This window comes from Myodes glareolus, chromosome 5 (genome assembly GCF_982192425.1).
Source record: "Myodes glareolus chromosome 5, mMyoGla1.1, whole genome shotgun sequence".
NCBI lineage: Eukaryota > Metazoa > Chordata > Mammalia > Rodentia > Cricetidae > Myodes > Myodes glareolus.
Window position 1 is genome coordinate 60,021,771 of NC_142030.1, and position 144,179 is coordinate 60,165,949.

Genomic DNA, 144,179 nt, shown 5'->3' on the forward strand with positions numbered 1-144,179 from the left:
TCAGCCACAACTACCCTTCGTGGTATCTTTTCTTGATTTACAATAAACATTTCTTTAAGCAGGCTGAAAGACTCTATAACAGTATGTTACATTCATTTTCAGAAAAGCTGATTCTCAGAGATGGTTAGTCTATGTCCGATAGAGAAACATCAGAACGCATGCATACACATAATGCTTGAATATTAATGTCCCTACCACAGGTTGTGGATAGGATGAAAGGGGTTTGAGTGTGAAGGATTATTCCATTGACAAAATAAAATGACAATCTTTTATCAAGTAACAGGAAGTTAGATTAATGAAAACAATGTTATAAAATTACATATTTCCCGTTATTTTTTCCAAAGCATCTGACTTCCCTTGCCATTTGCTGATATCAGAATGAGATGAAAGAGCACACCTGTGGAATGTGGTTGTTGTGTCTGAATGCCGCTGAATGACCATCAAGTCCATGACTGGAGAAATATCTATGGTGGGAGTGTGCATATGAACATGAGCTCCCTTTAGAGATCCCACGCTCTGGCTCACGCACACAGAGCACATGACACTGACCTCTGAAGCCTTGCTTTCGCTGGACTGTGTCTCATCGAAAGGATCCAGGTTCTGAGGGATGCACGGGAAAGCAGCTAAACATCGTCCAGCTTCCTCGATGGCACTGTTCACATTGGATGGTGGCCTTGTTTTGTGAGTTTTGGGGAGAAAATTATGTTTAATTTCAATCTCCAGGAAGGCATGCTTCTTCTGAATAGTTTTTGGGAGCAGTGCATTCTATAACTGATGATAAGGCTTTAATTTTTGCTTTGACTATTAAAAAATTCTGTTATAAACCAGGCGGTGGTAGTGCATACCTCTAATCCCAGCACTCGGAAGGCAGAGGCAGGCGGATCTTGGTGAGTTTGAGGCCAGCTTGGTCTTCAAGAGCTAGTTCCAGGACAGGCTCTAAAACTACAGCGAAACCCTGTTTCGAAAAAAAAAAAAATTCTGTTATATCCCAAGCTCGTCTACATTAAGACTAAGAACATACAGATTACATTTTCTTTGTTGTTGGTTAAAACAATGCTATATTCTTTCACACATGAGGATACAGGGGTTTAGAGAGGCAGCGGTTAAGTAATTTGCCCAGGGCACTTGGCCACTGAATATCAAAAGCCTCATAACTCTTGAGAACAGGATTATATTTTCACAATAGCCTTTCTAAGTTTCTTTTTGTTCTGACTTGTAATCTAGCCTCCTCTCCTACTTTTAATGGATGGTGTCTATCAGTAGCTGATGTTTTCTTCCAATCAAGCTTAAATCTGTTGTGTATGGGTGTGTGTGTGCACATATACGGGGTTATTATACTCAGCTGTGTCTCTGTGCACATGTACGGGGGTACACTTACTTGTCTCTCTGTGTGTGTGTGTGTGTGTGTGTGTGTGTGTGTGCACAAGTACAGGGGTATACTCACCTGTATGTATGCACACATTGTATGGGGTACACTCACCTGTGTGTGTATACATGTATGGGGGTATACTTGTCTATGTGTGTGTGTGTACACACATATGGGGGTACACTCACCTGTGTGTGTACATGTATGGGGTTTACTTGTCTATGTGTGTATGCACTTGTATGGGGGTACACTCGCCTATGTGTGCATATGTATGGAGCACACACACTTGTGTGTATGTGTTCATGTACAGGGGTACACTCACCTCTGTGTCTGTGTGTGTGTGTCTGTGTGTGTGTGTCTGTGTGTGTGTGTCTGTGTGTGTGTTCCTCTATCATTCTCTGCCTTATTTTCAGAGACAGGGTCTCTCATTGGACCTGGAGTCACACTGTGACTAGACATCTCTCCCTACTCTCCCTACCCAGCACACGTTACCTGGCTTTTGCACAGATGCTAGGGGCCCAAACTCAGGTCATCACAATCTCATGGCTAGAAAATTTTACCCATTCAGCCTTCTTCTCAGTTCAATAAACTTAAATCTTCTGGGGACAAGATAAGAGACAAGCACAATCATCCATTCATTCATAAAATGTGTTGTTTTTAGGGATTATTGTCATCACCCTAATCACTGTTATTATCGTCCTGGGGACTGAGTCTAGGAACTCACATATACTGGCTAGGCGTGACTTCACTGAGTTATATCCCCAAACTATCCTGTGGAGTTTTGGCTTGAGAGTGTTGACTTCCCAGTTTTTTTCTAATGTGGCATGTTAGCAGCTGGAGGATAGGGAGCATTCTTTCTAATCTTAGAAATGTCAGACCATATTATCACCACCAATGGTGTAGAATGTTCTAGTCTATTCAGTGTATTGCAAAAAAAAAAAAAAAAAAGCATAACATAGTCTATTGTGCTGAATATTTTTTCTAGTTTATCTTTGGTTAAACTTCTCTCTCTCTCTCTGGTTTTTAAAGATGGGGTCATCTGTTGTAGCCCTGACTGTCCTGCAACTTCCTCTGTAGGCCAGACTGACCTCAAACTCTGATATCTTCCTGCCTCGACCTTCAAAGAGCTGGGATTAAGGGCATGAACCTCTACCACCTGGTTTATTTCCTCTCTTAACAATCAATTTTTCCTTCCCCCTCCCTCTCTCCTTTTCTTTTCTTTTTTCTGTTTTTGGAGACAGGGTTTCTCTGTGTAATGTTCCTGGCTAGAACTTGCTTTGTAGATCAGGCTGGCCTCAAACTCACAGAGATGCCAGCTGCCTCAGCCTCCTGAGTGCTGAGATTAAAGGCATATTTTTCCACTGCCCAGTTCTAATTTTTCTTGAAAGAAACTTTTTACTTAATTCCTGTGGTGGTTTGAATAGGAATGGTCCCCATAGGCTCATAGAATGGTTGGTCACCAGAGAGCAGTACTATTAGTGGGTGTGGCCTTACTAGAATAAGTGCATCATGTGGGTGGGCCCTAGGGTTTCAAATGCTCAAGTCAGGCTTAGTGTCTTTCTCTTCCTGTTGCTTACCTATCCAATGTGGAGCTCTCAGCTGCTTCTCCAGCACAATGCCAGCCTTCATGCTGCCATACTTCCCATATGGCAATAATGGACTAAACCCTGATGTCAGCAAGCCCCAAGTAAATACTTCTTTTTTTATAAGAGTTGCCTTGATCATGACATCACTTCACGGCAAAAGAGCACTAAGACAAGTACATTTAAAATTCCCAGTTTTCTATGTGAATGATTTTTTTCTGAATCTCATAAGAAAGCCTAAGCGTTCGGTATATAAACAAACATTAACTGCTTCTGTTCCGGAGAGAAACATAATCTGGTCAGTGAAATCTACCAAGGAAGTTCAGGCATGACATTCAGTCACTCACTCGTTTAGCCTCGGGAATTAAGGTTTAACCTCTGTGGAAATCCCGGAATTCTATTTGTACAGTTGAATGCCAACTGCTGAGGGAAGGAAGGCAGAAAACAGGGCAGCAGCTCAAAGCAATGAGCGCTCGAGGCAGGCGGGTTTGAGGCCAACTTGGTCTTCAAATAGAAAACTAGACAAGCCAAAGTGACATCCCAAGTCTCCGTTACAAGCAAGCACATGAATGAAGGCTGGGGAGCAGTGGTGATAGGCCCCCAACAATGGGAGAACAAATACTTAAGGCAAGGAGTTGAAAACAGGCACACCAGAGACTGTCACCAAATTCCATGCCAATAAAATAATGAACAAGAGTCTAAACTTGCTGTATACCATTCCTGAGACACAGAGAAACTTTCCTTTACTATAAAAATAGAAAAGTGCAGATAAATTTGAAGGCGCTTTGAACAGGGACGGGAGATCAAGCCTTTACATAAACACTTTAAAGTCTTGCGACCGTCCAGCCATACCCTGTGATTGTCCTATGTAGCAATCATTTTTTTTTTCACACAGGGCAAACATTTCCCCTTGAATTGTTCTACTGGTCCTCATCGCAAAAGATGATACTTGTTCAATTTTGCTATCAAAAGTAGCATGGTATTTTTTTGGTACTTGAAATCCCTCTGAAGAAGTGATCCTACGTTCACTGAGGACTTCTCATATTTGTGAGAAACTCAACCATCTTCTCCAACTTTCAATTGGAGTGACTAATAACACCTGGGATTTTAATTGTTGGTTTCTCTTTGCAAATTATGATTCCTCCGTGAGTCACTTCTTTCCATAGCAACCAGTTACAAGATAACAAACAGTGCTTGTATTGTGTCAGAGGAGTACAGACCAGGTACTGAGGCTGTAATTTCAGCTAAACCACTTCGAAGGGAGGGACAAAAAGTGGAACTGTATTTTACTTCAAAGTCACTTATAGCTCTAACATTTTATTGATACTGAAACATTTTTTTTCTGGATCAATTACATATCATTAATTAACACTCATATCTTCCTGTCTAAGGTGTGGTTTATACACATTATAACTTCCATTTTACGTTGTGATTGTCTGAGTTTAGCTCTAACACTAACAAGTAAGAGTTTTGAGCAATTACTTTTCCTTTGGGGTCTTATTTATCTCATCAAGATAACTAGGCTACCTGTTTCACTACATTGTCTTTTATTCCCCTACTTATGGTACTGCATAATATTTATTACCCCAATTACATTTCAGATCAAGAGAAATTCTAGCCTGGTGTGGGGGCACAAGCCTTTAACCCCAGCAGGTACAGGTGGATCTCTGTGAGTTCAAGGCCAGCCTGGTCAAGAGAGTTCCAAGCCAATCAGGACTATATTGTGAGACCCTGGAGAGAGAGAGAGAGAGAGAGAGAGAGAGAGAGAGAGAGAGAGAGAGCTGAGACCATCTAATTCTATAGTAGAGATACCTAGGATTAGCTTTATAATTTATGGGGCTTATTAAAAAAATAAAAATGTTAGATTTTTTTTATCTTAAAATTAAATGTGTCAAGAGGCTGACAGCTGGACAGTAACCTCAGTCCAGATCCCTGAACACAGGGCCTTTTGCTGATGGATCGATCAGTAGCGTATTCCCAAGGCCAGGCTTGGAAAAACAGATGTTTTTTTAAAACTTTAGATTCTCAGCTGTTGTTAACAAAAATGAAAATCTTGGAGAAATTTTGGTAGAATAGTAACAGAAATCAGGAATCACAAAAGGAAAATCACCACAGAAATATAAATACTTCTATGGACGTTGGAAGTTCTCACACAAATCTGTAAGGCTCGCCAGAAGAAGAAATAGGTAACTGGTGGTTTCTAAAGGAACCCTCCGTGAGCAGTGCCCTCTGGTACGCACACCCGGTAGAGCTCCTCCTACTCTGATACTGGGCTCACTTGCTTCATGGGATGGAATGCAGCATAAGTGAGCTAGGCCTCTGCTCTGGGCCTGGACTTTAAAAAACAATGAGGGTCTCTTCTTCCTAAGCAGTTCAGCATTTGCCAAGAGATGCCTGAACCATCACATAAAAAGATCAGCTGCTCACTGGGGACCCTGAGCGGAAGACCATACACAGAAGCCAAGTAGGGGGATTGGAACTGAGACACATCAAAAGAGAGAAAGGACACCCCCGCCCCCACTCCCATCCTGCTGTCTTAGATTCTGCACTTATGTAAATCCCCTTAGGAACCCAGTGGAGGCCGTGGTTTCACTTAACTACAGGAGGGACACCCACTGAAGGAAGCCAGCAACGAATCTGTTCAACTAAGCCCACAGCACCATGAAAGAGAATACATTTGGTGTTGTTTTTGCCATTCATTTTTTAATCTAGAAAAATTGTATTTGTGGTATATAATAATGTCTTGACTATATGTACACTCCATAAAATTAGCCATCTATCTCACCTATTACCACAAGTATATTTTGTGTAATTCTTGCTTAAGCTTTGGGATGGTTTATTTCACAAAACCAGAGCGTTTTGACTGTCTGTTTGAATGACTATCCTGACTGTATGGAATATCCATCCATGTGACTTTACAGACGTTGAGCGGCTCTACGGATGGGCCAGCAGAACAGCACCATCAGATTTCCCGTTTCAGAGAAAAGCATGCTAACAGAAGCTGCCGAGTGCAGGGAGGCGAGAAAGAAGGGCACAGACAGAACTCCAAACCCACTTGCCAGTTTGGCCTGGAGCAGCTCTAACAGGAACTGCTAAGCTTGTGCCAACTGTCCCTGTGTTCCTCTTTACAGGTAAGTGCTTTCCCTTAGGTGAACCCAAGTTTTGAAACAGTATGTTACACAGTGCCAGATTTTCGATCAAGCCAAGACATATGACCAGCTCTCCCAAGGTTATTTGAGTTGTGGTTAACGCCTGATGACTGGTACCCTTGGACATCAAGAGGTGCAGCCTCCCCCAGACAAGGCCAAGCGGATTTGCAAGTCCAACTGGAGTGTGAGAAACATGTTCAGTTGCTTCTTTGCTCATGAGGAATCAGAAAACTCACGGTGACATAGAGAGATGGACTTGTAAAATCTTTTATTTACTGTTAGAGTTTGAATGTGGGCGTGGGCACACACGTGTGCCGCAGCTGCATGGTGAAATCAAGGACAGCTTTTTCAGAATCAGTTGCTTCTTTCCCTGTGGATTTTTGGACTTGAACTCAGGTCATCAGGCTTCTGCGGCAAGCACCTCTGGTTGCCCACTAGGCCAGCCCAACGCAGGGCATTTTAAGTTCTCACTTCATTACCGCCAGATTTTTTTTCTCTATTATCAAAAAACTAAACTGTTTTAGTCTCTCTTCTTTACAAATTATAGCTTGTTTTTAAAGGGGAAATATAGGAATAAAAGGTTTCTAGGTCTACGAACAGTTTCTGAAAGTAATATGCTTTTTATTAATGTCTAGAGGATTTGAAAGAACTAGAGTGAACCCTATCATTTCATTATATAACATTATATAACATCTTTAATCAGAGTAAAAGGCAATCATTTTCTTGCTGAAACTTAACATTTTATCATCTATATTAAATTAGTGAAGAAAATAATAGCCACCACCTCACTTAATGGCAGCTATGAATTAACATTGTAAAAGCTTTTTATATAAACTTTATTATCTATTAGAAAAAATAGCAGAAAATCTGTTAACATTCAAAATAGTCATAATATATTGGCTATTTTATATTTGCTCTAAATGGTTTAGGCCTTAAGAAGTTCCTTCAGTTTTTATTCTTTCCTTTCCTTTCTTGGTCTTCAATTCTAGTAAATGTCACAGCCAAAGAGTTCCAGGCGAAGTGCAATACTTTGGTTCCAGGATTTAGGAATGATGCGGATAAATCTGGAAATGATGGGCGGGTTAAAAAAGTTCTTCGTTTGTCCTTTGGTATTACTATTTCCTTCAAAAATCTGAAAGGAAAACATGATAAAAATTGTCAACGTTTACATCATGGTCATTAATGCTTCATTCTCATTTTTTAAAATCCTTCTATACCAAAGTCAATTATCAATTTCTTTTTGCTATTATTAGTAAGTTACTAAATCAGAAGCCAAAGAGATGTCCCCTTAAAGATGTTCTTTGTTTGTTTGTTTGTTTATTTGTTTTTGTTTTTTCAAGACAGATTTCTCTGTGTAGTCCTGGCTGTCCTGGAACAAGCTCTATAGACCAGACTGGCCTTGAACTCACAGAGATTCGCCTGCCTCTGCCTCCCAAGTTCTGGGATCATTTCTTAATGATGTGTCAGACTAGGAAAATAAATAAGTAAACCTGACATGAGTGTTTGTAAACCTCTCCTTCAGCTCCTGTGTCGCCATGTGGGTTTGCAGAAGTCATTCCATTCCTTTGCACTCACTGTCCCATCAGCAGAGCGGGAACATCAAGCTTCGCATCACACCAGCGGCACACATTTGAAAATGTGTGAACACACGGCGAGTGCCTCGGCAGGGTCGTGTCGTGGATGCCAACAAATAACTTGCCGTCACTGACATTTAAAATAAATGTGACCCTGAGGCTTTTATTTTCATTTCACTTTTTGGTGTGTGTTCTTCCTCCTGCTCAAGTGTTCATGTTCGTTTCTGTTCTCCTCCCCCCACCAAAAAGAAAGTTCCCTGAGATACAGCAGCGAGAGGTCATCATTTCTTTAAGGTAGCCGGGTTTACCCTGATGTGAGGGCAGCCTGCTGTAACAAGGTAACAAGGTAAGGGGTCTAAAGCTGAGAAAGGGGCACCAATTTATTCAGTGCTAAGCACTTAATTAGAATTAAATTAAACCTCTCTGGGTTGCTTTTAGCCCAGTTCCCATTCCTGGATCACTAGGCAGATCTCCTTGGCTTTACTTTGGACAGCATCATTAAACCACCTGGTAGAAGGTAGAGGGACTTAGGAATGTAATAGAGCAGTTAGTTTCATCAGAAGAGTGGTTTCCCCAAATGTTTTCTGTTCAATAGCAATGTGACATACAGAGGCTTGTAGTCTTGGACATCTGATTCGCTATAAGCAGCAACTCTAACTGCAGCAACGGTATTATTATTATTATTATTATTATTATTATTATTATTATTATTACTATTATTATTATTGTTATTTTAGCAGAAGGTTTTCTGGATAGGTTCACCGTCTTTCTCAGTCAGAGAGAACAAAAGCCACACTGCACCCTCTGGCATTTTGTCCTCCCCATTTTATTTCACAGGTGTGAAAAGTGATGTAAATGGTCTCTCTGCTAAGACCAGCCACCTGTAGAACGGGGGTTGAGAAGACTGGGGAGCGTTATGTAATCAGCATTGTCAAAGGCAAGAAGCCATTGTTCCTCTCATCAGGAGGCAGTTCTCCAACAGCTTTTGCTTTGCCACTGTGGCATCCGTACCTTGTCCACCATGGAGGATTTCTGCCTGTAGGGCTTCCATTCCAGGCCCTGGTCACTGTACTGGATGCTGTAGCTCTTCACGTACATTTCAGAGGACAGAGACTTGCAGCCCTGCGTTACGATGGCCGTTATCTTCTTGATCTTGAGCAGATCGACCTGCAGCCACTGCTTGTTGTTATTTGCCTATGAAAATGATTTAAAGAAACAAAACAAAACAAAGCACTGGAATGAGAATGACGTTAAGCCTGTCTGCTTGTTACGATCAGGATGTTAGAGACACACAAGGCTTTTCCATCTGCTCTCTTAGGAGCCACTGTCTTTGAGAGAACTTCGCTGTGATTTCTTGTTTATTGTTATGGATCGTGATGGGGGATGGGGACTAAAGAGAGAGGAATAGACTAGGCATAAAGGGATGACAATAGTGAAGGGAAATGATTAAGAACAAAGTATAATGACACATATGGATGACATTGTCACAATAAAACCTATTACTTTGTACACCAATCTAAAAAATGTAATTTCTGCTGACGTATTGCATATCATCTACAAAAATCATTGCTTTTTTTTTTTTTTTTAATGTCCCTTGCTGTTCTAGTGTGGGAGCCCATTTAATCTTTTTCCCTCTGGTGTTTATAACAAGACAAGGTACACAGTGTGTGACAAGCAGCTGCTGGATAAATACATAGATAAATTTTACTTGAAATGAAAAGAGTAAATTCCCAAATTATCTGTGAACTTAAATTATTTACTATCTATCTCTTTGTTCCTTCCTGTTTTAAATCACAGCTAGGCCAAGAGCCACAGTGAAGGCGTGTGACTTTCCTCTGAGCCATGGTTAGAGCTGCAACTGTGGATTTTGCAAGTCATCCTAGCCTCTCAGATCTGGGACTTGAGAGACTAACACTCCTGGTCCCCAGTCACGCATTCCCCCCCACCCCCCAACTACATCCCCTGTGGTAGTGGCCATTGTTTGTTTCTGGCAGGCAAGAGAACACCATTTATATGGTTGCTGTCACCTTGGCTTGCCAGGCATTCACACGGCCCTGGGCATTCAGGCGGGCACGGGAGGGCTCCCAGTAGTCTCCCCACCAGGACTTTTTAAATGAAGATGCAGTGATTTGCTTGTTTTCTATCCTTCCATCTTCCAGGCCCAGTGGCATGGAACATCCTGCCAAGTGGAAAGTAATGTGATTAATTACACAGCACTAATAGTCCCTGCATTGCATTTGCAACAGAGGAGGCAAGAAACGCCACTCCCAGGGACACAGCAAAACAATGAAAACAAAGAACAATTGTTCAGTTCAAGTGCGAGTACCACTCTAGTGCAATACATATACTATTCAACGCTCATACTCACACCCATCTGACAGACGAGTATAGAGGACAGCAAGATACAGCAGCTTGCCCAACACAAGACAGTCAAAAGAACAGGAAACTGAATTTAATGCTAGCTGTTATCAAACACTGTATCCTAAGTATGGGTACTCCCTTCTTCAGACCGACATGGAATTGTCAGTCTTCGCTTTGAGGTAGATGGTAGTTCTGAAACATCTATGTGCCCCATAATAATGACGTTCCAGTTAATAGCAGACCACACAAATAATCGTGGGTCCCATTAGACTGTGAAGCTGATGCCTTGTGACATCCTGGCAGTCATAGCGATGTATAACCTCTGTGTTTGTGATGGTACCCATATAAATCTACCTAAGTAGGTTTATATGCAGTGCATAGAATTATGCAGAATTCATAATATCCCATAGTAAACTACAAATGTAACGGCCTTGTGTATTTACTTTACTTTCTAATCATTAGTTTTGAAGACGCTCCTTCTACGTAAGTAAAAGTAGCTTATTGTGAAACAGTGCCGTGCCATGCTCACTCACCGTGATTCCTGATTGTATCAAGAGACCACACTGAGTGACTGTACTGCGTGGTCTCGGTTTGTGTAAACACAATCTCTGGTGTTTGCATGGTAAGCAAAATAACCTGAAGATGCATTTCAAAGAACTGATTTCTAAAGTTGAGTGAGGCATAGCTGTACACACACACACACACAAAAGTTTCTTGTAACAGAAGCTGATGAGAAGATGCAGTGAAGCTTTGGGAGTCACCGTACGTACGTGCTTTTCTTTTCAAAATTTTGAACACATAGACTCTTTGGAATTTTGCCAAGGCATAATTTGAGCATTCTAGGCAGCAGAGCTGGACTATTGATTTAGGAAACCTAGCTAGTGAGTAAGGCTAGCTAACTATTTTCTTAGTGCTACTTTGTTTTTTATTTGAAAGACACAGACTTTTATTTTGAATCTACAGCTTGCTTTTTATATGTGAAAAAAAAAATCCTAAGAGGAACCTGTGTGCTGTGTGGTAATGTTCTTGTACATCGTAAAGATTTGTCATTCATATTGGTTTAATAAAACGCTGAATGGCCAGTAGCCAGGCAGGAAGTATAGATGGGGGCGACCAGATTAGGAGAATTCTGGGAAGAGGAAAGGCAGAGACACAGTCATAACCCAGATGCAGAGGAAGCAAGATGAGAATGCCTTACTGAGAAAAGGTACCAAACCATGTGGTTAAATATAGAAAAGAATTATGAGTTAATTTAAGTTGTAAGATCTAGTTAGTAATAAACCTGAGCAATAGGCCAAGCAGTTTACAATTAATATAAGCCTCTGTGTGTTTCTTTGGGACTAAACAGCTATGGGACCAGGTGGGACAGAAACTTTTATCTATATATGTAGAGCCCACTATGTAACTTCCAAAAAGTGGAGAAAAATTATGTAGAAAATGCTTATTATGTAGAAAATGATTTTTTTTAAGTTTTTCAAGACAGGGTTTCTCTGTAGCTTTGGAGCCTATCTTGGAACTAGCTTTTGTAGACCAGGCTGGCCTCGAACTCACAGAGACTCACCTGCCTCTGCCTTCTGAGTGTTGGGATTAAAGGTGTGAGCCACCACTGCCCAGTGAAAATGAATATAAATGAACAGAACTGAACTTCACATTTTAGGTTAGCGAGAGTACATGACTGAGCAAAGCTACCATTTACACTATAATTATGGAAACAAAACTCCCATGACTTGTAGAACTGTTTCATGGAGTAATTCTGCCTACACAAAATTCGCATTTTGTGTGGGCAGTTTTATACACTACTAGTAATTAGATACTGACAAATGTCCACATCCATATCTCTCACAAATGTCAAGGTCAGCATTATCTACTTTGGAAAGAAACTGGTTCCAAAATTCAGGTACTTTCTTAACACCGAGTCAGGGGAAGATCATGTAGTTAACAAGAGCATGACACTCAGTTTTTTAGCAGTCAGCTGAGGCCTGGGTCAGCCAAGCTTTGGGCCAATTTCTTTTACCAGAATGCCTGGACAATGATAGTATTTTGTGTATGTGCCTGAAAGTTAAAAATGCTGGAAGACCTTGCTTCAAAATCAGAAAACAGTCCGTAGACCTTTATTATGACTGTTTCTTATGACCCAGATTTTGTTAGATCCCAAGCCAAATTTCATTCCCCGAAGAAAACAGAAGCTTAAAAAGACTTGAGGACTTATCCCGGGTCCAAAGCAGAATACAGAGCACACTCGTGGTTTCAGAAATAGGAAACCAGGTTCAGAGTAAAGAACGCTCACTGAACCCTCAAAATATGCCAGTGACATGACTCCTAGAGTCAAGTAGCTCTGTCTGAAAATGGGATGATGGTGACAGTTCCAACCTAGACCATTGATGATGCCATGATGGTGCTCATATCATCTAGACATCATCTAGTGAGGTGCTGCTTACCTCCTGACTACCAGAACCAGGCTCAGTCTCTGTTTAGATTATACTGAGAATATCCCTATTTGGAGCTTGCGTTTTGCAATAATAATAATAATAATAATAATAATAATAATAATAATAATAATAATAAATAAAATAAAATAAAATAAAATTCTGGAGCTGAAGTGGTTGAAAGTATCTAAGAATTCTAGTCTCCCACACTGTTCAAATCTTGAGTCTTGGAGTGGCCATGAGGAGGTCATACTTCTTGTCCCTTACCATTCAGTTCACAGCCTTGTAGCTCTAACCGAAGGGCAGGTCTATTATAGGACTTTGTGGGATGTATCCTAATGTATCTAGCCACGATAGGTGGGTCAAACCGATTCTCTTTTATTGTAGAGGCATCTGAGTTGCCAGCAAAATCCTAGAGGAAAACAGAAAAGCATTAATAACAATTCCTATAGATATTGTGTTTTTAACAAATTCATCTAACAAGTTTTGTAAGGTTCTTTCAACAGAACTGAATCAATTCAATTTGGTTTGGAAAATTGATGGTGGATATTTCTACTTCGAGGAAGCTGGTGCCGATGCATTCTCCTATTCCCTCTGCTGTGTAGAGCCAGAAACCCTGGACTACACCTAAAAGAAGGCAAAGAAGATGAGAAGATGGTATGAAGAAGCAGGACAGACCAGCTAAGCCTCTCGGGGATGTAAAGAATAGCACGGTCCTGGGGCTCCAGGCTTTCTGTTTATGTCACATGTCCCGGGCTTAGAGATGAAGACAGCAACAGTCTCACTAGATAGCAGTTGAATACCAGCCAACTACTGCAGGAAAACAAACAAACCTAGACTTAACCCAAGCATAGGAGTAACAGCTGTAATGAAGGGTTAGACTTGTAGGTTTCCGGGACTGAAGAGGTACTAGAATCATCCTAGGGTATTAGAGAAGGGCAAAGTAGGAGCCTGGGATGCTGTCTCTGCAAATCCTCATAGGGAGCCCTCAGCAGCATCAAGAGAAGCCAGTGTAAAACTCTGCACCGACCTAGCAGTCAAGAGAAATAATTCCTCCTAAGGCACCCAGTGAGAACTTGGACTCTGACCCCTACCTGGCAGTCACCAGTCTGTGCCCCACCTCCCTGTCTCTGACAAAGAAGCACCAGAAAAAGCCCAGCTAAAACAAGCCAAGAGTATGCATCAGCAAGATTGAACTCAAACAATAGAAGGAAATTGATAAAGAAACTGGTGCTTGGAGAAGATTAAAAACAAATTGACAAAACCACAACAGGTCTGACCCCAAAGTAAAAGAAGAGAGAGACATTTTGATATCAGAGATGAAGTGGGCCATGTTGCTACAGTCCCTACAGATGTTGGGAGGACATCTGGGGACAACTGGTACTACAGATTCTACATATGTGACCCGCAACACAGAGAAGAGGGGCCAGCTCATGTTTCAAGAGCCTCAGAAAGAATCACAACTCACCCTATAAAACAAACAACTCAAATAGCCTTCAAATTACTAAAGAAAGAAATTGAATTTAAAAATTTTACATTTCCCACAGAGAGATTTCAGGTTCAGGTGGGTTTGTGGGTGATTTCTGCCAAATGAAGGAATTAGAAATGATTTTAGAAATCTCATCCCAAGCACTGAAGGGAATGCTCACAGTCTTCCACTGCTGTATTGAAGTTAGAAACAGCAGAAAACAATCAAACTGCACACCGAAGTATCTCATACATACAGGCGTGAATATCCTTAAGGTATGATGTCGACTGCTTCTCTCCCACTACTGATTTTTTTAAAATATTTATTTATTTACTTTGTATATAATATTCTGTCTGTGTGTATGCCTGCAGGCCAGAAGGGGGCACCAGACCCCATTACAGATGGTTGTGAGCCACCATGTGGTTGCTGGGAATTGAACTCAGGATCTTTAGAAGAGCAGGCAATGCTCTTAACCTCTGAGCCATCTCTCCAGCCCCCCACTACTGATTTTTTAACACTATTAATTTAAGATTTTTAGTGATCTAATCTAAACTACATTATAAATGTGCCCCTATTAGAAATAGCTGAGATAGCAAAGGAAAAGTAGCCTATGGTTAATGGTTTATATAAAATACCACCAGAAACAGATTAAAAGTGGTCTAATGATGGCCTACAGGGTCTCTACATTTGGATATTTTTATCTGGGAGGATACTGGGGACAAGGGGCTGATCTAGGAATCTTGGCTAGGAGGACATCGGTCCTCGGGCATGTCCCTGAATGCAGCCTGAGAATCACACTGCTTCAGAGCATCTCTGTGTAATCATGCTCACTGTAAATTAAGGCATGTTAGATAACGAACAAAGTAAAATATGACCGTGAAATCAGAACTCTTAGAGGGCAGTTTCTAGCTAGGCTCTGTGTTGCTCAATGGTTGGCACTGTTCATGCCACCTGATAATCTATTTTGTAGGATGTTTGCTTAAATGAGTTTTTCCTCTCAAGTTTTGTGGAGGTTTGAAGTTTTAGTAGCTCCATGTGCCCTTTTAATTGTAAATACAGACTTATATTGCCATTTTTTACTTCCCAGGACCCTTAGAAAACCATTCACATTTCAGTCGTCCCGATGTACCCGTAAAGGATACGGCTACGGAAGCCCCAGAGTGAGTCTTAAGATTTAGCCCGAAAACACGTGCACAAACCATGACGTTCTTTGTGCTGTTCCCCCTGAAGATCTGCCAGTTGGTTTGGTCGGAGCTGTACGCCACGTGGAATTCGGTGATATAGCAGGACTTTAGGTAGTGTTTCGCACCCTGGGTTTGTATCCCTGTGACTACAACTTCCTTCTGCATGTCCACCTGCAATACAGACCAGTCAGTAAACAGCAACATTCTCATTAGTGAGTCATAGCTTGCCACAGCTCACGCTGTAATTGTCTTTCTTTAGCACTGGACAATGCCCAAGGTCTTAGTGAGCTCAGTAAAACGGTGAGGCCAGGGTAGGGTCCATAAGTTGAGCAAAGCCCATCTGGACTTGAGTGTCAGCTGAGGCGCTGCCTAGAAGAGCTCTACTGTGGGAAAGTGGTTGTCACCTTTGTCTGAGTTTTTCTTTCTTAGGTTGAAAATCACTAGACACACCTCCCTGAGCTGACAGGAGGAAGCGAAGAGCTGAGAACGGTACCTGCCACCCCTTACTGCTTTTTCCTTTAACGCCACTGTAAGAACCTACTGACCCATCACCATTTTTGTCACAATAGCGGTCAATATCGTCAGGTTAGTAAGACATACCTGGAGCCAAGACTTAAAGGCAAAGTCTAAAGCAGATTTCTCTAAACTCCAAGCGTTATATGAGCCACCATTGTTCAATCGTGCTAGTTTGGGCTCCCAATAACCTAAATTCATAAACAGAAAAAAAAAGGTATTGTGAATTTATTTGTTTTTTGAGGGGAGGTCTTGTTATATAGCCTAGGCTAGACTCAAGCTCACCGTATTTCTGCCTCAGCCATGTACTACCATGTCTAGCTTGACGTGTTGTTTCTTTTTTTTTTTATTTTAATAGAAAATTACCAGTTTCTCAAGTAAGTTTGGCCCAGCAGAGAAGCAGATCCTCGGAGGATCTGTGCTGTAGCTAGGAGACAGGCTGGTGGCACCGGCACAGGCTGCCAAGCCAGTCCTGAGTGATGAACCCTTGGCTTTAGGCCATGTTTAGTCAGCTGTAAGCCGTCCTCCACCCTTCCTTGCGCATAGGTCGTGTTTGTGTTTTCTCAGCCATGTTGATATGACTACTGCTGAATGTATCTACTGAACAGGAAGACTCGGGAGGAATCCGTGGCATCTCATGATGTTCTTCATGGTGGCCTCTAGATCTCAGGAAGGGATTTGAGACAGAATGAATAAATCTAAGAGACGTTTTGTTCATGGCATTTCTTGACTGGATGAATGGCTAGCTTAAGTATCAGGACCGCCTTTCCTGATCAATAAAACACAGTGGATCTGGCTGGAGATTACGTGTGAGAGCTAGTCTAGGCAAGATAAATGGAGTTTGGGAAATGATCACAATGTCGTAAGACTAAGCTATTTACTTCCTGCCAAATCCCTGCAGAGCTGTGGGCTGCTGAGGTAGAGTTATCAGCAATGCTGGGTTCTTGGTGTTTCCTAGAGAAGGCCCTTTGGGGAATAGAAATGCTAAATGTATGAATCTGATTTTAGCTTCTGCTCTATTTCTTTCTCTAGCAGAGGAGAGCTACAGATGGAGGTGTTTCGTTGAAGCTGTGGCAGGCACAAGCCTAGAGAGAGGAGCTGACAATGGTCAGGTTGTCACGCCTGGCTCTATGAACTGGATTCTGCACAGTGTAGGCATCCCCAGCCACAGGTTATGGTGTTGCAACTTACTCAGATGTCCTGAGGCCTTGATCTGTGAATCAGATATGACACCCGTGCTCAGTCCCATTGGCATCTTACACTCTGTGAAAAACAAAGCACAAAAAAATCAATTTTTTTTAGAAAAAAATACATATAATAAGTAAAACCTCCATGGCTAGAGATTGTTTTCTCTTATCTTTCACGATAGTGACATTAATATGCCTGATTAGAAAGTGATAAGCACTCAGCAAGACTGTGGTGTTTATCAAAATTGTGAACGCCACATGAGAAAATACCTGGAGTCTGAAAAATATTTTTAAGCTGATTTCTGTCTGGTTCAATTTTTAAGGCAAAGTCTTGACATTAAGCACTATTATTCCTAAGTCTGCCCTGTGTTCTTGGCCTGGGGATTACAAGGGAGGAACTACCAGCTAGTGGGTACCTGGATAAGAGCACAGTGCTTGGTTGTCAGCAGGTGATTAACAAGACTTGATAGCGAATGGATGGATAATCTGCATCTTCCTGCAGAATCCTGGTTTCTCTTTTGGCTCTACTCTAGGAGCTTAAAGATTTTCTTACGTATATTTTCCCATTGGTCAAAATTTCTGCGGAAGTAAGCTTTCTATTGTTTTCCCCAGTCATGAAATACTTGACCTATTTGTTAGGGTTTTATAGATAAATTGTTATGTTCTTAATAGCCAGGGGAAAAAAACCAGCCCATTTCATCATTGTCACAACAGACTGATGAGAATCAGATATTTGCAAGAATCAGATAACTGGGAACTGGAAGCATTCTATTATTAGGCACCTCATCAGCAAATGTCCACACGGGCAATACCTTTGTCTATGATGAGAAAGGGTGTTTGCATGCCCGCTATCTGGTTTTCTCCAATCTCTGTGTCCAGCAACCACCAGCCAGGCTTTGAGGCCTTCATTTCAAGAGTTTTAAATGAACCTAAAATAGGGAGTGAAAGAGAAAATTTTAAGCTTAGTGATTATCAGATTAATGTTGTGGTGGAGCTCTCTAAGAATCTTAAAGTCACAAGAAGCTGCAGAGGAGAATTTAAAAGTGATTCTTCTCTCTTGAGACCAGATAAAAATTGATTTGGTGAAAGCTACGACACCAACATCCACAAATTACCAAAACTAAGGGTAGAGGAGCTACTCAGTCAGGAAAAAAGGCTCACCTAGAATTCTTAAAGCTCTGAACTTGACCAAGAACCCTGTACACTGGGCGTCCCAGTGCTTGCCTCTAACCATCGGGCTCAAAAAGAGAAGGCAGGGGGAGTAAGGAGTTCAAGGCCATCGGTCACTGCCTGGGACCATTTCACGAGACTATTTAAAGCAAACAAACCACCAAGCAGCTAAACAACAAAAGAGAAATTACCAAAAGTAAGTCACCCAGACATAAAAACCCTGCCAGCCCTCCTTAAAAAGTTTTCACCCATCTAAACTCACTGTTAGGAACTGACCCATATACAGTCTGAATACACAGTTTCAAGTTTCAAAATGAGCTTGAATGACTTATCACTCGGCATTATAGCTATAGATTGTGTTTTCCTTTTCAATATGTAAGGAATAAAAATATCCTGTCCTTACAGTCTTAAATTCTCTTGAAAGTATACATACATGAATAAAAAAATGTACAAAAATTGTTTCAGAAAATTGGAAAGAAAGCCTAAAACTTCTGTTTATTTGTGTTGACACATAATGTCCACTCTCTTCCACTTGATCCTATATTTGAATTTTATTTACTACAATTTATGACCATGTCCCAGATTGTAAGTAAAAATTAACAGTTGATGGCTATTTGTCTCTAACTCAGGGAATCAGATCTCTCATGTTCCTTCTGAAATCTGTTATTTTGGTTTGGAAATGTATGCGGGATGCTAAGCTTCACTTCTCAGGCCATACTGCATCTTATGCAATGAACCACTCGCTTGCTGACACTTGGTGAAAAAATGGGGTGAATTTGGCCTGGTCCATCTTGTCTCTAAAGTTAAACAAAAGAGTTGTTTTTTTTTTTTTTTTTAGAACTCTAAGGGAGTGGCATTCAGAACCAAACAAGAAGACATTTCTCCCTCTATTTAGTAAAATAGACCCGTCTGGACTTCCGTGTTCGTATATGAGACCAATTCACACAATGGCTTTCACACCTGACTCCTGTGAAGGGATTGCCTTTCATTAGTTCTTTAGACAGTATGTACGGGAGGGCAGCTGCCTAGAAGGGACCCAGAATCCTCGGTCTTCTCTTCCACGGTCTATACCTTTCCAAAGTCTCCGAGAGTGAAAATCTCAGTCGGTATTCATCTTAACCAGAGTCCTGGGTTCTTCAGTGGCATCTCGCCCTCATAACCCTGCCCACTAACAGATTTCTCTTCAAACAACTCAGAGACATGCCAAAAATTTTCCCTTATGGTTCCTGTTTGTTTAGATCTACGTTAATCATCGTGTTTTCACATGAACAACTCCAAATGCCTCTGTTAGCTTTTACAATCATGCAAAGGATCTTGCTCTCCAGAGTCACAAATTTGTTCAAGATTACGATTCCCAGAATCGCTTACTCAGGAAGGTTAGGCTGAAGGTTTCAGAAGTGGAGTTCAAGAACCCTGAAGAGCACAGTTTGAGTTACTAATCAACCTCCCAATAGCAATAGTTTCTTTTTTGTGCCTTGGTGGCTTATTTATAATGTACTGAGATCTGATTCTCATGACACACAGACGCCCAAGAGAAACTGCGTGAGACACAGAATCTGTGGAGATCCAAAGGTCACAAGTCTGTCTTATGTGGTGCCTACACACAGCTCAGGAGATCTGGATATCCACACCTGTCCTCTCCTGGTCTAACCTGCAGCTCCTGGCATCTGATGGTTCAGTCCTCTGGTATAGCCTGCTGCTTCCTGCTTCCGATAGCTCTGTCCTCTCCTCGTCTAACCTGCAGTGCCCTGCTTCTGATGGCTCTGCCCTCTCCTCGTCTAACAAGCTCTATTTGTGCTGGATGTATAGAGACAAAGCTTTGCCTTGGCACCTAGAGCAGACTCTTCCCTTAAACAGTAGATGTACAAGGAGACCAAGAGAGGAAGTTACAGGCGCCCTGTCCTGCTATTTCTCAGCAGGGACCTCTTCCATTGCCCAGATCTTTACCGGGTAGAAGGGGCCAGACCCCTAACTGGTGCTGTTTGGTGCTATTATCCAGCAGGATCTGGCCATGAAAGTGAACCACGTGAATGTCTTGGGAGTCGCCCATGTTCAGCAGGTGGAGCCTCACCCACTCTTGCTCGTACATTATCAGGCCAGGCAGATTGTAGATCATCCCATTAATGGCTGAAAGGAGAGAGAGCTGCAATCAATCAAAAACTTGTATGCACAAGGAGGAGTCGGGTAAGCCACCCACTCCCCACCCTTCTTCCTCATTACTGGGCATTCCTAGGCCTACCCAGGTTTAGAAAGAGCCCTTGGCAGTTTCATAGAACCAATGCGAGGCTGAATGAGGACTTCTGAATTTTTAGGCTACTCCACAACCATCTACAGAAGTGTGGGTTGGCTCCATTTTGGAACGGTTTTTCTCTTTCCCTCAGATTTTGTCCCTCTCCTGCTTAAGACTTTGCCCATTCGCCTTTCACATGGATCTTATAAATGCCCCCTTGATGCAGAAAGATGAAAGGAGCAGATAATGCTGGCCCCTAGGGTGAGAGTAAGTTAACAGGAGCAGTGTGTCATGTTTCCTTGGTGTGGCTCCTCAGCTCACCTTCAGGTGTGAGTCTAAGATCGCCACGCTGTATCTACCTTCCCTTTAGTGAAATCGGTGGATTTTTTGTTTTAGGTGAAGTCTTGTTATACACCCAAGGCCAGCCTGGAACTCTCTCTTTAACTCAAGGTGATCTTGAACTCAATCAAGGTCTTCTTGTCTTATCCTTGGGCACAATACCATACCACTGTGTGTGTGTGTCTGTATGTCTGTATGTGTCTGTGTGTTTAAAGCTCCTAATAACTTTAATCACCTAAAAACATAACACACATGTGCGCGTGTGCGCGTGTGCACAGACACACACACACACACACACACACACACATTAATTATAAAGCTTGGTGCTACCAAACACTTAACTGGAACAGAAGCAAGGGAAGAATTCTCTTCTCCTTCAAAGGATTGCTGTAGGATTTCAGAAACCAACCAAAGACACTTTTGGAGGGGGAGGGGTTGCAATTATTCTGGCACTTGTCGAATCATATTGAGTACAGGAATGCCTGCCTACATACTTGAGCACCAGCTCTCACCCCCGTGCTTCAGTTCCTGTTCAAGAATTCGATGTCGTAAGAGTGAAGGGCAGCGGGAGTGGTCACTACATCAGCATCGCTCAGTGGCTGCACCAGGATACGGGAGAGAGGACTTTCAACAGAGATGCTCCATGGACATTTGGTAGATGGAGATGGATAAGAGGACTTGTTCATTTGTTCACTCTCTCATTTGTATCCTGAGCATGTGCTACAAAAGCCAGGCACTGAGCTGGGGCCTGGGGGACTCCAGAGTTCTGCTGGTCACATACCCCGATAAATATTACATGTTGGAATCACTAACTGTCCAAGAATTAGGAATGTGTTTCAGACTGAAGCTAGAATAAACATTGCTGGCTTTTGGAGGAAACCAGACAGCATTTTCTGGATGATGCTCCTCAAGCAAAGGGCATAATCAAGAGACAGCACATCTTATTCTTCAGCCTGTGGGGTCTTACTAGGCTGAGGGGGCTCCTAAAGGGGATACTTATTGCTCATTCAAGCCAACTTCAGGACTGGAACACCTAGAGACGGAAGAGGGAATAGAAGGGCAGAGCAGGGAAGGGAAGGGCAAGGAAGGGAAAGACAGGGAAGGGGAGGGGAGAGGAGGAAAGAAAAGAAAAGGAAAGGGGAAGGGAGGAGAGAAAAGGGGAAGAGAGGGAAGGGAGGGGAAGGAGGCATTTCTATTTGCAATCTGTTTAGCAGCTGTCTGAATCAACTGTACTCTAACTGAAGTTTTTTATATTTGAATTTTTAAAAATCTTTAAAGGTTTTTATGAAAAGCAGATTCCACCACTAGTTGGTAAGATTCTAGAACAAAATGTAAATCATTGTTTGCCTACTTGTGCCTCAAAGTATTTACAGGTGACATCATTGAACATCTAGAAGTAAGGCCATGTCTATAAGAAGTGTGCCTTGTGCACACCAATGATAGAGGAAATATAAATCTACCTGACCTGGATGGCTGGCTAGAGGTGCCATCTAATAGCATGCTATAAAAATATTTTAAAGTATATTGTTCATTTATTTGTTATTTTTTCTTTCAGACAAGGTCTCAGTGTGTAATTCAGCCCTCCTACCTCAGCCTTCAGTGCTGTGATTTTAGGCCTGTGCACCTTTCTCCTCCCTTAGTATTCTGACAGACTCGTTTCCAAAAGCACAGGTTCTCACTAATCAGAAATTTCAGAACACTGGCCTTCATTTTCAAACTTCATTTCCAAAACAGGCCTGAGTTGTATCTCATTTATTTTTAAATTTATCTTCACCTTGTGTGTGCACATGTGTATGTGTGTGCACATGTGCTCGTGTGTGCACACGTACGCACATTCGCGCACGCACACACACACACACACACACACACACACACACCTATGATATTAATGTGGAAGTCAGAGGACACCTTGTGGGAATCTGTTTTTTCCTTACATCATGCAGGTTCGGGAGATGGTTCTTGGGTTTGGAAGCAATCCCTTTTACTTTCTGAACTATCTTACCACTTATGAGTCTTTATTTTCTTCTGATTTCTAACTGCTGTTGTTTTGGCGGGGCACTAAACTATTCATCCTGCCTTTTTCTAAGACTGGTTTTTAATTAATTTGCCATTTTACAGGCCACATTCCTCAAGGGACTTCTGAACAGAGACACTTTCCCCCGCATCATCTCCTAAGGGCAGGCTGTCTTGCCTGTATCCTGTTGCCTGGATGCTTAGCTTCCTAGTTCCTTAAATTCTCATGCCACCTGATATCGATGCTGCCTGCAGAGGCCAAGAGGTGGGGCTGTTATAGCCACTCAAATTTCGGAAGAGACACAGGGATGACCATTTCTTAGTGTAAATACTAATTGTTTTAGACTGCAAGAAACAGGATCATTAGTATCTTAAAGAGTAGAGTAATACCATGCCCACACCTATGTATGTCACCATCTGGAGGACAGTGCCCATTGTCTTGTTGGTTAGTTTTATGTTGTCTGGCAGCAGCCAGTGGGATGCTGTCCTGAAGTCTCTCTGTGTTCTTTAGCAGGGTTTCTTATGGGCCAGATCCTCTCTCTAGGGTGCTGAAGAGCCAGGCTTAATTGATGCTCCTGGCTCCTCAAGAACACCTAAGGTCTAATCTTGTGCAGACCTAAAGGCAGGAATCATTGTGACCTTGTGAGGTTTAATCAGAACAGATCAAAGTCAGAGGAAAAATACCGTAAAACTTGTGGGAATTTTTCACTTCTGGAGAATTGATTCTCCATGACCTTTTGGACTTTTCATAGTACCAACTCTTTTTTTCATCAAACGCCATGAAGAGCAAGAAAAATTCCCTCCTGTCCATAGGCAGATTGCTTTCCCCGTGAAGTGTTCCTTTCCGGCAGATCAGAAGGGGGCCAATCAAACCTGAGTGGATGTCTTTCTCCTGGAAGACAAGACAAGCAAAATGCAAACGCTTGCCATTCACTGGAATAGTCTTATTTTCTCTTCTGAACAATTACAGTTCTTACACAAAAAGAAATCTCGTCTAAGAGGCTCCAAACTTGAAGATCAGTAATGAAGAAGTCTGGGCTGTTATCCTTTATCTGAATAATAACATGAAAATCGACAACCAAACGGACACCATTTATTGAGTGTCCATGCTGTATTAAAGGCTTTGCCTGCAGTATCTTATTTAATCCTGACAAGAGTCCCAAATGGCAAGTGGAAGTACATTCATTGAACGCATGCCTACTAACCTCCCCACCCCCCCTTCCTTCTACCACTCTCTGTTTTGGTTTTGGGAACGGAATTGATTTCCATCTCCAGCCTCTTTCTGATCTTTTCAAAGACAAGTTCTCACTAAATTGTGCAGCCCATCCTTGAATACACTCCGAGACAATCCCCAGCTTCCCAAGTTGCTGGATTACGGAGCTTCACCACCACACACACTTCCTATCTTATTTCTTAATTTTAGAACCTGAGGTTAAAGAGGAGCAAATCGTTTTCCTAGTGCCCCTGTAGTGACAGATGGGCATTTACATCTAAGCCAAGAAGCGTCGTGTTCAGGGAGGGGTAGGTGTCAATGGTAGGTTATCTGCAAGCACATAGGACACCTTGGGTTTGATGCTGAATATTGAAAAAAAAAACACTGAACAACATCAACAAAGAAGTAAGAAACTACCTGAGAAATGGGTCTCTCTCTCTCTCTCTCTCTCTCTCTCTCTCTCTCTCTCTCTCTCTCTCTCTTTCTGTCTCCACTAAAAAACACATGTGTATTTACTACCTGAAGCCTACTGTTTTGAACAACGCATATATTGTGGAATGAAACATGAAGGGTCTTTGAATTTTCAGTAAACGGCATATAAAAGGTTCAAAAAGAATTTTGTGAGCCAAAGCCTTTTTCTGTACCCAGAGGGCCAGCTGGGTGGGTGTGGGGCACAGTAGGGAACTGCATCCTCCATGGTAGGGTGGCACAAGGGCTGGGTGACCAGGTCTTGTTCCCCTCACCCTTGCCCATGAGTCTAACTCAACCTGTTCTATGCTATTGCCTGGGTGTCTAGTCCCCAAGCGGTGCAGGTAAGCAAATACAAGGCACCCACATAGCAGCCCTGGATATTCCATATCCGGATGTCTTTTCCTGGGACCACTACCAGTGTTCAAGAGGTTCCAGATGGCCAGAGACAGCATGGAATGTTCTGTAGCACTGAGTTCAGGAGGTTCCCCAGGGACCCCTCTTCTCTTGTGATGGGATCTGTTAACCTCATTACTTGAGAGGCCTTTCACATGAACTAGGTCTGTGGTGGCCTCCACCCCCTACCTGCTTCCAAAATGTATAGGGAATCTCTGGCATCCCCGATTGTAGTAGAAATCAGCCTAAACCACTTGTTCAGGGACAAAGCACAACGCCAGGAAATTATCTAGAAACCTTGGTCTAGCAAAAACCTGTCTTTGAGGGCAATTCTGAAGCCAAGCTGCCCTTTGCCTGGTGGAGGGCTGGGAGAGGGCTTTGGGTTTTGCTGGCTGTGAACCTGGGCAGAGTCCCCAGCCACCTGTGTTTGGGAGTCTCACTGTGCAAAGGTCTCTCTCTCTCTAACGGTCAAGGGCAAAGAAGACAGTGAGTGTTCGGTGTGCCTGCATGGACGCTGGTTTCCTTCTGCCTTTCCTGGGCACCGAAGGCCAACCAAGAAGACAGGAGGTGGGCACAGCTTGTCCTGATCGACACAGTTGCTAGTTTGCCCAGAGAAACTAATTGTTTCTACCTTCCTGTAGGAGCTGGATGGGATGGAATGTGCCTGGATTATTCCTTCAGGAACACTGCAGCCTCCTCCCTGTGTCCTTGTTTAACTTAGAACAGAACTGACTTCTTATGGCATTGTTCTTTATTAGCAAAGGCAACGTATTAAGTAACAAACTGATTATCCTCTTGGCCTAAGTAGAGCAGGGAAAGCATTTCCTAAGTTGATGAGAATTACTGACCAGGTCTCTTCCTCATGAGGGCACCAGATCTCACCTCAGATGGCTGTGAGTCACCATGTGGTTGCTGGGAATTGAACTCAGACCTTTGGAAGAGCAGGCAGTGCTCTTAACTGCTGAGCCATCTCTCAGGCCCTGACTTAAGAATAAACTACTGTTAAATTGCAAACTATCATGGTTCTCTGGGAGCACGCTCAGACTTATGTAATTCCCAGGATGTCCATTGAATGAACACTTTCTCTGTGCTACATCTAATGAACTGTGTGGAGTATCTCTGGTTATGACAGCCACACCGTGAATGGCAGCTCTGTCATAAGTCCCATGAAAAGCATGGAAGCCTTTTTTTTTTTTTCAGACCAGGCTGGCCTCACAGAGATCTGCCTATCTCTCCCCCCACCGAGTGCCAGGAACAAAGGTGTGTACCACCACCGCCCAGTCTGTAGGAGGCGCTTAAAAAAAACAGAACTGTGGCTTTGGATGAGGGGAGAGATCAGAATTCGAAACCTACCACATTCACTGCAGAGTAGTAGGCCCAAGCCCGGCAGGCAGAGCCAGTGTTCTCTGGTCCGGAGCGTTCGATGGCATGCCACACATATGTATAACTGCTGTTGGGCTGGACAGCATTGTCTTCCTGAAACCATTCAGGAGAGTCATCTTCATAAGTCTTCCCCTCGGAGGACTTTTCATAGAAAAGTCCATGGGCATGAAGAGAGTATGGTCTGGATGCTAAATTTTTAAAGCGAACCTAGAAGAAAAAAAAAAGAAAGAGTGAGGCACAAATGTCTTAACATAGCAAACCAAAACTTGTCAGCACTAAAGGATGTGACTGGCAGTCACGATATCAGAACTAAGGTGTACTGGGAACTTATGACTGCAGATTAATTTTTGCATACTACTTGATTTAACGCAAGACCCAAAGCGAGGGAGTCAAGCAACCATTGGTGAAATCATGGGCTAAAAGAAGTGTTTCCTCCGTTGGGCTGTTATCAGAGCAACAGGAAGCTGACTAACCCAGACTTCATTGCCTTCCATTGACTGATTAATTGGTGTTGCTGTGTCGGAGTTCAAGGCCAGGACTTTGCAGATCACAGACTAAGTGGTTACCCTTTACCTACGGAGCCATCTCCTCACCCGCGTGTTTCTTTTGTAAAGGGACAAATGGTCATTGACAAATTGGCAGCTCCCCTCACAGGTCAAAGTTTATGTTTCTGGACATAGATGTGGGGCAGTTTTTCTTGTGTTTTGTCTGCTTATTGTTGTTGCTTTGTTTTTGTCTGATATATGAGAGTTTAGGAAAGATGGGGAGATGAACTCTGTTATAAAAGCAAGTTATTGTCTGGGGAGCGGATACAGGGTTTTAAAAGCAATCAATGACTAAGGCTGGTAAAATGCTTAAGAAACTGGCTCACTCTTCTAGGGCAGAGAGACATCTTCACTTTCCAGTTTCTTTTCATTTGGTTTCATATTGTCTTAGGAAAACGCTGGGATATATTTATAAATTACTGTGCTTGCTGTCACTGCTTCTGCCATGGAACACAGCTGAGTCACTTTTATGTTAGCTCAACACAGCCTGGCTTCAGCTAGAAACGCCAGTGCTGACTCTTCTAGATTAAACAATTTTCAAGGTTAAAACATCTAAGATCTTTTCTCATCTCAAAAATTGCCAAATAGCCAAGCAGTCTCTGGGGGCGGGAAGTGGCAGTTATTTGTCAGTTCCAAGAAACAAATCAGCTTTGGTGCTTGTGGCGAATCCCTGAAGAATCAGAGGGCTCGAGGATGGCTTACTTGGATCACGTCACCCACTTCAGCTCTGATAACAGGACCCAGAATCCCAAGATGCTCCTCATATTCCCCCCGAGGATCACGTCTGGTGAAAGTACTGTCCAGGTATTTTCTGAACACAACCTTCTTGTATGTGGTGTCCTTTGGAGCGGCATCGGAGTCGTCACTGTCCACTTCACTGAAACGACAGCAATAGCATTCATTAAAAAAAAGAAGAAGAAATTAAGGACTGTTGGGGAAATCTGGGACAGATGGCTCAGCAGTTAGGAGTGCTGGTTGCTCTTGCAGAGGACCTACGTTTGGTTCCCAGCACCCACTGTGGGCAGCTCATAACCACTAGTAACCCCAGCTCTAGGGGATACTCTGGCCTTTGAGGATGCCAGGCACACACACAGTTCACATACATTCAGGCACTCGGTACCTACACAGAAAATAAAAATAAAAAATTAAAAGGAATTAGGAAATAATCTGTTTGGTAACTAGCATAGAATATTTAAAAACCACTTCATGTATAAGTTAGTGAATATATATAGATGAAAGCACAGGCGACTGTGTATGTTTTAGTTTCCAGCTCAAATATAATTTCTTAGGTAAGACTTCCTAGGATCTCTTGGACTAGGTCAAGTATAATTTATATATATATATATATGTATTTATATATAAAATATATAAATATTGTTTGTTTATATAATTTATATATTTATGTTGTATATTAAATATATAAGTACAATAAATATATATGTATGACTTTATTATAGTCTACACAGTAGATTTCTATAGTAGTCCTAAAGTATTTCTACAGGATATATAACAAATTATGTGAGACCTGAGAGATCTATTAATATCTCAGTCTGCCACTAAGGAGTAAGTCTTATGAGGCCATGTATTCTGCTCAGCCAGCTCATGATGTGTTCTCCAATTCTCTTTTCTTTTCTTTTCTTTCTCTCTCTGTCCTTCCTTCCTTCCTTCCTTCCTTCCTTCCTTCCTTCCTTCCTTCCTTCCTTCCTTTTTGTTTGTTTTTCAAGGCAATGTTTCTCTGTAGCTTTAAACCTGACCTGGAACTAGCTCTTGTAGACCAGGCTGGCCTCAAACTCACAAAGATCCTCCTGCCTCTCCCTCCTGGGATTAAAGGTGTGTGCCACCACTGTCTAGTTGCATTCTCCAATTCTTAGCGTGTTATTTGGCATATAGTAGGCACTTAATATGCTTTTGTCAAGCACATAAATTAATAAACAAATATAACAATACAGTAACAGATATTTTAAGACCAAAGTCAGACAAGATCATTCAATGGGTAAGTACCAGAGCTGGAGCTGCCAGATGATGATCAGTTGAGTTAGAAGGTCACCCTCATGAAAGGGATCAGGTAGACACATTTCTTTTACCCTGAGTGGCTGTTCTTGGCTTTGATTTTGCTAAATCATATTACCCCTAAGCTTTTAGACACTGGTCTGAGCAAAGATTTTGATGATAGGACTCTCAAAATCAGGTAACAAATCACAAGTGGACAGACAGAATTCCATTCATGCAATATCAGACTGAAGTGACATGTGACAAAGAGAATTAAGAAACAACTTATGTGATGGGAGAACACATATTGCATCATATACATAAGCATGTATCTGATAAGGAATCAATATCTAAAATATATAAGGAACTTAATTACTAGCAAAATATTGATTAATAACAGGCAAAGAACACACATATACATTATTAGTAATAATTAGTAAACAAACAAAATAATATTGCAACATAAATTTTTATATATATATAATATCTAAATTCTTGATATATTATCAAAAGAAGACTTGGAAATTTCAAACAAGTACATAAAATGCTACTATTAATGATCAAAATGAAAATCCCAAGGATACCACTTTTGATCTGTCAAGATGATGATTATGGGAACAGGAGATAAGTGTTAAGCATATGGAGAAAAAGAAGCCTTTTAAAATTGAAAAAAATGTGAATCTAAATTATGACACACTATTAAAAACAGGACAGAGCTTGCTCAAAAAATCAACAATACAGTTACAACATAACTTGCAGTCTCATTTCTCTCTCTCTTTCCCTTTTTTTGAGATGAAGTCTCACTGTGTGGCACTAGCTAGCCTACAAGTTACTACATTATGTAAACCAGGCTGGTCTTGACCTCACAGAGATCTGCCCACTTCTGCTTCCCAAGTGCAGGGATTAAAATGTGTCACCATGCCTGCCTGGAAATCACATTTTTGGCCACAGAATTGAAGGTGAAATTTGTACATTAAAGAAACAGCTGATTTATAACAGTATTATTTATAACAGCCCAAAGTATAATCAACCTAAGAGTCTATTAAAGGATTAATGAATAAAGAAAATCACACACACACACACACACACACACACACACACACACACACACACACAGGAACACAATATAGCCTTTACAAGGAAGAAAAATTTGCCATGTTACTAAATGAAAAGAGCCAAGTACGGAAAGACAAAAACTCACAGGAGCAGAGTGGTTACCAAGGACTTTGAGGGAAGCCGACTGGGAAGGTGTTGGTCAAAAGGTAGAATATTTCATTTAGAGAACAAATGTAACTTCAGGAGACCTACTATAGAGCATGGCAACTATAATCAGTCATTGTGTAGTATAGCCTTGAAAATGGCGAAAGTAAGTGCTAAGATTTCTCTATGAGAAAATAAGTGTATGAGGCATGTATTCATTAGCTTGGGATACTTCCATGGGTACTGAAACCCCTCATATTTGGCAGCATCAATTTACACCAACAGCAAAAACAACAACAAAACTTGTGAATGTCATGTGAAATCCCACGGAGCAATAGAAGGAATGGTTAGATTGTGTAATAATGAGGAGGTATCTCTGGAGAATTCTGTTTAGTAGTTTAAAAAAAAAAGCCAATCCCCTAAGATCACTTGTTGCATGACACAGTGGTCATGAAATGACAAAATGGCAGATATAGAGATCTGCAAGGCTAAGGTGGAGTACGGTGGGAGGGAGGTAGATGGGTGGTATGAGGCATGAGTGTGTGTGTGTGTGTGTGTGTGTGTGTGTAGATGGCAATGTTCTCTCTCATGACAGCAGCAAGGTCTATATACTTTTTTTTTTGTAGTATAGTATACTTTTCTAAGAGACTACCACTGGGGTGACCCAGTAAAGCATATAAGGAATATTGTGTAATTTCTCACAAGAGAGTGTGACTCCACAATTATCCCAAAATAAAAAGCTTAATAAAAATATAAATCCAACACATTAGTTCCCACAGATCTTATCAACTAAGCAAGAGGCCAAAAGATATCAAATTATCTTACAGATTTAAATCTCTGAACTTGATGGAAATAAGCCATCCTTCAAACCCATAATAGCGATTGTATCTCCAAAGTCATCAACGGAGAAACTTATTCTGCCTTCCCTCCTGTCTTTCTTTCCTGCTGATCCCATCTACCCAAACGGCCTCCCGGAACACATGAGCAGGCAAAACAACTCTGCCAGCCGTAAGAGCCAGTTTCAGGCCTGAGAGGCAAGAGTTTGGCGGAACTGGCTCCCACTCTTTCTACTCTGTGTAAACACTGCAATCCTGTTTTTCCAAAGCTCATCTTAGAAATACTCAGATAACTAGTTTATTCCCATGCAGTGATGGGCACTGCATTTAAGTGAGAAACCACAGGGGACAGCATCTTAAAGAAGCATTCTAAAGAAAATGCTAGGCACTGGATGAACAGTCCGAGGTGGATCAGTCTCGATGCACATCGTGTTTGTGTACTATAATCATACTTTTATGATATGAGTGTGGCAGCCTTGATTAACCACTACAGGCTGTTTATTGCATACAGTCACCAGATCTATCCTGACCAATCTGTAGTTGAGTAATGATTCTTGCCCTGTTCTTCTGTTTTCATTCCAGAACAGTGTGGCTTTCCATCCCTTAGTGATACTGAATTGAAAAGGATATTAAAATTAAAAGAGTAAGTGGATCTCTCAGAAACTGTTGTTAACAAGTAGATGCAAATGGAGATTTCTACATTAAAATCTGGGTTGGAAGCCAACCTCACTTGAGCCGTTTCGGTCAGCAGATAGCTACGCATAGGTAAATGTGTGTATTGGGATAAGGAAAGGGGACAGGAGCATGTGTGGTAAGTGGATATGAGAAAGGAGGGGAGACTGATTTAACCACAACACACCATAGACTTCCTCAGTACTGGCTCTTATTTGCCTGAGTGTCATCTAAAGGGTAGAGGGTGCTAATATTGGAAATGACAAAGGAAATATCACAGGTCCAGTTGACATAGGAGACTTAGACAATAGAAAGCACAGTTTGTTCAAAATCACCTCCCAGGAACTGCTGTAGGTGATTTTCATGGCAGTGGTAGGAAAAATGCGAATATAAAGAGAGAAAACTAGCCAAACCTTTGAGAAAATTTTGAATAATCCCAGGATATTTCTTCAGCAGCAATAAAATAGTATTGCTTGTTTCCACGATGGCCACGGAGGTACCATGCTGCAATAGTATCTGGATTTCTGGAGGAGTTGGTATCTGTCCTGGTGTCTGTTTTGTAGGGATCATTATAGCTTACATAATAATCTTCAGTATAATCATCGTCAATGCTTTCTAGCTCCTCATTTGAAATGATTTCAACATCATCTCCATCAACTCTACTGAGACCTACTACAACAAGAGGATTCAGTTCCGTTGACTTGGAAGTGTTATTGAGTTGTGGCGATGTTGAAGGAGATGGTGTGTGAACGAGATCTGGATGGAGAAGCGTTTGGTTCAGTTCTGGAAGGGGTAAAGACTGACCAGAATCTGAAGGGTCGGATGCTCGACCAGGATCTGCAGAGGCTGTTTCGTGTCTGTGGTTAAGAGGGGGGCTTGTCTGGATAAGGTCTGGTGAGAGGGTCACCTGACTGAGGTCTGAGGATAGGATGATTTCGTCAAAATCTGGAGAGAGGGTCACCTGACTGAAGTCTGAAGACTGGGGCATCTGGTCCAAATCCTGGGAAAGGACTGGCTCATCAAATTCTGGAGGGAGAGGCAAGAGGCTAAGTTCGTGGGGGGAGGCTTTCTGGTTGTCATCTGGAGAAAAGGGTACCTGACCCGGATCTGGGAAGAAGGGCGTCTGGTAGTCATCAGGATAAAGGGGCACCTGACCCAGGTCTGGGGAGGAGGTCTTCTGTTTGTCATCTGGAGAAAGAGGCACCTGACTGAGGTCTCGGGAGGAGATCTTCTGGTTGTCATCTGGAGAAAGGGTCATCTGGCCCAGGTCTGGAGAAATAATTATCTGATCTAATTCTGGAGAGATGGTAAAGAGGCTTGGGTATGAGGAGGGACTTGTTTGGCCATCTTCTGAAGACAGAGACTTTTGACTTTGGTCTGGAAAGAAAGATGTTTGACCAATGTCTTCAGGGTAAGATTCATGGCTTAGGTCATAATCAAGTCCCTGGCTGGGCTCTGGAAGAGAGGATCTAGGACGTGGATCTGTGGTAGAGTATGTTTGATCAGGATCCTGGGTAGGAAATATTGGAGATTGTTCCTCTGGGGGCAATGACTGATACACATCTAAAGCAGAGCTCATCTGTCCCGTGCCATGTGGTGGGACCTGATTACGGTCAGGAAGTGACCTGTCAACACTCGTCGAAGGGGAGGTCTGATTCAGGTCTACGGGAAGAGCTGTTTCATTGGACTTGTGGGATAACAGTGATTGATTAAGTCTCTGGTCTAAAAATGTGGGCTGGGCATCTCCTCTTAGTGGGTGAAAGCCTCTTGGAGATAGAAGACTGTGGATTGCCCTCTTCTTATCCTTTCTCTTCTTTCGTGTCTTGATGAACTGCCCTTTATTAAAGTCTCTGTTCGCTTCCTCCTGTCTTACTTGTGGAGATTTACGTCTAATTCCAGAAAACATTGGGAGGTCACGTGACTTTCCTGTTGTTTTTATAGTGGAGGTGCTATTGTCCCAAGCCCCTAAGATGTTCTGATTCTGAGGGCCATTGGGCAGCTTATTAACTGCTGTGTCTTCACCATTTGCTGGTATTATTTCATAACTACTTTTTTCAGAAGCCAAATACCATTCCCTATCCAAAAATTTGGATGTGTTCATTTGTTTTAAGAGGAACAAATCAGTAGGAATTTCCTCGCTGGACCTCACTCTGGCGTTAGTATTCTTTGGGTTTGAATGCCTCCTAGTTTTTTGGGTTGGTACTTTCATCTGGGGGAGCCTATATTTCATCAGGTGGGCTCTTTCTAACTTGGCTTTTTTATGCTTAGCATGTCCTTGGTTCCTTGATCCTTTTGCACCAAGGGGAAGTAGGTGAACCACTGTGATGTCTGACTGTGAATCTTCCACATCATGTTCATAATATGAGCTGGAATGGTGTTCTGTGGGAGAGTTGAGAACTGAGTTCTCACCCAAGCTAGTGAGGTCCTCCGGGACAGTACCAGTCATGGTGTCTCCTGAGCCAGGAAGGGTTTCTTGAGATTCTTTGAGGTTGTGACTGGTGCTCCCACTAAGGTTTCCTGGAGAAGATTTTGAGTCATTTACTTTGTCTGTGCTTGGGAATATGAACTCCGAGCTGGTCTCTAGAGCGAGAGCAGTAAGATTGAGTTCATCTTCCTCCTGATTCCATGATGCATTTCTGAATGATCTAATTCCTAGTGATGAAGCCAGTGTATACTGGTAATAATCATCTTCACTCTCGGGGTCAAACTCGTCTTCTGAAGAGTCATGAATTTTCCGAGTTGACATGGTTGTAGGTGCAAAAGGTTCATAAATCTCATACGAGTCTTCATCATCATCATTCCGGATACATTTAACATCCCTGAATCTCAGTCTTAGATTTTTGTGTCTTGGATTGGAATTCATGGTAGTTAACATCCACGTTCCTTCATAGGAGAGACAGAGAAGGAAAGGTTGAAAGCTCAGGAAAAGTTACAAAAACACCAGAATCTGCTGGGAAAACAATTTCTAGTGAATTTTAACCAGAGGGACCATGTGTGAGCTATGGACCATGCTAGACTATGAATTGTGAGTTACTGAGCCACAGTGACATAGAGAGGAAAACCAAGAATAGGATGCTTAGGAATTTTTTAAAATGTAGCTTGACATTGCTTTGGTATCGATCCACAGGGTCACTGTGCTTATATATTTAACAGAAATTAGCTTTAAACTATTGATCTATGGAGATTAAGAAGAAAAAGAGACTTTCAGTTTGGATTGTTCAAGAATTGTTGCTTTAGAATACACCAAGACAAGGGGAAACCAGTGGCAAAACAGACCTCGAAAGTCATTACCATCTGCTTAATTGTGCATTTTGTCTGAGGCTTGGAATTTGAGAGATGATGGTGAGGTTGTTTTCCCACAAAGAAAGGGGGTTTAGGTATTTCTAGGAAATAACGTATGTGTCATTTTGAAAGTGAATTACTGAGACACTAAGGATGACCTGGGACAGCACCAACACGACCACTTGTTGAGCGCTGGGCACTTGGAGGAGCTTTCAACTAGGAGCTGAAACAACTCTGGACAGTGCTCTCAAGCTTTTCAGAGGGAGACTTAAGGCTTAGTGAGGGCAAGTAACCATCTAAAGCTGCAAAACATTGAGCGGCAGAGCAGGATTTGAACTTGGGTCTTACACAACAATGTTGTCCCTGAGGCAGCCTCCAGGGTTCAACTAATGGTTGCTCACCTGAGGGTGGGGTAAATGGAGCTGGGTAGACAGTTCAGCTAGCACAAGGACCTGAGTTTGATTCCCAGCATCCATGTTAAAAAAAAAAAAAGTCAGGGCTAGTAGCCCAAGTTTGTAATTCCATCTCTGGGGAAGTGGATATAGGTGGGTCCTTGGGGTCCACTGGACAGCTACGATGGCCTATTTGGCAAATTCCATGCCACTGTTTCATAAAAAGGTCGACGACACTCGAGGACTGACACCAAAGGATGCTTTCGTGGCTAATCCCTTTCTTCTGCTTCTTCACGGGTACATCTGTCTTTCTGCCATCATGTATCTTTGCTGCCTGGGTGTTTCAGAGATGTGCAAATGGAATTGGCATGAAACATTTCCTAACTATAAACCATGAGAAGCAGGGTGAGGCAAGCCCGCAAGGGTCCTGGAGACACACCAGGACTTGTGGTCATTTGGATAGCTCAGTAGACCTTTCTCCACCTGAGAGCCGATCAGTTTTCCCTCCAAATACCTAGACTCTTACTCACCAACATTATCCATTGTGACGGTCACGGATTCACCGCTCATGGGGAACAGGGTCAGTGTGTCCTCGTGTTTCTTCCCGTAGACGAATGAGTGTCCGGTGAAGTGGACGGTCAAAATGTTATCATCAATTCCCACACTGCAGAAGTGCCACCGGACAGTGTCATCAAAGCAGAATCCTAGAGTGGATATGCTCTCAGGCACGTAGCCGTTGAGAGCTGAAAGAGTAAAATCTGTCAAATGCCAGGCCTGTACAACACAAGGACCCATAATCACAGCCCAGACAAATGCCCCTATACTCATTTGGCTGCATTCAGGCAGTGGTTATTGAAAGGGAGCTTTGAGGGCTAATGTGTGAGCAGGTCACAGTCAGCTTCCCAAGACATGGCCGATGCTCCTGACTTAGTTGAGGCTGAAAAATCAGATAAAGCCTCTCACTCACATTGGTTTAGTATGCATCCATCAAGCGAATATAAAACGTTACTTTATGCTCTACTGTACATATATTCTTGTACTTGATTTAGATTGTCCAAGATGAGCCTACTGGGAAGACAAGTCTATATAGAAGAACTTTATCTTCTTGGGCATCATAGTTGTGAGTAAGAATGAATGTCACAAAACAAGGAGCTTACGGAACACATTTGTTGTTGAGAACTGTTACCTGTAACCTAAGGTTAACCGACGGTTAATCTAATAGTTTCCATTCAAGCACTGAGTTCATGTATTTTAATTATCTTTAAAGGAACACCACTTTCGGCAACATCTTTATTTACATATGTACTGCGCATGGTAATCCAATCAAGATATGGTTTATTGGAGGGCACAACCAGTACACCGAGGTCACCACTGTGACCACACTCCTAAAAAAACAAATATAAGTGACTATGTACCAAATATATGTTGAGTTGCTGAAAGTGTGTGTTATTAGTTTCTACATCATTGCAGATGCTTTTCTAAATGGGCTAATACTATGGGCACTGGCCGCAAGAGGCTGTGAGCAGGTATATTCCATCGACGTGTGCTTTAAGATCAAATATACACTGTACTGCGAAGACAGTCATAAAGCATATCCCATTTATTTCTATTACTTTTAAAAATTATATATCTTTACATCATGAGAGCCTATCTCAAAACAACAAAAAGACCGTATCTGGAATATGCTGAGCTAAGTAAAGATTATTCTAATGAATTTTACTCATTTCTCTTTACTTTCCAGTTTACCAGGAAATTTCATGTAAATGACTCACCTGTAATTTTTTGGGGCAGCACTGGTCTAGAGCTATAGGTTTAGAGCTTTCACAGACTCTGAGCTGTAGGTTTAGAGCTATGACAAACCCTGAGCTATAGGTCTAGAGCTATCACAGACCGGAACTGTAGGTCTAGAGCTATAGGTCTACAGCTATCACAGACCCTGAGCTGTAGGTCTAGGGTTATCACAGACCCAAGCTATAGGTTTAGAGCTTCATAGACCCTGAGCTATAGGTTTAGAGCTATCACAGACTCTAAGCTATAGGTCTAGAGCTATCACAGAGCCATTACTGGAAGGAAATTATATGAAGTCAGCTTAATGTGGAACTTGTCAGTCCTGAAACTACATGAACAGACTCTGGGAAGCCACCTGCATAGAGGTGGTTATTCATTAGAAAAGGTAATGGAGGTGGCTTTTTATTTTGAGGAATGGTGTGTGTGTGTGCGCGCACGCGCATGGGTATGTGTGTGTGCATGCGCGCATTGGTGTGTGCATGCATGCATGTGTGTGTGTGTGTGTGTGTGTGTGTGTGTAGGGGACTCTGATTGTTGGGAGGAAATTGCTTGCAGATGCCACAGTGAACTCATCTCAGACTTCTCATGACAATGGACTTTGGAATTGTAGCAAGTGTCAGGCTCAGGGAGCTTGCCATCTGCTCTGAATTCCTCTCCGCATGCTTTCTCTTCGGACTTCTACATCCACCGCCTTCTCACGACACTGGGCTTCCAGGCTCACCTTGCTTGACTCTGATTAGAGAATGCAGCTTCCTTTAAAAGACATCTTATCTCTGTCCTGGCTTCAACTAGAGGGTCTTCGCCATGCACATTTCTAAAATTTTAAGGTACCACTGATCAAGGTCCTCAGTGCCTTTCCTCCCAGACTTCATCGTTGCCTAGTACATGCACACTTTAACACACACACACACACACACACACAGACACCACATCACATTCACATACTACACATACACATGTACCACACACACATACATACATACCACATCACACAAACACATATACATACCACACATACACACCACACAAACACATACCACACATACATATACACACAAACACACACCACACATACATACATACACACACACACACCATGCCATACACATACATACATCACAGACACACATACACACCACACAAACACACATACCACATATCATATACCCATACAACACATACACACACCACAAACACATACACACATACAAGCCACACCATACAAACACACACACCACACAAACACATGCCACACATACATACGCATGCATACACACCACACACATAAACATACACACATACCACATCACACATACATACATCACCACACACACATAGATACCATATAAACACCACACACACATGGCACACACCTTTAATCCCAGCACTTGGGAGGCAGTGGCAGGCGGATATCTGTTAGTTTGAGACCAGCCTGGTCTACAAGAGCTAGTTCCAGGACAGGCTCCAAAGCTACAGAAAAAACCCTATCTCAGAAAAAAAACCCAAAAAAACAACAAACAACAAAAAACAACAACAAAAAAAAACCAAACAAACCCCACACAAAATTTGGAAGCATGAGGCCACTCTGACTTAAAGGATCACTAGACTTTGAACCTTGTCTTAAGAGAAAAAAAGCTTTAGTTGCTTTGTTGTCAGGCATCCCATCACCAAGTCTTCGGACCCCGAGTGAGGAGAGGAGGGGTTGCTTTTGAGAGAGGATAAAGCATCACGTTTTTGCCTTTGGGTAAAGACACGCTGCAACCACTAGAGTGAACAAGACGGATAGAAACGAGGGCTCCTACTTACTGCTCATGATATTGGATTCATAAAACTTGGGGTCGTCACGTTTCACCTCCTCAGGATTTTCACAAAACTTGTTGATGTTGTCCTCAATGTACCAGCTCTTGTTCTCGTCAAACACAGCAAACACAGCCTGCTGCTCAATGTCTGCTGTCGTCTGGAGGTGAAAGGGCAGAGATTAAAGCTCCAGTTGGCTCCTACTTCCCCATTGCTGTTGAGTTCAGAGAAGCCACATTTCAGGCACCTATGAGAGCCCATGATGTACCAAACACTTGTCAGAGATATAGCTAATACGTGAAAGCAAACAGAAGGGGTCAGAGAACGCAGTCAGAAGTTCCTAGGGGGAAAATGCTACCTCCGTCCGGCACCTGTAAGCCAGTGTATGTAGTGGAGCACTTTTCAGCACGAATGACTGAGTGTGCTCCAGATGATGTAAAGCATGAGCAGAAGGCTGCAACAGGAAGACCTCATGCCCTTCCTTCCCATGTCCTTTACAATATCAATAAATCAGGATCTTGCAAGTGTTCTGATTTTTCTAGACATCCGCCTATTTTGCATGCCTTTGAATAAGACCTCTTTCACTATTATTTAACCTATTGGGAATTTTAGGTGAATAATATAAGACTATTCATTTGCAATGAAGAGAAACTCAGGATGCTGTAGATATCATTCTGTTGGTAAAGTGTTTGCTTAGCATGCAGAAAGCCGAGGTTCTCCCAAGCACCACATATGCCTGGTGAGGCAGCACATGTCTTCAGTCCTGGAGGCATGGAAGTTCAAAATTATTCTGGTTACACAACCAGTTTGAGGTCTGCCTGAACTACAAGATAAACCTCTCTCAAAACAAAAACAAACAACAACAAACCAACAAACAGGGGGCAAGCTGGAGAGATAGTTCAGTAATTAAGAGTGCTGGCTGAGGACCTGGGTCCACATGGCACCTTACAACCATCTGTAACTACAGGGGATTTAACTCCCTCTTCTGGCCTCTGTGGGCACCAGGTATACACACTGTATGAAGACATGCATGCAAGCAAAACACCCATACACAAAAAACTATAAAAAAACTATAAAAATAAAAACTAAAATTTAAAAATAAAAAGAAAGAAAAGACAATTTTTAAATGTTCAAGGCCATCCTAGCCCAAATAGTGAGTTTGAGGCCAAGTTGGGCCACATAAAAACAAACAAACTCAGAAATCTTGTCTCTTCGGTCACATTTTTTGCTGTAACTTAGTCTCACCAAAGAAAGACTTTTGACAGGCTCCAATTTCACCAAAACTATGGCTCCAGCTGGGCAGTGAGAGTGCACGCCTTTAATCCTAGCACTAGGGAAGCAGAGGCAAGTGGATCTCTGCAAGTTTGAGGCCACCATGGTCTATACAGCGAGTTCCAGTACAGCCAGGGCTACACAGAAACCCTGTCTCAAAATCAAAGCAAAGCAAAACAACAACAACCCAAACAAACAAACAAAAACTATGGCTCCAAAGGTCCTTGTTCTAAGGGCGCTCTTCTGTCTCTGTTACCTGCCTCTGAAAACAACAAAGACTGGCACCAAGTTTGCACTGCACTCCTATGACACCCTGTAAACACATTTCTGGGGTGGGGGGTGTTCTTACTTATTTGATCAGAGGGAAGAATTAAAAGAGCTTAACTGGCTTCTTCATCAAATGGGCAATACCGACAGGCCTGGGGTTTGAAATTCAGTTAAAATCCAGCATCACGAGCAAGCTCCACCAGGAACAGAAGCCAGGAGTAAATCCAGTCCCAGGAGCCAGCCCAGTCCTGATTCAGATCCAGATCCAGATCCAGAGTCAGTGATCTCCACTAGAACCAGAGTGGGACTGAACCAGCTACGTAGGACAGAGAAGGCCTGAGGAAGCAAGTTCGACCGGGAGCAGAAGCCAGGAGCAAATACAGTCCTGGGTCACTGGTGGATCAGGAATGAGCCAGCGACCAGATCCGGAGTCAGTGATCTCCACCGAAACAGGTACAGGGGAGTAACTGCTGAGTGAGTGAGCCAGAGCCAGAGACTGCTGAGGGTCCAGATGTGAATCAAGGGAGTAGACCTAAGCCAGGACCCCCATGGGTCTGGACGTGAGTCTAAGACATCCCAGAACTAGGCCTGAGCCAGGACCTCTGCCAGTCTGGGCGTGAGTAAACCTGGGACCTCCAATGTAATAGGCAGAAACCAGAGATCTTTGTGGGGCCAGGCATGAGTTTGGGACCTCAGAGGGAATGGGCCTGAGCTAGGACCTCGGTAGGTCCAGGCATTGGTCTGGGATATCAAAGGGATTAGGCAGAAACCTGGAACCTCTGCAGGTCTGAGCATGAGTCTCGGACCTTTGATGGAGTAAGCCTGAGTCAGATCCTCTGCCTGGGACATCTGAGGCAGTAGACTGGAGCCAGAAACCTTAGAAGGACCAACTCCAAAACAGGGACTTCTGCCGGAGAAGATCCAGAAGAGGATTTACAGAAACATGGCACAACCGGCAACCTAGGCCAAAGTAGGCCTGAGACAGCAAACTCCAAGGGAGCAGAGCAAAACACAGGAGCACTGAGCTATCTCCAGGAGTAACCAGTGAAGTAACTAGAACTGTGGCACTGACTGTACCACGAGGAAAATTCACTGGCACCTAAAAGATTATTCGACAGATTCTCAGACAGCCCCAACCACACCTATTAGAGAAAAAAATGAGTAGAAAAGGTAAGAATACATGCAATACCACAAGAGCAACACAACACCAGTAAAATCTAAAGACCCTACAATAACAAGACCTGAATAATCAAAGGTGGATGAAGCAGAAGAAAATGACCTAAAAAATATCTTCAAGAGTGGTGCGGGAGAATTGTCTGTATTCTGTCAATCATGTTTTAAATATATGTTGATTGGCCATGCAGAAAATATAGGTTGGTCAACCAGACAGAAAGTAGAGGCAGGGTGAGGAGAACAGGAGAATTCTGGGAATGAGGAAGCCCATTCCTCAGAGTCCTGTCCAGATCACCCAAGAAGCAAGATGTGACCTGCCTGGCTGAGAAAGGTAACGAGCCATGTGGCTAACATAGATAAGAACAATGGGTTAGGGGCTAGAGAAATGGCTCAGAGGTTAAGAGCACTGACTGCTCTTCCAGAGGTCCTGAGTTCAATTCCCAACAACCACATGGTGGCTCACAACCATCTATAATGAGATCTGATGCCCTCTTCTGGCATGTAGCCAGACATGGAAGAAATGTTGTATACATAATAAATAAATAAACCTTTTTAAAAAAGAACAATGGGTTAATATAAGCTACAGAGCTAATAATAAGCCTGAACTAATGGGCCAATCAGATTATAAACTTCTGGAGACCTCTGTGTGATTTTCTTTGGGGGCTTACTGGCTGTGGGAACTGGGCAGAACAGAAACCCTAACAAGCAGTCCCTTCATGCTACACAAGAGAATGTTTGAAACTCTTAAAGAGGAAGTGAGAAATTCCCTTAAAGAAATGGAGGAAAAGACAAAATATGGAAGACATCAGTAACTCACTTAAATAAAACCAAGAAAAAGAAATCAAATATATGAAAGAAACTATTCAGAACTTGGAAACTGAAATAGAGACAATAAAGAAAACACAAGCCTAGAAAGTTACAGAAACAGAAATCATGAGAAAATGATCAGGAACCACAAACGCAAGCATGAACAGCAGAATACAAGAGATGAAAGAGAGAATTTCAAGTGCTGAAGATACAATAGAGGAAATAGACTCATCAGTAAAAGAAAACATTAAATCTAACAAAAGCTTACCCCAAAATATCCAGGAATTATGGGACACCATGAAAAGACCAAAACTAAGAATAATAGGTATAGAAGGAGAAGAATTTTAACTCAAGAGTACAGAAAATATACTTAACAAATTCATAGAAGAAAATTTTCCCAACCTAAAGAAAGATATGCCTATGAAGATACAAGAAGCCTATAGAACACCAAATAGACTGGATACAAAAAAAAGTTCTCTCACCACATAATAATCAAAAAACTAAACATACAGAGTAAAGAAAGAATATTAAGAGCTGCAAAGGAAAAAGGTCAAGTAATATATAAAGACAGACCTATCAGAATTACACCTGACTTTTCACTGGAGACAGTGAAGGCCAGAAGGTCATGGTCAACTGTTATGAAGACATTAAGAGACCATGGGTTCCAGCCCAGACTACTATACCCAGAAAAACTTTCAATCACCATAGAAGGACAAAATAAGATATTCCATGACAAAACTAGGCTTCACCAATACCTAGCCACAAACCCAGCCCTACACAAAATACTACAAGTAAAACTCCAACCCAAGGAAGTTGGGTACACCAATAAAAACACAGACAATTGATGATCTCATAGCAGCAAATCCCAAACAAGGGGAAAATGCACAAATTAACATCACCAACAATGAAAACTAAATTAACAGGAGATAGCAATCACTGGTCATTAATATCCCTTAATGTAAATGGATTCAACTCACCTATAAAAAGGTACAGGCTAACAGTTTGGATATAAAAACAGAATCCATCCTTCTTCTGCATACAAGAAACCTCAAGACAGACATCATCTCAGAGTAAAGGATTGGGAAAAAATATACCAATCAAATGGACCTAAGAAACAAGCGGGTGTAACTATCCTAATATCTAACAAAATAGACTTCAAGCTAAAATCAGTCAAAAGAGACAAAGACAATCATTTCATATTAGTCACAGGAAAAATCCATCAATATGAAGTCTCAATACTGAACATCTATGCCCCAAATACAAGGGCACCCTCATATGTAAAAAGAAACACTTCTAAAGCTTAAATCATGCATTAAACCCCACACACTAATAGTTGGAGACTTCAACACTCCCCTCTCACCACTGGACAGGTCAGTCAGACAAAAAATGAACAGAGAAATAAGAGAACTAACAGATGTCATGACTCAAATGGACTTAACAAACATCTATAGAATATTCCCTCCAAACAGAAAAGAATATACCTTCTTCTCAGCACCTCACGGAACCTTCTCAAAAATTGACCACATACTCAGTAACAAAACAAACCTCAACAAATATAAAAAAATTGGAATAACCCAATGTACCTATCAGATCACCATGGTTTAAAACTACAAGTCAGCAGCAATACTAATTCCAGAAAGTCCACAAACACATGGAAATTAAACAATGCTCACCTGAAACATCAATGGGTCAAGGAAGAAATAAAGGGAGAAATCAAAGATTTCCTAAAATTCAGTGAAAATGACCACACAAAATACCCAAATTTATAAGACACAATGAAAGCAGTAAACACTTACATAAAGAAGCTGGACAAATCCCACACTAGTGAATTAACAGAATGTTTGAAAACTTCAGAACAAAAAGAACTTAATGTACCTAAGAGAACTAGACAGCAGGAAATAATCAAATTGAGAGCTGAAATCAACAAAATAAAAACAAAGAAAACAATTTAAAGAATAAATGAGACAAAGAGTTGGTTCTTCAAGAAAATCAACAAAATAAACAAACCATTATTCAAACTAACCAAAAGGCAGGGAGAGAATATCCAAATTAACAAAATCAGAAATTTAAAGGACAGACACGGAGGAAATACAGAAGATCATCAGGTCATATTTTGAAAACCTGTACTCTACAAAATTGGAAAACTTTAAGGAAATGGACAACTTTCTGGATAAATATCACTTACCAAAATTAAATCAAGACCAGATAAGCAAATTAAACAGACCTACAACTGCTGAAGAAATAGAAACAGTCATCAAAAGTCTCCCAACCAAAAAAAGTCCAGGACCAGAGGGTTTCATCTCAGAATTCTACAAGACTTTCAAATAAGAAATAATATAATACTCCACAAATTATTCTACACAATAGAAACAGAAGGAACATTGCCAAACTCTTTTTATGAGGCTACAATTACCCTGATACCCAAACCACAAACTTACAAAGAAAGAGAATTACAGACCAATTTCACACATGAATATTGATGTAAAAATACTAAATAAAATACTAGCAAATTGAATCCAAGAACACATCAGAACCATCATCTACCATGATAAAGTCAGCGTCATCCCAGAGATACAGGGATGGTTCAACATATGAAAAATCTGTCAACAAAATCCACCATATAAATAAGCTGAAAAATAAAAACCACATGATCATCTCATTAGATGCCGAAAAAGTTTTTGACAAAATACAACATGTCTTCATGATAAAGGTCTTGGAGAGAGCAGGGATGCAAGGAACATACCTAAACATGATTAAGGCAATATACTGCAAGCCAACAGCCAACATCAAACTAAATGGAGAGAAACTCCCAATGATTCCACTGAAATCAGGAACAAGACAAGATTGTCCAGTCTCTCCATATCTATTCAATATAACTCTTGAGGTCCTAACTAGAGGAATAAGACACCAAAAGGAGATCAAGGGGATACAAATTGAAAAAGGAGAAGTCAAACTCTCACTTTTTGGTGATGATATAATACTTTACATAACCAATCCCAAAAATTCTACCAAGGAACTTCTACAACTCATTTTAGTAATGTAGCAGAATACAAGATTAACTTAAAATCAGTAGCCCTTCTGTACACAGATGATAAAAGGACTGGGAAAGAAATCAAAGAAACCACACCCTTCACAATAGCCACAAGTAGCATAAAATATCTTGGAGTAACTCCAACCAAACAAGTGAAAGATTTGTATGACAAGAGCTTTAAATCTTTGAAGAAAGAAATTGAAGAAGACACAAGAAAGTGGAAAGATCTACCATGCTCCTGGGTAGGCAGAATTAACATAGTATACAGATTCAATGCAATGCCCATCAAAATCTCAGCAAACTTCTTCATAGACCTCAAAATAACAATGCTCAACTTCATATGGAAAAGCAAAAAAACAACAACAACAACAACAACAAAACCAAAAACAAACAAAAAAAAACCCAGAATAGCCTGTACAATAAAAGAACTTCTGGAGGCATCACAATCCCTGACTTCAAGCTCTACTACAGAGCTACAGTACTGAAAACAGCCTGGTATTGGCATAAGAACAGACAGGAGGACCAATGTAACTGAATATTAAGACCTGGATATTAATCCACACTCCTTTGAACACCTGATTGATTTTCATATTTATTTATTTATTATGTATACAATATTCTGTCTGTGTGTATGTCTGCAGGCCAGAAGAGGGCACCAGGCCTCTTTACAGATGGTTGTGGTTGCTGGGAATTGAACTCAGGACCTTTGGAAGAGCAGGCAATGCTCTTTAACCACTGAGCCATCTCTCCAGCCCTGAACACCTGATTTTTGACAAAGAAGCAAAAATATCAAATGGAAAAAAGAAAGCATATTTAACAAATGGTGCTGGCATAACTGGATATTAACATAGAAGAATGAAAAGAGACCCATATATATCACCAAGCACAAAACTCAAGTCCAAATGGATCAAAGACCTCAACATAAAGCTAGCCACACTGAACCTCATAGAAGAGAAAGTGGGAAGTACACTTGAATGCATTAGCACAGGGAACCACTTCCTAAATAAAACCCCAGCAGCACAGACACTGAGAGAAACAATTAATAAATGGGACCTCCTGAAACTGAAAAGCTTCTGTAAAGCAAAAGACATGGTCAACAAGACAAAACAATAGCCTACAGAATGGGAAAAGATCTTCACAGAGGCTTGGATCTCCAAAATATACAAAGAACTCAAGAAATTGGTCACCAAAAGAACACATAATCCAATAAAAGAAATGGAGTACAGATCTAAACAGAGAATTCTCAACAGAGGAATCTAAAATGGCTGAAAGACACTTAAGGAAATGTTCAACATCCTTAGTCATCAGAGAAATGCAAATCAAAACAACTCTAAGATTCTGTCTTACACCTGTAAGAATGGCCAAGATCAAAAACACTGATGACAGCTTATGCTGGAGAAGTTGTGGGGTAAAGGGAACACTTCTGCATTGCTGGTGGAAATGCGAGCTCGTACAGCCCATTTGGATGTCAGTGTGGCGGTTTCTTAGAAAATTAGGAAACAACCGTCCTCAAGACCCAGTAATACCACTTTTGGGTATATACCCAAAGATATTCAATTGTACCACAAGGCATGTGTTCAACTATATTCATATCAGCTTTGTTTGTCATAGCCAGAACCTGGAAACAACCTAAATGCCCCTCAACTGAAGAATGGATAAAGAAAATATTGTACATTTACACAATAGAGTACTATACAGCAGAAAAAAATAACGGCATCTTGAATTTTGTAGGAAAATGGATGGAGCTAGAAAACATTATTTTGAGTGAGGTAATCCAGACCCAGAAAGACAATTATCACACGTACTCACTCATATGTGGTTTTTAAACATAAAGCAAAGAAAACCAGACTACAAACCACAATCTCAGAGAACTTGGACAACAATGATAACACTAAGAGAGACTTACATAAATCTAACTTATATAGGAAGTAGAAAAAGACAAGATCTCCTGAGTAAATTGGGAGCATGGGGACCTTGGAGGAGGATTGAAGGGAGAGGAGAGAGGCAGGGAGGGTAGCAGAGAAAAATGTAGAGCTCAATAAAAATCAATTAAAAAAAAAGGAACTTAAAAAAAAATCCAGCATCACACTCGGGCTGTGCTCTGCAGTGAGAGTCCAAACGAAAACAGAAACAGCAACAGAATAAAAGATGGTCCCTGATGAAAATATCGTCACACTGTTGCTAAAGAAGACTACTGTTTAGTGTACTTTAGAAGGAAAAACACTGTTGTCCAGTCACGAGAAATTCCTTTTTCAAGGTTTACTCTAAGGTCAAAATACCTGTATGCCTCTCTGATCCAGGGACCTGCTCTTACAGATTAGAAGCAGGCCTATTAGCCCAGAGGCGATGTCCCTGGTAACGTCCACATCACTGTAGTAAGGCCTTGTTAGGCACTGGGCGTCATTTTCTGTGGGTTCATCAAACTCTAGAATGTTCCATTTGTAAGTGTAGCTTTCCCCTGGTTGAACTGGTCTGATCATGGTGTGACTGCCTGAAAGAAAATATAACTGTTAATTTTTTTGAGAAATTATTTTATCGTAATAAATATCTACCTTAGCTTTTATTTAGAGTAACTACTATCAGGAAAGAAATAATTCTTTTTGTCTAAAACGCTTGACTACAGATTATCATTTAGCTGTTCAGTATTTCTCCACTAGATGCCGCCAAAGACACTCAGAAAGGTGTTGCATTTGTAACCATTAAAGGGAGAAGGGTTTGCAGGGGATTTTTAGGGATTCCCCCTCCATGAGTGTTACTGACTGCACTTGTCATAACCACCGATCAAATAGTATAGGAGAAAACCATGGAAGTTTCTCAGAGGTCATTAGTCTCTTTCAGTAGAAGTGAAAGGTTCCCACCTGAGGTGGAGGAAGAGTTGACTCCTTCTTCGTAAGGCGAGAATGTCACCCCATGAGGGTAAATGCTATAGGGTCGGCTGGCCATGTTTTTGAACACAATCTACAAAGTTAAGTCATATCAATTATTTCAGCATCAAAGGTCTCTCATGAGAACTATTAGATAAGAAGATGGCAGGTTTGCACACTTTCCTCTGTGTGTGCATGTGTGGGCAGGTATGCAGGTGACATGCGGATGTGCACCCACTAATGTGTGTTCAAGCAATGGGGAAATCAGTTCTGTTTATCCATGCAGCAGTCCCGTCCCACCCTTACCAAGAAATGGGGGAATCAGTTCTTTTCATCCGTGCAGCAGCCCCCCCCCCCCGCCCCGCCACCATTACCAGGCAGGAACGGGTCTCTGGGGGAGTCTTACTCCCCATATAAAGATGAGAAACAGAACTTTGTCCCTGGGGTACATCTTAGGAGAAGTTACATTTCCCTCACAGCACATCCTGCTCTCCCAGATGATCCCATCACCCTTCCCTTAGTCTTTCAGATTGGACCTCATCTATTCCTTTCCTCCGCGAAACCGTGCTGCCTTTGCTTGTCTTGCTCCCTGAGATTACTGTCAATGAAGTTATCTTCCTGGAGGGCCCCAAGAGCCTGACCCTGAGTTCCAGGCAGCATATGCTTATGCTGAAACCTAAGGCATCTTAGTGAAGCCAAAAATGAGGGAAGGAAGGAAAGAGGGGAAAGAAGGCTTTATCATCTGATTACTTTCAAATGAACAAAATGGGCTTTCTCTGGAGCATGATATTCACAGAAGTCCTAATTCACCTATTAGTCTTCAATAGATAACCTTAGTTCTATCTTCTACTTGGTTTTCAGACAAAGCCTTCAAATCAACTTTGATATGCAGATTATCTACATCCTCGGGTCTCGCTGAAGATGTAACCTTCAGTTGTCTGCTGTTTGGGTCTTTACCTCGCTCTGTGATGTAATATAATGTTCAAGCAAATTATTATTACATCTAGTATGTGCATGTACATATGTGCAGTGTGTGTACACGTGTGTGTGTGTGCGTGTGTCTCTGTGTTTGTGTACGTGTGTTTAAGGACATGTATGTGTGCATATGAGGTCAGGAGATGACCTGTGGGAGTTGATGCTCTCCATCCCAGGCCTCAGGTGACATAAATGCTGCTGGAATAGAGACCAACCATTAGAGCCGCAGACTTAGACTGTCCCGAAGTCATTTTCTCTCCACTCTCCTGACTCGGATGCTCACACTGATAACGAACAATGCTGTTTTCAAAATCTGCCCACCCCTTCTGTTTTGCGACAGTGTGGGGATTTCGTCAAGGACACAAGAAGTTACTCCTGGCTCTTTACCTCAGGCAAATTGTGCTGAGTTCACAGGCAAGTAAACCTTGCTCAAGCATATTTCCTTTTTACTTTGCTGTTCAAGTGAGGACAAACTTTGCAGACAACCTTGGGATTGTTTCATTGCACCTACTTGTGACCCTGTTTTATTCCCTTCTGGTTTATCTGTCAAGACCCTTGTATTATTGAGTATGCTATAAATGCATGAAATACTAAGTAAAACTAAAAGTTGTGTTTGAATTTAAAATTATATGAATACATTTAAAAATGCTGAAAACTGCCAATCCCTGATCCGTCTTTTCGGTTCAGTTCGTCCCTGCCTCCATATTTCTTTGCTTACCTTGAGTGTGTCCCTGACCTGGGCTCTAATAATAGGGCCCAGAATCCCACTTTGTTTGGTACCAAAACTCTCCATGCGTTTGGAGAAGGTCTCGTCCTCATATTGCCGGTAAATAACTTTCTTATACTGTTTTCCAATTTGATTTGAGAAATTATCCAAGTGCAAAGACCTGTATTTCCTTAAAGTGAAATGAAATAATAAAAGAAAAGTCAAACTACTTCAAGTAGAGAGTCCCGTGCAACAGTGGGAAACCCTAGCACATGCAAACTCTGCTTTGGGGTTGACTAAAATGCTACTTCTTGGAATAGTCTCAGGGTAGTTTTGCAACATCCTGATGTCCTTCACACAGCCAAAAGCTAGCAATTAAGAGTCACCTCCTCCAGTACTGAATAGGTCATAGGTACCTGGTGAGAAGCAGTATCTGGACAGAAAATTTCTGTACCTTCCTTTTTTTTGTTCTTTCTTCTCTCTCTCTCTCTCTCTCTCTCTCTCTCTCTCTCTCTCTCTCTCTCTCTCTCTCTCTCCCCTCTGTTTCTTTCTCTCTTTTCTTCCTTCTTTCTTTCTCCCTTTTTCTTTCTCTCTTTCCTTTTTCTCTTTCTTTCTCCCTCTTTCTTTCTCTCTTTCCTTTTTCTCTTTCCTCTCTCTCTCTCTCTCTCTCTCTCTCTCTCTCTCTCTCTCTCTCAAAAAGTCCAATTGACGGACTTTTGGAATTGATTCTAATTTTTATTACTATAAATAGTGCAGCAGTATGCACCGCATTCCCACAGCCCTCCGCTTGTGAATAGGAATACTTTTGTGCAGTTAAATTCCAAGAGCAGGGTGCTGCTGAGAAAAGGTATATATGGTTACAATTCTAACATATTTTGTCAAATTATCCTACAGAATGTCTTTAGAAACACCCAGGGCCACCAGAATGTGTGATAGTTCTGCTTCCCATAGCCTTGGCAACAGATGGTGTAATGTGATCCTGACAGTCTGATAGGCACAGAGCAGCAATCCTGGGAAATTTCACTTTAACCTTTCTTATTAGGAATGGCATATGAAGAGCTCCTAGAATTTCCAATTTTCCTTATGATTTTCTGGCGTCTTCTCTCAGGTGTAAGGACAGAAGAGTAGCCCTGAACTTGTAGAACTGACGTGAAGCGCTTAGCAAACATCCACTACGAGGGTTAGCAGTAGCATTCGAAGAATTCTAGCTGCTGGTGTTATCATCACCAGGCCACATTCCTACGGCGACTTAGGGGCAATTAAATGTTGATAAGGATAAGAATGTCTAGGTGAAAACCAATCCATATGTCCCGTGAGAGTTGGCCACTCACAGCATCACATTTTAGCCTAAGGACCCCTCCGAGGAGCGCATCTCTAATCTTTGCATGGGGATCTGACCCCGACTCACTTGTCCATAGTCGTAGGAATTACAGGTGCATAGTTCCAAATGACTTCCTCTGCAGCAATGAAGTATTCCCACCTCTTCATGTGTCGCCTCTGCTCTCGAGTGAGCGTCTTGGGACTCCTGGTTTTCTTTGGGCAGTTTTTAATGTCAATGTAAGCCTGCATCCCAGCTGGATTAAGATATAAAGTCAGTAGTAGAATTTAAGAGAAAAAAAATCATCAAAATGTGTATTTAAAAAAAACAATTCATGGGATACAAATAATAACAGTAAATCAATGCTCAGACATTCTTATAATGGGCCACGGAGGACACAAGAGTACAGAGCCGGGTGAGAGGCAAGGGCTAGAGGGAGAAGGTGGAAAGCTTCCCTGATGGAGGAGCAAACTTAAAACCCTGGGACTAGGACTGAGGTATAGCACTATGGTCAAGTGTGGGCTTAGCATGTAGGTGGCCCTGGGTTTGATGCTTAACACAGCTCTCTCTCTCTCTCTCTCTCTCTCTCTCTCTCTCTCTCTCTCTCTCTAAAATAACTAAATATAAAAATTTTGTTGTTGGGCAGTGATGGCATACACCTTTAACCCCAGCACTAAGAAGGCAGAGGCAGGCAATCTCTGTGAATTCGAGGTCAGCCTGGTCTACAGAGCAAGTTTCAGGACAGGCTCCTACAAAGAAAAATCCTGTTTCAATAAACAAAACAAAAAAATGTGTCTTTTCTTGTTATTTGTCCCTTTGATAAATGAAGAACACAATAGTGTGTTCTTAATGTGATTGTTAATTCATAATACCACTTGTCCTTAATTTTGGATTTAGTTTTGCTTTATTCCTACTAATAACTACACCACAGTGACCGTTTATCAGTGTCACCACTTTAACATAATTTCCATTGCTCAGGATGGAAACAAAGTGATCTCATACAATATTTATTTCTCAAGTGCCTACACACCTGTTGGTAACAAAGTTTCCGAAAGTAATGGAATGTGCTTAGATCTTCAACTCTACCAACATGAGTGTTCCTTTCTACAGTTTAAAGGCAAAACTGTGTGACAGGACAGCTAACTGCCGTTTACATGGCACCACACAACTCCTGCTGGTTCAGGAGAGTTAACTGTTGCTCTCTGAAGTCCGTTGCTAGCTGGCATGATGGTTCACGCCTATAATCCCAGCACTGGGGAGGCTGAGACAGAAGGGCTGCCATGAGTTCAAGGCCAGCTTAGAACATAGGGTGAGTTTCAGGCCAGCTTGGACAGCAGTGTAAGCCCCTTCCTCAGTAAAACAAACACATAACATGTAATCTATGATTCACTCAACATACATTGAGCTCTTTTCTGTGCCAGGCTTTTGAGCTCATTTCATTGTACAGGACCATATTCTCATGTGTGGCTTTGACAATCTTCATAACTGTATAGTTCTATAAATTTGTGGATGTTTACCTTGTTCTCTCTAGTCCCTGGGCTCCTTCCCCTGGCTACATGTGACAGACACCCAAGAATGTATCTACAGAAGCATCAGTTTTATTCTTCTTTCATGGAGATAGAGATCTCTATTTTAAAAGGTCTTTATCAATGCCTTCACTTTCTTCATCTCCAACCCCTGGGTCATGAGTCTAAGAGCAGGGGGGTGTAATGGTGCCATTGGGAACCAGGATGCTTGAGTCTAGTTGGGGTTTTCTAAAAGGATACAGGAGAACAGACAGAGCTGCACCCAACACAAGATGGTCAGAAAAGTGTCTTGCCTTGATAATGCTTCGGGATGAGGGAAGAAACGATCCACTTTCCTTCTGGGCTCATGGTCATGTTCGCAGTTGTCGATGTAGCACTGACTAGCGTGATGGCGGACACCTTGTGCTGGTTCTGCTCCAGGACTTGGCCATTGAAGTGGATAGAGAACAGCTCTGGCCCTGAGCTCATTCCAATCAGATGCCAGCTGACGTGGTCATGGGCACAGACTGTTACATCTGAGAGGGAGAGACAACATCCTAATGCATAGTGTAAACAAAGAGTCACAACTCAAGCAGCAAATAGTACCCCAAAGAGGGGATAGAGCTTAGAAAGGGGCCTCTCCCCCGGAACTGCAAGGACTAAAGCTAACGGACAGCTGAATATGTGACAAACCCTCCCGGTTGGTCCAGGACTGAGAGGTCTCTCAAGATATAGGGTTCTCAGTGTATGAATTGGTAAAGGACTGGTCACATCCATCTGGCCAGAGTGTCAGGACCCCAATCCTCTCATACAGGTAGAGGTCAAGTTCTGTCAAAGTAGAAAGAAGTGTGAAGATGTGCAAGGATGTCCTATTGTGTCTTCTCCCACTTTTGAATTGTTTTAGTGACAATGAATTACTCTTGCTGTAGGAATTCCTATCACCAGCAGCCTTTAAGTTACCCGCCCACTTGGGCGTGGCCTCTTATACTTTGCCGCTGTAAAGCGCATCAGGTCTCTTTTCCAGCTGCGGGATTTGGTTGCTGTTCCCTGCTCCAGCAAAGGATTGTGATCTGTGAGTCTACCCCTAAATAAATAACCCTCTATTATTCTCAATTTTGAGCTAGTGTGGGATTTCTTTTAAGCTTTCTTCTTCATACTCTCTGTATTACTGGTGTCCTTGCTGCAACTGGACGCTGAGAGCTTTTCATGGACAGATTGATCACAACTGAGAGAGAAAGAGCCAAGGGGAAAGCTCAGCTTTGCTTTCTTTGTTGCCACAGTGATGGAGAAAATGCTCATTTGCTCTGGGAAAGAGTCCAGCCTTGGCTCCTACCCAGATCCATGACCACTAGATATAAGAGGATGGGCTGGGAACTGGCTTCTCATCCATGGACTTTGTGAACAGGGTGAACAGGAAGCTGGGAGGTAGCTAGAAGGTAGGTGTGTTTCTGTGGATTTCTTTATCCCCTTTAGAAGCAGCTCACACTGAGTACAGCAATGAACACATCTACAGTAGTACTGTCATGTCTATTCAATATATATTACGCCATAAGACTGGGGACTTCACAGGCATAAGTGTTGTGTCTACTAATTTTTCTTCCCTTTTCTTGCTCTTTTGCATTTATTTTAATTTATTCGTTTTCAACTACAAATTCTTTGTCTTGATCAAGTTGCTTCTGTTTTATTTACACACACGGTTGGCCATTTTGGCTTTTATATATTTACATGGATTATTCTCCCTGTCAGGGCACAGATAATGGGATTGTTAATTCCACTTCTGGAAACAGCATATTGAGCCTACTAGTTGGTAAGGATAGCACAAAGGCAGGAAGATGAATGAGGTGCAAATTCAGATCTTCCAAGGGAGAGGTCCCTTAGTTCAGTCTCAGCTTTGGAAGAACCTAGTTTTGGAACTCAGAATCAATACCCAGAGCTGCGTGAGCCAGGCAGATGGTGCCAAATGAAACAGAATAAAAATGGAAAGCAAATCAGACCCTGACTCTTGACAATGCTGGTTTCTCTGTTTAAAAAAAAAGTCGTTTGTGATAGTGATACATAATGAAATTTAGAACTTTTATTTTTGTTTACAATTGTTTAATGATTGCTTTTGTGTATGTGCATGAATCACATGATTCACAATGAGGTCAGAGGACAACCTGTGAAAGCTGGTTCTCTCTTCCCACCATGTGGGTCCAAGGGATCGAACCCAGGTCATCAGACCTGGAGAAAAGCAACCTTACTCGCTAAGTCATCTCAGCAGCCCCTGGAATTTTTTAATGGGGAAATACTTTCATTTTCCCTAAACTGAGCATAAATATAATATATACATATATGCCATGGGACATATGTATATTTACCTATGTATATATATATATATGTATATATCAAAGGGGACCAATTTGTAGCCAGTTATCTTGTATCTTGTGACTGAAAATTTAAAATCTGAATGTAAATCCAGAATAGAAGCCAAGGTTAGAGTCTCTCACAGAGCAAATGAACAATTCCCCAGTCACCATGGGAGCAAAGAAAGAGCAAATCTAGGTTTTCTCCCTGAGTTGTTATCACCACATCATACACACACACACACACACACACACACACACACACACACGTGCACATATCTCCTGGATTTTTCATTCTAAGTCAGTTTTACTAGAAAGACCTAGAAGAAGTGGAAGTGGTATTGGTGGCTGCTATGGTTACAGCATGTCTCCTAAAAGGCTCAGACACCAGAAGCTTGGCTCAGTGTAGTGGATTTCAGGTGGTAGAACCTTTCAAACATAGAGCCTAGAGGAAAGTGGTTAGGTCACTGGAGAGATTGTCCTTGGCAGAGATTAATGTAGTTCTCATGGAACTTTGGTTAATTCTCACGCGAGTGAGTTATTATAAAGCAAGGCCATCCCATTCTTGGCCTCTTCCACGTGTAGTCACTTCCCTTTTACTTCTTTGCCCTACTATGACACAGACAAGTGGTCCCTCACCAAAGGCTGAGCTGATGAGCCTGCCAGTCTTGCATTTTCTACTTCTGAAACTGAATTTTTTAAGCATCTTTTTTATATAGTAGCCAGCATTCAGCATTTTATTACAGCAATAGAAAACTAACTAGTACAGTGGAAGTCAGTTTTCCCTGCACTTTATAGTCGCTATGATTTTACCTCTTTGCAAAACTCTTTATCTGTAGATGGGAAGAGAAAACTTTCTGTATGCCACTGAATATTGTTTATCAATAGACTTTTGAACAACTAATAATATATTTGTATGGTAGAGCATTGTCCTGTTTATCTTTACCAAATGTATCTTTATTTATTTCCTTAAGATTTACTTATTTATGTAGTTTATGCACACCAGAAGAGGGCATCAATGTCATCGCAGATGGTTGTTGCTGGGAATTGAACTCAGGACCTCTGGAAGAGCAGCCAGTGACCTTAACCACTGAGCCATCTCTCCAGCCCTTTTATTTCATTTTTTCAGTTGAGCATTCCTATTAGAGAATGACTCTGTACTTGAGTAGAAATGATATACTCAGATGCTACACCTAACACGTTCCTTGTTGCCTTCTGATTTATCTGTTGTATTTCCTGGATAGGACACACACACACACACACACACACACACACACATGATGATGATGATAAAGGTCCTGAGAGTCACTGAATCATTGCACAAGATTGTAATAATTTGCTCCTAGGCATTGGAAACCGATGTATGTGGTAAGCTACCTTACAGAACCAGTGGGACCAAGGTACCGGTGACACTGAATGGTGCGAGGTCCCTGTGTTACCTGGCATCGTCCTGTTCACAAAGCCATTGACTGTGTACATTAGGGACGGCGACGGGCTCCAGCTCTTGCTTTCGTCAAACACAGCAAACAGCAGCACATGTTGCCTGTCAAACATCTTCTGAGTCCCGTCCTCAGTTAGTGTGCCTGAGAGAGAAGAGACATGCCTCCATCGTGTTCGGGATTGAAGAGTACCTTTAGTGTTCCCACACATCCGAATTTGGGGCTAGAGCCAAGTAACGTTGATATAAATTTGAAGCATACATTCCCAGCCAGGTCTTATGATCTATTCCTATAATCTCAGTACTCAGGAAGTTGAGGCAGGAGGATCATGAGTTTGAGGCCAGCCTGGGCTATATAGGGAGTTCAAGTGCATTTTAGACTATGCACTAAAAGTCTACCGCCAAAAGCCAAAACCTCCACTCCCCTGCCTCTTGTTCCCTACGGTGGATGAGAGAGCTGGTCCTGAGGTCATGAGAATGGAAGAACTGGTTCTGCCCTGCCCCACTAGCTACAGCACTTGCAGGGAGTGACCCCTGCACCTCTCCTGGGCAACACAATAATGCTGGCCTGGTGGTGTAGATGCGGGTCAGTGGACACTGAGGGTGTGAGAGCAGGAGAACCGACTCCACTCCTTACTGCCTGCTGCAAAGGGCGAGCTAGCCAGGGAGGTGATGGAGAGCTTGCCTTAGTGATGAGGATAAGGGAGAGCTGGTGGACTGACCAACCCAGCTACCACCCAGGCCCCAAACCAGGGCTATAAGTTGATCCACCCCAACATCCACCCCATCGGTGATCTACTGGAGCAGGGACCGGTCCTGCAGATCCAAAGCTGCAGGATCTCCACAACACAGGGCAACAGCATGATGTCTAAGAGTGATGTGAGACAATGGTCTGTATTCTGTCAATCATATTTTAAATAAATGCTGATTGGCCAGTAGCCAGGCAGGAAGTGTAGGCAGGGTAACCAGACAGGAAGTAAAGGTGGGTCAACAAGAACAGGAGAGTTCTGGGAAGAGGAAAGCTTGGTTCACAATTGTGACCCTACCACAAAAGAAACAAGATGTGACTGCCATGCAGAAAAAGGTACTGAGCCATGTGGCTAACATAGACAAGAATAATGGGCTAATATAAGTTATGAGAGTTAATAAGAAGCCTGGCCTAATGGGCCAATCAGTTTACAGTTAATGTACACCTCTGTGTGATTTCTTGGGACTTAATGACTGCGGGAACTGGGCAGGACAGAAAACTCAGTCAACACAAGAGCAGTCCAGAAAGATTCCAAGAGGATGTCCAGAAGGGCCCAGCAGTAGCCAGAGGCCTCGAACCAGACCATCGACTCTTTGAAGTAAACACTTGAAAGTAAAAATGTATGGGGTAAAGGGTATGCTATGCTATTCACTGTGGCACACGACAGTTTTCATGACAAGATCTTTCTTTCTTTCCTTCTTTCTTTCTTTTTTAAAAAAATTATTTTGCTTTGTTTGGGTCGGGGGAGGTTGCAGTGGCAGAAGGTAGATGCGAAGGGATGGAAAGATGAATGAGATCAGGATGTGTGATGTAAAATCCACAAAATATCAACAAAAATAAATAAAATCAAATATTTACATAAAATAAATTGACAATTGTTTACTTGGGGGAAAAAGGCTCAAAATGACTACCATCAACAATAAAAAACACACATTTCTTCCAGTCTTCCAGACCAGAATGTGTGCCTCAGCTCAGATGGTACAACACAAGGCCCCATGTTGAATACAACTTCCTCATTTGCAGATAAATGTGACTCTCAACTAGAGAAATGTTTGTGTAAAGATAAACCCATCCTTATATGGGTAAAAATGGTGATAAAATGAAAATGCATTTTATAAGAATAAATTCTTTCAGTGCAATTGCAGTATCTTTTATATGCCAGGAAATTTTAAAATATGTTTGTACAATGAATAAGTAGCTGGGTATATGGCTTGTGTATAGGTATAAATGACGCTATCCCCTGGTACAGTTTGTTGTGACTCTATGATGGTTTCAATGAAAGGTGGGCTGAAGTCACTCAGAGTAAGAGAAGGAGAAGAGAAAGCCAAGGTAATTCTAAGAACCTAGCTAATGGAATGCCTCACTGTCAGAACACGGTGGTCGCAAGAATGACCCATGGTGAACAGCGCCATGGGGAACTGAGCGAAGCTCCGGGAAGAAAGGCAGAGGGCCTTTATCTCAGGTGCATTTGTTCCCTGCATTGTTCTTGGACATATTCTGTGACTCCTGTTAAACATTTACATTCGGTTTATATGACACGGTCATTCTTGCTGGGTGTCAGGTCATAACTTCAGAACCCGGTCTGATGAAAGAATATACCAAGTGCTATCCTTGGTGTACCTGAACCTGGATGTGGCCTCTGCCTTGCTTTCGTGCCTTCCCATATATCACTGATGGTACGTGCCAGGCAATCGTGTTTAAACTGGTCAGTCCTGGGAAAGTTCTGGGAAAGGGCTGCTCTGTCAATATTTAGTATGTGTCTGCTGGAGTTTATTAACATGTTTTACTGTTCATGTTTTTCTGAACTCCAACAACCTTCCTTGGGTCATCGCTTCCTTCGTTTCACTTGAGTATTATAAAAGCACACTGAAACTGATGGAAAACTGTCTCTAGCATTAGACTGTAGACTGCCCATTCCTTAAGGTCCTCAAATCCCAGGTCTCAAAGACACAGATCTACATGGGTCAGCAAAAGTTGACACTCACGGAGTCTGTGGCCAACACCTAAAGTGTTCAGCTTGTTTATAAGAAAGCAAACTGAGCTGGGAAGGGTGGTTCACACCTGCAATCCTACCACATGGGAGCCTAAGGGAGAAATATCGTTATGAGTTCAAGGCCCTGTCTACTAAAAAGAAATAAAAGATCAATCAGCCAACCAACCAACCAACCAACCAGCCCATCCTCAACCAAATAACAACAAAGAAGGAGAGTTGGAGTATACACTCTTATAAACCAAATCACCAAAAGAAACCTCAGCTACCTCAGTTGTACCAGCCAGTGTCCTTTCCTGGAACTCTCTCAGTGAGTAGGGTGTTACACACTTTAAAATAAATAGACTTGACTTTGAAGTAAAGATGACTGGTCAGGCCAACATGCAGACACAATGTCAGAATAGACTTGAATGAAATTGCCATGACTAAGATGAAGGGAGGTTTTAGAAGAAACAGGAAAAGTTGGTACCAGGTGCCATTTTTCCACATTCATGATGTGGTCTCCACTGCCTTCTCCTGCATCACCTACAAGATGGTTCCAAGGTTCTCCAAGCCTCACCCCAGTACAATCTCCCAGGCACCCCAGGGTCTCCGCTGTGGTTGAATCTGGTGTTACTGCTTTTACCTTTCTTACAGATAAGTAGAGGTCCAATCAGCCCCGAGTTGAAATCCTGGGTCAGGTTTTCGTAGGAGTAGTAGATGTGGGTGAGGCAAGGCGGGTCATCGGGTGTGGGCCCACTGTCCTCACTGATGATCCACTCGTAAGTGTACTCGTCCCCAGGAGCCACGGCATCATCCATCCTCTCGGCTGGGAATGTGTGGTCAGCGTAAGAGGCCCCTGGAGAAGTGACAGCCACAAAGTCACCTGGATTTTCCCATCGCTCTCCAGTGTGGGGAACCCAAGATGAGCTCTCTGCAAATTACCTACTTTCATGGCAACTTCCATAAACAGAAAAAGTCACGCTCCCCTATCCCCACCTGTACACAATACCATGATGACCTGAAGAGTACTTGCTACTTAGCAGGGTATTAGAACAACTGTTTATATGTAATCAGAGACTCAAATCACATTTTATTAGTAAGCCACCTTACTAATCAGGATGCTTTCTTCAGAGTCCTTCACGAGTCATGCTAACTTAGTGTTAGCATGAGACATGTATGCTGTTTACATATTGTTTTGTTTAGCACTGAGCACATATGTTCTTTTCCACTGCAATGGTACTCAGCCCTGTTGTTTTGTTTTGTTTTTTAGTCTCTTAGTTGCTCCTTGCCATTGGGCCATTCCAATTCCTCTCCCAACCATGGTCGCATCTAGCTCCTGTATGCAGTCTTGGGCATATGAAACCAGTCTGTCCTAGAAGTGAAGAATATACCTCACTTCATTGTGCAAAAGCCCATGGACAATCTATGCTTGCTGGATGCTCTCTCTGGCAGCAGAAGGGTGATGTAGAAATTAGTCTTCCGCTTTTGAAGAAGAACCTAGATGAAAAGTTGTTTGGAGGGTTGAGACATGGTGGAGATGAAGCAAGTGAGAGCAGGAAGGGGAGAGGTCAGGGTCGTAGGCAATCAAGAGGGACTGATTTCCTCTTTGCCAGAGGCATTCCTCGTTCAATTAAGCCAAGTTTTTCACCTTTGGGATTTCTCTTTGGGATAGAGTTTCCTTTGTTTGGTAGAAGTCGAGCCCATCATAGTACAGGGAACTGAGCCTGAAGTGTGTGATATGATTGGGCCAAGAGCCAGTGGGAACTGTTTTTCCTGAAGTGGTTACGCTTTTGAAAAGACAAATGCTTGATTTCAGCCTTACTCTCCTTTCTTTCTCCATCTCTGTTCTCCTCTGCCTCCCTCTTGTCATTTCCATTGATTGACATGTGATAAAGTTCACCAAGGATAATACTGGGTGAGTTTTAACCAATGCGTCGAATCTGACAGCCAGTCCCAGTGAACGCAGAGGATGGTTCCTTTGCTCAAAGCATTCACATGCTACCTGTTACCCATGCTTTCTCCTACCCAGGCCCAATTAACTGTTCACTTGCTGACTTTCATGAAAGCTTTGTTTTCATAACATGTCGCATAAACAAGGTGATACATTGTTTATCCTTTTGTGTTTGATCAGTGTCTTATTAGGGTTTCTATTGATGTTATAAAACATACCATAAGAAAATCGAGAAGGAAAGAGGTTTGTTTCAGCTTGTACCTCCCAGGTCACACTCCAGTGCTGAGGGAAGTCAGGATGGGAACCTGGAGGCAGGGTCTTAGGCAGAAACCATGGAGGGGTGCTGCTTGCTGTCTTGCTCTCCATGGCTTGCTCAGCCTGTTTTCTTTCTTATAGCATCCAGGACCACCTGCCCAGGGATGGCCCCACCCACGATGGGCTTGGCCCTCTCATATGAATCATCAGTTAAGACAATGCCTCATAGGCTGTTATTATAGATCCAGTGTTCATAGCTTAGACTGACGATTACTTTCTTCCCCCAGTTGTGTGCATAGAATCTTTCAGCACTATGAAAGCTAGCCAATATAGAAGGAGCTTCTGGTTAGTGCCAGCTTGATTTCCTCATGTCCTATAGCTCAAGTATCTCCCAGTACACTATTTTATGGCTACCCCTCACTGTCACATGACTTGCGCTGATCACAGAGCAAGAAGCCTGCTACCATCTCTTAAGTTGCCTTGCCCTGTACATGGTGTTTGCTTTTCTGACTATTTTCAATACTTTTGATTTATCATTGGCTTTTGGTCATGATATGCTCTGGTGTAGTTTTCTTTCTGTTCTTGCTTCTCGGCTTCATCAGTCCTTTTTGTTTCTTTTTATTAAATATATTTTCACACTATATTTTAAAAACATTCTTTCCTTCCCTAACCTCCATGTAGATCCTCCCCACCTCCCTACCACCCAACTTTGTGCTCTCTCTCTCTCTCTCTTTCTCTGAAAAACAGTTAAAAAAAAACAAAATGAAAAATCAAAGTAGAAAAACTGACTAATAAAAAGTCAATAAGACAAAAATATAAAAACAAAAGAGCATGTGGGAACACTTACACACACACATACACACATACACACACACACACACACACACACCAATACAACAACAACAACAAAAAACTCATCTTAAAACATAGAGTCCATTTTATGTTGGCTCACTACTCCTGGATATGAGCCTGTCGTGGAGTATGGTTGATATACCCAGTGTCACTCTATTGGAAAAAATTAATTTTCCCTTCCCCAGTAGGTACCAATTACAAATAGCTTCTTAGTGAAGGGTGGGACCTCATGTCCACTTCTCAGTGCTGGGATTTTGTCTGCTTTGAACCTGGGCAGGTCTTGTGTGTGCTGTCACGGTCTCATATGAGTTCATATGTGTAACTTTTTACATCTGGAAGACACTGTTTCCTTGGAGTCATCCACTACCTCAGGCTCTTACAATCTTCCCCCCTCTCCATTCACATAAATACCTGAGCCTTGAGGAAAGGAGCAGGGTAAAGACATGCCATTTAAGACCGAGTACTCCAAAGTCTGTCACTCTCTGCACATTATCTAGTTGTGGGTCTCTGTTTTAATTCTCATCTACTGCAAGCTTCTCTGATGATGGCTGAGCAAGGCACTGAACTACGGGTGTAGCAGTGTGCCATCAGGGCTCATGCTCTTGCTGTGTTCCTTTAGCAGAATATTAGTGGTTGGTTTTCCCCTACTACTATGGCCCATCGAGGCTCAGGTTCTGGTAACTCTTGTGCCCCATTACATAGTATATCTTGTAGGTAGATCAGGTCTCTGTTGCAGGCTGCACAGCTTGTAGATGAATGAAATTAATCATTATTTCTCCTCTAATAGTGTGCAGAGTACCTTCCAGAATCACAAATTCTAGGTAGTAGGATCAGCTCAGTTGCTTTGTGTTCAGGAGTATAAGTTAGCTGTATCTTCAGCAATAGAACCTTTGCGTCAGGTTATGCAGTAACCTGTGATTTGGGGAGCAGGGTGGGTTCTTGTCAGGCCTTCTTCATCTGCAGGTCTGGAGTCTACACCACATCTGAAAAGTTTGAAGCTATTCTTTCCTTGAAGCTCTTTTTCTGTCCTCACCACTTCTGGGACCCAGCAGAACATATGACGTCACTTGATAATGTACCACAGCTCACCAAAGTTTTGTTTATCCTCAGTCTTTTTTATATTTTTACATTTAAACAGCTTTTTTTTTAAAAAAAATTACCAAATGCCTAAATATTGGCTATTATCTTTATTATTGATTTTTATTGAGCTCTACATTTTTCTCTGCTCTCCTCCCTGCCTCTCCCCTCCCCATCAACTCTCTCCCTAAGCCCCCATGCTCCCAATTTACTCAGGAGATCGTGTCTTTTTCTACTTCCCATGTAGATTAGATCCATGTATGTCTCTCTTAGTGTCCTCATTGTAGCCTAGTTTCTCTGGGATTGTGATTTGTAGGCTTTTTTTTCTGCTTTATGTTTAAAAACCACTTATGAGTGAGTACATGTGATAATTGTCTTTCTGGGTTTGGGTTACTTCTCTCAATATATGTTTTCTAATTCCATCCATTTGTCTGCAAATTTCAAGATTTTTTTTTTCTGTGTTGTACTCCATTGTGTAAATGTACCACATTTTCCTTATCCATTCTTCGGTCGAGGGGCATTTAGGTTATTTCCAGGTTCTGGCTATGACAAACAAAGCTGCTATGAACATAGTTAAGCACATGTCCTTGTGTCACTATTGAGCATCCTTTGGATATATACCTAAAAGTGGTATTACTGGGTCTTGAGGAAGGTTGTTTCCTAATTTTCTGAGAAATCATCACACTGACATCCAAAGGGATTGTACCAGCTTGCACTCCCACCAGCAATGCAGAAGCGTTTCCTTTACCCTACAACCTCTCCAGCATAAGTTGTCATCAGTATTTTTGATCTTGGCCATTCTTACAGGTGTAAGATGGAATCTCAGAGTTGTTTTGATTTGCATTTCTCTGATGACTAAGGATGTTGAGCATTTCCTTAAGTGTCTTTCAGCCATTTTAGATTCCTCTGTTGAGAGTTCTTTGTTTAAGTCTGTACTCCATTTTTTATTGGGTTATTTGTTCTTTTGATAACTAATTTTTTGAGTTCTTTGTATATTTTGGAGATCAGACCTCTGTCTAATGTGGGATTAGTGAAGATCTTTTTCCATTCTGCAGACTGTCGTTTTGTCTTGTTGACCATATCCTTTGCTTTACAAAAGCTTTCCAGTTTCAGGAGGTCCCATTTATTAACTGTTTCTCTCAGTGTCTGTGCTGCTGGGGTTATTTTTAGGAAGTGGCCTCCAGTGTCAATGCATTCACGTGTACTTCCTACTTTCTTTTCTATAAGGTTCAGTGTGGCTGGCTTTATGTTGAGGTCTTTGATCCATGTGGACTTGAGTTTTGTGCATGGTGATAGATATAAATCTATTTTCATTCTTCTACATGTTGATAACCAGTTATGTCAGCACCATTTGCTAAATATGCTTCCTTTTTTCCGTTTTATATTTTTTGCTTCTTTGTCAAAAATCAGGTGTTTGAAGGTATGTGGATTAATATCCGGGCCTTCTATTTGGTTCCCTTGGTCATCCTGTCTGTTTTTATGTCAATACCAGGCTGTTTTCCGTACTGTAGCTCTGTAGTAGAGTTTGAAGTCAGGGATTGTGATGCCTCCAGAAGTTCTTTTATAGTACAGGATTGTTTTGACTATCTTGGGTTTTTGCTTATTCATATTAAGTTGAGTACTGTTCTTTCGAGGTCTGTGAAGAATTTTGCTGACATTTTGATGGGCATTGCCTTGAATCTGTAGATTGCTTTTGGTAAGATTGCCATTTTTACTACGTTAATTCTTCCTGCCCAAGAGCACGGGAGATCTTTCCACTTTCTGGTGTCTTCTTCAATTTCTTTCTTCAAAGAGTTAAAGTTCTTGTCATACAAGTCTTCCGCTTGCTTGGTTAGAGTTACCCCAGATATTTTAATAGCATGAGCTCTTAGTAGAAGAGTTTATGAGGAAGTGTCTCAAAGGACAAGCAGGGATCTTTATCTCTGCCAGCTCTGTGGCAAAGCTGGACTGATAAGGAGGCCACCCTCCCTGGTCAGGCTTTGTGCAACAAGTGGTCAGCCTGCGGTTCCTGAGTTGCCCTACATGAGGCTTGCATGCTGGCCCTCCTAAGTGATCTCCTCCACAGCCTATAGGTTGTTTCCTGACTTGAAGCTTCCATGGTCTTAGCAGCTGAGACCCCACAAGGGATTCCTATAGTGGGATGTAGCATCTTCCTGTTACCTTTACAGGCCCTCCAAAAGAGAGAATGTGGTCTTCTTGGCAGGGTAAGAGGTTGACAAATAAAATGTCTGCTCAGCTTTTAGATGTCAGCTTTAACACAGATCACCCCTTCTCTGACTCTGTGCTACATATGGTGGTGATGTTCCTTTTAAATTTATTTGACTGATTTTTATATATGTGTATGTAATATGTAGGTGTATGTGTATGATTGTATGTGTGTTCAGGTGCACATATACCTCTGTGCATGTGCATGTAGAGGCTGATGTTGACATGAGGTATCTTTTGGGTTCTACCCCTGATAATTTGGGAGGAGCTCTTAATGCCCCTATAAAGCCTTTACCTTAAATTAAGATAAAATAATTCATCTTTTAGAGGTTGTATTTTTTGATGGGTTGTGAAGTCTAGAAAACACACACACACACACACACACACACACACACACTCCGTATCGCAAGCTATCCTGTCAATCACAAACCTTCCATCTCAGCATCTCGAGTGCTGACATTACAGATCTAATACTATGTTCAGATGAGATATATCTTAGTGCTCTTGTGTTCTAGCATAGCTGAGAAAACTCAGATTGAGGTGGCTTTAAGTTGCTATGACACAGTGCTCTAGACTGGGTGGCAGCTAAGCACAGTCGTTCTTTATGATAGAGGCTGTGTGTGGATTTCAGTGTGGTGGTGCTCTCACGTGCCCCTCCCTGGTGCAGACGGCTCTCTGTCACAGTCACATGGGGCACACACAGGGTGGGAGAGCTCCACTTGTGGTTCCTTTGAAAGGACACAGACCCCACCATGAGGGTTGTGACTCCATGACTTAAATCCCTCCCAAGGCCCCACTCTTGATATGTTCTCGTCGAGGATCAGATGTTTTAACACATGAAGTGTGAAGAACACAAACATGGGAATCTGTATCAGTAACATATCTGTCTTAAGGTGAAGAAAGTCAGTAATAAGATAATGTAACTGCTTAAGATTGCCCACAAAATTAACACATTTCTGAGCAAAAGGAAGATAGCACAGTGTCCCTATTTCTAATAAGTCATCATTCCTTCAGTTTAGCCCAATAATGGTAACAATGGCTTCCACCACCACCTCAAGCATCCCAGGCTGTGCTCGGTGCAGATGCGAAGGAGACCAGGGTAAGGACATGATAGTGCAGTAGTTGTGCTGGTTTTGACCTCTGTTTATTTCCCATGGCTACTTAATGAGGGGCCACAATCAGAACATGCTGTCTGTCTTGGAGAAGAACCTATGTAAGAGCTACCTTCGAGGTGTGCAACTGATTTTCCTTGTGTCATCAAATTTATTTGTGAAAATTTAAAGGCTCACACTCAAATTTAATGTTCAGTGGGTTTTAAAACCTGTACAAAACAGGATGCTATGACACGCACAGAGATACTGAAAATGTTGCCATGGCAACACAAAGAGATGTCCACAAGGAGAACTTCATTTCACATTTTAATGTAAAGCAGCATTTTGCATACTTGAATGGTAATTTGAATTAAGTTGAAGAGGTGAGATTTGGACATCGGGAAATAAGAGTGAGCAGTAGATTTGCACGTGGGATGTGGTCTGTAAGTGCACACGGGATCACTACTAGAGTGATCAGAGGGCACTTTTGTCTGTTCTCTTATCTTTTCATAGCAGATTATTTTACTTTTAGAACAAAACAGAAATGTCATATTTCTCATTTTATGACCTACACAATACAGAAATACAGAACAAAGCCGAAACAGGTATTTAGAGGAAGCATTCGTGAAATGTGACTTATTTGTTTTATTTTGTTTTTGTTGTTGTTTTGGTCAACCTGACTTTGACTTGGTAATCAAAATGAAGTTAAACTCTAAACTGAAAAGAAGAAATGGACAGGATGAATCGTGATAGGGCTTAGAAGACCTTGTTCATCCTGTGGTAGAACCCCTTACACAAGAGTTCTCCTTCATTTTACATTCACTCGACTCTGTTCATTTTCTGCTCGGTTCTCGGTCAACTTTATAATGTGCTTTCTTTTGCCATGAGGTACTAATTATTTTCAATGAGGCCCCCAGTATGTTTTAAAACGTGAAATGGTGCATGGAAGCTTTGGGAAAGAGCCTCTATAAAGAGACTCTGGTTGCCCTTTAGGGCACTCATTCATTTAATCTCCCTTGTTACTTCTCCTTGGTGAGTTCTTTCTTCCCCATTTATTAAACACAGTGAATGCCTCTGTGCATGCAAAGGTCCAGATATTCCTTTAGAAGTTGTAATTTAGACAATGGGAAAATTATTGTTGGTGTTGTATAATGAACTTGTTTCTACTGCATAGGCATATGAGGGTTTTTAAAAAAATTGAACAATACAGATTTTTGTGATTTATGAGTTTTTTTATTTATCGTTACAATTTGTTTCATACTTGGTAGAAATAAATAAACTTGTGTCAAGAATTGAAATGTTATGGAAACTTCTTAAAGACTAAGTTTTCATATGCAAAATTTTGCAGCACTTAGATACAAAATACAAAATTATTGGATTTTTTAAATATTTAAGGCTCTACATCAGAGAAATGTAAATCAAAACAACTCTGAGATTTCATCTTACACCTGTAAGAATAGCCAAGATCAAAAACACTGATGACAACTTATGCTGGAGAGGATGTGGGAGAAGGGGACTCTCCTGCATTGCTGGTGGAAGTGCAAGCTGGTACAGCCCCTTTGGATGTCAGTGTGGTGATTTCTTAGAAAATTAGAAAACAACCTTCCCCAAGACCCAGAAATACCGCTTTTGGGTATATATCCAAAGGATGTTCAATTGTACCACAAGGACATGTGCTTAACTATGTTCATAGCAGTATTGTTTGTCATAGCCAGAACCTGGAAACAACATAAATGTCCCTCGACCGAAGAATGAATAAGGAAAATGTGGTACATTTACACAGCAAAAAAAAAAAAAAAAAAAAAAAAAAGACATTTTGAAATTTGCAGGCAAATGGATGGATCTAGAAAACATCTTATTGAATGAGGTAACCCAGACCAAGAAAGACAAATATAATATGTACTCACTCGTAAGTGGTTTTTGGATATAAAGCAAAGAAAACTAGCCCACAAATCACAATCCCAGAGAACCTATATAACAATGAGGACTCTAAGAGAGACATACATAGATCTAATCTACATGGGAAGTAGAAAAAGACAAGACCTCCTGAGTAAATTGGGAGCATGGGGAACCTTGGGAGAGGGGGAGGGGAGAGGAAGGGAGAGGAGCAGAGAAAAATGTAGAGCTCAATAAAATCAATAAAAAAAAAGATTTAGGGCTCCAGCCTACTAGAAGATGGTTAAATGTAATGGAGTTATAACATTAAATATACTTTAAGCATTTTATATAAAACTAAAATTAATTTTGTGGTACAGTACAATGCAACTCCCCAGGTAAATACAAGAATATAAATCCCATGAAAGAATACTACCAAGGGTCTGGGAATGCAACTTTGTGGTAACAGTGCTTTCACAGAATGTGTGAGGTGCAGGGTCCGATCCCCATCACACACACACACACACACACACACACACACACACACACACACATGGCGGCAGGGGAGACAAAGAGAAAGAGAGAAGAAGGGAGGGAAGGAGAGGAAGAGACATAGAGAGAGAAGAAAAAAATAATAACAATATTAAGACTTATCATGAAACAGAATTCCTTAAAATAATCACTCAAACTTTACCAATACTGCAATGTACGCTACTTAAAGACTTTTTTGAAATTAGATTTCATTTCAATTAAATTTACTTTAGTGTTAGGGTTTTTTTTTTAGGTTTTTGGGGTTTTTACAGTGGGGTGTGTGTGTGTGTGTGTGTGTGTGTGTGTGTGTAAGTCAGAGGACTTCTGATGACCTACTCATTCTTGCCCTTAGTCCCTTGAGACAGAGTTTCTTTGTGAACATGAAATTCAGCTGGTAACCATCAAGCCCTAGCGAACTCCCGCCTATATCCCCTATTCCCAAGCACTGAATGTTATAGATGCACCTGGTCATGCCTTGTTTTTTATGGGAGTTCCCAAAATTTGAACTCAGGTGGCCGTGTTTGTTCAGTAAGCACTCTTACCTGCTGAGCTGTCTTCCCAGACCTGATACAAAGCTTTAAAAAATTCAATGCCACTAGAAAGGAATTGTACACATTTCCAGGAACAAGTTTGTGTTTTCTGTCCCACAGGGGAATTCATCTTCAACCTACCTACCATGACGGCTCCTCAAACCTACCCTTATTGTCTCTGTCTCACACTGCCCATCCGTTGAATGTTTACTTCTGAGATAAAGAATTTGGACTCTCACATTGCTGGCTCACCATGTATCTGCTTTGCCCCCACTAAACTAGGTTCAGCCACAGAGGTAGGCAGTAGGTGAGGGTGAGTGCTAGACGTAGATATGGGGAGATACCGCATTTTAATCCAGAAGGGCATGGTACAATGGGCAGGAGACTTGTCTCTACATGAAGGAAAGTATATACTAAGTTCGCATCTTGTTTCCCAGGGAAGCTTTTTATTTTTCCTATTTAGCTGAATTTACTGTTTTTGACTTTATGGAAATATAGGCACTCACACGCAATGCTAAGAAGCTACAAGCAGATGTGCTGGGGGCGTGCCCAGTCATTTTGTTTCACAAATGCTTGCTGACTGAGTTATAAAGGGGCAAATAAACATTAGAGGGAGAAGAACCATGTCGCAAGGTCCATTCCCTCCGCAAACAACTGAGCTGAGGGCCAGAGTCCACAGCTCTCACTTTCTCCCTCATTGTGATGCTTGGAAGGGACGGTTTGACCATGCTACAGCTCCCCTCTCCTGCCCTGCACTGCTGAACTCTGGTTGAGAAACCTCAGAAGCGGGCTAATCACTGTATGAATTCAGATAACATAGAAGAGACTCCTTTGCACAATGTCTTGTCCAGGAACTTTCCAACTATTCCAATTCCCGTTTCTATCGCTGTGATAAAACACTGACCAAGGCAACTTGGAAAGAAAAGGGTTGACCTGGATTACAGATGACAGTCTGCTGTGGAGGGAAGCCAAGGCAGGAACTCACGGCAGTAACTGAAGCAGAGACCATCGAAGAACTCTGCTCATGGGTTTGCATCCCTGGCTTGCTCAGCCACCTTTTTTATATAACTCAGGCTCACTGCCCAGGGATAGCACCATCCACAGTGGGCTGGGACCTCCCTTATCAATTAGCAGTCAAGACAGTTCTCCACAGACACGCCCATAAGCAAATCTGATGGATCGGTTCCTCAATCAAAATGTCCTCTTTTCAAGGCAGTATAAATCTCGTTGCCTGCAAAGCTGAATGTATTTAGTAGATGGTTTTAAAAAATATTTGCTCACCTTAATTATCATGGGGTTTGTTTGTGCCCATTAAAACTCATAGAATTAGGGGAAGGAAGCATAAGTAGCCATGAAGTTCAAGTAGAATACGTTTGCCCTGCATTTGTCTGTGTGATGCTAATTCTTGATTACACTTACTGTAGACATATGGGCTTATCTCTGATTAAAACCATCCTAAACAGTTCTGTCACTACCATTTTAAGGTGAACATATGGGATTCAGAGAGATGAGATGATTTTCCCACCCACCTTATTAGGAGCAAGAACTTTACAAAATTCTGGTATTTAGGTAGCTCTAAGCCATTCTTTTTCATCTCTGAAACCGAAAGCAGGATCAATTTTTATAATTACAGTCTTTCTCTAAGAGTGCACGGTGTAAAAGTATCTAGCAATGATATTAAAGCGATCGACCCTTTCTCTTGTCAGAGGGATCACACACGCGTCTCACCTTCTGAAAATTTACTGTATTTGATCCCTTGAGGATGGATGCTTACGGGCTTGTCGGCTTTGTTTCGGAAGTGAACTTTCATGGTGTCTCCAACCTCAGCATACAGAGTAGGTCCAAGAAGTCCTATGGGAAGATGAGTGTGAAATTTTTGTATTCAGGATTATCAAAGACCCAGCTGCTAAGCAAGAGGAGCATGTAGAAAGGCCCCAAGGTGCCCCTTCTAGTCCTGAAGTTGACTCGCTTCTCTTGAACTTGACTTAAACCATCGCCTGATCTTTGCATCTTCGTCATCCCATCAGCTCTAGCCTGGCTCTTTAAATAACAACGAACGGCAAATCCTTGGCCTTAACCCAAAGCAACTCCAAAGACTTGAGAGACAGTTTGCACCAGACCCTACCCGCTCTCCTGTGCTGTCTTTTCTTATATGAGTTAGTCTCCACTCTCCTGCAGATCTGAGTGCAACCAAGGAGCACATCACACCGTTCTCTGGTACTCACACAAGTTCAAGAATCTCCAAAGCCCCGAGACCTTGATCACAAGGACCTTCGTGCATGGAAGGAAAGCCCTTGCATCACTCCTCCCAACAACAATTCTACAATATCAAGGGCAAAGTGAGATGTGAGCGCGGTGGGGGTGGGAGGATCCATGGGCCATGGAGGGATTTGGGTTTCTCCTACACGGACTAGCAAATCATTTGAACTTTGTATAGTATAGACATGGCTCGACATGTTTTAAAAATTCATACTCATTAGGATAAAAACATGTAAAAGACAAGAGAGCTATGTCTGAAGAAGGGGGCTGCTGTGAAGGGAGTAGAGAACGGTAGATTGAGCCAGCGCGTGAAGCAGTGCAGAGGTGATTTGCTGGACACATGTGGAAGTTAAGACAACAAGGTTCTAACAGATGGGATGTAGCATATGTGAGGAGTCAGGAAAGATCCCAAGGTTTTACGATCTGAGTCACTGGCTAAATAATGCCGTCAGTTACCATGACAGAAAAGAGGCAGGAATCAGGCTAAGGACACATACATCAAGACCAAGGCCTTACTTGCTATTGCCAGGTTCAGTGTGGAGTTTTGATCCACATGGATGAGTAAGACATAGCCATTGACCCCCAGGGGATCACAAAGTAGTTTGAATATAGACATTCTCTAGATGGACAAGATATTATGGGTGCAGAGAGGCTGCAGGGCCAGCTCCATCTGGTTCCTTAGCAGGAAGCTGATATAAGAGTCAGCCTTCTGGAGACTCATATGCTAGAATTTCCTGAAGTGTAGACTTGGAAGACTCCATTTCAGACTAACCTGGTGTCTTACCAAAAGAAAGAGTCCCAGTTACCACCTTGGCCTCAGCTCTGGAAGCGGAGCTTGTGACTCTGTGTTTTAACATGTGCTCACAAATGACTGCGGCACCCGTCAACTCTAACTATACTTCAGTCAAGCGGCAGCAACGGCTGCTGTCATGTCCAGGCCAGCCACAGTCTCACAGGATTTCTTTCTGCCCACTGGGAGTCTTAGATGTAGAAGGAGGAAGAAGTGACAGTGTGGTCATGAAGTTCAGCCAGCATCCATGTACTACTGCTGGTTACATTTGCAGTGTGAGATTTAAGAGGGGACTTTCATTTACTGTCCCTTCAACATAGCCAAGTACTGTAAGCCTTTTATTAACCTTCATAGTAAAATTTTAAGGTAGTGATTAGGTCTTCATATTACATACCAGGAAAGTGAGCCTCAGAGTATTAAGGACCATTCCCCAAATCATAAAACTAACAAAGGCCAAACTATGATTTCAACTTAAATCTGTCTGACTCTGTTTTAAGCCACCTCTTTACACAGCACTTCACACTTAGAGTTCTTCCGTACATCAGATACTGACTGCTCTTCCATCTCAGGCCTCAGACTGTGGGGACACACGGCTGTAAGGACATGGCTGTGGGGACACATGGCTGTGTGGACACATGGCTGTGTGGACACATGACTGTGTGGACACATGACTGTGGGACACATGGCGGTGGGGACACATGGCTGTGGGACACATGGGTGAGAAGTAGACACTCTCTGACTTTTTAGAACTCACAACATACTAAGAGAAACATCTAACAAATAATCACACAAATACTTAATTATAAACAGTAATAACATCAGAGACAATACCACTCTGCTGCCTGTGAAGATGGAAGAAGGGAGAAATGCATGAAGAAACACAGGCAGCTCCAGCTAATGGGAAAGCACACACTATACCAGTCTGTGCTGTATAAAGTCTATTCCAGGCTTGTTAAGCAGGAGAGCATCAGGCTTGGCAAACACTTTCCTAAGGAAGTGAGCCTTTCAATGAGGTGCCAAGGCAGGGAAACCCAGGGATGGGCAAGTGGGATCAGCATGTACAAAAGAGGCCGGAAGACTCAACCTGCTTGGAGAGCCCTTGATGGCCACCGAAGCAGGGAAGAGAGTACCTTCTCTTAGGGAGGAGAGCAAGACGTCAAAAGTAACGCTGAAGGCATCATCCTGGACAGGTCGTCAGGGCCGGGGAGGACATTTGGAATTTTGGTTTTCATCTGATAACAGTCAGAGGTTGTTGAGGTTTTTCATCAAGATACAATACGACCCAGACTTCTAAGATGTTTTTGGTTCTTTAATTTTTGTTTGTTACTTTCCATTTACATTCTCTCTCTCTCTCTCTCTCTCTCTCTCTCTCTCTCTCTCTCTCTCTCCCTCCCTCCCTCCCTCCCTCCCTCCCTCCCTCCCTCTCTTTCCCTCTTTGGCCCAGATTTCGATTTTAAATGCTCTCTGATTATTGAGAATAATCTGGAGAGGAACCGGAGTAGAGGCCGAGAGAAGGGTCTGGAAGAGACACTGGTAAAATTAAGGGCATAATGGAGAAAGGTCTTCAGCAAAGAAAATGTCAGTTACATATGCTAAATATGAAACCTTGGAGTTATAGAATGGATTGGCTATGGGGTAGGGGTTATAGGTCAGCAAGGTGATATAGTGCCAGAAGGTTCCACTTGGGAGCTGGATAGACAAGAGCAGCATGCTGTGAAATGGAAGATACCACGCGATGGTTCTGTGTGGTGTGTGTGGTGGGCAGGGCAATGCCCCTTCCCTTCCATGTTGCAATGCCTAAGATTCTGAAGTGTGCTGCCTTGTGTGGCAAAAGAAACTGCACATCTGAGATTAAATTAGTGGCTAGGTGTGGCAATCAGAGATTTTCCTGGGTTACCAGAGAGGTCTTATGTAGTCCCAAGGGTAGTCATTAAAGGGTTACAAGAAAACCTGAGGGGGAAACGAGAAGATGCCACTATGCTAGTTCGATAAACCCGGGCAGCTCTAATTAATGGAAGAAGAAAGAGTCTTTTTTCTCGGAGGGACAGAACTCTGCCAACTCCTCTGTTTTCACCTAGTGAACCCTCCATTGGTTCCCCACATCTAGAATTGTAAAAACAGAAGAAGGAAAGAATTAATTCATGTTTTGAGGTGGGGTCTTGCCATGTAGCCTAAGCTGGCCTTGCTGTACTCATGATCTTATTGTCCTGGCCTCCTGGTGCTGGAATTATAGATGTGTTCCAGGACATCTGGCTGACTCATGCTTTTCCAAGGCACTAACTGTGTGGTGATTTGTCACAGCTCAGCAGAGGTCCTGCCTCCCCTGCTGTGTTCCCGTCTTCCTATTCCTTCTTGTCCTAGTCCTGCCTTCTTTGCTCCTATCTTTCTGGCCACTGTCACCTAGTTCCTGCCTTCTTTGCTCCTATCTTTCTGGCCACTCTTGTCCTGTTCCTTTTGTTGATGCACCCAACTTGGAATTTATGTTGTTTTTTATGCCAGGAGCTTTTTTGTTTGTTTTTCTCTTTGCTCTGTAATATAGATATGAATAATTTGCATTGGTATGGATTTTAAGGTCAATTTTGTTATATATATATATATATATATTTCTGATTTTGATTATGTAGTTCATTTAAAAATGCAATATATAATTAAAAATATAGGTTGTTAATGGATAATCATCGATAATAGTCAAGCTTGAAATAATGTTAGTCTGATTTTCTAGAAATGCATAGATATATTTCAGATAGACATTCACATCTTTCAAAGACTACAAAACATGACATTTAATGTTTTAATAACTTAGAACTTTTCATGACAATGAGACACGTCTGCTCCTGGCAACACTAATCTACTTCAAGAGGAAGATGGGCATCGAAGAGGCTCCTTATGGAGTTGGTTAGCCATTTGGGCAAGAAACTGCTCTTGCCTGGACTGTTATATAAACTGGACACAGAGAACCCGCAGAGAGAGGACTGCTAAACTTGCCTAAAGATGAGATGATCTTTCGGGATTCCTGATTCATAAAAGAGTCTGCGAGACATTCTACAGGACACAGCAGATAATGACTAAATTGCCTTTAAAATTTCCTGCTTCATGGAAATGTCTCTGGATATTATGGACCTGAAGGCCAAAGATGGGTGCCCCAACGATACAATGGAACTTTGGGTGACTGTCCAGGCAGCGAGATGTCTCTGTCATTTCTAAAATTTTGGAAGTTGCTTACTTCTTGTTTACTTAGGTAACATATCCTTCTGAAATCTTTGATGGAATTAAAAAATGGATAATCATAGTTATAGTTTTCCATTATTATGATAAAGATTTAGTTATAAATATTATGACTATAATTCTTGCTTGATAACTGTTTTGTTATATGTAATTTTACTATGTTAAAATAAAAGCCTTTCTTTTTTATTTAAACAGAAAAAGGGGAAATGATAGAGGAGGGTTATCTATCTATTGTGTTATTTTCATTGGTCAATAAAGAGACTGCCTTGGCCCCTTGATAGGACAGAAAATTAGGTAGGCGGAGTAAACAGAATAGAATGCTGGAAAGAGGCCTATGAGGCAGATGCCATGGAGCCAACCACCAGGTCAGACATGCTAAATCTTTCCCGGTAAGCCACACCTCGTGGTATGATACAGATTATTAGAAATGGGTTAATCAAGATATGAGAGTTAGCCAATAACTAATTCTCTAGAGATAATGGGCCAGGCAGTATTTAAATAAATACAACTTATGTGTTATTATTTCTGGGACTAAGCTAGCCATGCGGGAGCCGGGCAGGATAAAAAGCAGGCCTGCCCGCAACTCCTCACTACAGCTCTGGACAGGATCATGGAGGCCATATTCCTCAGACCTCATTTTAAAGATGATTAACAAGCCTGGGAGTGTGTGTGTGTGTGTGTGTGTGTGTGTGTAGGAAGTGTAGGAGAGTGGAGCTTGGCTTGCTCAAGGTCAGTCAGTGACTCCCTGCCATTGCTGAGTCTAGAATCTTGGAGTTCCCAAGAGAAATCTTTTCCTAATTCTTTCTTTGGAATAGTTAGGACCCTAACCTTCCTAGACCAGTTCAGATGGGTTCTTCTTTCTGGTTTCTGACTCCATCTGCCTCATTGGCTGACCCTGTCTTCTGAACACTACCATTCATCCTGATTTATTAAGGAAGCACAGTGCGCCCAGGCTGCAAGCCGTCCAGTACTTAGCGACAGTATGGCCACAGTGGGCACTGTATTCTGTTGTCATGTTTCTCTTGCACGGTTGTTTGTTTGTTGGTATCACATGGCTACGAATGCCAGCTGCCAAGGAAAACTTCCCTAGGTTATTTGACTCAGTAAGATCTCTTACTTCAATGGACATTCTGACAGTTTGGGGTGTTTATTCAAACTCCCTTCCTGCTTCTTTCAATTTAAGGTACAGCCACAGAATGTTTTCATAACTGACTCAAATACCTTAGCCCATGCCGCAGGCTGAGAATCTCCTCCTCTCTCAGCCACAGTGTCTAAGCCCTTTCCTGCTGATGGTTTGATGGGAGAGAAGGAAGGCTGGGGAAGGAGTGATGTACCTTGGGGCTTGGAGAAGACTGCATGGCATGTAGCAATCTAGTGCAGTTAGGGAATTGGAAAGACTGCAGTAGATGATGAACTAATCAGATCCACTGCTCTCTGGTGAACAAAGAATGACACCATACAAGACAGTCTGCAGTTAGCAATTAAAGCTCATTTGGGGACAAGGATTTTATAGAAAAACGTGGAGACTCTTTTTTTTGAAACCCAAGATGGGTTCCTGAAAGTGCACCCGACCTCTCCAGCTGTCTAGGTGTCCATCAACCTCACCAGGAATGCCCCTTCAGCCTATAACCCAAATGTCTAGCCCCTGGTTTCAATTTAGTAAACCAGTCTGGGCTTCTAATGTTGCAGAGGTGAAGAATCAGGACTTGTTCATGGCTTGGCTGGAACCACACCCACCAAGTGTTTGGGAAAGGAAACACGGCAAAGGTACAAATAACACAGGGCTAGATCTGGGCAGCGCTAACTAGCCTTCAAATCCAGATCTGAGTCAGATCAGAGGTTTTTCTTTCTCCAGGTCTGCATTCTTGGGACAGAATGATGACCACAATAGCGTTTCTACCATGCAGGGGAGGGGTTCAGAGTTAGGCAGAATTGGGAGTTTAAAAAGGGGCTACATAAAAATGGATGCTACAGTTTCCCAGCTCCCCCACATTAAATATGTTCTATGATACACAGACACTGACAGAAAAGTTGAAGGTCAAAGGACTTAAACATGATCCGGGCTGTTCTCATCGACTCTCAAGGTCTACTTCTGACTTACAAGGCTGAGTCAGGAACTCACTACAAAAGGCCTTCCTTCATCTGTAACGATGCCTGTCACAGTGGTCTCCCTTTTGAAAAACAATTGGTGCCTCCTTCTATCGGCTCAGAAGTCTTCAGTCTGCCCATGGTGCTATCTGTTTCTGTGCCTTCAGCACAATGCATGGCTTAGCAATGACATCAAATCTGGGGAACCTGACCAAAGCCACAGAACATTTAGCTCTGGACAATTGTCTTCTCATCTTAGCCTAGTGAACATGTTCCCGTTTATGTACTTACAAATTAAAAAGCTCTTATGAGTCTATTGAACACGGTAGGCTCTGCACTGGATTATGAAACTGGACTCAGCAAGAGAAGACAAGCGAGCCTCCAGTTTCCTGCCCACAAACACAAAAGTAAGTTTATAGGTGACCTTCAATGCCCCACTGCAGGACTCACAGTGAGGGGGTAGCCTTTCTACGCAAGACTGAGCTGGCTGTAGCTTCTAACACCAGCACTTCCTGTTTCTTCTGTGTCTAGGTCCATCAATTCTTCTACAAGTAACTTTTCTACTGAATTAATAAATATTAGATTTCTGTGCCACTCCCAAACATCCTTGAACCTCACATTTATCTCCAGAATGGCCCTGCCTCCTTCCCACTGGGAGGTGCATCTCAGGAAGAGCCATACTTTCCTTGTGTTTCCTGTCCTTCACCCACCATCCACCCCCCAAGCCTCCCCCACCCCCATCAGTTCTCCCCCACCACGATAGCCGTTTTATCGCTCTGTCTATTGGTATCCATTGCCCTCCGTGCCGTTTGATTCTGCTTCCAGGGAAGCATGCTCTCGGCTCTCCTCTGTCCTCTCTAGGAAGCTTTTCCCAAGCTTTTCCATGACTATTGCTTTCTTGACTTATCTCTTGGCTTCTGTTGCTCCTTTGAGCTTGGTCGCACCTTCTAGTTCCATTTTCCTTGTGTGATCTTGCATTCCTTCAGAGTTTCATTTATAATGTGGTTATTTCATCTCCTGAGTATCTGTATCCATCTACCTCAGTTCTCCCGCCTAAAAGAGAACTCCATGCCCACTTTCTCCTGGGATAACACTAGGAAGAAATTCTACAGACACCTGGGTGTCCCAGTCTGCCTCATTATCCTTGCAAACGAGACTCCTTCTTATCTTAAATTTTCTCTCTTATTGAAAGGCGGCAGGCATGTTATCTTCTCTATTATTCAACCCAGAAACCTTGAAGTCAATTACAACCCTCTTCTCTTCTTTCCATCCAATTAGCCACCTGTTTAGTTGATTTTAGCACCTAAGTATCTTTGGAATTCATTTAATTTTCTCCACCCCAGCCTCCCCGCTGTCTTGTTTCCTGGATTGGCACTAAAGTCCCATTACTACTTTCTCTGGCTAGTCTCTAATCCATCTTCCAGACTTGAACAGAATGATCTTTTTTTTTCTAATTAATTTTTAGTTAGCATAGGAAGCAATGAAGTTCATTGTGGCATTTGTATACATGTGTGGCATTGTGCTTTTTTTCACAGTCATAGACCAATAGTGAAACCAGTACTAAAGGGCAAACCTGGGTCTGTCTTTCTCCTACTTAACTTAGCTTCGCGACTCTCTGCTTCCCTCAAGACAAAGCTTTCACACGGCTCCCTGACCTGACTGAGTCTCACTAGTCCAGTGGTTCTCAACCTTCCTAACGCTGCATCCCTTTAATACAGTTCCTCATGTTGTGGTGACCATAAAATTATTTTCATTGCTCTTCCGTAACTGTCATTGTGCTACTGTTTTGACTGTAATGTAAATAAATATCTGTGTTTTTCAAAGGGCTTAGGTGACCCTGAGAGAGAGGTATTTAACCCCTCCCCGAAGGATCACAACCCACAGGTTGAGAACCACTGCTCTGAACCTTCATAAGCTCTGTTTTTCGTTGCTGTTCTAAAATGCATCTTTACACACCCTTCACCCCCACTGTTTGGCTTTCCAGTTCCCCCTTCTTCCTCTCTCTTCTCACCGCTAGACTGGAGACCCTTCAGCATCGCTCTTCCTTGTCACTATTCTTGAATATTCTTCCATCGGTCATCTCTAATTGCTGACTGTATGAAATCAGGCTCCTCTTTTACATCCCCAGACCCTCAAATATGGTATTCTTAAGTTGGGATCATTAAAAGGAAGGAATACTTAATGTACTTATCTAAAGGCAATTAAATATAAAACTTGTAATGCATAAAGGATAGAAAATGAACAAAAACATAGTTGTGTCGATAGATCCACAGTACTATAATAGGCATGCTCTAATGGAGGCATAATTCATAGCTACAACAACAGCAAGAACAACAATGTAGCTAGCTTGTATTAAGTGCTTGTCACGTGTGAGCATTATTGTAAGTACTTTGTATTCATTAACCAGTCTGGTCCTCACAGCATCTCAGAGAGGTAAGCCTTGGTCCACGGTGCTGGGAACACACAGAAGAGAATTCCTAATGCTGGGAGAGGATAAAAACCCATGGAATGTCTTAAAGGATGTGGCTTCCCGGTGGGGTGGGTGTCTTTCAAAGCCATGGTCGTGACTGAGGTTTGGAGCCTCAGAGAAGAGATGGAAAAGGAACTGAGAGGAAAACCAGGGGAAGTTTCAGGAGGGAAACAAGATAAAGAAAGAGGTCCAGAAAGGGAAAGTGTCGAGCAGCCTAGAAATGGTGACAGAACCAGAGAGAAATGATGTTGCTGCCGTCTCAGAGACAGCAGTCGAGGGAGTCAGGGATAGTCACGCTGGAGCAGCTCAGGGGAAGGATGAAGACGGGAGATTGTAGAGAATGACACTGGCGTCTCATGTGGAAAACTGAGAGGAAGGAATAGAGAGACAAGAAAATGGCAGGGAGGGCTAAGGAGAGATATTTCCCTTTTTCTAGATATGATTTACCAGAAAATGACTTTGTTGTTGATTTTTTTTTTCCTGAGGGAAAGACCCGAATCGAGGAAGAATTGAAGGATAAAGGAGACCAGATGAGGCAGGGAAGAGCAGGGGATGAGGATGGGTGTGGGTAGACAGAAGAGGCAGAAGGTGAGCCTGGGAAAGATGGCTGATCATCACCAGGGTGGGGGAGGAATGGGAGACTTGATGACAAGGGGCCCGACTGGATGTTGTCCTCCCTGGATAGCCTCTGTAATTCCTGTAAAATAGGTGTCTGTCATGAAGATCTCAGAGCCCTTGACAAATTCATCTTTGATTAATGAAGCATCGGAGAAAAATAGAAGAGAGGTTTTCTTCAAATGCCATAGCTACTGGGAAAGCTAAACGCAAAGGGTCAAGCATACGCAGTTCCTTTGAATGAGTATAGGAAGCTGGACAGGAACAATGGCAAACGCGTTCTGCTGGCGTGCTTCTGTGCCTAGACAAACAGATCACAAACCCCAGGAGAGTCTGAGTTCACTTTGTCTAACTCTTGTATTCATAGAGCCTAATTCAACGTCAAGCCCACAGAAGGTGCTCAGCTGTGGGTTGTCAGATGAATAAATACAAATTCAAACACTGAAACGCTTTGTTTGACTTTTCTTGACCAAGGTTAAAAGCATGACTGGCTGTGTGGGTGTGTGACCTGTTCAATTCCACAGGGCCCCAAGCTCAGAAGAACTCCTGTTTGGTTTAAATTTTCCTGTCTCTGAAATTCTCAATAATATGAACAAAGAGCCCCATCTTGTCATTGCATCTGGATATACATATTTTATAGCTAGAGTCTGATAGAAATGTCATGCATATTAACAGAAGGTAACTAAGTAGATCCTTAACTATTTTTACACATACTTATTTTGGTGTGTGTGTGTGTGTGTGTGTACGCGTGCACATGCCATGGTGCCTGTGTAGAGATAAGAGGACAGTCTGGGAGATAGTTCTCTCCTCCTACCATGTGAGTTCTGGCTTGAACTTGACTCTTCAGGCTTGGCAGCAAATCCTTTTAGCCACTGAGCTATCTAGCCAGTTCACAGTGTGGATATTTCAAGTTATAAGGAATATAATATTATTCATGAAAAATTATATTTACAATTAGAAGAAATACAAACTGGACCTGGTGGGCCAGACCTATAATCTCAGATACTTGGGAAGTTGAGACAGAAAAATCACAATTCACAGTCTTGCTAGAGGCAAGTTCAAAGCTTGGGTCACCGACTTAGTGAGACCTCGTCTCAGAATGAAAATGTAAATGTGCACTGGGATCTAGATCAGTGGTAGGACTTTTTTCCTAGCACGTGTTAGCCTGTAGGGTCAAACCCCAGGACAAAGAATAATTTTTTAAAAAGATGTATTTCAGACTTACCTGAGATGCTAGATCGTGACTTTTCTTTCTTAAAATATGGCTCATACTCTCTGTAGACAATTTTCTTGAAGGAAGGTTTAGAATTCAAACTAGAAATAAAATACAAAAACTAATTTGAAATTCACACGTGATATCTATTCCTATTCCAGAAAAGGAGGTGTCTATGCACTCGGATTTTGTATATTAAAATAGAATGGCAGCATTTTATTGTATTTCCAAAGTTCAAGATTTTATAAATTGGAGTATCAAGTGAAATCAATGGAACAATCATTGGTCTCTTCAATGACAGTTTTCCATAAATGTCAGCCTAATTCTGTCCCGATTCTGCTTTTCAGAATCAATTTTTCTATAAAGGAAGATAAGCACATAGTGAAAACTCAAACTTCAGGTCTAAGTTAAAAATATAAGTCACTGATAAGTGTATATTTGAACCATTTTTCAATCTTTTAATCAGATATAATTTAAAAATTTTCCACTTTCATTATGCAATTTTGAACCAATGGGAATGTGGCAAATTGGTGTCCATTCACTGGAGCTTGTTTCTTTTTTCCTTTCTTTTGGTATCCAGAACCTTTATTTAGTCGTATTTTTAAAAAAAGCAAAAAGTTACGGAACACAGTAAACAAAGCCTCATTTATGTTGCCTTGATTGAGGAATAAAAATTGGTACTTTTTTCTCTCCCTATTTTTTAAAATTTCATTTTACATTCCAACTTCTCTCGCTCCCCTCACCCTCCTCCCATCCACTTTTCCCAATGGGCAAGGGCTCCCATGGGGATTCAACAAAGTCTGGTACGTGAAGTTGGGGCAGGACCAAGTCCCCTGAATTAAGGCTGAGCGTGGCATCCCACCATAGGGAACGTGGAGCCTGTTTCTAGTTGAGCTGAGAGAATGGAGACAGGAATAGGGCAAAGCTCTGGAATCTGTATTGGAAGCAAACCAAAAGCCTGCATTGAAAAAATGAAGTCACTTCCAAAGAAGATGCGGATGCTAAGCAGCACAGCCAAGACCCAGGAGAGTTAAACCATTTCCTCAGCGTTATCTAGACCCAGGAGGCTTCTGTCCCATTCTCTATTTCTAGGGTAGCCGAGGTTCTGCATCCTGATAACTATGGTACCAGAGTTCCCAGGAGCAATGAAGACCCTAAGAGCTTCCTCCAGCAGTTTTTACTATCAGCAGTGTGCTGGCTGGGTGTGTGTGTCAACTGGACACAAGCGAGTGTCATCAGAGAAGAAGGAGCCTCAGCTAAGGAAATGCCCCTTGAGATCCAGCTGTAAGGCATTTTCTTAATTACTGATCAATGAGGGGAGGGCAGCCCGGGGTGGATGGTGTCATCCCAGGGCTGGAGTCCTGGGTTCTGTAAGAAAGCAGGCTGAGCAAGACGGGGAGGAAGCCAGTAAGCAGCACTCCTCCATGGCCTCTGCATCAGCTCCTGCCTCGGTGATCCTGCCCTGTTTGAGTTCCTGTCCTGACTTCCTTCAGTGTCAAATAGCAATGCTGAAGTATAAGGCAAATAAACCTTCTCCTCCCCAACCTGCCTTTTGGTCATGGTATTTCATGGAAGCAATGGAAACTCTAACTAAGACAAACACCTTACCCATTTTCCCTTCCCATTATCCACTTCCCCTTGCCAGGGAAAGACCTGCCTGTGTAACACACTGTTGTTAATGGGGTCCCCCTGTTGTACATTTGATCTGAATTTGTTATCCTTAACTGTGTGTCCTCTGACTTAGACCTGCCTGTGCCCTACTCCAGTCTGACCATAGCAGCCACCAAGTCTGTGTTCTACCCCAAAGCAGGAAAATTAGCACTGGAAGTAATGTTATTGGGGATTTGGGTCAGTTAATGGCAGTTTCCTCAGAGTGTGTGTGGCTTAGATTATCACTCTAAAAAATTCAATACTTGAAATCATTTTAATGTGATATTTCTTATTAGCTTAATATAAAGATAGACTATAATGCTTTCCCAAATAGCCCAGTTACAACAACAAAAATTAAATGCTTTATTATGCTTTCATTCTAAAATTGTTACACATTGCTTTCAAAATATTACAGTATTTTTTGGCTGATTGCTTTGGTTTTGCAATTGTAAAAGAGGAACACATCTTTCACAATCACTTAAACTTTGATGTCAACTAAAAGGGAAAAAAATGAGTCAACTAGAAGGCTAGGCTTCTCATTTAAAATAAAACCAGTAGTTGTAAATGCTGAGTAAAATCTATGGTTTGGTTACCATCAGGAAGGCTTTCAATTAACCTTCCAGTTGGCAAAGTGTATTTAAACTTCCTCGTAGTTACACACACCTTTAAGTGGCCACAGTACCTCATCACTAACATGGGCAATATTCAGGGCAGACCAAAATATCCAGGATAAGCCAAATTCCAGGAAGTAATCCAAAGTGAAAGAAAAAAAAAATGAAGGCACTTAGGTAGCCAGGAATAAGTCAAGAAAAGATGAAAATACAAGTGTGTCCTTTTTCCATGAGCCAACGTTTTGAAAGTCATTTATAGGAAGGCAACAAAATTAAGGCAAGAGTCACTAAATTATCTCCTTTAGAAGATGAGCCTGTGTCTACAGGGAATAAATGTTATGTGATTCAAAGTTCCTTTTCTTTCTTTCCCTTTCTTTCTTTCTTTCTTTCTTTCTTTCTTTCTTTCTTTCTTTCTTTCCTTCCTTCCTTCCTTCCTTCCTTCCTTCCTTCCTTCCTTCCTTCTTTCTTTCTTTCTTTCTTTCTTTCTTTCTTTCTTTCTTTCTGAGGCTGGTCATTTCAACCCATCAGTAGACTAAACTAAGAAGGAGCTAACATTTTTTTCGGGGAGGGGGTTGTGACGGAAAAACGGTTAGCCATCGCTAACTATTCACACTGAAAAATTTCTACATCCTCAGTATGATAAATTATATCAGTGGAGACAAAATTAGCACCCACCATTATTACACTTTAACTGTATTCTCTCTATCTCTCTCTGTTTGTCTCTGTCTGTCTGTCTGTCTGCACCCCCCCCCCACACACAACCTCTCAAAAAACAAAAAACTTGTAATTACAGTGGATTTTCTTCCCTGGAGAGGAAGCCCACCTGGACTCCACCCCGAGTTACCTTGGGTCTGTGGTCTCAGGATGGTAGTTCCAGAGGATGCCCTGAGCAGCCACGTAGAACTGCCTCAGCCGCGCTGCCTCGGCCGGGTGGCTGCCCCAGCCCGCCCAGCTGGTGCCCAGGACCACCAGGACGCAGAGGCGCGGGCAGAGTAGGAGCATGGCCCTTGTTCCGCCGCGCCCTGCCACTACCAGCAGTCCTCAGTTCTCTGTCCGCGCTGCGCGCTGTAGCTGTCGTGGCTCCCAGGAGGACTAGGAGGCTGAGGACGCAGTGTCCCTGTCCCCTGCGGCGGCTGGCTCACCCTACCTCCCTTTCCCGGCTGTGCCTCCAGTAAGCATGGGCTTGTTGAGGTCACTGCCCCCTGTGGCCAGAGGCATTTATTAGGGAACCTAACTAGGAGCTGCGTGCTACAAGGAAAGAAAGGGCAACCCTGCTGGAGTTTGTGGCACAGGAACTGTGCCCAAGGGTTCCTGCCCCCATCACAATCCCACCTATCCACTCTTAACCTGCGGGGGAGGGGAGAGTGGTGGGAGGGTGGCGGGACGGGGAGGAAGGGTCAAAGTTTAAGCTTGCCTGCTGGTTTCTGCAAGCCTCACTTAGATCCAACACCCATCCTCTGATCCCAGGAAAACAACACTGTGCCCTTACTAGGCACAGAAAATGGCCAGAGAACAAGTCCACCAACAGGTTAGCGTCCCAGACTGCTTTGGTAACTTCTACCAAGGCCCAGACCACCTGGTAAGGCTTGTCACCAGCTCAAGTGTAGCAGAGAACAGGACTTACTTGAGATAGTCGGTAGCTAGGTGATCTTGGACCAATCACCTTATATCTCCGGTGTACTTTTGACATCTGCCAAATAAGGATGGCAATTGTAATTTTCCTCGATCCAATTATTTTGAGGGGAAAAAATGTTGTCAACTCTATGCCTCCCCCTCCCAGTGCCAAGGCAGCTGCAGGCTGGGTTCTTATCTATGCTAATATTCTCCTGCTCCGCGGTGCCATGTTTTGAAGGATGTAGGCATGTTGTTTTAGATTTTGTTTTTCTGTTGATGGGGAAGCTGTGAATGATATCTGAATCACCAAAAGAACTTGTCCCTGTTTCCCTAGAACTCTGCTTCTGCTGATGCTTTAGGCTTCCAGCACAGTCAGTAAATTGCAATCAGGCACCACCCAGGATCCTCAGAGGTCTCCCCACCCCCACTCTTCCTTTTGTTCCCTTGCTCATATTCTCCAGTTAGTTTACAATGCCCCTCAAGGAAGACGTGAATCCCAACACACAAGGAGTTGAAGTGGGAAAAAGCGAATTTGAGGCTTGAGATCAGCCTACGCTACACAGTGAGACCTTGTACCAAAAATTAATTAACAGACATGTATATCTAACTATATTTTTAAAAATGCACCCATTGTCTTCCCTCTCTGCTCTCTTGTGCTTTAAAATCAGGAGTTCTGCCTTTATCTCTGATTCTGGGTTCAAATTGATTTCTCTGTTTTATGAACTCGATCTATTCAGATTATATTTATTTCGATTATCCTGTATTAGTTTTTCAGGATTCTCTAGTTTCCACAGATAGATTAACTTATACTTCTGACCCACAATTCCAGGGTTTCCCAATGTTGTTAGAATCCTCTGTTTTGTTTTTTTTTAACAAAATGCAAATTCTGACATAGGAGACAGGTTGAGGGATTGGGATTGAGATCGTGGATCCTATAATACCTAGCTTAGTGTCAGTGTCTGTCTGTTTCTCTCTCTCTCTCTCTCTCTGTGTGTGTGTGTGTGTGTGTGTGTGTGTGTGTGTGTGTGTTTCTCCTCTCTCTCTCTCTCTCTCTCTCTGTTTCTCCTTCTCTCTCTCTCTCTCTCTCTCTCTCTCTCTCTCACACACACACACACACACACACACACACACACACACACACACACTATTGCTATTGACAATGCATCTGAGGAAAAAAAATTTAAAGCAGCAAGTCCCTAAATTGCTTTCATTTTTTTTTTCAAAATCACTGTAACTTTTCATAGGGCAGCTTTACTGTTTTTGCTTGCCTGTTTGCTTATATGAATCCAGTCTACATGGGGGTCATTGGATTTCATTACACCACAGCAAAGCAGCTGCACTGTTCGACTCCCTAATGTTTACATCAATTAGAGACAAACCATATATAATTTTCAGTGACTTATTTATTAAATATGTGAATTAAATTACATATAAAACATCTGTTCTTTCCTGCAGAACAGTAATACAATGAAGACCCTTTCTGTTCCTCTGACTTGTTCTCTGTGGACAGGGGACTGATGACATATATTTGCTGGCTCACTGGAGGGTTTAGCTGTCATTTGGACGACTGTAACTGTCACCATATTGGTGGTAGACAATGTGAGATACATAGACCCTTATTGAACAAAACAAGAGGAGCCTGGCATTTTGGGGAGTCTGATTACATATTCGAACAATAACTTTTGGGTGCTTTGGTGGAGTGAAGGTCTGCATTAGGATGTGGAATCCTGGCTCTGTTCTTGGTCTTCTGTGGCCTCTGGTACCGTGTGGAAGTTTCTGGAAAGTGTCAGCAGCAGAGGTATAAAGAACCTCATAGGTAGGAAGCACGGAAGACCCAGGAGACCTTAGAGCAGTCTCTCCCTTCATCTAGAGAATTTCCTGCACTCCAGCATCTCGGAGCCCCAAGAAAAAGCAGATCCTCGATTCTCCAGTCTGGTCTCCTGGTGAGTCAGATGCCCCAGTGCCTTGGACTAGCTCCCATCTTCAGTAACAGCAAGGTCAAAGTCACAGACCACAGCAAAAGCGTTTGCTCCGGTTTCTGTGGCTGCTCTAGAGGAAGGTGAGAGGCGGAGCAGGAAGGGGTGGGTGGAGGGGTGGGAATGTGTATAGTTCTTTTGCTTGGTTCCCGGCTGGTTATTTACAGAAAACCACAGCCAATGCAGTGGAGTTAGTCAGGGAGCTTGGCATCTGCGTGCAGAATCCTGAGAGACAGTAGGAGGAGACAGGAGACCAGATCTCTGAAAATGAAAGAAAACAAATTAAACTATCCTTAAGAGAAAAAAGAAATCTTTCCTCATGCCTTACCCCTGATGTTCAAGACAGTTCCTCTTTCTAGGTCCTACCCTATCTACCAGTAGGATGATTCTCTTGGGAAAAGGGACTTTTCATCACACTATTTGAAAATTTGCTTTCAGATGACTTCAGTTTTCCCATCAGTTAGCACAGGGGATTTTATGGCAAGCCCACAGTGTCGATACTACTTGGCTGCCAATCTCGCGTATCCCGGGACAACATATGTGCTGCTACAATCTTTCATCTCAGATGGATGGAAATCCTTGGGTTAGCGCTATGGTCCCTCCACTGTCACATGTACTTGTTGCAATATGGTCTCTGTCATGGCGTGACATTTTAGTACATGCTTGAAAGTTGATACACAATGATATAAAGAGAATTCAAGCTTTATCTTCTTGTCCTTTCCCTTACTGTTTTATTTTCTTCAAAAATGTCCTCATAGGGAGCTCACCTCAAGGGACTGGGTCAAACGCAGCATTAGTGAAGACTCCATATGTTCCTAGGTGGCTAAAGAACAGAAACACAGTGAGGCTCTACCATGAAATTACTCCTCAAAACAGCCAGCTCGTAGTACCTCTAGAAACAACGGATTGCCGCCTAGCCTGGAATTCTGTTTATCTTTATCAGAAAAGCAAATAGAAAAGCGGCTTTCAAGGTCCCACTCAGAGCTCTGGGTAATTTGACTTGCACTTTACAATCACACTTTTTCACGGTACTGGGAATGGAGCCCAGGGCCTCAGGCACACTAAACAAATGCTCTACCACCAAGCCACTTCTCCAGCCCTACCTACACTATAGTTGCCATTGGTTTCTGTGCGGAAAACGATTTACCCTCTTAGGGGCTGCAGCCTCTTCTTGAGGAGAAGAAATAGTTACAAAGTTCTCAATCTTGATAACGGGTACTTGAGCAAGGGTTTCCACAGAGTGATAGTACTGCCCCCTAGGGATGGTTTTTAGATTTTCATGGTGATGAAGAGGACGGACATGTGGTGGGCAGAGGCCAGGGATGCTAGATGTCCAAAAACACAGGATACAAAAGAATTGTCCCAGATCCCATGTGGCTTTGGAATAGCACTATTCAGGATTAAAGAAGGCCTGGAACTTAATCGCTTCGCATGAAAATATTGCGTTTTTCATCTTTTACGATCTGTGAATTGTACTAAGACAGTATTTTCCCAAGAGACAGCCGCTGTCTCTTCCGGAGCCATTGCTCACGGAGAACCTACTGAAGTGTACAAACTTTCAGTGTTCTGCCAGCGTTTGCTAGGGTAACGCCCGAGCTCTGAGCTCTAGCACTCCGTTTCTATCATAAGTCACTTCCCAGCTTATTTCGTTTTTATACTATGAGGATATCTACTGTCTTTAGCCAGTGGGGTAAAGACACCTGCACAAGCAGCAAGCCCTCAGAGAGAAGGACTCTCTGCAAAGCAGAGGCAGGACTCCAGAACCCGTAACTCCCTAAGTATTGATACTTAAAACACTATGATTAACTGGCATATATTGCCCACACACTTTTTCTCAGGCCAGGAAAGACATGGCAGAAGATATATTCCAGAGAGGAGGAAGCCTCGCACAATTCCCCGGACACAGCACGTTGGAAAGACAGACTAGCAAAATTTGTCTGCACAGAACATTCCCATCTTACCTGTGAGGGTTCAGGGGGCATTTTCCATCATCTGAAATAAGGGAGAAAACATGAAAGAAAGCAGTGAGGTAAAAGAGTGTTGCCAGCGTTAGAAATTACTGAAGAAAATCTGGAGGCTGAGTTTCAGAGGCACATGTTATATGCAGAATATTAGGGACTGGCTGGCCTGAAACATAAGCGGTATTTGTTTTAGACTAAATTGAGCATTTTATCACATTTTATCTCAAAATCCTCCTAGCTTTTTGCCTTTTAACATTGTGGGGGAAAAAGCTACCCTGTCCTCATATCTCTGAGGTTGCCAGATCCGGTACTTGAGGGCTCCCTATTCCTTTAGCCAGGATTTTAGTCCCTTGGTCTTCAGCTAGCATGGTAATCTCATAAATCAACGCACAAGGACACTACAGTGGATGCTTTCATTTTCTCTCCTGGTGACATAAGCAATCAGGAGCCTCCTGTCTTAATCTAAACAGCAGACTGGTTGTTAAGTCTTGAGACATGGCTACAACACTGTTTGTTACTCGACAATCGACTATTTTGACATAGGAAGCCAAACTGGGATGAGCCCAGGAAATGCCATCCTTCCCCAACTCACAAATTTAGTTATTGTCAGAGATTTAGAAAAATGAGAGGCTACTGGCGCTTTTATACCCTTGAATTTATCTGAAAACTGAAGAAACAGTTTGGCAATGGTTTGTAAGACCATGGGTGGGGCAGGAGAAAACGGTGCGATTCCGACATGCTTATAGAGCTTAAAGCTGGGACTCCAGAACTCTTCTTTCTGCCATCTTGATTTGGTTAAGTAAGCACACGTTTTCATGGAGGAATTCGCCATAACTGTTGGCACATCTCTCGCATCATCAAGAAACCACCCTTTGCCACCGTCCGTCTTCCACGCACACGAGATCACGTGCACAAGTGTTAGAGAAACAGATGCCATGCAATGGTGGCGTTGTGTGGGGAACAATACAGGGAGAGCATAGGACATTCCGTCCCACGAGCAATTAAGGTCAATGGAATGCGAGGTCTGGAATAGTTTAACACAGCTCCTTCCAGTTGTCTGGCTTTAAGCGTCAGTCGGTGCTCAGCGCCTCACGCTGTTTATGAGGAAGGACAGTCAGAGCCTCATTAGCTTCTAGAGGAACGTGTGTGAAGCCAATCAACCCTGGGGCGACAAGGCACGGCAGATGGAGAAATGACGTTTGCAAGTCTAAGAACTGGGCATTTCTTTCGTCTTTGGGTTTAAGTTCTCTTTCTGACAACAGGCTGGTGAGGGGTCCCTGAGAGAGTCTTCGTTATTTGGTTACTCTCCTGCTTAAATCGTCTCCCAAACCACAAATTTGCAGGCGAGAATTGCTGGGTATTTAGAACACTATTGAAGCAGCGGCTTCTCAACCTCCAGCTTTCTCCTCCCCACTGATCTGTGAGTCTGCTGGGTTCAGCTGTTCTTCGCTGCTAAACACACCACTTAGCCCAACTATCTAACGAGCTCATGGTTTTCATGTGTGGTTTTCTTTGCTAGAACCCTAGTTCACCTACTCTCTTGGTCACATCCCATAACCCAAGCAGCGGCTGAGGACACCTTTGTGTCGTGCCAATCTGATCCAAGAACCATTGTTCTATGTTCTGGTAACATCTACACTGTATTTTTCTTCTTGCAGACATACCACAGCCAGTAAGTGTGCTGTTTAACTTATCTGTCCCTCTTACAGAACTTTTTCTTCCTTGACCTCAGGGACCGTCACTATTGGCCCCACTGTCTGGAAAAACTGATTTGCCAACGGCTACTCCATGGCAAGTGAGGGAAAGAAGCGTGGCATGTTTGCAACGAATGTTGTGGTGCCAGAGGCTCTCAGATGCTTCAGCAGAATTTTAAGGGGAATCTTTGGAAAAATTCACATAATGGCTGGTGACACAGCCCTGTGGTAGAGCACTGGCTTAGTATGCAGAAGGCATGCACATGTGTGTACACACACACACCACATACACAAAGAAAAAAGGAAAAATTCCGAATTTCTGTATTGTCATAAATTCCTGCAGGTGATTCTGACAACCAGTCAGGACTCAAGGCCACAAATATTAGTCTTCTTTTTTAAAAAAATCAAGCTGTTTCTAAACGGCAACTACTGACTTTATCCCTTCACTCCAGAATCGTGAACAGAAAACAGGAGGGTTCCTTCGTATTTACCTTTTTTCCTGAGACGCTTTCGGAGCAGAGCCAGGAGTGTCCCGCCCACTGCCAGACCCGTTGTAGATGCCACTGCCCCACCCACGTAGGTCAGCGCCTCCTGGATGGTCAGTGGTCCTGCTAAATAAACACACGTGACAGGTGTGAGTGGAGCGAGCACAGGCCAGTCATCCTCCCAAGAACTAAGCCAGGGCTGTGAGCGAGATCCTCAAAGGGCCTGCCAGGGCCGAAAACCTGAGAGGAAAGATCTGGAAGGGAGAAATCCACTGCAACGAAACAGGACGCAGAGCCTGATTGCATCCCAAGGTTTAAAGTTTTTGATTAAAAAAAAAAATCATGATTTCTAAAGTGGATAAGACAAAGATCCCCTGAAAGGAACTTAGTAGATACAAATTCATGAGGACATGTGCATGGTTATTTGGGTAAACGAAGTCAATGATGGGGCAATTTTTCTTTATCAATCAATGACTTGGATATGTAACAGAAGCTAGCCGCAGCTGCTAAGGGAAAGTAAGGGTGATGTGGGGGCTGAGATAGAGCTAGCAAACGGATGGGGCACAATTAAATGACTTGAGGCAAATTTAGAGGCAGATAGTAAACAAAGGTCTGGCACAACAATGGACTTGATGTGAGAACCCTTGGTTAATATATTTGAAGCGTCAAGGCGCATTAGGCAGAGGCTATAAGAAGTGAGGAAAGTTGTTTCACACCTCAAAACAATGGCAAGGAGTGGCCTGGACCACAAAGTCACCAGCCTCATCTCTAGGGCTCCTATAAAGCAACAGATTCTTTGTAGCTCGTTGCAAAACATTCATCAGGCAAGCGGGGAGGGCAGAGAAGGGAAGAAAAGCCACCATGAGAAATGCGGAGAAAAGAAGCAGGGATTCTGTCTTCTAGGTCAAGGTCATGTTCTAAAGCATATGAAATATGTACCTTGGCATGTCGGCATGGCAGCTGACCAGCGGCCGTTCTCTCGGCATGTCGCCCTAGCAGAGCCATTCAGCAACTGCCCCTCTGGACAGTGGAAGGTGCAGGTTGATCCATAGCTAAAGGTTCCCCAGGGGTTGGAACAGTTCGTCACTACCGGTGTGTCCATGTGCAGTTCCGAGCATTTTACAGCTGCAAGAAAAAAGACAGCAACAGCAGCATGAATGGGAAGCGCATACACAGAAGAAGGCAAACGGGATTGTGGTTTGCTTTTAACTTGACTGGAACTGGCAATAGAGATGCCTGATGTGGAAAGTCAGAAAGGAGGTCAGCCACATGCAAGAGCCACAGCAGCTCTCCAGATACCATCCCACCAAAGTAGCCATGAAATAGTGCTTGTCAGAGAACAAGGCTGACCCACACCCTACGATGAATTGCTAATGCGATGCTCTAATCTCCAAAAAGTCTCTTTACAAAACTTGCCCCTCTAAACCGCTATTGACTTTGTGTCTACATGTTATTACTGATACAGTGTGGTGAACAGCCATGTTAGTGTGTCATATCAAAATACTTATTTCATGTCCCTCACAGACAGTAGAAATTTGGAGGAGGAGACTACAACTCTCTTTAAACTATGTTTTAGGTGACTTCAGATTGTTTTCTGTAAATTGTGGACAGGAAAGAAACGCCAGGAAATCAGATTTAATCCAAGTAAGCGTTAGAGAGCAGTCCTGACATCTGTAAAGCTCAATGCTGTGCTTTGTGGGAGATATCAAGATGAAGGAGATGGGGGACCCCATGCTTGGTGCATAGTGTGGTAGCTCCTTAAGAAGTGTCCCTCAGGGCTAGCATCTTACATTCCAACCATTGCGAGAATACTGCAGGTTTACACTGCCACATAACTAATCATGGTGCAGCTTGTACTTCCCAATTGGCTGAGCTGGATTTACATGTGTGTGCTTTTAGCTCGGACACATGTAGACCTGTGCATGTGTCGTCTGTGTATAAAGTGGTTTGGGGGAGGGCGGAGCTCAGGTGGCTGCCCACATTCTTCTGCTGAAACTGCCGTGGGCTTCATGGAGGAGTGAGAGCCTGGAGCGGTTTTGAGCACTGGGTGGAATTTAAACAGCCAGATGCACACACCGTCTGACTTGTCTACAGGCCGGAAGATGGCTTCAGAGCTCCCTGTCCTTGCCTAGTTAGTTACCTCTGCACTCCGGAGTCACTGCTGTCCATTGTCCTGAAGTCCTGCATCGGAGCGAGTTGGCTCCTCTCAGTGTAAATCCAGTTTTGCACCCAAAGTAACAAGTGGTGTTTGGAGCAAAGGTTCCCAGATGGTGGCTGCAGGACATTGTCCCCTGTCCAGGAGTGGTGAGAGCGGGACAGCGCACCTCTGGGTTAGGAAGTGATGGTACACCTGTGACGAGAAAGACATTTCAAAGTGTTCAGTACGTTCATGGGTGAAGAGAGCATATCTGAATTAAGGCTGTCATGCAATAGCTGCCTTCAACTTTTTCTGTAATAAGAGATCTCTAACAATTTATATATGGCTTGGTGTATGACAGCACTTGTTTTGAAAGCAAAAGGACCGCAGTTCAAGTCACAGCACCCACATAAAAAGCAGCATTGACAGAGACAAGTAGATTCTGGGAACTTAACAGCCAGACAGCCTAGGCAAAAAGGTGAGCTTTAGGTCCAGTGAGAGACCATGTCTCAGAAAATAAGGAGGGGAGGAACTAACAGAGGAAGACAACTGTTGGCCTCCTCCAACTTCTGCAAGCATGCACAGGGGCTCTCACACTAGCACATAAATGTGCACGCATACCACACACAAGTAAACACATGATTTAGCAAAACAGTATTTTAAAAGTGCCCATGAAAAGCCATTGTCCTGATCATAAGAAGTGGAGCTGATGCTACTAATAGTCTTAAAAAGGAGGCATTTGGAGAGTTGCTACAGAGATCTAGCACCTCAATAGAAGGCCACATTAGATGCAAACAACTGCCTATAGATTGTTGGAAGATATACTATTCCCTGGCCCAAGGTCAACACGAAAGATGACCTGGAAACAATACTGCTGACTTGGTCATAAACTTGCCATCGATAGAATTATGATACCTGATCTCTCTGTTTCTTGATTTCTTATTCCAAACACCCAGGCCCATAACTGCCACCTGGCATTCTCAGCAAGTACAACGTCCCACTCACTTTGCTCAATAAAGATTTTTGAGATAAATAGGCTTAAAAGATGTGAAAGCAATTCTCTTCATAAGAGTCAGTGTGTCCTTTATTTGAGAACAGAAGATCCTTGTAACTTCCTAGAAAGTTAAAAAAAACCCACAAGTGTGTTGACTACACTAACAGTGTAATATGTGCTTGCCACACAAATGAGCCTTGTGTCATCAGTGTGGAGAGATAACCCCAAGTTTGCTTCCCTGGTGAGTCTGTCGTTACCTGTGCAGGTTGGTGGAGGTGAAGACCAGCTTCCAGAAACTGTGCATTCCACACTGGTTGATCCCACGAGCTCAAAGCCCCTGTTACAGGAGAAGCGACAGGTGGAGCCAACACTGAACTCTCCGTGATCATGAGAACAATCCAGACTGCCTTGATCGGGGGCGAAGATTGCTGGGCACTTGATGGCTGAAGGATCAAATGAGAAAGTCACGCTTATTAAGATCTTCTGTGTTTCACAGAGTTTATTCATTCAATAGCTGACGAACAGTCATTGTTTAAGTTTTATGTGCTGCCTCTTGAAGCAGTGAGTCAGCATGTTGGCACAGGGGTTTGCAGTAAGAGGCTATTTGGGGGTGTTTTATGGATCCTTGCAGTAGCGCACGGAAGCAGTCAAGGAGATGGAGGAAAGGAGAGAAGCGAACCACCCCAGGGTTCGGAGGGGACATGCTCACTGTATTTCAGAACCTGGACGTGGATAGGGAGATAACACAGTGCTGGAGCTGGAGGTGAACGTAAAACCAGGTCTCTGTTTCCTAAGAAGATTAAGCAAGGTATCAGGTGCTGAATTCAGTGGTCAACATGGTCTCTAGAGGAACAGTAAATGGGGGAACCATGTTAACCATGAGGAGAGCAATAGTCTGTGTCAGGGAGGTGGCCTATAGGTGGGGACAGGAGAAACACAGCAGCTGAACTTAAGCAATCCAACTCGCAGATGGCATTATGGGAATCAGAAGTGCCTCTGTCGGTGGTATGCTCATGGAGAAGATTCCATGGCCCAAAAGTTTCAAGGGGCCCAGGGAACCAGTATTCTTCATAATGGAAACACTTGTGGAGCCCCCCTCTACAATGGAAACATCAGTGCACAATGAAGAGAGAAGCTAGGGGTCCCACCGGCTGATGATCACAAGTCTCTGTGGTCCCTTTTAGGGTTCTGGAAAAATATTGCATGAGAATCTGGGTTCCCAAGGGTTAAAATTCCAAATTAAGGCAAGACAGTGAAAAGGAATGGCTTCCCTAAAGATACAGTGCAATGTGGATATGAAGCAAGGCGTTAAAATTAGGATTCAGAAGACTGACATTACTGAAGACCACGTTTTGTTAGGGGTGCTGTCCCTGGGTACAGTCCGGGCTCATGGGTAGGAGGCAAATACTTCCTCCTGCAGAGATAAGAGGCCCAGGATGGAGTGGAGGGAAGTGGTGTGGGAGATCACAGGCTTCGCAGCTGAGCTGGCTACATACATGGCTTAAAAGTTCAATGGGATTTATAAATGGAATTTGGTTCTTTGCCCTTAAAACACAATCTGAACAGTGTAGCTTAGGAGCTTGTGACTAATGTGAGAGAGAGTGAGAGATAAAGGGCTGAGCAGTGTATACAATGCATAAATTCCCTGCCCTCACATGGCCTGGGTTCCTTGAGGTTAGAAGTGCATCTTTTCCCAGCAAGTGTTAACATTATGCCCTTTAGTACAGTAGTAAGTTCTTGGGATATCAGTGTCCGGATGGATAAGCAGTATTTGAACTGTTTCCGCACAGCTCTAACAGACGTTTTTAAGGCATAGTCTCTCCGCTGACCACCTGCAGAAGTCACACCTGCAGCCTGTGCCTGGACCCGGGGTTTAGAAGCCCTGCCGCTAGGTGGCAGTGTGGTATTGTGGTTAAAAACACCCATGTAGCCTGCCATTCTGACCTTCTTTCCATGTGCTTATTGACGGTTACTTATTCTCTTGATACCCCGTTCTCTTCATCTTTCAGTGGGCAATGTCAGTAACCTCTTCGGAGGTGGTTTATGTAGACCAAATAAAAAGTTTGCGAAGTGTGGGTCTCATTATTACTTACCCTGATTGCGCTGAACAATAAGTTGGAGCAATAACCCTTCTGAACCCAAACATGAATTATAAATGAACTAACGTGGCACACTTCTCTTTTAGAACATACTACATGCCTGTAGTTATATGCAATACATTGCTCCCACCGGGTGCTTCCAGGAAGTCGAACACAGGTGAGATCTACCCTGACACTGTCAGTGGGGCTGGGCTCGCATGAGTGAGTGTTGCTTCAACATATGCTTGTTACACACTCATTTTGATTTCATTTACTATTGCAGGTGATATAGATAAAGGCTGAGGAGATGACTCAGTGGGCAAAGTATCTGCCTGGCAAGTATAGGTTCCTGGTCAGATCTCTGGGCTCTGTGTAAAAATGTGGCATGGCTGCTCATATCTAGATGAATGTGTCCCTGGAGCTTGCTTGCTCGTCAGTATAGCCAGTTGATGAGTGAGGGCTGGGTTCTGTGAGCGACCATGTGTCTAAAAGATTATGTCAAAAGCAATAACGGAAGACTCCCAACATCAATGTTTTCTGCATACTACCCCTGCACACACACACACACACACACACACACACTATACATACTACAGAAACATGCACATTTATTTTGCAATATGCAAACATGCACACACACATTCACACACACACACACACACACACACACACACACACACAATGGAGGATGCACAACTTCTGCATTTTAAACTCAATGAGTTAAAGCCCATAAAGAAACAAGAGTGAAATAGGAGGGAACATGAAAGCCAGGGTAGGTAAATGACATCCATCTCCAAGTAAGCTACTAGTCTGAGACTTGGTGGGGTTGGTGAGTGTGGATATAGGAAGAAATGACTGGAGAGTGTGGTAGAGAAAGAGAAAGAGTATCAGAAAATAAATGCTCCATTGAATAGCTGAGTATCACTGTGAATGGCAATGACCTTGGACTACCTTACCTCTGAGCTGTCTTTTTCTCATACATAGGACAGAAATGATATAGACTTCCACTAGTATTCTAGAATGGTGATATCATGTTCTATGATGACGTGAAAACATTGTTAAGACTGAAATTATTTATACTCAATTTGTTAAACGGTTATTCAGGGAGAAGGAAATTTTTGATCTAGAGTTTCATGCCTAGTGTTTAGCTCGGGACACCTTCATCCAAATCTCTAATGATTCTTCCTTCTATGATGACATCTGAGACGTGACAAGATAGGACAGAGCCATGTGCCTACCTTCACACGTGGGCGGTGTGCCTGTCCACTGTCCAGATGGAGAACAATCCAATCTTTCTGGTCCAGAAAGATAAAATCCTTCATCACAGGTGAACTGGCACATGGATTTGTAAGTGGAACCTCCCAGAGGCTGGATACAGGTCATGGTTCCATTGCGAGGGCTGAGCAAAGGTGGACAGGTGATGCCTACGGTGGCAATGACACAGCGGGGCAGGGGAGATCATGTTAGCACTCTGCATTTAGAAATCCACCTTCTTTCTTTCTCACTCTCTTCCTCCCTGTTCTGTGTGTGTGTGTGTGTGTGTGTGTGTGCGCGCGCGCGCGCGCGCACGCACGCGTGTTGTCGGTCTGTCTGTCTGTCTGTCTGTCTGTCTCGGCTTGCTAGTTTAGCATTTGGCTAAAGGTGATCATTTTTTTTGTTTGCATTTTTTGCTCTTTCTCTGTAAGAGGCCTTGGAACTAGTGACAGCTGCAGTTTCTTACAGTTGACTGTCATTCTGAGATCTCACCCACACGGGGTTTCTGAGGAAATTCTACAAGGGACTCAGTGCCTTGAGGTTCATTGTGGAGGCCCCAGAACCCAGAAAGTTGCTGCCTTGGTATCTTCTTGAGAAACAAACCAAATGTGTTTCCAACAAACAATGCCAAGAACTCAGAGGTGGAAAATGGGGCAGATTTCTTTCTTCCCCTCCCCAGCGGCGGATAGAGGGAATCTGGGCCTATAACCCAGCTTTTGCTATGCATGGCAACCCTTTCAACCTTAGCTGCTTCATTTCCAGCCTATGAAAAGCTAACTCTGGCCTCATAGCTACTCTTAGCTGTACAGCCAGTCTCCTGAGTCACACTCGAAGAGGAAATGTGAAAGGGGATAAAGGAGGCAAGGCGTTTTATCAGCTGTCTGCAAGTGCCAGCTTCCACCTCTTCCCAGAAGTCATCTCAGCCCACAGGACCAGGCATAAATGATCTCCTGGCCCCAGTTTATTTTCCAGTAAAAGTTACGTCAGGTCTCACAGTTCTGTGATCCCATATTTAAACTCAAGTGTGAGGTGCTGGGAGACTAGCTTGGGCTAGTAATCATACTGTGTGACTTTGGGAAAGTTGCTTAACCTCTCTGAATCTCAATATTTTAAAAATGTCTTAGCCAGTCCGAGAATGAATACATTCTCAGCACCAATTGTCAGTAGTTGTCAAGATGGTCCTCTCCCGATCCACAGAGCAAAGAAGCCCAAGGACTGACCCTCAGAAGAGAAGACTGGGAGTCAGCATGGGCTCAGGGACTTCTTTACTGCTGGGCTTGGCTGTTCACTGTATGGTCTTAAATCAGAGGAAGCGGTACAGCTATCCCAGGCAGCTGTCTCTTGCTCAGCTAACTCAGCAGCATGAAGTCTTAAGGTGTCGCCTGTACTCCCCCAGAAAGTGTCATTTCTTACTCCCCCGCAGCAATACTCCTCTCAATCTAATTAATTTCTACAGAGACTGAGGTACTGTTTACCACTTGCAAAAGCTTCCTGAGTTTTGTATGTGTATGGGGGGCAGGGTGGTCAGGGATGGGGGAGGCTATGAACTGCAAAGGCAAAGGGGAAAGGGGCGTGGGTCCTTGGTTTGGTGGAGTCATTTCCAGCTCTCCTGTGACTTTGCAAGGGTGAGTGTGGAGGGCTGTGACAAGGGAAATTATCTGATAGCACGCTCTCCCTCGGAAGTGCCGCAACAGCTTGTGGATTCCTGCCTCGACCGCATGTGGTATTTCACTGCACCCAGCCAGAAGAGGAGAAAGTTCCTCCAGAGTAAACAAAGGGCTGAAAGCAGAAGGGAACAGGAAGGTCACCGGAAGCTGGGGTGAGGAGCAACCTCCTGGCCGTGAACACCCATAAGCAGGACTATGGGGCAATGCAAGGCCTGGCTTTCCCGGAAGGGATTGATCACTCTGATAAGCCTGCTCGGGAATTCTGAGCTCTTCTTCAAAGTCATATGAACTTCAGTGTGGTGAGGGTGAGAGCTGAGGGGCAAGCTCAGGCCTCGTTCTGCTCTCTCCAGACTCAGTTCCTCACTCCCAACCCCACCTCCTGCTCGCTATAGGCTCTGATGCCTGGCATGGAGAAATCCCATTCTGCTGCTAATTAATTCATTTAGTTATTCATACATGCATTGTTGGATTTACAATGGTGTGTGTGTGTGTGTGTGTGTGTATACACTTCTGTGACCTGAATAACAAGCGCTTTCCTCTTCATGACCTGTTTGCTTTTACTTAGTAATTGAAGGCGTATATAAAGTTAAAGGCATGACAATTAATACAGAAATATTTCATATTGTATATATAAAGAATATTATTAAAATTTAATATATACAATAAAAATACTATTACAAAGGAAAAATGGATGAGAAAATACAGGAAGCACTCTGTGCTAGAATATTAGCAATATTTATTTTAGGGGTTTATTTTAGGGGATACTTAAGAGGATATTTTTTATTTTCTGTTTTCTTACTGTATTTCTATTTGTAGATTTTATAAATAAAAATCTTGTTTTAAAAGTGTTTGTCATAAATCTGTCTCAAACCAATAGATACACTGAAAGAAAAAGAAATGGGAAAAGTCGAAAATTACACATCTTCAATTCATAAAGTCAGGTGATTAGACCAGCTCCAGTTCACACAGGATGTTATGGTGCTCACAGGACATGTTGGCTTTTTAATACCAAGTCTAACAGAGATAAATGGTCTTAATAAATCTGCACATTGTTTTCTTCTGAGGATGCTCTAATCTCCATGGTTCGTGGCTTGTATTCTTCCTTTCCCCTGCGCTTCCTGCTCTATCCTAAGCATTTTCTCCACTCTTATACAGATCTCAGAGAATGCTTGCAACTAGGTTCTATAATTCTACCTTCCTTGTTCCAGCGGGACATGCCATGGTCCCGAAGAAGAAGAAAGTGCTGGATCACTTGGAATAAACACTCAAACTAAATTTTCTTTTCATCCTGTTTCTGGGTACTATACTTAGTGAGTGTTGCTCGTCATAGGAGCCTGCTAGTGCTGATGTAGATTCTGACAAGGACAGAGCAAATGGATGCATTGCTGATATCTATCAACAAACATCCTGACACTCGCAGTATCCACTTAGCCTCCGATGACATTTCCATTTGGGGTTCTCAGGACAGAGGATGAAGGGGTTAGCGGCAGTACTCACTCATTTTTCATCTAGTTTCAAGGTAGACACTACACAGTCACTGCCACGGACATAGCCTTTAAGAATATTGCTTCCAATTTACTTCCAAGAAAATGGGGAGAATGCGTGCTTACCTTGGCATTCTGGAGGAACCCCACTCCACTGTCCAGTAGCCAAGCATCTTATTGTACTTGCTCCCACCAAGAGTGAGCCTTCATCACAGGAAAAGCTGCAGACGGACTGGTACTTCAGGGCACCAAAGGGGTCTGAGCAGGTCACCTGAGCTTTTCTCGGAACTGAAAATTCCCGACACTGCAAAGCTAAGGGGTGAGGAAGGCAGGGAGTAAGGAAGCTGTCACACATAAGTGTTGTTGACTTTGACCCAACAGCCCTTTTTAGTGAAAGAATAAGCACTTGTGAGTTGAGGTTGTTTTACTTGGAAGATAAAGAAAAAGGTTGTAATTAATGTCAATGACACTTGATGGATTTTACAAGGAAGAAATGTTTGAACAAGTGTTGGCTGAACCGGTTCTAACTGAACCAGTATTAACTGAGCCAGTGTAGAATAGTTTGGGAATACGTTCCAGTCAATCTAAAGTTATCATACCTTTGGATTCAAGAATCTCTGAAGAGTATAAAGATTCTTGAGATTCATACCAAAATCAACTCAGTGATTTTTGTCAAGGCATTGTTTGTAAGAATTTTTTTTAAAAGCACAAATGGGGCATAAGTCTTGGGAGGAGGAAGTAAATTGTGGATTCATGAAAGGAATGTTCATGTTTCTTAAATTTCATGTGTTTTACTTGCAAAATATTGTGGAGGTGTGTCTATGTATAATGTTAAATGGAAAAACAATAAAAATTATGATCATGATTAAAGTGTGGTCTTTTGTAAAACAGTTTTAGTTAGCATACAAAATGATGGGTTTCATTGTGACATTTTATATACACATGCACACGCATATATATAATTGTACCTTACTCATTTCATCCCCATTGTCTTATCTGCTCCTTCTCACTGCCTCTCACTACACTATTATCTGTAAATATATGATAGTCCTATATGGAGAGAAATCACTTATTTCATTTTTATCATCTCTGAAATATGAATAATAGTTTTCACTACCTCTTGACATTAGCCTATCTGAGATCACAGGAAATGCTCAATAAATCCTGGCTACCAGCCACAGTAGCAGCCGCAGAGGCACTGGCGACACCAGAGCCATCCTCAAGGCTGGGCAGCAGCTGCAGACCTTGGCTATGGGCGTAGAAACACTAGTGAGGACAATAAAAGGAGTGATGGAGGCTCCAATTCGAGATGCTCAAGAACATATCCAACCATCGGCTCGGGATCATTTGACATTTACTTGCCCGGGTACAAAGTGGCTTGAACAACCCTTTGTGATCCTTTTAAAGAGAGTCGCAGGGCTCGGCATGTCTGTATCTCCTGGACAACAGACAACAGCACGTTTAACCGGCCTCCCTGCTTTACCACCGCGAGGCACGCACCTTTATTTCTTCCCTGTCTGCTTTTCTCTCCACTGTTTTCATCACGCTCAGTACATGAACCATCAAATCTGCCTTGTGCCTCTTAGCTGACTGAAGTGTCTGCGTCATCTGCGTTTGTACTGTCATGGAGTCTTCATCACCACTCTTCCCCAGGGCTCTTTGCATGACCTCAAGCTGAATTCCATACACACTAACCCCAGTAGTTCCTCTCTCCCTCTCCCCTATCATTCTACTGTCTGTCCCTGTGATTATGTTGCTTTAAATAATATATATGACCATATATTCCTTGATTTTTGGAGGGTGACTCATTGTCTTTAAGAACTATCCATATTGGAGCATGTTGGAATTCCTTTTCTAAAGCTGAATAGTATTCTAGTATATATGAACACCAGAATTTGTTTATCCATCCCACCCCCTGACGCTCACTTGCTTCCACAGTTTACTGTTTGAATAGAGCCACTGTGAACCTCAGTATACACAGATTCCTTCAAGTCCCATTTGCCAATCACTGGAGAAGCAATAGCTCATCTTAAAATCAGGCCATACACAGGACCAGGGATCGACACAGACTGCTGAAGAGTACCAATAAATGGTGACATAAGACGCTGTCACATCCTTCTGGATCTTGGTTTTGTACAGATACCCTTTCTAAAATGAGGCAGTCCCAGTAACCACCCTGTGACTTAGTCTTTATTTTAGAGCAAAACACCGAGAACATGAAATCCTAAAAGAGAGCCATTTTGTCAAATAAGACCACAGACTTGGGATTTAAAAGGTAACTATTTCATTCTGTCTTTCTTTGTGTTTATAAAGTTGACAGCAGTGTTGGTGGCTTTAGAACACATCAACTCATAACCGTTGTTGACACAAGTAGGAAAAGCTGGTATTAGTGCCTCTTTTAGCAGAAGTCACAGAGCTCAGAAATTCCGCTGACCAAAAATGACAGACTTGGACTAACTGCCTGTTCATTCCTCTTCTACCATCTCCCGTCGTTCCTTATATATCATTTCCTTGGCGCTGGTCTTCTCAGCCCTCTCCAAACATGTCAACCAAAGCCACTCTCACCTTGACTATGCTGCCGTGAACATTGCTTAAAACTTGCCTTGCCCACCATTTGATCTCTGGTACCAAACACGGAGAGTCCAGCCCATCTCAGATTCTCTGTCAATGCCCAACAGATGGTAAGTGCCCATCGCACCTGAGAGGCACAGTGGAATGATTCAATGTCACATTACCTTCACAGACTGGAGCCGGGGCTGTCCACTGTCCCATGCCAGCACAGCGGATGACATCACTTCCCTTCAGCTCGAAGCCCTCCGCACAAGTGAAAGTACAGCTGCTGTTGTACACAGATGCTCCTGCGGATGGAGAGCAATCCATGCTCCCGTGGGCGGGGCTCTCCGGAGCTTCGCACGCAATGGCTGAAGGGAGAATGCCAGAGATGAGGCCTTTCTCTGTAGAGTCTATTGAGAGAGGCTGCTGCTTTCCTGCCCAAATTACCTCCATATTCAAAATCTTTAACTCTTTGTTTGCCCGGAAAACTGGCCTTCCCATGTCCCTCTTTAGGTGGCTCACTCTTCAGATCTCAGTTTTGTCATTATTTTCTTTCAGAAGGCTTCCTTCCCAACCTAACCGAGGGGGAGGGATTCCTTGTGTGGTTCCTCAGACCTTGCACTGCATTATTTATGCAGGATGGTAATTCTTCCCTTTTACCCCACAGTCTCCTTGATGCTGGGGTAGTCATTCAGAAATGCACCCTGGAGCCCTACACTCTCTTTGATAAACTCAGGGTGCCCACTCAATGTTTATCAGATTCTAAAAGAACAGATACGGGAAATGTAGGCTTATGAGGAAGCAGATGGCATAGTGCAGCTACTGAGGATGCTCTGACCTAGTGCTGGATGATGATTCCAAGTGGCCTGTGTCCTAGAACACAGGATGTCATCTTAATCACATTGTTTGCCAAGTGAGTGCAGTTCAAAGTGAGTTCCTGCACAGTTATACTCTGAATGACCCCAGTTCTCATAAGGACCAGTTTCCTCAAACCCTTCTGTGGAGATGGTTTGCCTCTAGATATGTCTGCAGATCGGAGAACACAGACACCACCCTTTCATCCTCACCTCTGGTTTTTACAGAACCAGAGCGTGTCAGGGCCTAATGTCCTCTAGTGTTCTTCTTCTACCTTATAATCAAGGAATAATGGGAATCAGAAATGTCATATAATCTCCCTAAAGTCGATGTGTTGAGGTGTATGCCTGTCTGTGTGCATGTGTGCGTGCGTGTGTGTGCATGAGCATGCTCACACGTGCTGGCATGTGCACATGACTGCCCATGTGTGCTGGTGTAGAGGCCACAGGTTGATGTCAGGTGTCTGTCTCCATCACTGTCCACCTTATTTCTGAGATTCTTATTGAGCCTGGGGTTCACTGCTGCAGTCAAACTGGCTGGTCAGCAAACTCAAGGAATCTTCTGGTCTGTAGCTCCCCAGTCCAAATGCTGAGGTTATAGGCACATGTCACCACCCTTGGCTTTTATGCTGATTCTGAGAAGCCAAATTCAGGTATTCAGGCTTCCAACAAGTGCTTTCCCCACTGAACCGGTGCCTGAGCCCCTCTCAAAAGCCTCACACATCTTGAGTTGGGCTTGTCATCCAGATCCGGGAGTTTACTAATCCAACCTTCAGTCTCCTAGTTTCCCTCCCCCATCTCTGCCCCATAAGATGAAGGAATGAAGCAACTGCCCACAGTTCAGTCTTCATGTATTATGTAAACACCCGGGTTTGTACCACAGCTATTCTTTAATGCAGGTTCCTTCATTCCTTTGCAGAGTCCATCTCCAGAGCTTTTGAGCCCAAATGTCTCGTTATCCCTATAGCTACTGCTTTAACTTCTTCTCAAGTGTAGGACAGTGCCCTGCAGAGCGGACATGCCAGTGGGACAGGAAGGGGATGTGGTTGAAATAGGCAGAGCCTGAAGTAAGCAAGTGCCCAAGTCTATCCTTTGTATTTTATACTTGCCATTTCTTCTCTTTCCTCTGTCTTTTCTTTATTTTAATTCACATTTTAGACAAAATGTTATTATGCAGACCCAGCTTGCCTCCAACTCACTGTGCAATCCAGGTTAACATTTAATTTACAGAAGCCCTACTGTCTGAGGCTCTCAAGTGCTGAGACTACACACATGTGACACCACATCCTGCTTACACATGCTATTTCACTGTGTGCCTTTCATATGCTTAATTCTCACAATGCACCCGGCAATTCTTAGCCTCATTTCACAGATGAGAAATCTCCAAGCTCCCGAGGTTGAACAAGTATAATCCTAGAGAAGGCTGACTTTGTCCTTAAGAGCCCTTAGTCATTCTACCGTGGCATAACTTCACCTAGGTTCTATCGAGAGCTGATAAAATTAATCATCTTACCTTCACAGGTTGGCAATGGTCCAGTCCACTCTCCAGCACCAGTGCAATGGAGTGTGTCCGAACCCTTCACTTGATATCCAGGATGGCACTCAAATTTACAGCTGGAGCCGTAGGCAAAGGCAGCAAGTGGGTGCATGCAGTCCATGGTTCCGTGCACAGGGCTTTCCAGGCTCTGGCACTGCACAGCTTAACAGAAAAACCAAATGATGATGAATAGGGAAAATACCCAGCATGGAGGGAAGCCACACCCACAGAGAACTCCATAGACCTGCCTGTGGAAACACAGATGGAACTGGGAAGATGTGGGGACCAGGATGCTCTAACCAACCTGACACGGAGTATCAATCCTCAGAGTGACCTGAATGAACGTCTGAGCACAGAGTTCTCCAAGTTTTGTCCTTAACATTCTTTATGCTTTGTGTGTTTCAAGTCCGATCCCTAAGGCCAATACATTGATGTATTTGCCCTCTTACATATGAAACATACGAACACTACCAATACCATTCTGAAACTACTTGTGGTATATGAGTTGGGGAAAGAATAGATTTTTTCTATTTTCGTTATAGCAAAATCAGTCCTTTGTTTCTCCACAGACTGATACTGTTTTCCCATCCCAGATTTAAACAATCCAGCTCAAGTAGGAAGGAATGAAGGAAAATTAAAAATTGACAATTCAAGATGGCTTCTCCTCAAGATGACCAGCTTCATCTATGCCCCAGCTAAGATGGGGTGGAATGGATATTATATATCTCAATGACCTTTGCTCTTACACTCTGGGACTGGAGCTAGTCCCACCCCTAGGTGCCCCATCGCTCCATCTCTGTCCAACTTAAGCGAGTCCCTCTTTGTACCAAAGCTCCAGCTTCACTGTTGCTGGGTGATCCTGTGGGCCAGATGCTGGCCACGCTTCCTCCTTCAGCACTGTTCAGGGCCAAGCACTAGGAGGCCGAGAGTAAGAACAGAGTCATGGCGTTCATTCTGGGACAAGTCCCACCTGCGTTTTGGAAGCTCTGGGATTCTGTGGCATTTATACTTTCCCAAAGTGGCAGGCAAGGTCATTCTTAGTTGGTTAAGTAGAGTTCAATGACTGTTCAGAGATCCAAATAGCCATGTTTTTGGCTTAAGAAGCAATGACAAAAGCTCAATCCCAAGTTCTCATCATAGTTCATTTGACAAGGAACAAAACGGAAGGAGTTCCTTCCCAATGCTTTTGCCAATAAATTAAAAAAAAAATTAAACCACCATTTTGCTCCACAAAAATGAAAATCAGGGTTAACCTGATTGACTTATAATTGTGGTAACTAGAATTTCCAGCTAATTTAGATCCTTATTATCCTCTCAAGGTTTTATTTTTTTTAATTTTTCATTTACTTTAAAAGATCTTATGTGTATGGGTATTTTGCCTGCACATAAGTCAGTATGCTACATGTTTGCTTTGTTTCTGCCGAGGTCAAGAGAGGACAATGGATCCCTTGGAACTGAGTTACAGGTAGCTATCAATCATCATGTGTATGGTGGGAATGGAACCTGGATCCTCTGGAAGAGCAACCAGTGCTCTTAACTCCTGAGCCATCTTTTCAGTCCCGATTTTGCAAAGTTCTTAAGAGAAAGCCCGCTGCCCCCGGATGTAGTCCCCCAAACTCCAATTACTTAGTGAGGATGGAAAAAATAAGGTCTGCCTACCTTTACACTGCGGGGGTTTATGTGTCCAGATTCCAGAAGCCGAACATTCCAGCTTTCTGGGTCCCTCCAATTCGTACCCTTCCACACAGCGGAAATCACACTGTGAGCTGAAAGCGAACTCTCCCCGAGGGTGGCTGCAGTTCACGAGCGCGTGTGGAGGAAGGTCAAACTCCCCACACTCTTGGACTGTGGGGGACAAAAATGCTGATTTTTTTTCTCATTGTAGACTTAAAAGTTCTGCTACCCACAGTGAGTTGCAGCTTTCTTTATTCTCCCTCCTTAGACTCCTACCCCAAGCCTCCGTCTTAACCGGGTTCCTTAGCATTGCCAGCACCTTAGACAATAATCACCTTTCTGGACAGTTCAATTCACTCACTGTCTTTTTTATTTCAAAGAGGTAAAATTAAACATTAAGGCTCTCATTTTATCTTCCTGTCTTCGTATTTCTCTTTTATTCCTTGAAATATTATGAGTGAATGGTCTCTCTGAAAATAAAGTGATTTTTATCCCGGGTGCTTTGAGATAACTGTGTGGAGTGGGCAGACAGACAGCAGAGGGTATTTCCCACTCGCCCTTCTTGTCTAGAGAGGCTCCATCGTAAGTTACTTCCTGGCATTATCTCTCACATAAGATCAGTTGCCAAAGCAACACCACCCAAGCGCCAGCCTCACCGTATTCGCACTCTGGCCCATAGAAGCCGGGGTAGCAGGAGCAGGTGTAGTTCCCGATGGTCTCAATACACTCTCCTTGCTTGTTGCAGGACATGTCCTGGCAGGAGGCTGCGTGGATACAAGAGAGGTCAGAATCACATGGCTGTGACCCCACCCTTTCGGGAGCCATGTAGAGGGCCGCCCTACGCCCGGTGAAAGGCATTGCCACAATAGGAGCAACAGAAGGGCCTGGCTGATAAAGGCCCTGAGGACTAAAAGTGATTAAGACTAAATAAATAAATGACGTAAACAGAACTACACAAAGTGATAGTGTGGTTGGCATTCAGTCCTAGTGGGTACTTGCTTCACTGGTATTCTTAGGAACAGTGACAAACTTCCTCTCAATCTGGACCTTCTTACGCTAATGTATGCTGGTATGGAAAAGTGCTAGACGGCGGGGTTTCCCGGTCTAACTTCACCATAGAAGGATTGCAATGCTCCTGTTGGATGGCACATTTAGTACTTCCAAAGGATGGCACAGCTATGTGTAGACAGAGTGACAAGTGTAGTCACAAACAGCTGTATGGACAGAGGGACTCTTTCATGTCAGACAAAATGGGCGCAGCTTTCTAGCAGAAAGTATCAATGCCCTGATGCCGATTTCTACTGAAAGATGGCTAGGAAACAGATTTGGGTCTCCAGGAAGGAGAGTAAGAGAAACTCAAAGAATAAATCTTCTCATAATAACACGTGCTGAGAACTGGCAAACCTTGCAGATAATTATTTCAGCAACCAAACTTAATGTCTCATTGCAGTATTCCTATCTATGTGTTGTCTCTCTTCTGTAGGAAACCTCATTGCAAAATGAGTTTGTCAATGTTTGTATAGTGCAAAATGTCAGTCAATGTCAGTGTGTCTGGAACATTGGGTTGTTAGGGATGGATCCTATCCGGGTTTTGGAAAAGCATACCAATTAGTGATATTGACCTTTGTCACCAGAAAAGAAATAGCAACACCTTGTCAGTGATTTTCAAGGCTTTTTCTGTTTTGTAAAAATTCTTTGAAAGCCTCCTGGCCCTAAGAAAGTAACATTTCCCGAGCACAGTGTCATCGATCATAAGGAGGGTGGGCTGGGCCATACTAAAGTCCCTTCTAGCTTCAAATAGATGCTTTTCTCTAATCTTGATCTCACAGTCTCGGAGGCACTCAGGAATGCCAGGAATTCTGCATTCTCTTTGTGGCCCCGTGTTACAGACTCAAGTGGTTACATCCCCAGACCAGGAAAGACCTATTTTTCAGGGACGATGGTGCGCTCAGGGGAGGCCTCACCGGTGTAGCACAGGGCCCGCTTGCGCTTGGAGCAGGGCTCATCGTTCCACTTGCCGGGGGCCGCGTTACTCTTGATGTAGATCTCCACGCAGTCCTGGTTGTTCCTCTTGTTGTTGGGCTCGTTGTCGGCCCAGTTCTCAGCCTCCTGTGTGAGAGTCTTGTTGGTTCCCACCCAGGTCCACTTATTATTGATCTTTCGGATCCCAATCCAGTAGTAAGAGCTGAAGTAGGGGATGACATCATTGAGGTGAGCGATTTCATTCTTGTTCTGGATGGCCACTAAGTCTGTGAAGTGCCTCTGGCAGAATGCCCGAGAGTAATTCCACGGGTACGCCTTTATGCTGTAGTTATAGGTCCACGCTGCCACTTCCTTCTGATTTACAAACTCTGGGGGATGGGGTGGGAAATAGACATTGGTTAGTATCCCTCACGGATGGCGCCTGATGCTAAGCTTATTTCGGCGAGTAAGATGAGCGTCACCAGGAGAAAGATGCCAAGAATGAGGCTGTTTTCTGCCTGGTGTTATTTAAGGGGAACAGAGTGTTCTATTTTCTACTTAAAGTGCATACGAAGTCAGAAAGGAAAGCGCCAACTTCTACAAGAATTTGAACATTTAAAGATTGGTGATCCCAAGCTAGCCGAGACAGAGGGGAGCTTAGCGCTCATCCAGTCTGCTCTTGTTTCATCAGTTGAGGAGACAGATACATTGCTTGTCCGAGCTCACACTAAGCAGCACATGAATGTGTGATGGAAATGAGATGCCCTGTGATCTGGAGCCTCCCATTGCGCAGTCTCAGTGCTCACCACGCTTACTTTCTTCCTTACATAACATCTATTTTGTTTTGAGTCAGAATCTTGCAGCATAGCTCAGGCTGGCCTGGAACTCCTCCTCAGCCTCCCAAGTACTGGGGTCACAAGCACACACCACCATGCCTGGTTACTCCTTTGCCTTCCCTTGTAGCTGTCCTACTGTGTTGGCTAAGCTCCTCTTCATTCCTGGTAAATTTCTCCTCTTCTACTTCCCTTGGTAGATTCAGGTACACTCACCCTTCTTCCTCCGGACTCCCGTGTCCCTTATAGCCCCGTGTTGTAATACCTGTTTCTATGATGTGACCTGTACCCACCAATGTGAGTCTGGTTGGTTGTGGGCCCCTTTTTAGCCCTGGATTCTCATCATGAATCACAGTGGTCGACCCTAACTGATAATGTAGTAAGTAGATGCCTGCTGAATTCGTGAACTGCTGTAGGGCTTCGGCCAAGCTAGGCTTGAAGACATCTCCCTTCCTGCAGCCACACACTTTACTTCTCTTAACTGCTTTTCCTTGATAAATTACCTCTTCCAAATATACTAATTCATGCATTAAAATGGACCCTTCCTTGTAAGTGCCTGTGATATAAAAACAAAATAAAGTGTGTCCCCTTTGATACAGAGGTTGTTGTTGGAACCCATGGGAACTCATGGGGCAGAAGAGGCCAGTTCTCCAGAAGAGGTGGACAATGCCAGCAATCAGACCTGGAAACGGCTCCCTTCCTGTTTATAAAATTCTGTTTCTATTTGACCCATGAGATCTGCCATATTTCAACTTTCTAGTGCCTCTGTAGTGGTGTTTTGCCTTTAACTTTACTCTGGAGGCAGGCACACATGGTGGTACACACTTGGAACCTCAACCCTTGGGCGGCTGTGGCAGGGGGATCACACGCTTGAGGCCAACCTGATTTACATCGTAAGAGAGGAGATTTATTTGGACACAGCTAGAATTGCACTGCTGTTTCCAGCAACTAAAGGCAGTGGTTAATGTAATAACACTATATACGAAACAGTTTACTTTGACTTGGAAGAAATTCGCTTTTATTTTTTAGAAAGATTTATTTTTGTTTGAATGTGTGTGTGCTTGTGTGGGTTTATGTGCACCACTTGTGTCGAGGCATTGCCTGAGTCAGAAGAATGTCAGGTCCCCAGGAACTGACACTTGACATGGGTGCTGGAAACTAAGCCTGGGTCCTCTGGATAAACAGCAAGTGACCTTAACCATTGAGTCATCTTTCCAGCCCCCAAAATTACGTTTAAAGAAACTGAAATAATGCTATGAGTCACTGAGAATATTGTGGCCTGTGTCAGTCCTGTCTGGGTGATGTTGATCCTGGATGGATCGACTTGTTTCTGAAGCCCTGTGGTTCAGTGTGATAGTGTCTGCTGTGTATTTCTGTCAGGCCCCTGGGTGTGAATGGTTTCCCATGCCTCACAGCAGGCTACCATCCCAAACTACTGCCATTTGACCCTGGGATCAGTCCTAAATACTCAAGGTCAGGTGAAGGTTCACCGAGCATTTACCAGAGATCAAAGCAATGAACCAGATAAGCTGAGCAGCTCCGAGGACTGCGCTCTGGAGTCTTGGCTTCCAGGAAGCTTTTAGGCAGCCAGCCTGAAACAAAACAGAAAATTTCCTTTTAGTATCTGCAAACAACCAGTGAGTCTGTAGAAACACAGCTGAGAATCATTGGGATAACTCTCATTTCCAGCTTGAAGGTGTGTGGACCTTCCACTTCCTTCTACGTTCTCAACACTCTCTCCATCCACCCTAACGAGGCTGTAAAGGGCACATAAAATCTATTGGCCTTTAAAGATGACTTCACATAGGTAAGTTCTAGAAATGCTCATCTTGTCCAAGTTCTCATTGCATACTGAATTTGTAGCATCTAAATGACATCTTACAAATTAAAATTGAAGACTTTCATCCAGAAGTTGTCACTGACATTTTTACATTCATAAACCCCTAAGATTTCAAATCCACAGTGCATTGCCTGTGAGGATATGGAGTGTGAAGCGTGACCAAGTTGAACAGGGTACCAATATGTCTCCAAAGCTGTTCTGATGTCACGACCAACGTGAAAACAATGGCTTTGTATTTAAATGCAGACTTTCTACTCCTTCAGAGAAATAGCTACCTAAAATGACTGTAGAGAAATTCTGAATTGCCTCAAACTGTCCCGCTGCCATACACAGTACGCGATGCAGGATACAGCGTGGGACGGCATATGTCTGAAGGTGCAGACACCCTGCTGGCCACAGGCTCCAGATACCAAGACATGCACGACTCACACCAAAGCAAGTCTCCCAGACAGTGGTGGGTGACTTGGCCAGCTTGGCACTTACTACCCTGGAGTGTCTGAATTCTGGCTTTTGTGAGTAGGTCGAGTGTTCTCACAAGCCAGCACTAGTCAGCTGACCTCTGCATGGTCGTCTCTCCAATGCCAACGTTGGTACTATATCCGTCACAGTTTCATTGTGTTCAAAAAGTAATTGCCATGTAGGTGACATTTAAAAAAATTAACTTGCAGAGATTTATGGTTCCAGATAATTAAAGATCTTTTAGTTTTTATTTATTATATTTTTATAAATAAGCAGTTAAGACATTGTGTTTAAAATTATATTAGCTTAAGATTCTGTAGGGGAAGTAAAATGGGGATCAGTAGTTAAGGAGACAAAGAGAATAGTATAAATGTTTTTGTTATCACATGTTTCTTAGGGTTTGTATCACTCCAGCATTTAATTACCTTTGCTGAACTTTAAGACAGAATGCAACAGTTTTTTTTATTATAATGTGTTTATAATATTCTGGAAATCTAAACTTAATTTGAAAATTTATGAAAAAAATCTTTAACTCTCCACTTTAAAAGGAGGGGAGGTGACCCAGTTTTCCAAAGTTTTGGAAATACGAAAGAAAGACTCTTACTGATGAACATAGCAATGTAGCCCAATGCAGGGACCCAGTATTGGCTTTGACCCTCGGCTGGGTTCCACCCTGAGGAACACGGCAATTTTAAATCCATTGCATTTCCACCTGCGCCCTTGTGACCTGTCCCACTAATAGCATGTGTAGCCTTTTTAGATGCTGGGGTCTGCCTAAAAGAGGCATGAGGAGAGTGAGCTGATGCGGCTTCTAACTTTTTTTTTTTAATCACCATGCCAAATCCACTCCTTGTTTTCTGTATTAACTTATTTCAACTTTTAAATAAGCTTTTGTTTAAACACAGCCCCCATAGAGGTACTCCCCATTCTGAGCTGTCTGTTTATTTGTACAAACTTTAAAACAAGATTTTATTTAAATTAAATTTCCCCAACTGATTCTCTATTGTACCAGTTGTGTGTGTGTGTAAATACCTGTGTGTGTGTGTGTGTGTGCGTGTGTGTGTGTGTGTGTGTGTGTGTGTGTGTGTGTGTGAGAGAGAGAGAGAGAGAGAGAGAGAGAGAGAATGAGTGGTTTGAAGAAATGGAAGGTTTTAGAAAATTGTGGTGCTCCCATGAAGTCCTGACATCATAAAAAGAGAACATGAACGTCTGTGCACCCTGTTACATCGTGACACTTCCGTTCTTTAAGATCATCAAATACCAGGACTTGTCTTCCTGGGCTATTTCAGTCCTGTAGGAGACACAAGGGTTCCTGCCAAATCAATTCTGCATTTCCCTGGCATTCCACAGTAGGTGTTCTGGTCTACTAAGGGACAATCACCACATCCCATCACTGAGTTTAAGTGATTTTCCCAAGTTGGCTAGCTAAATGCACATTAGGTCAACATATCAATTCTTAGTCTTACAAAGCCCATGAACTGTGGAAATGGTAAAGAAAATGTTTATATGCAGCAATTAGACTCTTTCCAAAAGGCTCATGGATTCAGTAATTCATTTGTGCTAATTCTCATGTAGTCGAAGTTAACTTTAAATTTGCTATGTAGCCCAGTTCCTCAGCCTTCTGCCTCCATCTCCCTTGTGCTGGGATTAAGCCACCATGATCAGGTGGATCTCCTCATTCTGATCACACTTAATGGACCCCTAAATCAAGCACCTGTGTCAATAGTAAGGTTGCCTGTTGACTTAGTGGTAGCTGACAGGATCTTATGTGTCGGTATGAAGCGTGGTAGTATTCGAAAGCTTTAGCAATCAGTTTTTTCTCGGAAATGTCTTTTTGCGTGGTGGCAGCCTTTTATATCTGCTCCTGCTCTACAGGACAGCTTTAGGGAACGCATGGGACCTAGGACGCTGAAGAGTTAAGGACCCTGTGTATCTTACCAACCAAGAAGTGTTGTAACAAGAGGAAATGCCTCTCTAGGTGAAGCGGACATGTGCTCTGCTAATCTTTAAGGCTGTCTGGCAGACTGCTTTACACTGTAAGTGACTGGAAAAGAGTCTGAGACTGAGTGGGTCATTAGAATAACATCCCGTGAGTGTCCAAACCTTGTGTAAGTACCCTGGTTATCGGCAATGCTACTTAGAGCTACTGCAGAGTCAAGAAGGGAGCAGAAAGTGTGAGAACCTTGGCCTCTTAGCCTCCCATTTGAGGGAAGAGGGACCAACATACAGGGCTCCCATGGCCACAGAGAAGGGACCACCATGCAGCAGTTTAGAAGCAGAGCTGATATCCCTTCTTGACCTTTGTCTGCCTGTCCATATCCTCTTGGCTTTCTCTGCTTCCTCTGCAGCTGTTAGTTCGCAACTCCTCTGCCTCCTCTTTGTTTTCCAGCCCACAGCTTCCACCTTCTTATCAACTGCTCTTTTGAACTTTATCATGAATTTGCACATCACCCAACTAAATGACAGCTTTCCGCCTCTATCTTACTTGAACTCCGTGCACCAGCATTTGCTGTAGGTCTATTCATTTTGCTTTGTGATGTCTCTCTAATGTCTTGAGAACTTTTTCTGAGTGTTCCTGTGAATCTACTCCAACTTTCTGTCCTTAGTCCGTTCCTGCTTCCATGGTTCTCTTCGATTCCTCTTTTGCTAGGCCTTACGGTCATCTATTTGCAAAAGTCCCCAAATCAGCATCTCCATTTCTGGTTCACTCTAGAGCATGAGGCTCCCAACATGAATACTGAGCAGACACAAGACCATGAAGGTTGTCAAGTTCCAAAGAAACTATGGCAACATTGGAAACAGCTGGCTTGCTGTGGTGCCTACAAGCATGCTCATGGGTCATCTCAGCTCTTCACACTGTGTGCAAATGTGTTAAATTAGTAAATAAGTAGATACATTAGTAAAATAATAGATAATTATAACCTGGTACCTATGATACAATATGATATGCTAGAGACTGTCTGAGTCAAAAAATTTTACAGACCATGAAGAAGATCTGAAAAACAATATTCTTGCCATTTACTCCACTCACTAAAGTAACAGAGTTATTGAGTGACATGTCTAGGAACCCAATGTACAACATGACCACTATAGATAATAAAAATGTACTACCCATAGAGTCCCGCGAAATATGACTTTAGCTAATCTTTCCACAAAAACAAAATTGAAAATGAGCAATTAAAACCACTTGGCTACCTATATGTATCCTGATACATTATGCTGTATATTTAAATATCCACAATAAAGCATATTTTTAGAAAACGAATGATGGATTTATACATATACAAATGAATAATGAAGTCTGAAATAAACAAAATGAACCAATACAAATAAAATAATAATGGTAAGAAAGTGACTGGTAAGGCAGATGTCTGCTAAATAAGGCAACATCCAGAAAGCACACCACACCGCTGACCCTTTCCCTCACTCTACTTGATGTGAGAGAAACAGGAGCAGGGCGGCTCTCTCTCCTACAGCTCCGGTAGATCAGGTAAGCCCGATGGACTCTCTAAACTCCATACAGACAGGATGTAGGAATGAGGGGAGGGGACGTGGGGAGCTGGAGGGATGTTCCATAGGTGGTATGCCTCAGGACCTACACGACATGAAATAGCAACCACTCTTTAAAAGAAAATCAAGTTTCAATGTAACGCTCTGCTGCGGTCTGACTCTGAAGATCTCTGGCCCACAACCAATGTAGGTTTTTATACCCAGCAGTAGCATTGACCCGAGTTCCTCTGCCTAGATCTCCATGGTGACCTGAACTCCTCCACCAGGTAGGAGCTTTCCCTTATCTGAACCCTTTTTACAGCAACCTGTCGTGGAAGCCTAATGACTTTACCATGTGACAAGAATCCCAGACACTTGCCAAACTGTCACTTGGATTGTCACAGACTGGCTTGCATGTCATTGTTTCTTTTCTGGACCTTAGAAATCAGCTTTCAATTGACCTTGTTCCTCAAGATTAACTACTGCTAATTCTTTCTCTAAAATGCAATCAAAATGATTATCTTTCTTTTTTTCTTTCTCTCTTCTTCTTCTTCTTTTTTTTTTTTGTGGTGCTGGGATCAAACACAGGACCTCATGAATGCTGTGAAAGTATTCTGCTATTGAGGCATATCCCCAGCCCAGAATGACATTTCTAACATAATTTGGTCATAATGCTTTACTACTTAAAAACCATTGATTCCTTGTCTGTAAGCCACACATTCAAATTCTTCAAGATATACAAAGAAGACCCTTCAAAATATGGACCCTGACTGACAATTCTTCCTGCCACTATTTCTCAATCATCCAATTGTTCTTAGAATACTACAATAAAGTTATAATAAGACGCGCTATGATTTTCATAATGTATTATATGTTTCCTGTGGTTTTATGCCAAGAGTACCTTTGTGTATCAGCCCAGTTCCCCTTAATTTCCCCCTTAGTCTGGCTATCCAGATCACTTCTTCCTCCACACCAAACAACCATTCTCTTGTCGCCATCTGGGGATTATTTTTCCATTAGTTATTCCAACAACAACTAAGTTCCTAAAATACCCCAGGCGCATTTCCAGGGAGAAGAGTTAAAATCGTGAAAGTGGACTCGACTCAGTATCTGTCCTCAAAATGAACACGTGTGGTTGCGCTAAACAAAATGAAAATGTCCAGCCATAGAAATCAGGTAAGAATTAAAGTAGGGTTATGTGATAGAAGGACTGGGGAGTTGTCAGCCAGGGACCTCAAGGCAGTCCTCTGCAGGAAGATGCTATTCAATCCAAACACAAAATGACCAGAGAAAGCTGTCAAGTGGGCAGCAGGAAGCACATGAAAGCCTTGAACACAGGATCAAGTGTAAGGTCAGACAACACAAAGAAGGGAGTGTGGCTGGAACAGATGGGGTAGAGGGCAAACAAATGTGGCAGGAAAGTAGTTGAAAGACGATGCCAGGCTCTTGGAGCCAAAGCACGGGACGATATCTTATTCTAAGCACAGAAGGAAGCAGGGGGCAACTTTAAAAGAACTATGCTGTGCTCTGGCTGATGTTGAAAACTGGAGAGTAACTGAAAAGGTAGCTTGGGGACAGGTCTTGTGTTGGATGCTAATCAGCAAAAGGGAGCCAAGTTCAGGGTTCTGAATGGAGAAGCCCCATGAAAAAATGCACCTGACAAGGCTGTTGTTGTTGAGTAGGAACATGGAGGTAGACTGAGATACAACAAGGTGAGGTCATTACCATGGTCCTGGTTGAAGTTAAAGAGGAACTGGTGGGCTGCAGTTGATGGGAATGGAGATGGGAAGGGAGAGAAGAGATTCACCAGGGACGAAGAGCCATACGACCTCAGAGTGGCAAAGCCCAGGTATCACGAGGCATGGCAACAGTTCCAGCCTCAGTGCCCTCAACTTTCTGGATGGAGGTGGTGGAATATTAATGTCCTAGCAGCGCCCCCACCCCCGGAAAATATCACTAGAAAAGAGCTTGTCTCCAAGTTAAACAGATTTAAGGTAGAAATAAGACAAATCCCTTATCTGACCACTCAGAACCAAAGCCCATATTTAAATTAGACTAGGCAGAGTTATGATATAAAACAAAACAGTAGCATTAAAATAAAGCACATATTTGATTTTCAAGAAGACCATGAGTCCTTAGCTGAGCTACATCCCTAAAAACATGAAGGATTTTTTTGCATTTGACACTGTAGAGTATCTGCCTTGCTCTTCCAACAGAAGCATTAGATGTCTGAAAGACAATATAGTGATCCTCAGTATAAAATCAGCCCGCCCAGGGACCTTGTTCAGTAGTGACTATTAGGTGAAAGTCATGATCTCTTTGGTGATCTGACTAATGATCTATGCACAGAGCTCCAAAGACACATACTCAAAGAGCTCGTTGCCAACCTAAAACATTATGGAACAGAAATAATAGAAGGAGCAGTAGAAGCTGGAGCTGGAGGCTGAAGTGGTTAAAAAGTTAACAGGACGTGATCCTGAGCTGCTCCTTGGCCTGCTGAAGCCTTGTCAGACCTCAGGCTGACTTAACTGTAAATCCCTAAGCAGGAGCAGCTCCATGTGAGCTGATTGAAAACCATCCCACGAGATACAACTTAACACGATTCTCTCAGGTCCTAATTGAAGCCACTGTCTAAACATGAAACAGATGTCATACAGACAGACTGAGGTTTCTGAATCCTAAGACACAAACGCCCTTGGAGAGGAAGATATCTAAGGAGTGCTGTGACCAGTTCCAGGGCTCGTCCTTAGCACTTCACTGCAGGCTTCCAGGCTGCTTTTGAGGTGAGAGCTGAGGAACACCTGAGCATAATGCACAGCAGGGAAAGTCCAGGGGTCTTCTGCAACCTGCCTGGAAGTCCAGGAACCTCCTACTGATGTCTGCAAAGGTCAGCTTATGTGGATATTTGTCTTTTCATCTAGGCAAAGAAATTGTAGCTTCCCTCAGAATTCTGAACAATGCCATGATCAAATATTTTTATGTATTTGAAATAGAAGAGGATGCCAAAAAGAATAGAAGGAAGAGATGGATGGTTCATTCACTTGCGTCAACTGATTCAGAAGAATGGCATGCAAAAGAATCACCAGTAATCCCAGCTTATGTCATGGTCATTAAATAGTGCAGGCTCAAATGTCACCATCCTCACATCTCTATTTTTCTACACACACACACACACACACACACACACACACACAGAGAGAGAGAGAGAGAGAGAGAGAGAGAGAGAGAGAGAGAGAGAGAGAGATGAGGGTTTTGAAAGGTGTGTTGCAGTGAAGTAGGGTGGAGGAAGGATCCCATGCAAATATGGCTTTCTTCAGGAGTGCTACAGAAAGATGCCCAAAAGAGAACACCTGCCTGCTCCCTCATTAGGTACAGAATAGAAGATTTCAAATTCCGAGACAATGTGTGATACTCCTAGAATATTAGAAAGCACGTGGAAGTACCCCAACTATGCATGTTTTATCCAGAGTCATTACACTGAGTTCAAAATATCTGGTTGCCTTTGTAGCTTCCCTCAGTCCCAACCTCACTATACCTCCAGTGTTTTCTCCTTCACTTAAATGATAGCTAGAGATAGAAATGCCCTTCAGTGCAATCTTATTTCTTCTCTACTATGATATTGAATAATATATGTATATTGCTATTATTCCACCCCATTTGTAGATGAGGAGACTGAATTAGTAACACTAAAGATAGAAATTTAGATTAGAACCCCACGGATATTCATGGATTAGTCCCAGAGGACTCCTGAGACTTACAGAAAGTGTTTAAGAAGGCTGAAAATAAGATGAGCACGAAGCTATTGTAGATGTTCAAATGTCCCAACGTGCTTTCTCAGTCTTCCCTTTATCCCAGAGACACCCGCAGACTTAGCAAAGAGGTGACATTCTTGTCAAGATCTCTTCTCACGTAGAGTGTGTGCAGACAGAGAATGCGATCTAGAAGGCAACATCATCAAGTCTTGGCAGGCATGCAGCCACTGGTTAAATGCCTGCCCTCTGTAAGCCACAACAGTTCTAGCTGTAAAATGGAAATCATCCAAACTTAGAAAGATGTTGGGAGAATCAAATGAACAGCAGGCTTTTAGAAATGCTTTCAAGCCAGGCATGGTGATGTGAACCTACGATCTTACCTATCCGGGAAGCTGAGACAGGAGAATAGAGTTTAACAAGCCAAGGTAATAAGACCTCATTTCAGAAAGAGAGGGAAAAAAAAACCTTCAAGCTCTAACCGGCTATTCAACATAAAGCCCCATGGCTATGGCTGTTCCTTACTTTCTGAACCTTTCCTATGCCCTTCAGCCAGAAACCGCTTTAACTCCTCTACTTCCCACACAGAGAAAAATGAACTTACCATCTCCTCCACAACTCCACTGGCTTTCTCCCTTCTGGCCAAGCCACGCTTCTTATACTTTTGCTGCTTCCCCTTGGTGTCAGACTGCCTCGGAAAAACAACTTCCTATTCGCTTTTGAGAAATTTATCATGGCCTTTCCCCTAAAGTTGGAATGTTGATACTGCAGGATCAGAGTTGGCAGCTTGGAAGAAGCAGTTGCCAAGGGAGCAGCGGGTCACTTCTTCCACAGGAGACCGTCTGGAGACAGGCACAGGTGTGAATCATGCCTGGACATCCCAGGCTGAGCAAAGCAGGAACAGTCCCCATGCCCTGAGAGGTCAGATTTCCTTTGATTATGATACAAGTTCCAATCTAAGGTCATAGGTTTGGGAGACTTGCTTTGTACTAATGACAAATTCCCAGGGTAAATTCCAGTTAATGGGAGATGCCCGAGAATGGTATGATTCCAGGAGCCTGTGAGGGGACAGAGCAGAAAATAGAAGCAAAAAGCTAAGTGTGTGGAAAAGGGAAATCCCAGTGAGAGTTTTTGACACTTGAGGAATATTGTCGGAAACAGTTTTAAAGTGACTTATGGAACAGGCACGGGCCAAAGTGTGGTGGCACATGCCTATAATCCCAGAACTTGGGAGCAGGAGGAGGATTCAGAGTTCTGGGCCAGACTGGGATCGAGAACCTAACCCTGTCTCCATAGAAAGGGGAAGGTCTGTATGTCTCTTCTCGTGGAGAGTGTGGTATGTGGGACCATACATTCTGTTGTGCAATGGTTAGGGTTTGGGCAGAGTGTTTAAACTTCTTGAGGCCTATTCCTATATTCCTACCTCATTTGTAGCCATCTACTAGGCAAGTCACTAAATTAATGAGTTTCTCTACACTGTTTTCTCAACTGTGAATCCGAATGATAATAGTAGATCCTCCCTTTCTGGGTTTTGTGAAATTACATGAATTGATACAAAAAGAGGGCAGGAAATAATAGCAGACACCCTGAACGCATTCCGCAAATGTCGCTAATCATGGCCACTTTCCAAATGAGTGGCAAAATCACAAACCAAGTGTTTTGCATCAAATTGGAGAAAAAAAAATACACAATTTATCCTTCTCAAATTCTAGTTAATAGTTTTGACCGTTATTTTCGTTCACTCTTTTAGGGTTGTTACGGTTCCTTCACAGACATCTCATGGATAGGTTCAAAACTGGGGGAATGATAGGAGCTGGAAGAAATCAAAAGGCAAAGGTGGATTAAGTAGTGTGTGGACCTGCTTTCTCAACTTGGGGTTTGGACCAAGGCAAAGAGCTTTAGAATACAGGTCAGGTAGAAAGGCTGTTTACGGAGGTAGTCATGGAGAACAGCCACATAGGAGTGAGGGAAAATGAGTGAGAAAAGACTGGGGAACTCTGAGGTTGCATGAGAGGGGGGTTTAGAGACCACACCCAGACTGCCTGACTCCACCGATTCTCAGCTGTATGAGGTGATTAAGTTACTCACAGCTCCTCGACTCATTCTCCTCAGTCGTGTGAATAAGCAAGGGTAACAGGCACGAAGCATGGGGACTCCGGGGCAGTTATGTAAACTCAGTGCCTGGGATAAGACCACGCATGGTGTTAAGTGTGTTGTCCGTGCCAGCGTGCAAAACACTCACTTCAATCTCCCTCTAGTCTTACTTTTTTATTGTCTGGCCTCTCTATCTGACATTGTTCCATTTAAAAAAAAAAGAATCTCACACAGGGCTGAAGGAGGATGCTATGGATAATGAGAGATTCCTATTGAGAATGTGCCTTTAAGTTAGATAATATTACACTGTGGTATTAGAAATGCAGAGAGATTTTCTAGAGAGGTGATGTCAGCAAGATGGTGGAGTAAGTAGAAAGTTCTAGACTCCGTGTACCCTGACATCCTCACATCCCCACAATATAGACAGCTATCAACAAATCAAAACAGCTCTGGGAGGGCACAAAGGTTCATGGAAAAATATTCAGTACCAAGGTGGAATAAACCAGAGGTTACACACACACAGAAAATGACTGACGAGTCAACATATAAGTGATGCCTGGGAACACATGGAAATAAGAAGAAAGGCAGAGGTGATCATTATCAGTCACAGAGACCCCCCCCCTAGTACCCCTTGGTGGCCCCATCGCCTGTAGGAGACGTTGGCATTGTTTTCCATGGAGGTAACTTACCAAGGTTCCTACTGCAAATTCCTGGAAAAGAAGACGCAGCTTCCAAGGAGCAACTGCTTGTACTATCCTGAGGCTAGAGCCAGGGTCATCACTTCTCAATAGGCCATGTGTCACCTGAACTTCTCTGCAAGTGTCCCCACTGCAGACCCTGCTGCTGGTTGCACGGCGGTTTTTCTGTTTGCTTTTTCACATTTGTTCGTTTTGTTTTGTTTTGTTGTTTCTTCACTTCAGATGCCAGAGTCATCACCATTGTGATATAATTCTCACCTTGAGGTGTCTGTGCATGGTCTCTTTTCAAGATATCAGCTAAACAACGACAGAGAGATAGCTGATGCCCCCATCCCTGGAGTCACTGTGCCTTTCTACAAACCCAAGTTCTGACCTTAGCTCTGAGGCAGGACTTTGCGTCCCCAGGACTCAGACTCTAACCATCACTATAGACAGATATTTATTCTATACCCAAAACACAGTCGATAGACCTCTATAAGAGCCAATGTTTTAGAAACTAGTGCAGCTACCGAAGGAGTTGGCCCATGGTCTAGATCCCAGAACTGCTATAAAAAAGTGTATGTCCCTGGAGGATGTTGGGAACCCTGCTATATTACTCTCTCTGCCTTAGTCCTTTGAGATGAAGTCTCCCACTGAATGTACAGCTAGGCTGGCAAGCAGCAGGCCCTAGTAGACCCTCCGTCCCTGCTTCCCCACCCACCAACTATAAGTGTGCACAGCCATGCCTTGTTGGGCTTCTTTGTTTTTAGTTCAGGCACAACTTCTTTAGAGTTTAAAAGAAAAACTCCTCAAAGCAGATAAATTATAAATTGGCAGCTGTCTGGACGGACAGACAGGAAAAGGAAGAGTAGAAGGAGGTGGGGCAGCCAAGTTTGAGTTAGGTAGACATGTAAGTCAGCCACATGGCAGACAAGCAGCCACATGGTATGAGGGGAGCATTACAGAACGCATGACCTCTACATGCTAAAGAAAGCATGCTTAAGAATGAGATAGAAAGAAGAAAAGGAGAACTGGAGCTTTTTGATCCAGAACTCAGAAAAGCAGGCAGACCCAGGAGAGACTCTGGTGGGTCCACAGCAGTTAAACTAGAGGGTAGGGATTCTGGAAAAAAAAAAAAAGGGACATCTCCTCAGTGGGATAATTATCCCTCCCATCTTCTTAGTGAGGTCCAAGATGATCCTGCCTTCCTAAGAGGGGGTCCCTTGGCCAGATGATTCATCTGACCAATCGGGTTAGCATTTTTATATTTTGGATAGCTTGGAATACTGCGTCTCCATTCATGCTAAAGAAGAATTATTTAAAAACCAGATCATGAACCAGAGCTCTTAAATTAGAAATTTACCTAGAAATCTGTTTTGTCGTTTCAAAGACATCTTAAACTCATTCAGGATTCATTGTTTCTCGTAACCCAAGAACAAAGGAGCTTAGATTGTGCTTCAAGTTCAGCTGAAGAATTACACACATCCCCGTTTGTGTGTGTGTGTGTGTGTGGATGTATGTGTGTGTGTGTGTGTGCGCACGCACGCTAGTGCGAGAGAGAGAGAGAGAGAGAGAGAGAGAGAGAGAGAGAGAGAGAGAGAGTGTTTGTGTTGAGGACCAACCCCTGACCCTACCTTTCACATGCTAGGAAAATACATAAAAGCACATAAAATAATCTTGTATAATAAAATAGAACCTGGGAATGCAGCTGAATGTTTGCTTAGCATGTGTGAGGCCCTGGGACACTCTCCAGTAGAGCAAAATGAATTGAAACAAAGAGGCCTGGCCAAGCAGGGTGGTCTTTCTACGGTCCCCTCATTCCCACGAGAGGCATTTTTATGTTATGGAATGTGCAATAATGACTCTTTCTCAAAGGGATTTTCTCTCTAAATGTTCTCAAGGGCACAATGTTTTTAATGCCCTTAGTTATTTACAATTTTTTCTCTCTGTTACAGAGCCAAGAAGCCAGTCTGACTCAGTACATGGAATTTTGGAGGACATTTGGAATAAACCAACTAAGTCTCAAGTAACTGGGCTTACTTGCTCCCAGAATCTATGCTCAACAAGCACAAACCATACATGACAATTTACCATCACAATTCATGTTACAGCTGTCAAGACAGAGGGTTTTCCTTACATATACACGGCCCTGGGTTTGGTCTCCAGCACTGTAACAAATAAGCAAACAAACAAAAAAATGTTGAAGTCCTAGAAGCAAAGAGTAAGAGAATGACTACTGAGGACTTGAAACTGGAATTAGGAGGGTGATGATCTAAGAATACAAAATGGCAGCTGGATAGGAGAGTGAGTTCAAGAGATTTATTTCATATGATAGTGATTAGAGTTAATAAATATTGTATGTTTGAATGTTGTCCTAGCTGAGTTTCTGTTCCATTACTGAAGGAAGCCAAGGCAGACACTGGAGCAGAGACCATGAAGGAATGCTGCTTAATAGCTTGCTCACACAACTCACTCATCTTTCCTTTTTTATTGAAAACTATATTTTTGTCATATAATGTGTTTTAATTATGACTGATTTCCCCTCTCCCACTCTTCCCAGTTTCCCCTTCCCTTCCTATCCAGATCCATACATACCCTTTCTGTCTCTTGTTAGAAAACAGAAAGGCAGCTAAGAAATCATAATAAAATAAAATAAAACAAAAACTAAAAATAGAAAAAGAGTCAAAGAAAAAGTGCAAGAAGCAAATATAAACCTAGATACACACATTTCACCCACACAGGAATCCCATAAAAGCACAAAATCAGAAGCCATAATATTTATGCAAAGAATATGTAAGGTTAAAAAATGCCCTGACACAACAGTATGAGACAAAGAACCTCCAAAGATGCCTCTGAGTTCATTTTGTGCTAGCCATTTACTGCTGGGTAAGCAATACCCTTAAGCAAGATGACCCTTAAGAGTAGTTTGTTTCCCCAGTGAGACTCCCTTGGAGAAAACGAATTCTCTGTTGCAAGTGGTTGTCAACTGAGATAGCTTTTGGGTTCCAGATGGGGGCTTGTGGCCCCTTTTGCTCTCATCTCTAGGATCCCATGTGGTACAGACCTGTGCAGGTCCTGTGTATGCTGCCTCAGTCTCTGTGAATTCATATGTATCTAGGTCTTACTGCATTAGAAGGTCTTGTTTTCTTGGTGTCTTCCATCTCCTTTGGTTCTTATACTCTTTCAACCTTCTCTTCTGCAGAGTTCCCTGAGTCATGAGGGGAGGAATTTGATGGAGATATCCTGTTTAAAGATGTTCCAATGTCTCTCACTTTCTGTGTCTTGTCTGGCTGTGAGCCTCTGTGTTTGTTCCCATCTGCTGCAGGAGGAAGCTTCTCTGATGATGGCTGAGCAAGACATCGATCTATGAGTATAGCAAAATGTCATTAAGAGTCATTGTATTGCTATGCCCCTTTAGTAGAACCCTAGGTCCTTTCCTTATCTAGTCTCAGGCTCTTGACCACCCATGCAGTGTCAGATATGGGTTGCAACTAATGGAATGAGGCTTAAGTCAAATCAGATATTGGTTGGTTGCTTCCATAAGTTCTGTGCCACTATTGCACCAATGTATCGCACAGGCAGGACACCATTGTAGATCAAAGGGTTTGTAGCTGCATTGGTATTTACCTAATTCCCTTGGTGGCATTCATAGTACCTTTCAGTACCATGAACACTAATTAGTCTATAGGGGTGAAGGCTCTAGGTAGGTATCAGCTAAACTTCTTCATGTTCAATGAGTTGTGTAGGTGATGTCTTCTGCAATAGGGCCATAGTGTCAGTTTGTGGAGATCTACCAGGAGCCTTGGCAATAGCCTGGGTTGTTTGGAGATTCACATAGGATCTCTTTGGAAAACAACTCAATTAGATATAATTCATTTCCTATGCTGGAAGCTTTCTTTTGTTGACAAGAGATTTCTAGTTGGGATTCTGTCTCCCTAGTTATTTGATGATTTCATTTGATCACCTTCAAATATGTATATATTTTAGGATCTTCTACTATATTGGATTTCCATATGAGTCCTCAAATGGCCTTTAGTTTTAGTTGTCCTTTCTTACAGTTCCTCCCTTGCCCCTTCTCTCCTCCCCTTCATCGCTTGATTGTCCCATTCCAGTGCCCCTTCCTTGTCTATCCATAACTATCTATTCTATTTCCCTTTCTTATGGTAACCCATCTCTCCCCCATAGTCCCTTACTCTACATGTCACTTTTGTGGGTCTATGGATGGTAGCTTGTCGATAGATAAGATAATGTCTTAACAGTAGACACCCACATATAAATGAATACATACCATATTTGTCTTTCTGGGTCTAAGTTACCTCATTCAGGATGATTTTTCTAGTTCCCCATTTACCTATGGATTTCAATTTTTAAGAGCTGAGTAATATTCCAATGTGTAAAGGAACCACATTTTCGATACCCATTAATATATTGACAGACATATAGGTTGCTTCCAGTTTCTTGCTACTATGAATAGCACAACGATGAACATGGTTGAACAGTGTCTCCATAGTAGAATGATACATATTCTACATATTCTAGGTATATACCCAAGAATGGTATATCAGCTTGTTTTTTTTTTTAATACAAACCTAGAACCACTTGCCCAGGGGTGCCACTGCCCACAGTGTATGGGACCCTTGCACATCAATCATTAATACAGAAAATGCTCCCACAGACTTGCCTTTAGCCCAATCTGATGAAGGCATTTCCTCTGTTAGGCTACTTTTTGTCAAATATGTCTAGTTTATGTCAAGATGACAAATCCAAGCAATACAATAGTAAGTCAATATATTTTAACTATTCTTATAGCAAAACACTAAACAAGTGAATATTAATTAACTTTAATCGATATGTTAATTAACTTTACTTAACATTCTACAAAGTGGTATCAGAAAATATTAAATATTCTAAATATAAATTATTTTTATCATGTATGAAACATGCATATTCACAGAGACTGAAAGAGAGGAAGGAGAGATGAGGAGAGAGATAGAAAGAGAAAGGAGAAAAAGAGAGCTCCTAAGAGAGGAAAAGGACCACCAAGGATGAGAATGATGTAAATACAGTACATATATATGAAATTTTAAAAATGATTAAATTTATTTTTAAAGAGAAAAGTGACAAAAAGAAAAGAAATGGGAAGAAATACTATTAGATTGTGTTTAAAATATTCTCAGGTTTATATGATTTGCTTATGTGTGTTTGTGTACAAAAGAGTTCTAAAATAGCCTGAAATGAAGTATAACAAAGATTTATTTATTTGGGAATAAACTCTAAGGGTAGTGATCCACAGTCCCTTGTGCTGGGAACTGGAAATGAATCCAGCAGCCAAAGGGGCTGCACATGCTTTTTGCCTGAATTTGTAATACATGAGACCATGCCCAAAGTGGACTGGTATCTTAAAGGCTACTGGCTGAAGGAGTTCCCTCAGTACTTCCTCCTTTTGTCTAAATAAGAGAGTTCTAAGCCTAATACAAACTATATACAATAAGAACAAATAAGTATTGTTCAGGGAAAAGAAGAAGCAAAAACATGCATAAAAATTAGAATTACAACCAGCATGGATGACACCAAACAGAAAACATATTCTAAATGTTTTAGTAGCTATTCTATTGTAAGGAATCTAAGTCTTATATTAAAAATGGCTTGGCTAAGTCATGAGAGGAAAGTAACTATAATTATTTAGTCTTCTACCCCATGGAAGACCCAAGAAGGGAAATAATATTACTTGAGTAGACAGGAAGTGCAATCAAGCAATTTCCAAAAGGTGCAAGAAATGAGAGAGATATCTGGGCAATCACCCAAAGTCTCATTTGCAACATTGGGACAGCCACCTTTGGCTAAGATCTAGAGTATCTGACAGATGATTTTCAGAGGTAGAAAATTTGAAAAACTGTCTTACCCTGTCTTGGCAAGGCTTGGCACGTTTTTTCTTGTATCCTGCTTGTCCAGTCTGAACATGTGCATTTTGTCAGTAGTCGAGGCAGGGGCAGTTCTTTGCCCAAAGACCAGTTTTGCCAAGAATAAAACAACTGGATTGTCTTTGGTATAAATATTCTCTTAGAAATAGATTGGTGCTTCCAGGAGCAATCATGTCTCACGGCAACAAAACTCTAAGTTATTTAAATGCCATATTCTACAGTTCTTTGAAAAGTTGAATTCAGATAGGTATAGTTTTCCTTAGTTATGGTAAAAGATAAATTAGATATAAAACTTTCCATATACAAATAGATTAAATATTGTAAGTGTAATTATTACTTGATACCTGTTTTGTTTTTATTCAATTTTACTATGTTAAAGTTAAAACCTTATTTCTTATTTAGGCATAAAAGGGGAGATGATGTGGGATGTTCTTCTATATATGTGTTGTTCTTATTGGTTAATAAATAAAACTGATTTGGCCTATGGCAGGGCAGAATATAGCTAGGCTGGAAGAGATGTAGAGAGATAGTAAGCAGAATCAAAAGGATGCCATGTAGTTTTTGAAGGAGACAGACACTGCCAGAAGTTTTCTGGTAAGCCACAGTTTTGTGGCTATACACAAATCAATAGAAATGGGTTAGCATAAGATATAAGAGCTAGGTAGGAATATACCTAGGCTATTGGACATTGTTGTAGTTAATATAGTTTCTATGTGATTATTGGGATCTGGGCAGCCGGGAAACAAATGAACAGTCTCCCTTTACATATGTGAATATAATATTTGGATAATTAGGGTTGTTTTAAATTGTATTTAAAGGGTGAAATAATTCCAGTTCCTATATAAGTTAATTAATCATGTCATATAATAAGATCTAATTATCTTTGAAAATTAATATAGCCAGGATAAAACATGATTTTTATGGTCTAAACATGATATAATTATTTTTTAAACATGAAGAAATTATGTCTAAACTATGATATAATTTATATATAACAACATTGTTATATATTTGCTATGTTTTCTCAATTCTTCAAATTTTAATGTTTCCAAAGCTTAAGCACCCTTTCCTATAATAGTTTTCAGTTACCTAAACTGTTTAGGAGAGGTCAAATAGTCACTCCTTAGGTTGGTGACACCAGGTAGACACAATGAAGAACTCCCACCTGACTTCCTTCCTGAATGCTATGGTCTTATTGATCCATTCGTATATACCAGAAATACTGAAGCTCTTCTGGGACTCTAGGTGGTGTGTATTCTTTGGGAATGTGATAATGAGCAAATCTTCATATTGCTAACAGTTTTGTTGTAAGAGAGAACATGTATCAATATTAAACAAAAATCACATCAGTAGGTGCCAGGGGAAAAAGGAGAACATAATCCAGTGAGATTACTTGTCAGGAACTCAGTCTAAAACAAGCTCCCTGAGATAATGGCCACAGAGATAAGATCCAGATGCTGAAAACGTTTTGTATCAGTTAAGGCTTAGAGCTACCTGGAAGTCCAGAAGCAGACATGATGGCTATGGGAGCAGGAAAGTAAATGGAGAAGTAGGAAGGGGTTTGGCCACATTATGTTAAGTCTGTGTTTTCATGTGTGCTACCTGTTATCAATCAAACTAGAGGAAGTTAATTCCCTGGTAAGGTTCAGCCTACCTGCTGTTCCCTCTACTTAGAGAACAGGGAACTTTCCTAGAGAATAGGTTGTAGGATGTCAAGTTACGGTTACAAAAGAAAAAGAAAAAGAATACATAGGGTTTTTGTTTTTACTCTTTTAAAAAATATAGTATATGATCATTGCAAAAAATTAAAAGCACAGAAAAGCACAAAGAAGGGAACACCACCAAATGTCACCAGTGAAATTATATATTATACATTATTTTATATCTGCTTTTATCATTAGATGTATTATCATCTGCTTTTCTTATACAAGAATATATGTCTGCTCTAGGTACAATTTAATCCACCCAAATCAACATACAGAGAGATGATATATAGATATTAGCATAGATCTATAAACAACATAGAGATGCAGCACAGATGTGAGAAATGAGGGTAATTTGCATCTCCCTATAGTTGAGCATGGAAACGTCCAAGGCCATGGAGCCCTTCTGGCCTCTGTGACTCTGTATCTGTTCTTTCCTTGAGTGTTCTCTACTCCCACAGTGGGCAAAGGCGCCAGCCCTCCTCACATAGTCTTAGGACACTATCTCAAGCATGCCTAACTAGCTTCTAACTCTTCCTGTGGGGAATCTATTTAAGTTGCTTTGTGGTGTTATGCTTAAGCATTTACTTCTCTATCTTGGCTCCCCAGTTATTTAAAAGGAAGGAAAGGCAAGGAAATCAACTGGCTTGGCAAAAATCCTGAATAACAAACATGAAATTTTATACGACTATCCACCCACATAACCTTAAATAGAAATGGGATTCTCAGGACACATTCTCCATTGCCACGTTTATACCAGCTTTGTCCCGCAGAGGGATTCATCTATGCTGCTTATGGGTTGTTTGTGTGTGTGTGTGTGTGTGTGTGTGTGTGTGTGTGGTTTGTGAGAGCCTGTGATCTAAACTATGCTCTAAAGACATGAAAGCAGATGACACATAGTCCCTGTTCTAAAGGATCTCAAAGACCAGATCAGAGACAGGCAGATCGACAGCTGAGTATACACACTATGGTGGAGTTTGTGGGAGAGCCACTCAGGACATCTGATGGCTTATTGGTGGTGATGGATTGGTAGCTAGGAGACTGTAGAGGAGAGGATCCTTTGGAGTGGAAGTAGTCAGTCTTTTTCTGCAGCAAACAGTGTGATTTTAGACATGTGTACACAGAAAAGGCTCAAAACTCAATAGATGATTAGGAAGTGGTTTTTCACAGTTACAACACTTTTACCCTTCCAAAAGCATACTGTTTCTGAACCCTGTGGGTACCAGAGGGCTGGGATAACCACAGAAGCCTTATCACCTACCCTAAAGCAGCCAAATTTTTAAATGAGTGACATATTTACAAATGAACAGTTTTGAGTAGGCCAAACCTACCAAGAAAGCAAACCAGAAATATTATTGTACTTAAAATCTACCAGTATTGAGCCTTTATTCTTGGGGCCAGAACCTATACTAAGCATTTTTAATGTTGTCTCAATCCTTATAACAAATTCATGTAACAGGTATTTTCTGTAGTACTTGTCCACCTTCCTTAAAAGTATTTTGACATGGATTGTCTTAGAATGGAAATCGAGGGTTGGAGGGTTAAGTATTTTAACATGACACAGTTCTTAAGTGAGAAGGATGGGCTCCATCTACAATGACACTACAGTTGATTAGAAAGAGAAATTTTTGTTTAACCTCATTACAAAGTGCTTTCTGTGGAGAGAAGCCATTTGATCCTTTAATCTTATGGGGTACTGTGTGCTAAAAATCTCCAGCAATTTCGTACTAAATAAGAGTAAGATTGACTTGAACTACTTCTCATGTCCATGCCAAAAAACACGAGCCCTATCTCAAGGCTAGGTCTTCTATGTACCTTAGCCTCCCACAATGAAATAACCTTGAAGTCAAAGGCTTGGCTTAGTTTGTTGGAGAGTGTGTATTTTATCTGGAAATACAAAGAACACATTAAAAGAGCTCCATTCATATCTGAGGGGTAAAAGCTAGGTGGGACGGGCAGTAAAATTGGCAAACTTTTGCGTGTCCATACAATCATAAAAATAAGGATTATTTTGGTTCTGAATTGACTACAACTTTTTAGTTAATTTCTACCATTTACCATTATCAGTTGTAGTAAGAGATTAATGAACAGATAACATAAACTGCACCGTGCATAATGTGATTTGCTTTCTGCTGCTGCACGCAGGGGATTCTTACTCTGATGATCTCTGCAAACATTCATTTCTTTAGAGTTACCACTCAGAAGTAGTACATTTCAGAATTTGGAATGTGTATATTTACACTGAATTTTCTTTTTTGCTTTTTTAGGAGACTAGAGTTGACTTGGTGATTAAGAGCACTGACTGTTCTTCCAGAGAACCTGGGTTCACTTCTTAGAACCTACATGGTGGCTCACAATTGCCCAAAATTCCATCTGACACCTCCTCTGGTCTCTTTGGGTACTTCAAGCATGTGGTGGACAGACATACATTAAAGCAAAACATTCATTTATAAAAAATCAAATGAAAAGAAAAAATAATTTCTTTCTTTTTTGGAGAAAGGTCTTTTTTATTATGTTGTTCTGGTTGGTCTGGAATTCAATAAAAATAAAATTTATCTAGTCAAAAATCATTTAATGATTCAGTTATTGTTTGACTCTTCTCTTGGTTTGTTCCCCCTATAGGATTCTAAAGTTGTGGCAGCAAAATACAGAATTAAAAATACTTTCAGCATTCAGAGGCATCTCTAGTGGTTGAAGAACATCTCCCCCCACCCCTGTTAGAATTTTAATTTAAAAATCAATTCAAAATGGGTAAGGCCCAAAGGCAAGATTTGAAACTCAATTCTAAAATTTATAAAAGAGACTGTAGGGGAAAGACCCCAGAAATGAATTTTTGGATATTACCTATGTCTCAGGCCAAAGAAGCAAAACTAAACAAATGGAAATGCCCCAAGTAAAGAAAGACATTTCTGTCCAGCTAAAATATAATCAGCCATGTGGAAAGGCAATCTATGAATTGGGAGGAATAGATGAAAAGCACATATTTGGATTTAATATTTGGGTTTAACATACAAATGAATCAGGAGCTCACACAGCTTAGCAGCAGAAAAAATTTATAACCAAATTTAAAAACTGGCAAAAGACTTTGATGTGGTTCACAACTTGAAAGTCCCCCAAAGACTCTTATGATAAAACCTTGGTCCTTAGACTCACAGTGATGTTGAGAACAACTTCAGATGGTTTAGGAGGCTGAGGAAGTATACAGCATATGGCAACTGGTAATTCAGGTATCGACCCACCTTACCCTGATGGAGCCAATTCTGTCTAGCAAGGCTTACAGGACCACTAACTGAAAACCAGCCGCTGGAAAACTATAATTTCTCTCATGTGCCATTTCATGTCTCCCCCAAGAATAACTTTGTGTGTTTCCCACTGCTTGTGTGTTTATCTCATGAAAAGATTCAATTTAATGGGTACATATATCTGTGGGTGGTTAGAAAGATGACTTTCCATTTATCTATATAATTTATATCTATATAAAATATACTAAGATATGCTTCATAACTAGATCTATCCAGAAGGACTATAGACATGTAAAAGCCTACCTTGGTCCTTTGGCTCAGACTAACTGCACACACAGCTAGCTCAATTTTACCTCAGAGCAAGGTCAAACAAGACTAAAGGCGTTTTGCAAATAGATAACACATTTAAAACTTTACAGTTATGCACAAGGCCAGAGTTGCAGGTGTCCAACAAAGGCTGCTACACAAAGCACCCTAAGAAAAGCATGCCAAATCTTTGCTTGCCAAGTCTGCTGACAATAGACCTATGTCTCAAAATTTGTCACTGGACACTGTGCCCTGCCCCTGTCTGGTCACGGTCTTACTCCTGTAACCTTAGAAACTTGTGCTACCATGGTAAATGGCTCAGCTACTTATGACTTACCCTAGGATGTGCTTTTGACCAATGAGAGGTAACTTTTGTAATTTTTTATTGCTCCAAGCCTCCTGAAAAGGAGAATTTCTAGGTTAGGAGGAGAAAAAGCTAGGAAGAATAAAAATTAGGATAGTAGAATTAGAATAGAGAAGAATAAAGGGACTTGTTAGAGACAGTAGGGCATTAGAGAATTCATTCACCCTCAGATAGCCTAAGTGTCTTTTGCTTGCTGTAGTTCCCAATTTGAACCCTGAAGAGGACCTTGGGTAAAGACCCCCAAGGTCCTCATTAAGATGGGGCAGGAGAGAATTAAGGCAGAGGAGTACATTTCATCCCTTAGCAAACACCTGTACATATACTTTCTGTGTTGTTTTCAACCATAGTGAATACTTATCAATTTGATAAACATTTTTCTGCCTTCATTAACGTCTGTTCAGCTTCTCTGAATAATCTTCGCTGCATAGCCAGCAGCAGAGACAAGTATCCATGGGCAAGTTTGCTTGTAGACTGCAACAGGCTTTATAAGGACAGCAAGACTGTGAGCATGACCTTTCATGTGGGTGCCAAGTGACCTGCTGGCTTACATCCACGTTGGGCCTGATTATTTACCTCCCTTACTTGACAGGAAATTCTTTGCTGCAGAAACCCTGTCTTAGTCACCTTTATATTGTCTGATCTGTACTATTCTTGCCAAAAGTCAATGCAAGTTGTAATGAAGTTCACTGTCCCTGAGAGGATCCTTCTTGCAATGAAACATTTATTCAGTACAATTTTTCTCTACCTATACCAAATAACCACTATTCATAGCCCTACTAGAATTAACCTACGCTCCATGAATCATTTAGCACATAGTTCATGTGCTAAAGAAAATCAAATGAATTAATCAAAAGAGCCTTGTATCCATGTTCTCTTCTTCCTGTCACACATGAAGTATGAACCTGACAAATTATACACCTTTTCACTTGAAAGAAAAGTGTAATAGAACTGAAGATATACCTGATTCTTTCCAAATTATCTTGAAAATGTGTTTGTTTTTTCTTTTGAAAATGGCCCCTTGAACAATATCTCTATCTTTCATGAAATTGGGGCTAAGAAGATAAAGTTGACATCGTCTGCATCCTTATTTATCGAAGTGTCAGTTTCTCAGATGCAAAGAGAATGGAACGAAAGTGACTTTGAGTGTTCCTCTCGCTAGTCCCACTGTCATTGGGTGAGCCTTGCAAACATAATTGGAGCTGTGTTCCAAATTTGACATAGCTAATTAAAAGTTATCTCATTAGTTTGTAAATATCTTGCTCAACAAAATGGATACTGTGTAAATAAACTCCAACCATAACATTAAACAAGAAATTATAATGTAGTAGATAAGTGAAAAAGTGGTAAACATATAACTATTTAGCTGGAAGTAATCAAGCCAAGTCCAGTTTTTAAATCCTCAAATAATTCTATGATCCTGGCTCCTGATAGCAGGGAATTTTCCTACCAAGAAGAATAATAGTCCCCTGGGGACTTGCTTTCCTTTGAACACTAAGAAGCCAGGAAAGGCAGTCCTTAAAATTTGTATTTGGTGTGATGTTTGTGCTTAATCCCCACTTAATAAACTATCTTTTCCTATAGCTAGACTTTTTGTTAATAATTTAATTGCTAATAAACTAAACTTTAAAATTTTATAGCTAGTAATCAGCTTTACACAAACAGTCTTAAGAGCAGAAATGAAAATTTGGAAGCAATTTCTCTTTTTTTCTTTTTTTTGAGGGGTGGGGAGAACTCATTGTCGTTTAGTGGTATGCTGTTTCTTCCCCATGAGTCTGTGTTCTTTCTGTAGTTTCTACTGTTGTTGCTATCCAGATTTATTCTTTTGTGGTTAGATAGGGTGCAGGGTGTGATTTTAATTTTTCTGTATTTGTTAAGAACTGCTTTGTGTCCCAATATGTGGTCTATGCTAGAGGAAGTCCCAGTGGCTGATGAAAGGATGTGTGTTCTTTTGTATGTATGCAGGATGTTCTATAGAATGTCTGTTAAGTCCATTTGATCTAAGATATTATTTAATTTCAGTGTCTCTCTATTTACTTTATTCCAGATCACCTGTCTGTTGGTAAGTCATCCACTCTTGTATTGAGGTTAATATGTGGTTTTAGGTTTAATGATTTTTCTTGTATGAGATTGGGTACTCTTGTGTCTCTAGTGTGCATATTTAATATGACAATATGCTCTTGGTGGATTGTTCCTTTCATTAGGATAAAAAAGACCCTCCTAATATCTTCCAATTAGCTTTGTTTTAGAGTCTGTTTTGTTTCACAGCACCTTTCAGAACTATGAAAACCAACTATTTATTTTGTGACTCAAGTATGTGGTGTCTTCAGAAACAAGGTCTTACTATCTATTGAAGTTGTCCCCGGCTTTCTTGTCCCAAGAGTCTCAAGCATGAAGCAGTATGCAAGAACGAGTGGACCATGGAAGCAAAAATGTGGAAATTCTAAGAAAGAACTAGAAAGAAATGTTAGAGGTCAGCAAAGTTGCGCTAGAAAGATGCTGCTTCATTAGTAAGCTGTATCCAGCTAAGGAAAGGATCTCTGAGCTTGCAGACATCCTAATAGAATCAGCCAACACTGAAAGTCAGAGAGAATAAAAACTGAATAAACAGAAGAGAATAAGTGAGGAGTGTGGATCCAATACAAAGAGTATATTGTTTAAATGAGACTCTTGGAGGAGAAGGAAGAGGAAAAGGAGAATAAGAAATATTTGATATAAGGATGGCTGAGAATTTCCTTCCAATTCTCTTCAGATATAAGAACATTAAGGAGGCTAAATGTCAAATTAACTATATTAGGTGTACCATTTCAAAGCCAAAGAAAATCAATTAGAAAACTCTAGAAGCCAATACCAATGAGTAACAAAAAGAACTACATTTTTCCTCCTCAAATACCATATAAGTAAGAAAAAAAAAGACAAGGGAATGTTAACTATTGAGAGAAAAAAGAAACCTTCCACCTTGAATTGTGTGCCCTATGAAAGCCCTTTTCAAGGAGGAAGGAAAAACAATGCTTTTCTTGAGTCAAAATTGAGAGAATTTGCTGCCAATATCTCTGCCTTACAATAAATGTTAAAAGAAGTTCCTAAAAGAGAAGGAAAATGAAGAAACTACAAAACTCAAAAGGTATCAAGGATCTAAATCAATGAAGATGGACAGAGTTCCTGGTTAGAAAAACTCAGCACCAGTAACGGTTAGAAAGACATGATATAATCAGATGTGACTTCTTTCCAGCTTTTTCTATAAACTCAATGTAATCTCAATCAAAATCTCAACAAATTATTTTGTAGTTACTGATAGCTGACACTGTAATATATATGGAGGCATAGTCTGAATTTTTAGATCTCCCCAAATTTATTTGTTGAAACCCAATCCCTCAAAGTAATGCTATTAGAAGGTGGTGCCATCGGGAGGAGATGAAATGGTGAGGCTTTTGCCTTTATGTAAGGAATTAATGCTTTTATTAAAGATACTTGGAGAGCTAGCTCACCTTCCTCCATGTGAGGGCATATAAGGTGCCTTCTATAAACCAGGAAGTGGGCTGCCACTAGACCCCAACAATTTTGGTATGTTCACCTTGGCCATCTCAGCCTCCACTTAAGATACATTTCTACTGTTGATAATCCAAATAGTATAAGGCATTTTACTGTTGCATTCCAAAAGACTTCAACTGTATAGAAACTGCCAGAAAGGTGTTGAAGGAGAAGAACAAAATTGGAGTATAGACACTACCTGATTTTAGGCTCACTGAATTCTAAATTAGTTAAGTCAGTACTAATGAAAGAAAGCAACAGATTAGTGGCGCAGACCCAGAAACAGACTTTGTAAACACAGCTGTGTGATTTTTAGGAAGGGAACAAAAATAGATGGAGGCACAGACAGTGTTGTCAAGACAGTGACATGGCCGCAAGATGGCTCAGTGCACAAAGGTGCCTGGCACCACGAGTAACTATCTGAGTTTAATCTCTGGGACTCACATGGTGGAAGAGCAGAATTGTCTCCTGCAAATTATTCTCTCTCTCTCTCTCTCTCTCTCTCTCTCTCTCTCTCTCTCTCTCATAAAAATTTCAGAGAGAAGAAAAGAAGTATTTCTGGAACACTGAACATTTATATACCATCAAGAGAAAGGCAAGGGATTTAGAGACAGACTTGACAAAATGTGACTATGAGAGTCTTGAAAATAATGAGAGAAAATCCAGATGTTTCTGTCGAGGGCATTTTAGGTAAAATATCGAAGTCTTGACCTGTAGAAACAGTATCAATAGTACAAGAAGACAAGCTAAATATACAAACAACCTTTAAACTTCAACATCAAGAAAAAAGATTTAAATCTCAGCTCAATTATGTTAAAGATCTTAACAAAGACTTTATCAAAGAAGACATAGAAATGGGAAGCAAGTACATGAAAAATACTCCACACCAAATACCAGAGAAGGGTTTTATTAATTTAATGAGTGTTCACTGAGCACCCTGTCTTGCCAGTCTCTATAGCATCATGAGGCTACAGCAATGAGCACAACAGGAAGTGACGGTCTGTGAGGACAGAAGTCACGCTGATGAGAACAACCTGCTAAAAATAAGTGATTGCTGGTGTGACATACTGATTATACACTGTGTAACTGACATTTCATCGGTGGTAAAATAGAAGGTTCAACAAGCTAGTTTCATTATAGGAGACTGAATATTTTACACAACTGCCAAGAGATGAAAGAATATGGCATCAGAAGTACTTATGAGAAATACACGATTTGATGAAAGAGAAGCATAGGAAGTAAAGGCTACAAGCAGTAAAAAGCAGAATAGCTAATGCAGGAAAGGAAATGGTCAATGTAAGAAGAGTGTGTATACTCTAATGGATTTAGAGATTGGCAGACATATTTGTCTCTAATACAATTGCAACTCTGCTATGTATGCCTTGTATTAACTTGAACAAGTTATTGGAGCTCTAGCTCTCTATGTAAGATGAGAATAATGGAAAGGTAATGTGTTTCTACTTTAATGTAGTGCCTGGCACATAGCAAATGCTATATAAAATAACACCTCTTTTTACTTACTAATCAACCTATAAAGTCAGTATTTATTTGTATGCAGACACTTAGGATCCTTTGTCACAATGCTCCATCACTAGAAGAGATAGACATTGTAATATCACATCCTTATTGTTGAATATCTGCTTCCTTTAAGGCAAATTTATCAAACTATCAATATTTTATAAATAGTATAAAGATACTAAGAAATCCAGAAGAAATATAACCAATATTTTGAAGTATGAGATGAACTGATTTTCTCATTGTAGCTATGAATACCCTGGGTCAAGGGGATACTGGGGGAAGTACTATCATTTTGCCTCCTCACATCCCCATACTCATTCCTGAAAGACTAATGTTGGTATGTTCAGACTCCAGTTTGGTATGGGATAATGAGTTATTTTCCGTTGCCTACAGAAGATTCATGCCTACATTAAGGTCCCAATCTTAATAGATTGAACAGCTTATGTTCCTCTCATTTGAAGACAGTTAATTTTGTTGGTTAGTTTGTTTTTGTTTTGTTTCTATTTTTAAGTGTTAATTCTGTTTTATTAGCCAATTGGAAAACTAGACAATTCTCCAGTCCAGGGAGACATTAACTTAATCCTCTTCCTCATCATCACCAGCTCCGGCACCACCCTGGCCCTTCTTGGCATTCCTCCTCTTCACTCGGCCTGGTCGGCCACCACCATAAGGAGACCGGAGGGAGAAATCAATGTGCTTCTGCGAGTCCAGATGAACAAAGAAGGACGCGATGTTCACCACCTGCTTGCGGACCCTGATGTGACGCTGGCGGATGAGCACGGGCATGGTGAATAGCCAAACCCAGCTTGAAGACCTGGGTCTGCAGTCGCCTTTCCAAGAAATCCTCAATCTTCAGGCCCAGGATGTAATCCAGCTTCATCTTGCCTTCATCCAGCACCCCAATGCTGACAAGTCGCCTCAGCAGAGCATTGTCTTCAAAAAGACGCCGTGGGTCCTTTTCGTCCAGCGTTAGCAGCTCCCGGGAGGCCTTGCGGATCTTGGCCAGGGTAAATTTGACTCTCCACACCTCACGTTTGTTCCAGAGCCCATATTCTCCTATGAGCTTCAGTTCCTGGTCGAGACGCGACTTCTCAAAGGGTCTCCGTGGGGTCACATAGGTCTTACAACGAACCCAGCTTCTGGCAACCGGCATGTTGGCGTCTCTAGGCCTGCCTTGCCTAAGAGCTCACGACCGTGACAAAGAGCTTTGTTTTGTTTCAAGACAGGGTTTCTTTGCTCAGCCTTGGCTGTCCTGGAGATAGTTAATTTTGAATTATTACACACAAAGAGTCAGGGAATAGGCTAGGAAAATCAGATTAACATATCTTCTCTACCTACAATGGTGGTGGTTAATGCCAGGGAAACAACCGCACATCACTGAGTTAAATCAGTTTGAGGTATGGTCTATATATGAATGAAAACAAGGGCCATAATTGAGGCTTTTAGTGAACAAGATGAGGTCAAAGTTGTGGTAGAGAAAAGGGAGTGGGGATTACCGCAGACCAGTTTAAAGCACATAACAATCAGGTTGGTCATAGCTTTGGTTTGGACACCAGGGTAGGAATATCCAGGCAGCAGCATCCTTTCCTGTCTTCAAGCACCCAGGGAATTGATTGGGAAGTCAGACCCTGCAGAGGGCAAACTTGGATGATAAAGCACAGTGACCTTTCCCAGGCACCATTGTGCTTCCCTTGCTAATGCCTCCCATTGTAAGAAGGCTAGATAAACAAGAATTAACGGGAATCCAGTATCTTCCTCTCTGTAGTAAAACGTTTCCTTGCTGAAGTCTTTTAGGAAATTCCACTTTGTCGTGAGGGCTAGGAGGTTGGAAAATGAAAGTCTTAACATTAGTGAATGTTACCTTTAAACTATGAGTGTTGAAAATTAATATCTGACTTTAAAGGTCTAATACATAATAGCAGAGACGGTGATCCATCTTCTACAGCATGGAAGAATATCATTAAGAATAAGCCAGGTCACAAAATGAAGACTTCCTAAAAGGTAATTGTGCATAAAGATCAGAGGCAAGGGGGACCAAACCATAGTGCTATTAGACATTGGAAGAGGAGCTACCCTTGGGGACAGGGGCCACTTAATTTTCAGAAGCCAGAGCAGAAACACCTCAGGAAGTGGCACTGATCTGGTTCTTGACCTGGGTGCTGGTTATATGAGTGTGTTTAGGTAGTAAGATTTTATCAAACACTATCCACTTGTTATACACCTGTTTCCACATGTACCTTATACTTCAGTGTTGCTCAAACAGTGACTTCTCACATTGCCAGAAAGATTAGTTAGGGGCTATCACCATTCTGGCCATTTCCGGGAGAGGATCCTTAAGTCACGTTAAGAATGGACAATTTCCAGGAGAAGTTCAGGGTGGATAAATTCAGAATGTGAGTTTGTTGAGTAAGATTCTCTGTATGTTATAGTACTGTTATAGAGTCTAAGCATTGTGTCCCTTTTGTGTGAGAAAGACAGGATGATTCACTCCTAAGGGTATATGACTGGAGGTAACACATTGTTGGTTAGAATTTACTAAAGAACAATATTAGAGTTTAATATCAGGGAGAGTTTGATTGTAGCACTTTTTGATATTTTTAACTGACTGGTGCTGTCAGGTATGAACAGTTCAGCTGCCTACTTTGGAGTTCTCCCATACTCCTCCATATTTGCTAGCGTGCTGATTTGTTGTTCCTGCAGTTTCCAGAGTCTATGAAGGCTGTCAATGATGCTTTTGCCTCTGCTGAGGATCCCTGGTAGTTATGGAAGTCAGTTTAAAACACATCATCTTTCCAGAGGCCCTGAGAGCTGTAAATTGAACAACTGCTTCTTCATTGTATCAACAGCCAAGGGTGCTTATAAACATCTTGGGGATGCCTAGGAAAACTTGGGCCCAGGATTAAATACTTTGAGGAAGCTACCAACCTGACACAGATGCTCTGAAGAGATCTCATCCCAGGCACAGGCACCACAGCTGTTGTCATGACAGATTTGAAGCCTTGGCTTCTGCTTTAGGAGCTCATACCACCCCACACCCCCTTTTTCATGCCTCAACTTCTCTGGACACTCTGCATTGACTCAGAAGACTCTGCTTCATCCATAACAGCTTTGGATAACCCTCAGATGACCTTGCTCACACTCTGGATTTTCCACCAAGTCTCAGTGAGATGGGCGCATGGCAGTAAGGAGCAGGCAGGGCTAGTTTGCCTATTTCAACTAAGCAGAAAGTTTGTTGCTAGCAGAAGGGACACTGTGTCCATGTGGTACTGGCACTTCAAGCAATGCCCTTCTCAGAGACCTTGGAGAAGTTGTAGAGACATCCCTGCATGTCCCCTAGCCCTGATGTTGTTGCTGAGGCCCCAATGAACTAATCTTGTGTATTTTCTTGCATGACTTTGGGCTTTATGAGTAGAGTGGGCTAAGCTGGTGGAACTTCCAGGCCTGGCAGCTCTAAGCACACCTAACAACAACTGAAAGGTAGCTAAGAATTCCAAATTCCCGCTGAAATCGCATGAAAATTGAACAGCTCTCAACTGAATTACCAGTGGGCCTAAGAAGAAAGGAAGAAAGAAAAAAGAAAGAAAGAAAGGAAGGAAGGAAGGAAGGAAGGAAGGAAGGAAGGAAGGAAGGAAGGAAGAAAGGAAGGAAGAAGGAGGGAGGAAAAAATTAAGACTTCCTAGAATTCAATGAAAATAAATGAACAACCCAAACTTAGGAAACACAATGAAAGCAGTGCTAAAAGGAGAGTTCATAGCACCAAGTGCCTTCATAAAGAATTTGGAGAAGTCTCATATTAGTAACTTAACAGAATACCTGAAAGCTCTAGAACAAAAGAAGCAAACATACCCAAGAAGAGTAGACAACAGAAAACCATCAAACTGAGAACTGAAATCAAGAAAATAGAAACAAAGAAAATAATACAAAGAATCAGTGAAATGAAGAGTTCTTTGATTCTTTGAGAAAATCAACAAGAGAGCCCAAACCTTATCCAAACTAACTAAAAGGCAGAAAGAAAATACCAAAATTAACTAAATCAGAACAAAAAAAGGGGAAATAATAACAGACACCAAGGAAATCTAGACAATAATAAGGTCATACTTCAAAAATTTGTACTCCACAAAATTGGAAAATCTAAAAGAAAGAGAAATTTTTCTTAATAGATACCACATCCAAAAATTAAACCAAGATCAGATAAACAATTTAAACAGACCTACAATCCTCCAAGGAAATAGAAGCAGTCATTGAAAGTCTCCCAACCAAGAAAAACCCAGGGCCAGATGGTTTCAACACAGAATTCTATCA

The 144,179-nt window shown here is 42.2% G+C and overlaps 2 protein-coding genes, 1 long non-coding RNA gene and 1 pseudogene across 3 annotated transcripts; 1 reads left to right on the forward strand and 3 right to left on the reverse strand.

Moving 5' to 3' along the window:
* The first annotated feature begins 374 nt into the window (after positions 1–374).
* LOC146894922 (uncharacterized) lies at positions 375–8,210 on the forward strand. Its single transcript, XR_015001352.2, has 3 exons — positions 375–681; positions 5,871–6,080; positions 7,621–8,210. It is a non-coding gene; the product is annotated as an uncharacterized LOC146894922 (long non-coding RNA).
* On the reverse strand, positions 6,350–85,549 carry F5 (coagulation factor V). Its single transcript, XM_087906337.1, has 25 exons — positions 85,075–85,549; positions 81,982–82,070; positions 71,038–71,160; positions 59,586–59,798; positions 56,224–56,367; positions 52,757–52,978; positions 51,028–51,193; positions 49,632–49,809; positions 47,933–48,032; positions 47,354–47,565; positions 38,534–38,684; positions 35,470–35,682; positions 31,679–34,148; positions 27,271–27,445; positions 25,994–26,230; positions 23,248–23,455; positions 19,929–20,108; positions 17,624–17,740; positions 16,816–16,887; positions 15,712–15,815; positions 15,127–15,282; positions 12,727–12,871; positions 9,700–9,851; positions 8,684–8,866; positions 6,350–7,230 (listed from the first exon to the last, which is right to left on the reverse strand). Exons 1-25 carry the CDS (start codon positions 85,230–85,232, stop codon positions 7,084–7,086), a joined length of 6,315 nt encoding a protein of 2,104 aa, XP_087762463.1. The 5' UTR covers positions 85,233–85,549; the 3' UTR covers positions 6,350–7,083.
* Positions 85,550–87,229: 1,680 nt separating this feature from the next.
* Positions 87,230–121,300, reverse strand: Selp (selectin P). The gene is made up of 16 exons (XM_048421344.3): positions 121,129–121,300; positions 112,489–112,579; positions 110,157–110,543; positions 108,849–108,956; positions 108,178–108,363; positions 106,495–106,680; positions 104,310–104,495; positions 101,701–101,886; positions 98,408–98,593; positions 95,349–95,534; positions 94,101–94,310; positions 92,900–93,085; positions 91,967–92,086; positions 89,782–89,812; positions 88,588–88,643; positions 87,230–88,081 (listed from the first exon to the last, which is right to left on the reverse strand). The coding sequence occupies exons 1-15, from the start codon at positions 121,129–121,131 to the stop codon at positions 88,589–88,591; spliced, it is 2,307 nt and encodes a 768-aa protein (XP_048277301.3). The 5' UTR covers positions 121,132–121,300; the 3' UTR covers positions 87,230–88,081; position 88,588.
* Positions 121,301–140,353: 19,053 nt separating this feature from the next.
* LOC125391737 (small ribosomal subunit protein uS4 pseudogene) lies at positions 140,354–141,050 on the reverse strand (annotated as a pseudogene).
* Between the last annotated feature and the right edge of the window lie 3,129 nt (positions 141,051–144,179).

Bases quoted from the DNA above. Each gene is read 5' to 3' on its own strand.
- F5 (XM_087906337.1), bottom strand. From the start codon at position 85,232: ATGCTCCTACTCTGCCCGCGCCTCTGCGTCCTGGTGGTCCTGGGCACC. The intron at 26,231-27,270 runs GTAAGCCATCCT...TTTTTCTTCTAG, and splicing joins AAGTGGGTGACGTGATCCAA to GTTCGCTTTAAAAATTTAGC. The intron at 15,283-15,711 runs GTATGTCTTACT...TCTGTATTGCAG, and splicing joins CCTTTAAGTCTTGGCTCCAG to GTGGACATGCAGAAGGAAGT.
- Selp (XM_048421344.3), bottom strand. The intron at 101,887-104,309 runs GTAATGTGACAT...CTCACCCCTTAG, and splicing joins CCCGGCTCCAGTCTGTGAAG to CTTTGCAGTGTCGGGAATTT. The intron at 88,644-89,781 runs GTAAGATGGGAA...TCTGTTCTTTAG, and splicing joins TGCCCCCTGAACCCTCACAG to CCACCTAGGAACATATGGAG.